At 42.1% G+C, this 144,179-nt stretch overlaps 1 protein-coding gene across 2 annotated transcripts; it reads left to right on the top strand.

The window, feature by feature from the left end:
* The first annotated feature begins 34,195 nt into the window (after positions 1 to 34,195).
* Positions 34,196 to 38,391, top strand: PDIL1-1 (PDI-like 1-1). Of its 2 annotated transcripts, XM_086496388.1 has the most exons (12): positions 34,196 to 34,352; positions 34,669 to 34,854; positions 35,209 to 35,239; positions 35,332 to 35,619; positions 35,729 to 35,917; positions 36,251 to 36,379; positions 36,565 to 36,702; positions 36,782 to 36,901; positions 36,988 to 37,105; positions 37,683 to 37,795; positions 37,910 to 38,126; positions 38,259 to 38,391. In XM_086496388.1, the coding sequence occupies exons 2-11, from the start codon at positions 34,679 to 34,681 to the stop codon at positions 38,117 to 38,119; spliced, it is 1,512 nt and encodes a 503-aa protein (XP_086352514.1). In that variant the 5' UTR covers positions 34,196 to 34,352; positions 34,669 to 34,678; the 3' UTR covers positions 38,120 to 38,126; positions 38,259 to 38,391. The 2 variants fall into 2 exon arrangements, with proteins under 2 accessions (XP_086352514.1, XP_086352515.1); XM_086496389.1 differs by lacking the exon at positions 38,259 to 38,391 and having other exon boundaries at positions 37,893 to 38,089.
* The last annotated feature ends 105,788 nt before the right edge of the window (positions 38,392 to 144,179 follow it).

Raw genomic sequence — 144,179 nt, 5'->3', positions numbered from 1 at the left:
TCTCTCTCTCTCTCTCTCTCTCTCTCTCTCTCTCTCTCTCTCTCTCTTTCTCTCGCTCTCTATTTTCCTCTCTCTCTCTCTCTCTCTCTCTCTCTCTCTCTCTCTCTCTACATATATATATATATATATATCACTCTTTATTTCTCTCTCTCTCTCTTTAATTTATACAAACATCTCTCTCTCTCTCCCTCTCTACCACAGCAGAGCTCGTCGCTTTAGGCCAAAGACATACTGATCGAACGAGCGACTGAGCTAGGGAGATCCAGACGCCCACGACTGCGGAGGACTACACAACATCGACAGAGGCTGCATCAGAGGATCGAGGTCACTATGGCTCGACATGCACAACGCCCGGTCAGACTATTGACCATGGAGGAGATTGATGAGATCCGCCAGCGAGATCGACGCTGGATCTCCTATGATCTACCTATCCCAGCTAGCTGTTTTAGCTGCTTAGTCCACACCCAGCAGTTTAAGATTCCATAATATTTTATTTTGTCATCTTGTTACTCTGACTTTGTATCAGATCCACCACATTGTGAAGGGGATCGGGGAGCACCACTGACGGAGAGTGAGCGAGAGAGAAGGAGACACACACACGATGTGGGTGGGGAGACTGTGAAGTGGCAGCTCCCGCTATACAGTATACTCACTATAAGTATAGGGTAACAGTGGGCGGGCGCCCATGACCTGGGCGACCGGTCAAGGCACATAGGCCTTAACCCCAACAACCTCCCACTTAAAGGCCAATGTGCCTTTAAGCAAGATCTACTAGTGTACAACTAATAGAAGGTGAGATATTCTCTCAACCTATGCCCACTGACTCTCGATGAGCTAGTGCATCCGACTCTACTGATAGACAAACATCTCACTACGGAAGCCACACAGAGCTAGCTCCAAGCTCTGCAAAGAGTCTACAAGAGCTCATGCACTCCTGCAAGTATCGGTCCAATACCTGCAAACCTCCCCTATGCTCTATGTCGAGATCAGTCATCGAACAACTAATCAACCCTGCTACAAATGCTCCCACTGCAGCTGCTATGTCGGGCCTCGAGATCAGCATCTCGTACATGAGGACACCGAATGTTGATGCAACCTTGGCAACCTCTGCCACCTCCAACTCAGAACTCAACTCATGGTAATCCTGTCCCCTATCATAGAGACCATGGCACTCTGACTCCGAGCTCTGGAGTGACTCCTCGTGCCCACCACATATCACATGTGTACCAAGAGTATCCATCTGTCCTGAATTTGCATCAAGCTCTAGCATAAGCATATCAAGAAATGACTCCACAATAGCCAACATCTCACCATCCATGTGAGTCATCTCTGTCATCACCTCTGATGACTCATCCTGCTGTGACTCACTAGAGCTGTCCCGCTCTACCTGTGCATCCGTAGACGCAACCTGCACAACAAGGTCGCTGCTCTGCACTCCATGCAAAGCATCCTGCAACCCACAAGCAAAAGAGACTCGCCTGCTCTCTCGCTCTCTACCTGGCTGCATGATCACAGAGACAACACCGTCTCTCTCGTGATCCACATGCAATGGGTAACCTGTACCACTCCTGGCACCTCTCGCAATCACTAGCGAACCCAAATGCATCACAAAATCTCGCTCTCGTAGCGAAATCTGACATCCACAATCTCTAAGCTGACCAATCGAGATCAAACTCACTGTCAAATCTGGTACATAGCGCACATGTCATAACAAGTAAGATGCACCACTCGGTAATGACAGTCTCACATCTCCTGCACCTGCTATCGTATGCACCGATCCATCGGTCAAATGTACACTGCCAAGCATCCCGCTAGAATAGCTACAAAACCATTCTCGATGCGGCGTGACATGAAACATAGCATCTGCGTCTAGCAACCAATGTGAAGACAATGTGCAATCCGATATGCAATCCGTAGACATAAGATCGTCTGAAGACAAGCTAGATGTAAATGTGACATCGCCGTCACAAGCATACTCAGTAACCAACGTACTGATCTCACTAGCATCTGTCATGCCCAAATCTGCATCACGCATCTGTCGCCTCCGTTGTCTCAAACGCCTGAAACATCGACGCCTAATGTGCTCTCTATGTCCACAATGTCAACATGTCAAGTCTCTATGCCGTCGAGACTTGCGTGTGGGACCAATCTCTCCCATGGACATAGAAGCGGGACTAGACTCCCCTGTAGACATGGATGTCGTGTACATAGCATGTAAACTCTGCCATAAAGCATGAGTTGTAGTCTCCCTCGAGACCTGCTAGTAAACAGACTCAACCAGATGCAAACAAATCGTAGACATGGCTAACTCATCAAGATCCTGCCAATCATCATCACGCATAGACTTGGGCTTCGCCGATAAACCACGCAAGGGTTTATCCTGCCCCAAATCCGCCAATGCAACAAGCATATGCTCCTTCCAAGCAACAAAATCTGTACCATCAAACTGTGTCAAACCATAACGCTGGAAGTCAAATGAAAAATCAGCCATAATGCTCGCAAAAGAGCAACCAACAATGAGTAGCAAATGTCAACCAAATTAGCCCTAAACTGGCTCGAATCGCATCAACAAAAGTCTGCAAATATGGCTGCAAATCAGCCCCAAAATTCAGCTCTTCAACAACTGCATATACAAGTCACAAATGTGTCCCAAATCAGCCTACAACTGAGCCATACATGGACACCTGCAAAGAGGAAACAATGGCTGAAAATTCAGCGCCCAAATAAGCCCTCAAACCTGCCTGTAAACTTGTAAACCTGTAAAACCTGTAGCTGAAACCTGTTGAAAAACCTCAAGCCATTAGTTCTCGAATCCGGCTACCTAACTCGTAGCCACACAAGCATACATCACAAATACTCACTCTTGTGAGTGTGCCAAGATAACTGTACGCCTGTCAAACCCGTGAGCTAATCACCAAGCCCACAATGTGCGGTATCAATGCATACTGTCAAACCCGTGAGCTAATCGCCAAGCCCACAATGTGTGGTATCGATGCATACACACGCACAAATCTCCCACCAGCAGAGAACACCGCACGCAAATGCTGAGTGCAACCTGCAATCTCTACCTAGATCGCATAAATGATACGCATAAAACTCCTTGGAAAATTTCGCCAGAGTTGCGATGTACAATGGCTATCAACACAAAATAACCATTGTCCTACAAGCTCAATACAATGAGCAATCAATGCGCATCAAACTACACTCAACATACATGCATAAGCTCTGCAAAACTATGGCAAACAATGCTCGAGATCACAAGACTCTCCCACCCGAGAGCAAACCACTGTCTCAAGCAAAGAAAGATACACAACTCCTCACTCTTGCGAGAGTGGATACAAAAAACACAAAACTGTGTACAAACTGACAAAACCTGTCAAAGTGAAAGTAAACACTCGATCACAAACTATGGCGAGAATCTGGGAAAAATCCGACAGAATTTCCCCTCAAAACTGAGCAAAAAACTCAAGTACAATCTCTACCATAAACCATAACACTACTCAATGCCAATGAGTAGAAATGCCAAAATGGCTCCACATTTTCACATACAATGGCAATCCGCACTCAACGTACATCAACGGAGTGACCGCGCATAAGCAAGCGCCAAAAGATTTGCAATCCGGAAACTTGATCAATGCGAAAACAATGCTCTCAAGAGAGCTCACCGGCACTTGAAAGTGCTCGCCAAAATGCATGTATAATAGGCATCAACCATGCGCCATAACCATATGCAAACCATCCACAAGGATCATGAATCCAAGCACAAAATCACTGCCAAAGTATCCTGTGAAAACCAGTGAAAGAAGCTCCACCTGTGTGCTCCAAAAACCTGCGTCTCTCAAGAGACCGCTTCGGTGGTGTGTAAACGCCTCCGTACTTCGTTGCCCAAGTCTACCAAAAAACCCTCAAACCACAAGCTTAACACAAGCTGCAATTGCATCTTCAGCTCAGAATTTATGCACTCAACTTCAAGCATCTCCCGTGCTTCCAAAAGTGCATCAAACTCGCACACAATGCGACAACAGAAAATCTGGAATTTCTGTATACAGTCAGTCTGAGCTGAATATCAACAAAACGGTGAGGAATTTGCAAAAAGTTTCTTCTGCAAAGTTGTAGAGCACGTCGAAACGGATGGGCGTAAACAGACAGAATTCTCAGATCTGCATTCTACAAGGAGAAAAACGAATCTGAAAACAGTGCTGCTGCACACACAGTTTTAGGGCAACACCTTCACTTACACACAATCTTCCACACTCCTTTCTGAGCTTCCACAAGAGCATACTTCACTCTCAACTGAGCTCACAAGCTCCCATTGCATTCTCACAAAGCTTCCAAGCTTTCTTAATCTCTCTACCGTCGAGAGCGAGCGAGCTATCGCCTCGAAGCTCTCAAAGCCGTCATGCTCTCCGCGGTCACCATAGCTCTGATTCCAATTGAAGGGGATCGGGGAGCACCACAGACGGAGAGTGAGCGAGAGAGAAGGAGACACATACACGATGTGGGTGGGGAGACTGTGAAGTGGCAGCTCCCCCTATATAGTATACTCACTATAAGTATAGGGTAACAGTGGGCGGACGCCCATGACCTGGGCGACCGGTCAAAGCACATAGGCCTTAACCCCAACACATTGTAACTTTCTCGTCTCATAGGTCACTTTGGCCTTTTGAAGACGTTAATATAACATTTCATTTCATTTCATTTTCATTTCTCTCTTTAATTTCTCTTTCTTTAATTTTAATTTCCTACGTATACATTCTCTCTCTCTCTCTCTCTCTCTCTCTCTCTCTCTCTCTCTCTAATTTTAATTTCCTACGCATACATTTGTCTCTCTCTCTCTCTCTCTTTAATTTCCTACACGCACACACACACACACATCTCTCTCTCTCTCTCTCTCTCTCTCTCTCTCTCTCTCTCTTTAATTTCTTATTTACACACACACACACACATACATTTCTCTCTCTTTCTCTCTTTGATTTTCCACACACATTTCTCTCTCTCTCTCTCTCTCTCTTTAGTTTCTTACACACACACACATACGTTTCTCTCTCTCTCTTTGATTACTTACACACACACACACATTTCTCTCTCTCTCTCTCTCTCTCCCCTACACACACACACACTCTCTCTCTCTCTCTCTCTCTCTCTCTCTCTCTCTCTCTCTCTCTCTCTCTCTCTCTCTCTCTCTCTCTCTCCCCCCTACACACACACACACACCGCTCTCTCTCTCTCTCTCTCTCTCTCTCTCTCTCTCTCTCTCTCTCTCTCTCTCTCTCTCTCCTACAAACACACACACACACACAATGTACAGAGAGAGAGAGGGGGGTTGGAGGGGGGGGGGGGGGGGGAGTTTCATAATACTTGTGCAGCAGGTTTCGGCCAAGAGATCTGAGCGCGTCGCAAGCGAAAATGATCACCTGCGCGCGGATTTCCCTTTTTTTTCCTCAATTTTTTGTATCGAAATATACGTCGATATACTCGTGGTAATATCCGTCGATATACGCGTGGTAAAGTATGCCTTGCCACACGTATTTCCACGTGCATATCAACGGATATTCCCACGCATATATCGACGGGCTGCAATTACGTCGATAACCGCGTGGAAAGGTACGGCCATAGATATATACTGCGTCGATATCTTAATGTTATGTTGTAGTGATGGATGTGCTTGAAGAAAGTCCACAATACTACATGGAGGACTATTGGGGACAAGTCAAACATGTATATCAAGTAGCTGCTCTTGCTGCAAGAGGCCAAAATATCAATCACACTACTAAGAGACCACCTCTTCAATGTTATGAGTGTGGAGGTCCATATCGTGTAGCCGAGTGTCCTATTAGGCTACAAAAGAACGCCACACTAATGCAAACTAATCAAGCGAGCACATCTACAATGCCGATACTCATGTGTAATCGATGTGGCATAGATCATTTGATTGCCCAATGTCCAAATAATCCAAATGCATCGAAGATCACGCCATTAAACTTGATTGAAGTTACCGAGGAGCCATCACAAAGTACACCCGTGGTACCAGTAAACGTACTCACACGATTGATGCTCCAAAAACAAAATTATATTCTTGAGGAAAGAGACACGGCATCAATTGCCCAATCTCAGAAAAAGAAGAAAACACGAAGGAAGAGATCGCAAAAGGAAGCGAAATCAGACCCCAGTTCAAAGACCAACATAGGGACTGGTGATGACCCCGTATATATAAATGACGTTGAAGAGGATTCTGATTCAGCTGAAACCATGGAGAACCAAACAACCACTAAGATAGAAACCAACAAGGAAGATCTTCATGAGCCACAATGGCCACGATCCAAGAAGAAGATAGGAACTTATCCAAATCCTACATACGAGATTGAGCGAGTCAAGCAATTAAGAAGTTTGGTAGAAGATACCCAAAGGGATCTAGAACCAACACCTAGGCAGATCCAGATTACAGACACAGTGTTCCCTACGCAACAACAAGCTCACCAAGTCCATAGACCCTTAGCCATACCTAGTGTCATCCAAGAAGAAAGTGACTTAAAGTCATGGGAAAGTGGGCGTACTCACTTCTTGATGGAAAGAATGTTTACAGAGGGACTACCTGATCCTATCAAAGAAATGGAGATCCCATCTTCCACACGTCAAGGGACTGAAGTCCAAAAGGTGCCGTTAAACATTGCCAAATTGATGGATTTCATCTCTTCAGAAGTTAGAACCACCATCATGTCCAAACTATATAAAGACCCTGAGCTAATCTCAACTCTTTGAGCCTTCCTCAATGGAGAACTGAAGTTTGGGCTACCACAATTTGCACAGATGGATGGAGTTGGGGAGATGCCAATAGAGGAGGAACACTTAGATCCACAACCCAACCTAGATGAGAACCTTGTTATAGAAATACCTGTTAACAAGTTGGGACAATACTTTGAGGGTGATGAATCCAATGCAACCATACCAATCACTACTAAGGGATTAATTGTGAAGGGAATCCTTGATGGTGGCGCTGGGGTTAGCATTGTGACTAAAAATTGATGGGAAACTATGGGAAGACCTCACCTTGCGACCACAACCATAGTAGTGACAATGGCCAATGGGTCTATTGTTAAACCTATTGAGATGCTAGAAGATCTCAAGATCAAGGTCTTTGGACATAAAATAAGGATTACCTTCATTGTTATGGATTTCTCCAAACACACTATGGCATCGGAGATGAACTTAGGACGTCCTTCCATGAGGGAAGCAAAAATGGTGCATGACTGGTCTAAAAACCATGTCTACTTGCAGTTCCAAGATTCTGTCATTCGAGTGGATCTTGTGACTGTTCAAGCACATCCTCTAGGAAATAGGTTTATAATTGATCATAGATCTGACACCACAGTTCACTTGGCCCCATTGTAATATTGTTACACGTGTAAAGCTGATAGCGATGTTGGGGAAGATTCTCCTTATATGGACGTACTACCTGGAATGACTGAGTCGGACAATGTGGATTGGATCCACTTAACAGCAACCATAGACACTTGGGGAAACAGGGGGATGATCTGGGTAACACTGGAGGGGGATGAAATGCCCGTACCCTTAAATATGCTACAAGCAATGCATATAGCTTCTGACAAGACTCATCCTAATATAACAAAAAGAACATACAAATGGGTCCCTAAATCTTCTTTAGCGACCATAGCTAGTGCTAAAAAGCAGAAGCCTTGTAAGAAACGTCCCACTCGCTCCAAGGAATGCAAGGAAACGTGGCGGTGGATCCCTAAACGATTATTGGAAGCCCAAGGCTACTATCAAGGAAATGATCAAATCTGGGTGCCAAAATGTAGATTGTGTTCTTACTTGTCACCTGACCCATGCGAACACAATCCTGTAGCTCCAAAACAAATCAACAATCGCGGAAAGAAAAAAATCACAGAATGCTACACACTCGTTCCAGAGCTAGTTTGGGTACCGAAGAAAGAACGATTTGTTCCAAATAGCTCAGGAAGGGGGGAGTCCCATGAAGCTTCTAGCTCCTCATGTAATGCATCCATAGAGGTAAAAGCTTCTCCACAGTCTCCACGTACAATAGTGGACCTCCATGAAGTTACAAAGGAATCCACACCTCCCAGTGTTCAAGAATCACCTGATGAACCACTTCAAGTTCGATCCTTGGAGAGTACCTTACCACCCTTGCAACTCGATGAGGCACCTAAGGTAATAGAAAACTAATGGCAAAAATCCTCACCTATTACCAACTGGAACAATTGGTTTCAAAGGGTGACGAGCACATTTCAAACACTATGATCTACCCAAGGAAGGGGGGAGTGTTTGCTGACATCCATCATTCACTTACTTCCCTCTCAACCTTGTTTCCCTGACCTCTCAATCTCCCAATCTTAGGGAATGTATATATAAAGCCTTATACTCACAAAAAAGAAAAAAAGTAAAGAGCAAGAGCAATTAGCAAATGAGTATGCACAATAAAAGTCAAAACATTGACCCAAACCTACACATTCACATCCGGTACATTGAAACAGAAACCTATGTCATAAAACACCTTTGATCCTCATCACTCGCGTGATGGAGGGTAGGTAGGATTAGTACGATAGGAGTGTTTCTGTTTTAGTGTTTAGTGATTAGCAAAGTTCCCTTTTCACACTGATGTGCCTCCTAGAGGTATTCTTTGTGTTTCTTAGTGTGTACAGGAACGTGTTGCTGTTGTTAGGATTTGGACCTTCATGGGATCTTTCTCTCATTCACACTTCAAATCAAGCACGACCATCAACACAGACAGGTGTTTCTTGTCTATTAGCATTGCCCCTTATCTTTTTGCATCCATGTTTGTCTGCTTTAATTGTGATTGGTAGCATAATATTCAGAGCATTTGCTTAGTATCAAACTTAAATTCAATGTAACTTTTTGTCATAATCACTTGTATAGGTTTAAATCAAGCAGTCTGACTAAGCTAGTTTGACCAAGCTAGGCGTTAGAGATCTTCTCTTAATACCATAGGGAATGCCTTCCTAATTATCAATGGTTACTTAGGTTCTTAATCCGATTTAGGGAGCATTGTGTGAAATGTACTAGGGCTTTCTAGTGCGCTTAGTCCCTATTGACCTTTAGCTTAAGTATTATAAAGGGAGTTTACTAGTGTGATGAGCCTGGGGAGGATAACAGTGTTATATGACCCCCCAAAGTTACAAAATTAAAATGTTGAAAACGAACAAACAAAAAATCAAAGTGCCACAATGTAAAATCTTAAGCTGGAAGAGAAATCTCAGCTTGATTTGGTACTTCACTCACATGTATCGCTTATGGTACTAGAGCCCTAGAGGTTCCCAAGTGTGGGCTTTTTTCCTTGAAAAGCAAAAAACCCAAGGCATACAAAATAAGCACACACATCAAAATTGAATCACTGTGAAAAGACTTTGGGGGTCCAAAGAAAAGGTAATCAGTCAGGTGATGATTTCATGAAAAATTCCTTTTATCGTAGCTTAACTACAAGGTCTTCTAGGTGTAGCCTCTAGTCAGCCCTTAGACATGAAATACTTGGCTCTCGCGATTAAACAACTTAATTGACCAGAGAAAATTGAGAAGCTTACCCATGGTATTAATAGTCGATCTTTAGTGCCTTTCGACCGTTAAATTAGCGGCCCCTAACTTGTTTAGTTTTTTATCTTCCCAAGTGTTTATGCGTTTGATTATATTGTAGTTTAATGTTTATTGCTGACAAATGGTTTAGAATTATGCTACCAATCAAATTGTCTGCCTACAACTGCATATGCTTTTTAATCGTATATGAGAATGCGATTAGTGTGCCAATGTTGTTTGATTTTGCAGTGAGAAGAAGGCTAAGGACATTCATCTCAAATGCTCTTCCACCTCAACAAACGAGTTTCAACTCAATAGCTTCCGAGGACGGAATCTACATCAGGAAGGGGGGCATGTTAACCCTCACGCACATTCCTATCACCTACGACGGACGCTGTATTATTTATTTGGTAGAGTCAGGTATCGGGCTTGTCGGTCCAATAGATTGCCGATGAGAGGCGCACTCTAACTGGAACATTCAAGGGATTAGTTGGTTAAGCATGGTCGTCCAAGTGTGAATGGGGCGAGCTCATATAAAAGTCAATTAAACCTAAAATTCACTCATTCTCTCATTTGTGCAATTGAAGAGTGCTCTTGCTCCATCTCCATCTTCTTCTTCTTCACCTCTTTGTGTGTGTGTGTGTGTATGCGTGAGAGAGAGAGGGAGAGAGAGAGACAGGGAGTGTGCAATCGAGCATTGCGACGGTGGCACGGCGGCAGTGAAGCGGTTGAGCGCGGCGCGGTGGCTTCTCCTTCTCCGCGGCGAGGAATCCTCCACGACAACAAGCGTAGAGAGGTGAGTGACACACTATCGCCATCTTTGAGCTTACTAGTTTAGGCTTGTTGTGTGCTTGGAGCCATTTGTGGCTCGCACATAGTGTATCGGCAAGTTCCTTGCATTGACACGTGTGACATACACGCACACCAATAGGAATCAGGCAAGTCATTGAGATGTTGAATGCTCATTGGACCCCTTGGGAGACTGTCTAATAGTCTTTTAGAGAGCTTAATTCTTATTGGTTCTTTTATTAAGTGTTTTTAAATTAATTGAACTAGATTTACTCTAGCTTAATTCTCATTGGTCCACCTCCAAGGCCATCCAATAGGAATTGAGTACACCTGGGGGCATCTGGGCTAGGGAGCTGACATATGTCCCTCATTCCCTTTGTGTAAAGGGAGCTTGTGTGTGTGTGTGTGTGTTTCTCTCTCATCTCCTACTTCTAGGGCTCGCCCCCTCCTATGTAGGGATGGTTGAAGACTTTTGGGACACACAAAGCATCCAATTTCCCTAGGCTTTTGACCTTTGGACAGAACCTTTGAATTTTAGAACCTTAGCATTTTGGAAGTCTTAATGGACTGAACCTTAGGGTCTTTTAAGCCCATTGGTGCACATTGCTCTTTTGCAAATGCCCCCCCCTTTTGGATTCCTATTTTCCCTCCTTTGGATCCGTACTGTGGCTGATCTGCTAGCTTAACCAATATTCTAGCTTTTTTTCCCCTGGCACTTCCCCATATTAAATGATCAGTTTAGCATGAGAAAATCATTTAGGAGAATTAGATATTGATCATTATGACACGTGTGGCATCTTAGAGCAGACTGGTATATATCTATAGAAGTGTTGAAAGACCAAATAAACCAAAAGCAGCACGTCTGGCGAGTGGGGAGAGCTACACTTTGGCGCAAAGGCCAAAAAATTTTCTCGTGCCCGCTTGAAAACTTCTAGAGATCTAATTTCCCGCCCGAAAACATGTCGCTTGCTGAAATTTTTATTCGCTCTACTCCAAGCCTCCTCTATGATCCATAGCCAGGTCAGCCCAGCTGTTGACATCGTGTGTTGAGCTGGGCCTTAAGCTCCTCGTCTCCATCAATGAAGCAAGAAGAGGGAATACTACAAAAGGACCCCTCATACTGTGATGACCTACCTGTGCGGAGGCATGCAGCCACCCATACTACATCGCACCTCAGGCTCAGGTGCCGAGGAGCCATGGGTGGCACAAGAAGAGCTGGAGTTAGAAGCATTAAGAAGAAGAGAGTGATCCATGAGGTCAGCCATTATCGTTTTCTTCGACTCTGAGGAAAAGGGGGGATAATGTTGCAGATGCCGTTATAGGTTCAAACTTCTGCTTCAATTTCTTTTAAAATGTGGGCTATGGGATCCACGAACTTGGCTTCCGTGGGTTGAAACTCCCATGCATATGGTAGTGAGTTGAGCCAAGCCGCCACTTCCAAAGCTTCCGCCATGAGCTACAACCTTAGCACTGCTAACCTTTGTCCGCTAACTCCATGCATGTTTCTTCTCATCGACTAGCCCCATCACTGCTGTCTGTTTCGATCCTGCTTACGGAACGGTCCGGCACACTCTTTCTGCTCTCTAGCTTGCTCCTCTATGTGTGTGTGTGTTGGAGATGCGTGGACCCACAACTACCATGCTTGGGAAAGGTTGGGTGTGTGCGTAGAGCTGCTGGTGTGGTGCCCGGGGGATTCACCATGGAAAACTTACCGCACAACGTAAGTGCAGGGGAGGGGGGTTTTTATACAAGTTACATAAGCATATAAATTAGGGGCAGGCCCCCAATAATTTATATCCCAAGCTTCAAAATAAGGGAAGGGGTATCATATTTGGGGGGGGGGGGGTTGGAAGAAGTGAGAAAAGGGGAAAACGAGAGGAAGTTTCTATGTTTCAACATCATGGCTTCCCAAAAGAGTCTGTTCTCAAACTTGTGAGTCAATAGCTACAAAGATACATGCAAGAACTAACACTGCTTTGTATCAATTGCTTGTTTTGTTATTATGGTTCATTTGTTGAGGGATGAAAGCTATAGAGAGTTTGTATAGATGCAAATTTACATGGAGAACCTAACACAACTTTATAATTGAAAGTCAAACTAAGACACATTGAGGGTACATTTAATTATCAATAGAAGTGGTTCCTTAGTATGTTGCCAGTCACTATGCTACACGCTCTTTGACTAGTTTTACTTAGTTAGATCATGTGAGACCTAAATTTTATATGTAAGATAGGGGTATGATAGTTTTTTGCATTGATTATGCATAAGCATAGATAGGGGGGTCATATTCCCTAATATGAGTCGTATATAGGGGTTTTATCAAAGTTGTCCGCTCGCAGGTGGCGTCTCATTTTGTATATAGAGTGAATCCCCCGGGGTGTGGTGCCAGTTAAGGACAAAGAGAGATTCGTGAGATTGATGAGGCGCCAAACTTTGAGAGGCTACAAATGCATGCGAGAGGCGGCTATGGTTGGTGAGAGTGAGTCGAGCTAGAAACTACGTGTATGTGGGAAGTGAGGTGTAGAGAGAAAGTGACGCATGGACGTCTAGCTGAGAGATAGAAAAAAAAGAGAGATCTTGGCATGGGGATAGGTAGGAATTTTCTGTGGCTGCGCAACTATGACACTTGCAAAAGGTGTGGTAGAGAGCCAGGGAGTTTGCATGGCTGGTGACGGTTGATAGCTCAGAGTGGATGTGTGTGCATTAGTGTTGCAAATGAGGGTCAGAGAAAGAGAGAGAGAGAGAGAGAGAGAGAGAGAGAGAGAGAGAGCAGCGGACATGCATCTATTGGTGGCTACCAACGCTAAATTGGTCATCGCCAACATGCTGGGGTGGATAATTTAGCGCCAACATTGAAGTGGGTAGGTTGTTGGACGCATGGTGGCGCCAGTACCGCTATCGACTATGGTACCGAGGTAGAGTTGGAGAAGCTCCGCAATAAGAAATAAATGTTTCTAATGCCATGAAGGCTTGCCGTTCTATACCTCTCGGGATCATATCAAACGATGTTGTGCGATGTTAGTATACCATGCAGGTGATAGCGCGTTGACCTCCCATCCAAGCCAGGCATTGTTGGCTCCATGTAGTGCATCGCAGAATTGCATGTTCGAATCGTCTATGCATGCTCAGTCCGCTGTAGCATTCCCACGAGCTCTACGTGCTAGAAAACCTTCGACTATGCCCCCTTCCATAGTCTCTCCACCTATTATTATTATTTCTAATTTACCTTCTCGATTTATTTATTTTTTTGTTTCTTTTTTTGATGCTCCTATAATCTTCCGTGCTTAATACATCATAATTAAACTATTAGACGACCAAGTCTAGTAAAAGTGAATTACATAGCTATTCTATGCACCCATGCAAAGAGGAAAGGAAAAATGAAAAATAAATAAATATGACAAACATCATGCTAATAAAATAAACAAAGCAAGCAAACCAATTGTGGGACTTGTTTGTTTACAAATCTCGTCGTTCGCATGTTTCGAGCACTTCGAGAAGCGTTTTCACCTCGCTCTGATACCATTGTTATAGACGGGAACATGGTTGCCCTGCAAAATACCTGAGATAACACAATATCTAGCATAAACGGACAAATCTGCATACCACATGGCGATTCCCATAGCACATAAACCACGACGTATGCAAACAAAGAGAGACTGAGAGCGAGAACATAACAAAAGAGCACATGTAGGCGCACCTCCTAGAGTGGAGTGCTATGCCGGTACGGCGAGAGAGAAGAGACAAGAAGAGAGAAGAATAGACACGAGCACCGGGTGCAATCCCCCCCCGTGCAAGAGTGACCATTTCCCTCTTGCACGTATTTCATTTATAGATTTCTTGAATGGTCAATGTGAGTACAAACTGGCCGGCCAGTCATAAATGGCCAAAGCTCATAAAAGAGCAGTTGAATAAATATACATAAAATGTAATATCCTTTTGCAATAGCCTAGCTCGATCAAGCCTTTTCCACATGTCCGTTGCAATAAACGATAAAATATCAATTCCATAACTGGATCAACATTCTCACCATCATGAGATGTATCACTCACATCAAGCCAAGACTGAACATCCACTGTATCCATGTCATTATGGCTATCCTAACTTTCCAAGCTACAATTCTCTTCAACATCCACACATGCATGTGAGGTTTTCATAAGCTTCTTTACCCTTGACAATGCATGGCACACACCGACTTGCATCTCCTCATCCATCTCAACTTGCGGATCATCAAAGCCCCAATCAAGACTACCATCGCAATCCACATAACTCAAACAACCTCTCGCTCACAATAAAAATCATAACTAGCAAAAAACTCAGTGCCACCAATAGCATCATCAACATCACAAACATCCATCTCATCATCCCAAATGGGTCCACATGTCCACAAGTCATTTGGATACCATGTCAACTCATGTGAATGAGGAGAGAAAATGTCTCCCAGAATCTCAACATGCTTGTCATTTTCACCACAAGCAAGAGAATCGATAGGCATTTGATCCAAATACATAGGAGTATGAAAGACCTCATCTTCACATGCATTTGTATAGGAAACCAGATCAGCTATGTCATTTCTCTCTTTGTCATACATGCACTCCAAGGTCTTTTCTTTCACAATATTGCTCGCACATAACTCCTCATTAAAATCTACATCATCAAGAGACAAAACCTCATCTTCTACGTCTGACTCAAATTCATCATTACTGCTACAATCATCACTAGTGATAGAGGAGCTCTTGTGTGAAATGCATGAAGAAGTAGAAGACTAATTGACATCTTCCAACCATCTTCCTTGCTTTAAGAAATCAACAATGCTCTTCACACCCAACAAGTCAGTGCAAGCAACCTCAATGCCCATACATCATGGAAGAGTACCAATAAACAATAATTTCTCTTCCTTTGCATCCAGAACCATATCCTCAAGAACCTCTAGCTCCTGCTTTAGAAAGCAAAACCTCATGTAGTGCATGTCTAACTCTGCAATGTTGCTTAGCTTCAACTTATTCATCATATCATCCATCCTCAACAATGCATCACTAACCTTGACCATGACTGCACTTTTATGTATCAATTACATCCAACACTGAAGGTAACTTGAAAGCAAGTCCTCGGTGGCGGGCACCAAAACATTGTTGGGCAAAAGAAAAAGTGGGACACCTCTATAGCTATATAGCCCAAGAGCGTTCAAAATTCAACCTCAACACAAAAAAATATACCAAACCAACTCTTAGTAAACCCCAACCAAAAGGCCTATGCTCCCTTGGGAATTTACAAGCACACGCCCACCTAAAGGACCATAGCACATAGGAGCAAAACCCTGTCAAAGCTCGGATTTATAGCACATGCCGACCAATGCATATGGAGACAAGGGACTCCCCTTTCCCAATTGAACATCACAAACCCACAACTTCAACATCAATTCCACAATTCATAGATACATGCCATCCCAATCTGTCTGCACACAATTTGTCACTAGGCTACCATAGCCAGAACCCTGGAGAGAACTAATTGTAACCTGAAGAGCATAACTCCAATTGGGTCACATTAAAGCTTGGAAGAAATCTTGAAAACTGAGTGGCGAGGAATCTGAAGATGAACCAAATTGATACTACATGCGGCTACATGAAAAATTGACGCGAACAAAGAGTTGTCATGGTGCAACTACACGTAGAGAAGGCAAGGTGAGGGCAAAAACTGCATCAAAAACCATCAAGGAGACACAAGGAGCTAAAACCTGAAAAATTCTAAAATTTGTATGAACTTTTTTGAGTTTTTACATGAGTTTTAGTTATATACAAGTCTCACTTCAAAAAGCTCACTTACGGGCACTTACAATAACCCGGTAGTTGGCGCTACCATAACGACTTGCCCTGCATGTACATGTGCTTGCTAAAGCAAGCTAAAAAACCCACAAAATGAAAGCCCACACACCCTTTTGACATTGGGCTTCATGTCCATATGTAAACAATTACAAAAAATGGGGTATCGAAAATGCGCCTAACAGCATGTATGATGTAAAGCTTGTGGAAGAATCAAATGAATGGTGGACAATAGAGTTTGTGGAATTTCATTTGCAAGAAGGGTTGTCGATGTATGATAGGTATAGGGAATTTGGCTATTGTTACAATTATTATGTGCAACCAATTACGACTACATCAAGGCATCCTTTGTATGATAATGGAATGCCACTACCTGTTTCATTCGTTTTCTAATAGTTCTAACATTTTACATGGAGTATACAATGTCAGTTATGCATTGAATATTGTGTTGTTTGCTCTTGCTATAGTTTTAAGAGCTTCAATGGCATTGATGGAACACTTATCTGCTACACACCAATGCTTGGGTCACATACTTTAGTTGTGGTTCAATTGTCTATGCACTTTCAATTGTCATAAAAAGTTGATGTTAGATTATGAATGATTAAACGATTTTAGGAAATACAATAGACAATGGAAAATCGTATTACCACTTAGGAATATTTGTGATCTCAACTTCATAATGAAGCATTCATACATAGGAATTACTCGCACGTCACCTTAGAGGGGGGAGGATTTACCAAGATTGTAGCATACTTCTTCTTGGCCGTAGCAGCGCACGAGTCACATACTAGTCTTACAGGGATTTATGTTGCTCCTCACCTTCCCACCAAAGTTCTTATTTCATAACTGCACCATATTGACTAGATTTACATTATGAATTTTCTAGCTCTGCCAATAGCTTCATACGACCAAATTAAAATGATGGGAAAGTTACCAAAATACCCCTCTTAATTGTGGAAATTCCCAAAATACCCCTCAAATTTCAAAAATACCCCCAATTTTTGTCATAAATTCCCAAAATGCCCTTCAAATTTTACAAATTTCCGAGAATACCCCTGGTTGTCACATTAAATTTCTCCACAAATTCAAAAATGTGTAGGTTTTTATAAGAAGTCTGATTACAAAATGCTAAAACTAGAATTTGAGTTGGTTATGTAGGCTTTGGAGATGAATTGCTTCATTATTTTTGGACGTAATTGCCTTTTTTTGCGAGAGGATTTGTGACAAATCACACGCTAAGCACTCAAAAACAGATCTCAATTGTAAACAAGTGATAAAATCACGAGGCCTGCCACTAGAGCGGAGTCACACCCAATCTAGCTAGGACAAGAGATAAAAAATTATGACGTCTGGTGGCATCTGTAGCGAAATGCAACTTGGGCTACAAAGGATCAAAAAATATTGATGAAAATTAAAGTTACACGTTGGACATACCTTCAAAGAAATACTCCGGTGTGTTGTTTTCTAAAAGAATAGCTTAATTTCTTCAAAAACGAAGGGGCTATTGTAATGCTAAGAGAGCTTCTTCGATTCTGCAAGGAAAATGGGAAGTTTCAAACTTGGGTACTTTCCTCCTCTCATTCCTCCCACAACCTCTAGGTCCAACTTGACTCTTAGACTAGAGAAATTCCACCTTCATCTTGAAAGGTATCATGTGTGCAAAAATGAAGGGTCTCATGTGTGCAAGCACTCTTTTCTTGCCAAATGAGACGTGAGCAACATTTGTACAAGAGCTAAGTCTACAATTGCCCTTGGTCTCTTCTATGTTTAGCCCCATCTACCATCTTGAGGCCAGAGGCGTTTAGTCTCATTGTAGTACTATTCACTTCCTAACCTATGAAAAGTGATGTAGAGTGATGTAGGGAAAGTGGTTTATGCTATCCTTAGCAATATTTGATCGAGACTTTCAAGAGATTACACCTCTGGGCCACAAGTAAACCCTCTCAATCCAGCACAATTTTAACCTTGCAACACGCTTTTCCAAGAACTTGCCCCATATCTGTAATGACATTGTAAACTACAACATGTCACTCTACACAAGCCTGACAATTGGGCACAAAAGAGATCCTCTTTCATAAGATACATATTTTCATGAATCCAATGCTTAATATCAACATGCTAGATAAATAATTTCAAGGTCTTGTCATGTTGCAACACAACCATGAGCTTGTGGCATCCATTCGTTTGTGTGCATCAAATATTTCCTTGCCTTGTGTATATCAAGCTTCCATGTGCTTGGAAAAAACATACATGTGAAATACCATGTTAAAAGTTGAAACAAACATGTACAAGGGCTTTTATATAGCCATCAACAAAGGCTTCGCTTCAGTGTTCGGGAAAAATGTGTTTCAACTTAATATCGTGACGTTTCCAATTTTTGTTGAGGGCAAGGGGAAAAGGAGAAATTCCGTCCAAAAATAGGGAAAAATAGGGTAAACCCCTAAAAAATACCCCTAATTTTCTAAAATTTCCTCTTGGCAAACTCAAAGAAAGGAATTTTGTATGTTTGGAAAAATGAATTCTCCCCAACATTGCTTCTCTTTAACATTTCTTCAAGACTCCAGCATAAAGACACTAAAACTGCATCATTCTATGGTGCCTTACACAAGGTATGGGCCGTGTGCTAAAAACGATTCAAATTTACCGTTTTCTTTGTTGATTGTACAAGAGTGAAGCATATGTCCTACAATGCAAACCTTATATAAAGAAACAAAGACAAAGCACTAGCTCGGGTATGACAAATTAATCGTGGTTCTCGCTAATACTGCAATAAGATAGGATGGTGAGGTTAGACATGCGTCCCACATTTGGCGCCATTTCCGGGGATCGAAGAGACCTAAACTAGGGAAAAACACAAGCATCTTGTGTAGTTGTCCTTTAACTTCCTCTAGGTTTGCCTAGAGTTCAAAACTTTCTTTTAGAAACCGCATAGCTTAAGATTGTCCTCTTTTGCTGTGTAGAGGTAGCTTGGAAGTAATCGTACTTACTGAGTACCTTTAGGACTGTAGGTTTGTAGATTTAGATTAGGATTTGGAGAATGATTGGTAGACAAGACAAGTCTTAAGATCAAGACTCTAAAAAACATAAAAAACACAAGAGAACGAGTGTTTGTGGACACTTTGCACAACCCCATTGCATGAGAATCTAGGAGTAGGGTAAGTAGGATCCGTGGTGGATTTTAGAACATTGCTCTCTCTGAAAGAATCAAGTGTGAGTGGTTATTGGAAGTTGCAAAATTTCAGGTCTAAGGTTAGAAATAGCTTGAAAAGACTCTAATCCACTCAATCCGACTGAAGAGTAAGCCTAAGAGTTGTCTGAACCAGTGGGTAAGTTCAAAGACACTTCGAGGTAAAAATTTCAAGAGTTGGCCAAAACTCAGATTATTTACTTTTTCTTGACATTTTAGGCCAAATTAAGTTTTGACTTGATTCATAGGCTTAAAATAGTAAAGACTGTCTTTGAGAAAATTGCAAAAAAGAGCTCATTTGAGGCCTAAAGTTAATAATCGTGAATTGACCAAGGTTCATACCATTGACTCATTGCATGTGTACAAACAACTTTTGTAAAGGCTCAAAAGATTTGGATCACTAAACTGGCAAAAAATGGGTAAAAACTAAAGTTTGTACCGACTTTTTGAATCTTGAGTATAAATTTGAAAAAAAATTACCCAAACTTTTCAAAATTGTTAATAGGCTTATGTTGATGTGATAAACAAGTGTATATGCTCAGTTGACCAAAAATTTGCAAACATTTGTCAAAAGTAAATAATCGTGATTATTTATATCTGTCCTATTTTTGAACTTTTTTGACCAAGTTTGCATACCACTAGCTTCACCATGTTGTAGTAAGCCCACAAACCAAAATTGGTAAGATTTGGACCACTAGAGTGAAATTTGTGACTAAAATTGTAAAGTTAGTCTGCGGACAGATAATTGATGACCATTTGACCAAAAAATTGTCCAAACTTGATGAAAGTTGCCCAGGGACCTTAACTTAATGTGCTTAACAGATCTGTGTCAAAGTTGGGGTAAAAACTTGCAAAAATCTAGCTAGAGTAAATAATCGCGATTATTTACATCTGCTTCAAAACTTGATGATTTTGCAAATTTGGGTATACCACAAGGTCAAGCACATCAAGTAGACCTTAAAAATCAGTTTTGGTGAAATTTGGAATCCAAAAGTGAGACTTAAGCCAGATTCTTGAAATCAGAGTCTGCGAACACCAAACTTGTTGAAACTTGCCCAGAGACTCCAACAAGTTGGATACTTTCCAAACCTATCAAAAAAAGTGCAAAAAACTAACAAAAGTAAATAATCGTGATTATTTACTTCTGCTATCCAGAAACATCATTTTGACTTTTGAACATATACAGTGATAGACCAACATAATATAAAGCCACAGGGAAATTTTGGGTTCAATCGGATCAAAATTGATACATCTACACTTAGTTTTCAGGTTGCATATCAAACCTTTGATTTTTGCTAGAGTCAAATTTGAAAGTCAAATTTTGACTCTCATAGCTTGATATGAAGTGATACACAAAGACCAATTATAAGAGTTAGCAAAAACTCGTCTTTATAGAAGAATAGCTAACTTGATCAAATTTGTACAAGAATCAGGTTGCAGACGAGGAGTCAGTCGCTTGACAGAAAGTTGCTATTGAATCAAGTGGAAATTGACGACAAGTCAATCCAAAGGTGAGTACTCTATCCAGGCTTCATAAGTCTATATGAACCTTAGATCTGGTCGTGTGTACTAGGAAATCAGGTCATACTCAGAGAAACCTCCAGTAGAGTATCTACCGAAGAAAGCGTAAATGAAGACAATTCCTTGCACACAATTCCTGAAGAAGTCTCAGACACTTTTTCAGATTCAGCATCCGAAATGTCTTCTTACTCGACTCACTCAGAAACCGGAACGACAGTGCGCTATAAGCATATACTATCTTTTTACAAGGCTAACCATCATGGAGCCCAGGTTTACTTGGACCCTAACAAGGAGTATGCCATTCGCATTGATGACAATGGTATTGAGTTTGAAGAAGAGGTTAGGGCAAACAAACAAGGAAAAATGTACATGGATCAAAATGGAACTCAGTATTTACAAGTCAAAAACCCTGACGTGATAGACAAATGGGGGTTAGAAGTAAACACTATAATCCCAAATATGTCAGCAAAAGAAGGACCACCAACTTTAGAATTCGAGGGATATGATCAAGTAGACTTGAAACCTTTGAAATGGCTTAGTATGGATAATCCTGGGATCGGAGTCTATTATTGGGAAGATAGAAACATAAATAATCTTTTGTGGACTTCTCATGGCAAACCAAGACAATTCACGGCCATGAAGATCATCTATATCTTCAAGATCAAAGATAAAGGATCAGCAAACCTACCAACCTACCTATTTAGGGATTTTTATAACAACAACTTTTTTTATGATGACTCCTGGGAGGTAGAACAAACCAAATACCAAAGGTATTCCATACGGGATTGGATATTGGAGCAAGGACCAGAAACAATTCCAAGAGATGAACACCGTGAGAGATTATCTGATAGTAATGTGAAGAAACCAGAAACCACCTCATCACGTAGAAAACCGGGTGACACTAAGGCCAGTCCAGGGCTACATGAGTCACTATTTGCAACAGACTAGTTTGAAGGACTCGGAACAGGACCACAACTCCCAGAAAACCCGAAGTGGAACCAAACAAACGCGTTAGATCATCTGATTTTCAAAAATGGGTCAAACAATACAGTGGATCAGGGGATCCATACGACCACTTAGCAAGCTTTAAGCAAGTGCTAAGAGCAGAGCGTATATTCAATTTCCATACTCAACTGGAGGGGTTTGGAATGACATTAGAAGGAAAAGCTTTGATATGGTTCCAAAACATTCCACTAAGGTCAATCATGGACTTGAACACATTATCTCAAGGATTTGTAGCATTCCAAAACGGGGATTAAACATAATATGTAGCTCAAATTTACAGCTTTAAAAAGAAACATGGTGAGTCTGTTAGGGATTGTGCAACTCGAATGAAATAATATATTGCCAGATGCCCAGAGATGGAGATACCTGCAGAAGAATGACTTGTATCTTTGTTTCTAGAGGGACTGCTAAACAAAGAACTTCATGCTATACTCTATAGTAAAAAGCATACAACCCTAGAAGCATGTGTGTCTGATGCTATTGACCTAGGAGACAATTGCAAGATCTTCAATGAAGAAGATGTCCCTAAGGATAACCAAAGCGAGAAGACAGCGTCCACAAAACCAGCACAAGTGGGAACGGCTGTTGCGGCACCACTCTTAGCCATAGAAGATATGCTAAAAAGGATGAACGACATGATGAACAATATGCAAAAAACACCTATGAGAGGACCAGGACAAGGGATACCCCCACAAGGGCAACCAATTAGGCCACAAAAATGGTGTGCAATCGAGGAAAAATGGACCAACCAAGAGACCCACGAGTGCTACTTCAGACCAAAGTATGATGGGAATGTTCAGTATGTGCCCATGAGGCCACAAGGACAACCCATGTATAGATATCAGCCTAATATGGCCCAAGCTCAAAGACCACCAATGGGTATGGAAAGACCTCAACCTGTGTTGGGACAAAAACTCCATATCCAGGACATAATGCGGTTCATGTAAAGTACATGCACTCTGAAGGAGTCATAGATGAACAAGCATTAATGCCTGTTACACCCTATGCAGAGCCTAGTCCATCTACAGTAATGGTGGAAGGAGATTGGTATAGTCCACATCCACTACCAATGGAATAAACTATGACTTATGCTCCACCAAATCTCGCACCAATGTATTATGTAGCTAGCCAAGGTGCCAGACCTTCCATGGGAAGACCCATGATGAAGCCTAGAACAGGAAACTATCATAATTGTGGTGCTGATGACCATTGGAAGAACGAATGTCCAGATCCTGAAAAAAACCTCAAACCAATCGAAGCCTATTGCATACAATGTTGCAAAAAGGGAGGACACTTTCTGGAATATTTTCCTAAGAATCCTTTGAACAAGGGTAAAACCGTCGTAAACATAGTCCAAGTGATACCTAGTAGCTCATCAGAGAGTGAATCGATTGTTCCAATCAAGGTATCACTAGAGCCTAGGCAAAGAAAAAGAACACAGCTCCTCTAATGATTCAGAAAACACGAAAGTTTCTTCTCAAAGAATCAAAAGGAGCAAAAACAAAAGATATGATATGAGAAAACAAAAACAACGAGCTGAAATCGAAGAGAAAGCAAAAATGCTAGCCCAGGACAAGATGAAAGAAACTGGCAATGAATTCAAGAAAACAACCGAGAAATCGGGAGGATCAATTCTGGTTGATAAAATTTTTGAGCCTATTAATGTTGCATTGGAAGCCTACTAAACAGGACTTAAAGCACACCAAAACATGAAAAACAAGTGAAAAAACTATCCATCTCCAAACATGGAAGCAGAAAAGCTGGAAGCTTATCAAAACTTGGTAAGAATCATGCAAGAAATGCTGAAAAAACAAAAACCCAATCTTGAAAGTATTGCAAAACCTGAAGAGCTTGCGGTAGAAGAAGCGAAAGCAAAATCTGATGTGGTGGTAGAACCCCACCTTGAAACAAATGAACCAGCGCTTATATTACCTGACAGCGAAGATGCCTTAGACGGAATTCCATTCATAGAGGAAGACTGGCCAAGACACTTATGGGAAAAAGTGAGAGAGATCCATGATGGGAGCCTAACTTTAAAGTCAGCTCCTATAGAGGAAGTCTCGTTGGATAACCTACCTTCTGATATGAACATGGATTTACAATCCTTGTACGGGGATTGCGGATCAGAAGCTTCAGGAATGTCAAAACCATTGACATTGAAAACATTACCTTCTTACGTTGGGAGATAACGAAGGATGAATCCATCGTGTGCAAGACCACTCAAGTAAAAAGAGTGGAACAGACCCTAGAAGTAGACAACATTCATTCGATCATGTCTACACCCATCCAATGCACTCTTACCTTGGGAGAACTGTTGAAACTCAGACCATACTTGTGGAACAATTTACAGAAAACCCTAGAGAAGGTGGGGATAATGGGGTTAATCTCAAAGAATTTGAGAAATTTGAAAAATGAAATGGAGAACAAAGAGATTCGATTAGTTCCCATGAACAAAGTCGGAGAATATTATGAAGGGGAAGAAGGAAACACCACTCTCCCAGAGTGAAATATAATGACATTGAAACCATGCAATACTGGATAGTGGAGATGGTATAGGCATAGCCACTAAAGGAGTATGGGAATCTTGGGGACAGCCAGCCATCAGACAAACTCGAATGAAATTGCAGTTGGCTGACGGACACATTGAAAGACCACTAGGGCTGCTTGAAAAAGTGATAGTCAATTCCTGTGGAGTTGAATATCAACACACTTTGCCATAGTAGACCTTGGAAAAAAACTTAACTATGAAATCATATTGGGAAGACCTTTCATGTGACAGGAACAGCTTATCCAAGATTGGGGAAAGAACTATCTATACTTGAAGCACGTGGGATCTATAACAAGAGTCAATCTAAAAGATCACACTTATACAGATGTCTTGAAAACACCCATCCAAGAGTTTGATTCAGTCTCTTCGGCTGAAACTAAACTCCCATCCTAGTTAAACAAAGACACTCCTATTTGGCGGAGCTTCAGAAAATGGAAGCTTAAGACGAGAAGAATGTATCCTAGAAAGGGACTGCACAGACGAAGCCTACGTACCTAACCCTTTCCAGAACATTTATTTTGAGGCAATCGAGTGGACTCAAATTTTAGTGACAATGGATGTATGTGTGAATACATCTATGCCTACTCAATTTTGCAATGAGGATGTCTACTGCATAATTCCCATCCAAATGATGTCATTCCTCAACAATGAAAACGAAGATGAAGAACCCAAGGACGTAATGAAAGCTCAACAAGTCTTTTTAGACCTCTATTACGATGCAACTGATGAGTTAGATGAACACTCAGCTACCTCAGAAAATTCGGGGTAAAAAAAAGAGAATACGAGAGCTAAGTTACTCTTAAAGGGAGGGGAGGAAATTTTTTTTGACTTTCCAAACCAGAAATCAAGAAGACAAAAATGGTATACACGAAAGAGAGATACTGGAATTTTGAAAACACAACATATGCCATTAGTATCCAATAAAACACAATTCTTGATGCAGATAGATGCTAATGATTGTGTCAAGGACAAAATAACTGGCAGATATCCTTCAAACAAAAATTTAGAAATGTCTCTGATATCGAGAAAAACAAGTAAGGGTACTCAAGAGAAATCACAGGAAAAGAAACCACTCATGACCAGAGTTAGCGGAAAAAGAAATATCAAGAGTTGAAAAAAGCTCTAAAGGAGATATACACAACTGAAATGAAAACCACCACGGAAGAGGATGGTAAGGATGTAATGCATGTTCCATCTTATTACAAAAAGTATACTCTCCAAGATTGGAAAATCATAATTGAACAACCTGTTAGAGAACTACAAAAACAAGGCGAATCTTACGAAGGGCCTAAAAACGCTAAAAGGGTAGACTTGGTTGAACCAGGAGAAGAGCCTAGACCTGCTTACATTGCGAATGACCTAATACGAGAAGAAGAAAAGCTTTTGTTGAGCTTGTTAAAGGAATACCAAGATATCTTCGCTTGGTCTTACAAGGATCTCAAGGGTGTTGATCCAGAAATCTGTCAACATACCATATCCATGAGAGATGATGCGAAATCAAGTAGACAGCAACCATACACTTATAATGAAACATTTGCGAGGAAGATCAAAGAAGAGATTGAAAAAATAAAGGAAGCTGAATTATTTTACGAAATTGAATACACAGATTGGGTGTCTCCAATTGTGGTAGTACCCAAGAAAAATGGAAATTACGAGCGTGTCTTAATCTCAAAAAGGTGAATGCAGCTACCATTAGAGATAACTTTCCTCTTCTGATAACTGAGCATGTTTTAGAGGGAGTTGTAAGAAAAGAAGCTTACAGCTTCTTAGATGGCTTTTTGGGATACAATCAACTTTTGGTTGACCCAAAAGATCGGCAATAAAACTGCTTTTGCAACAGAATGGAGTATATTTGCCTATCAAATTATGTCGTTTGGGTTAACTAATGCTCCGGTCACGTTTCAAAGGTTGATGAGCCATGCTTTCAAAGAATATCTTAGGAAATTCTTAGAAGTATATATGGATTATCTATGCGTACATTCATCAATCCGGGCTGATCATTTTGAACACCTCATTAAGGTATTCAAAAAATATAGACTTTATAGGATTTGCTTAAATCCTGAAAAGTGCACATTCATGCGAAGACAAGAAAAAGTTCTTGGAAATATAGTGTCTAAAAATGGCATAGCTACTGATATTGAGAAGATTCATGTCATTGTTGATTTGCTTAGACCAACAACAATCAAGGGGGTACAAGCCTTCATGGGACATTGTGGATATTACCGACGGTTCATCTACATGCTATAATTGCAAACACCATGTATAGCTTGATTACGCACTTTGAATGGACCGAGGTATATGAAGAATCCTTCATGAAGCTTAAGCACGCTCTGACCTCAGCTCCAATATTGAAAGCACCAGATTGGGATAAGGTATTCCACGTACATGTAGATGCTTCAAATTTTGCTATCGGTTGTATACTAGCTCTCAACCAAGACAGGGGAAAATTGACTTTCCTATTTCTTATGCTAGCCAACAATTGAACATGGCAAAAAATAATTACACCACCACCGAAAGAGAAGGACTAGGAATGATCTATGCCGTTAAAAAGTATAGACATTACCTATTAGCCAACAAGTTTGTGTTCTTTGTGGACCACCCAGCTTTGTTGTATTTGGTCAACAAGCCATGTAGCACAGCGAGAATAGTGAGATGGTTCATCAATCTTCTCGAATTTGATTTCACTGTGGTTGTAAAAAAAGGCACTACACATCAACGAGCAGATGATTTGTCAAGGATTATTTCAAGAGAATCACCTAAAGGGGTAGACGATGATCTACCAGATGCCTATTTGTTCTCCGTGGAAATGATACCTAGATGGTCGAAAAACATTGTGTCATTAATGACTATAGCTCAAGTGGATTCACAAATACCACTTCCTATCACAATCGGATTAATTGAGCAATCGGCTATGTATCAATTACTAGCTGGAAGGCTATACAAAAGAAATCAGGATGGGATATTTCTCTTATGCATTAACCCTAAAGAAAAAGAATAGTACCTAAGTCAAGAACATGTTACCATAGTAGGACTTCACTTTGCGGAAGACCAAACTATGCAATGAATCTTGAGACTTAAAGTATTTTGGCCGACTATGAGGAGAGATGTTCGATCCTTTGTAAAGAATTTCCCTCAATGTCAAAGAAAAACACCCATACCTCACGTAACATTGTTTCAAATGTCACCTATTCCTAAGTGGAGTAATTATCTGGTTACTTACTTATCGAGCCGAGCATTACTGAGGATATGAGTAAACGCCAACAAAAGAGCAACTGAAACTGAAGCAAGAGATTATGATCTTATTGGAAACCAATTGTATCGGAGAGGTAAAGATCAACATTTGCGTCTTTGTGCAAATGAAAACGAGTATATTCCAATTATAGAACAAGCACATGCTGGATTAGCTAGAGGTCAATTTTCTAGTGAGAACACCACAAGAGAAATCTTGATGGCAGGCATATAGTGGCCAATACTTTTTGCAGATGCCAAAGAATATGTTTGAAGATGTGATGCTTGCCAACGAGCAAAAATGCCAACAGGAGTAGATAGCATGCCCTTAAGACCAATGATGGGGGCTAGAGCCTTTGCAAAATGGTGTATAGATCTTGTTGGACCAATACAAACACCTGCTTATAGAACCCAAGCTCAATATATCATTGTAGCTACAAACTATTTGACCAAGTGGGTCGAGGCTAAAGCAACTCAAAAGAATGATGCCAGAACCACTACTGCATTCTTATATGAGTATGTATTCACAAGATATAGACTGCCAATAGAGATTGTCAGTGATCAGGGAACTCATTTCCTCAATGAGGTAATAGAGTATTTTCTAATGAGTTTACGGTCATCCATAACAAATCAGCTCCCTATCACCCACAAGCAAACGGACAAGCTGAGCATACGAATAAAATTCTTAGCTCGGTGTTGACTAAAGTGGTTAGTTCAGGAAGGATAGACTGGGAAATGAATCTCCATGTTTCTCTATGGGCTTATCGAGTTTCATTCAAAATAGCTCTAAATGCTACACCCTTTAACCTTGTTTAAGTTCTTGATGCCATACTGCCAATAGAATTTCTATTGCTAACATTAAGGGTAGCACAGAATCTTGAGTGAACTGGACATGAATTGTCAGAAAGACTTGAAGACTTGGAAAGGCTAGACGAGCAAAGGATAACTGTTGTAGCTCACATCTATTCACAAAAGCGGAAACAAAAACAATTTTTTGATTCCCACTTAATCACAAAAATCTTCAAGAAAGGGGACTTAGTTCTAGTCTATTCCCTTAAGCAACACATTCCCAATTTTAAAAAAAAAGGAAAATCGACCATTTATCATTGAAGATGTATCTCCAAGTGGAGCAGTAAAATTGTCCACCCTAGATGGTGAGCCAATGGCTAATTGGATTAGTGGATGTCGTTTAAAGAAATATGATGTGCCACTAACCAATGAATTGCTAGAAAGAGTGCATGCACCCAAACAAAGGAAAATTAAATGATAGCAGGTTATTGATGAAGCCCAAGAGGAAGCTAGGCTTCGGGTACTCAAGCGAAAGGCTGCTCTCAAGAATCAACAGATATCGATTCCCATCAACACTGTGGAAATAAATTATCGACAATGGGAATTACCTAAAGACGCAGTTTCAACAGATGATGATTGATTAGATGGAATGGATCTGCGCATCAAAGTACAACTCATCAATCATAGCACCAATTCTTTGGTCGACACATGAGCTAGAGTGAATGCAGTAAGTTATTCCACATACAAGAAGGCAACAAGTCAAGCATTGACGGAAGGAATAGCGACAATCAAAGGATGCAACAAGAATCCAACTTCAACATTGGGAGTAGTCAACTTGAACGTGATAGTACATGGATGTTCATGTCCTCATCAGTTTGTGTGCTTGCCAGATGAACACATGAATGAGACGATGATTCTTGGGATTCCTTGGATGCGTACATACAAAGCAGTACTAGATTGGGATACGAATCAACTAAAGCTATCACCTAAAGGAGGCCAACTCATTGTTCCAATTGCACCAAGCAAGGAAGAATGGAAAAGAAGCAATCAACATACCAATCCATGAAGTCAATCTTCTCCATCCCCTCGATAATCAAATGCTACATGTAGTATGCAAGGAGTCAGGCAAATTTGGGTACCACAAGTACAGCTTAAGGATAAACCGAATCAGATCTGGGTGCCTAAAACTTCACCGTCGAAACAAAAGAAGGTTCCAAGGGTTCGAACACACAGACGAGCATCTCCAAGCAAGGAACCTAACATGAAAATGGTTTGGAAGAAAAGGGAGCACTTATCTTCTCCACAACCCGTGAAACCAATCAAGCAATGGCGAGTTAAGTCTCAATAGACTCCACCACACCATGCAACACCAAGCTGACCGAGCTACCAATGGAGAGAAAGATCTCGACAACAGTCGAAAGTGCTACCAACAGCTCAAGCAATCAGAGTGCTAAAGCACCCTGATGGTACAATCAAACAGAGAGCACAAAAGCTACAAGATTTGCTCTTTGGAAGACATCAGTAGCAAACCTCGACATAGAAAACCCTTCAGTTAATTACTCAAGACCCAGCTCTTGCACAACATATTGGTTTGAATTGCATTGATCTTCATATCATGGTAGAACCAACCAGGGCTATGCATAGACACTGTTCTTCAACCCATGCACACAGTCGTCCCGGAGTACGCCATCTAGGAAGGGTGGAAGGGTGGCACTAAGTACTAAGTAATTAAGGGCAATGTTTGAAGAGGGAGGAAAAAGTTCTATGTTAACGTGTGATTATTTGCAAAATTACCTAATAATACCCTTATAATTCATCATCAAGGGAAAATTCACTGATAATATCTTCCTGATGAGTGTAAATATTGTATATACTATCAGAAAATCATCAAAAATAGTCCTTTTTTTGGTATTTTTTATCATTTTTATTGATAAAGAGGCTTAAAAATAGAGAAATCCAACAAAAAACAATAAAGCCATGTTTTTCAAGGGATTTTCTTAATTATCAGATTTTTACTTTACTTTTTTAGAGCATTTTGCTATTTTCTTTGATTTTTCAAATAAACAAGTCAAAATTAATAATAAATAGCAGGGAAGTTGAGATGGAAAAAATGAAAGACATGATGGTAATCAGAAAGACAAGGTGGACAACCACACAAATTTTCAATAAAATCAGAAGATGGAAGCGGGAAGCCTAAATTAGGCGGCCAAGCCTACTTTTGCAAAATTCTTGCAGAATGAGCTACAGGAATCCGATCAGGGAAATTTTTGAGTCTAACATAGATTTCACAGCCTAGTAGGACTAACGGGGGAATCTGGGGAAAATTGGTTCGGGAAGTCCGGGTATAGATATCCAAGGTAGACTAAAAAACCATCTCATTTCCACTTGGAACCTTTGTAGAGAGAGATTTCGGCCTCTTTCCCGCGACTTTTCCGGAGCCCACAGTTGACCATTTTCAGCGCTGTCTCACACAAGACATGAGGGGTAAGTTCATTGTCCATTTTGTACGGCCGGTAGCTAGTCTAAAGCCCTAAAAAAAACCCTAGAAATCGAGCAGTGCACGAAGACCTATGACCTAAAACTGACCATAGTGGCCTGCCAGCTTGACCAAATCAAATGGGATTTGAACCATAGCATGCCCCAACATAATAGAACCTTTCTATGCCATTAGATGACCATTCAACAGGGGTCAAGGGGGTCCCCAGTAGAAAATTTAGGTTTTTGGCAAATGCCAGAATTCCGACCTGACTCCATAGATGGCTTGCTAATGAGGTCCATATACAATGTATATGATTGGATTGGTTTGGTCACCCTCAGCAAATTTCTTTGTGCATGTTCCCAACGAGTAACCCACTCGTGTAGGTGTGTGCATGAGTGTGTGTTATCTTCATGGCGTTTGGAAAATCCTGCACAATCCAATGCTTGCATTGGCACGTGACTTGGCGTCATGCATGTATAATATAAGGAAGCCATTGGAAGCCCATGATATGGCGTGCAACTTAGAGAGAGAGAGAGAGAGAGAGAGAGAGAGAGAGAGAGAGAGAGAGAGAGAGAGAGAGAGATTGGATGATGACAAAGCTGTACTCATTTCTAAACATGTGAGGAGAGAGAGAATGGGCATGGCATGACTCAAGCTGGAGAGTAGGAGACCAGCAATAAACATGGGCCACACTCAAAGGCGGTTGATCTCTCCCTCCCTCCCACACTCCCTCTTTTCAATTTGCTGGACAGCTTGGCCTCTCCCTCAAAGCAGGAGGGAGTGCCTCTCTCTCCCTCTACCTCTCACTCTAGAACTGCGAAATTGGCTTATGACTGAGCTCTATCTCTTTTCTCCCTTGGTCCTTCCACTACAAATCTCACCTTCCACTACATTATTACAAAAGTGAAGCCTAAGTAGTTGTAATTGTGTGTAAGAAAGCCTAATAGGTTAATCTAAAAGGATTTGTCTAACCCGATGCAGCTCATTGCATGTGGAGTCATTATTACAAAAGTGAAGCTAGCGAGTGGCCATGGAGAATGAGGAGGTTACATGATGCAGCAGGAATGGGCATTTTCATCACTAAAAAGCCAGCAATGCCATCTTTTTGAGCTGAGGGAACTTGGGTCTTGAATAGCACCTGGAAATGCATTGTAGCCATGTTTTTTGTAGTTGTACGTCTTCTCAAACTTTTCCGACTCTTTGAGATAAGGATTATAGCTAGCTATGGATGTAGGCATGATTAACTCCGCACTTTTACCTGCTTTTATTACTACCTTTAGAACATCTTTTCTCTCTACATACCCACTCAAAATCACCTAGCATTGCTTAACATCAATGTCCACATTCTCTACACCTGCATGCAGTTTAAATAATTGTTGCATCATCATCATGGGTTAGCTGCTAGCGCCGCCGCCGCCTAATATATCATATCAACTAATTTGAGTTATTGTTCTCAATCAAGTACCAAGAAGATCATGCATGAGTGTGCAACTGCAGCAGATCAGTATGCAGATCATGAAAGGGCTTGTAGTGATGAGAATTCAAGTAAAATCAATTTAATTAGGTCGATGGATCAGGGAGGGTACTTATAAGTCATGAAAACTCAGAGAAAAAATGACCTTTGAGTTTGAAGAGAGCTTGTCTGACTTTGCACTCACAGCCGCTGCAGTCCAGCCTCACGCAAAGCTCCACCACCTGCTCTCTTACATTTCAACGACATAAAAATTATCATTACCCAGATGAGTTGCCTATAACACCTACAATACTTAGAGTTAATTATGGGCGCACTGCTTATGGAGGTTACATGATGGAGCAGGAATGGCTTTATGTCGGTTGGTGTCTTCCACTTACTACTCTACCACAAGCTTTGAACTGGGTCGCACTAATTACACTGCGTCAAGTCTTCAATCCGTGGATCAAAACACCTCCCTCTCTCTCTCTCTCTCTCTCACACACACACACACACACACACACACACACACACACACACACACACACACACACACACACACACACACACACACAGAAAACGGGAAACCCAAGAAACCAGTTGTTGAACAAAACCGAATCAAACACACCACCCTTGATGGATGATGGTACAAAAAAGCCTAGATAGGATGAAGGCGTGGTGAAGAGTGCTTAGAACCAGGTTTCTCTTCAAGATGTGATCATAAGAAGAACTGGAAACTGGCTTATGAATCATCACAGCACCGCGCTCAGCTCTGCAGCCTGCACTGTGTATTAATCCGTGCCCTAGGCTATAAGGCCTACGCTCCTAAATAACTAGCGATCAATGCCAATTACATTAATTACTTAGGCTTCACTTTGTAGTGCAATTCTGAACTGTTCCCACTCAAGTCCATCCTCGCTCGCAGTCACTCCGACAACTACCCACTCAACCTCCTTTCTCTTGACACTCTTCGTAGTCATCCTCTCACTGTCATGAGCACCTTACACTACACACGGTTTGCCCTGCGACAGTCTATAGCATCCTTCTAACATTCCCCACAGTCCCACTCACTTACATAATAGACTCAAATGAAACGTGTGGACGTGCAAGCTCTCTAGTCCATGCTCTGCAAGAAGAAGAAGGTGAATGCGAAGTCAAAGTAAGAGGCAGGCTCTACGATGGGAAGAATGTGAGATGGTCTGATGGATATGGTGGCAACACACATGCATGTAATGGCGGGATGGGATTACTTTTAGCATGAGCTAGGATGGGGATTCGGGAAGTTCTGAAAAGATGTGATCGCTTACTCTCAAGTCACTACCACTTTTTGATCACTCTCGTTTCTTGAGATCGCCCAAATCTTGCATCGGTGCTTCATCATTTCTTGGATAAAGTTATGAGCACAATGAATGCCCACTAAGTTATCCACCAGCTCAAATAAAAATAAAATGTTATATTTTTCAAAAAATAATCTTCTCTTTTTCATTAGCAAAAAGGGAAACCATCACTAGGGCCTCCCCCCTTTGGGGCAGGCCAAAAAGAAATAAAGATTATAAAATCTTGAATAATCCAACCAAAATAGATAAAAGGGTATTTTGGGAATTTTTGAATTTGAGGGGTATTTTGGGACTTTCCACAAAGTAGAGGGGTATTTTGGTAATTGATCGTTTAGACACTCCGTTTGGCCTCTCTCAAGTGAAAGCATGAGGACACTCCGATTGGCTTGATGACACGTGGTCCATTGCAATTGGGTAAACCACGTAGAGATGGGGCCACTCGGCTGGGAGACGACCACGTGACAAAATTGGACGTGGATGCCCCTCAATTTGAAAAGAAGGCTCACTGTTTTTGCTTTCGAGACTTCTCTCGAGCTCGCCATTGCTGCTGCCGTGGCCGACGTCCTCTTATTTTAAGCATCTGCATGAGGCAGCAGATCCAAAAGGACATCTACCCGGTGCATTGAACCTTCCTTTCAGGTACTTGTCTACGGCAATGTTCTCCCTTTTTTTCGTCTTCCCATTTTTGTAGCTCCAGCATCGACACCTGCATCTCTCTCTCGCCTCTCTGCGGATCTTCCGAGCGCTTTATTTGCCAACAGTTGCGTCTTGCTTTTGCTGCGTAGAGCTGTAACAAAGCTGGTGACCTCGTTGAAGCGTTACATATACTCGCGTTCCGGCAATATGGCTGAATAGATAGCGTCCTGATTCTAGGCTTGTTGGGTGTTCTTTCTTATATCTTCGACCCTGCAGGAGGCGGTTGAAAAATGTCTTTATTTTCTATCGCTTGTGACAGGTAATTCAAGATGCAGCGTTTAGCAGTGGTCCTACTGCTTTTTACATCTACCGTTCCATGGATGGCATCTGCTGATGAAGAGTCCCCTGCAAAAGATGAAGGACATGTTCTTGTCTTGGATGCAAACAATTTTCATGACACAGTGAAGGAACATCCTTTCATTGTTGTAGAGTTTTATGCCCCATGGTAAGTTTACATACTGGCAGTATTTGTGCATGTGAAAGGTCTTGCAACATTGCTTGTGATAAGCTACACACAAACTGAGTATATAAGAGTTTATTGTTGCATTGGGAATGTCCTTTGAAATGCACAAAGCCCTGTTGCTCCTCTTCTCCCTGAGAAGCTTCAGGAAACAAACAGATGTTACAGAGACATCTCGTTTGATCGAATTTTTGAGAAGCAGTATTAGAAGTTTATTGGTTTATGTATTCAACGTCTTGGTATTGATCATGTAGTGCAGTGGTGATGCATGGTGCATTTTCCTTGTTCTTAAGCAGTCATTATCCTTCTAATATGAGAGTATGTGTGCTCGTCTGGCAGGTGTGGTCATTGCAAGCAGCTTGCTCCAGAGGTATTCGATAGTCAAGTTTTTTCGGTCTTTGTGATGCTATTGTCTCTTTTCTTTTTGATTCTCACTGGCTGCCCTCTTGTTTTAATCATCAGTATGAAAAGGCTGCTGCCATTCTGAAAGAAAATGACCCCCCAATTATCCTCGCCAAGGTTGATGCCAATGAGGAGAGTAACAAGGGACTCGCAAGTGAATTTGACGTTCGTGGTTACCCCACCCTGAAGATTGTAGAAAAGAAAGGAGAAGTTGTCCGTGATTATAAGGGGCCAAGAGATGCGGAAGGCATTGTTTCTTACTTAAAGAAACAAGTTGGCCCTCCTTCTTCTGAGATAACAACTGCCGAGGAGGGGGAGAAGCTTGTTCATGAAGCTGACATTATTGTTGTGAGTATTTAGTTTATCCTTGGTAATGGACTTTGAACCTTGGCAAGGAAACTTTGAAAAGTATTTTGTGCGCATATTTGAGACTGAAGCATTTGAACTGGCTACATAGGTGGGTGTGTTCAAGTCCCCTGATTCCGAGGAGTACAAAAGCTTTCTTTCAACTGCAAGTGAATTGCGATCTGATTACGAGTTTAAGCACACATTTGATGGCAGTTTACTGCCCAAGAAGGATGCAGTTCTTACTGCACCTTTGATTCGCGTGTATAAGAAGTTTGATGAAGGCTTTAATGACTTGAAGGTATGTAGTGTTGAGTTCGATCGCCAGATGTTAATTGTAACAAGGAGTTCGTGGTTAATTAATGAATGACTTTGTATCATAGTTTGTAATATTATTGTGCTTCTTTTTATTTCCTTTTTGCAATTATTTGCCATTGAGAGGTTTACAAGGAATGCAGACTTCCCTTTCCATGAGATTGTGCCATATTGTGTAATTTCTGTTTTTCTGCCATTGCATGTTTTTAATGTATCAATTGTTTTGATTAAGGACTGAAAATGTGTGGTGGTTATGTTCAGCTGTAATCACATCTTTGCTTTGGACAAGTTAATAATTAGAAACCCTTTGTTGACACAGGAGTTCACACCTGAAGGTGTGAAGAAGTTTTTGGATGATGTGAGCATCCCATATCTTGTGTTGTTTAACAAGGATCCTGTGCAGAGAGAGTATCTTACAAAAATTTTCCAGAACCCTGCAGATGCAAAGGTATAATGTCTCTTGTATCCTGGTTACCATGGTGGGATTTTAAAAGCTTCACATCTTCTTAGCTTGCAGCATAAAGTCCATAATTTTTGAAGCATCTGTTGTCCTCTGGCTCTGTTGTTATCAGAGTGCTGAATGTCATGGCTTGTCTACATGTTGTAAGATTCACTATTTCTTTGTTTTGCCAGGCATTCTTGTTTGTAGATGCCAAGGATGAAGGGGCCGAAGAATTGAAGAAAGTATATGGGGATCTTGCCAAGGAACACAAAGGCAAGGGTTTGAGGTTTCTGATTGCAGATACTGAAGATGGACAGAATGCAATTCAGGTTCTGCTCTTCTGTGTGTCTTTTTAGCTGTGGCCATCTCCAGGCCTTGAGAGTTAACATTGATGATTGCCTTATGCAGTATTTTGGAGCAAAACAGGACAGGCTGCCATCTATTGTGATTCAGGGCAGCGATGAGAAGAAGTACATGCTTGAAAAAGCTAATGTGGGGAATGTAGCTGCATGGTTGAAGGAGTACTTGGTATGCCCTGATGGTCAATTTTTTAATGAGTTGAGATGTGCAGTTATGCTGGGTTCTTTTTCCCCTTACATATCTGTTGCTCTCAGGATGGGAAGGCCTCAGAGTTTCTGAAATCAGAGCCAGTGCCAGAAAAGAATGATGAACCTGTCAAAATTGTTGTCTTGGACACTCTTGATGAACTTGTTTTGAAGTCTGGAAAAAATGGTATGTCTGTTCTTGTGTTTGGGTTTTTTTCTTAAATATATTTAAAAAAAAAACAGTTTTTAGTAGGAAACATGATTTTATAGTCTTAAAAGTGCTCTAGGTTAAGTGTCTTTCTCCTCGGGCGTTTTGAATTTGTGTTACCTACTTTGTGAGCACTCTTACTCGTATACTTCTTGTTGGACTGCCTCTTCTTCGACATATCTGTCCAAGTCTTTGCTCTTATTTTTTATACCTGTTACCCAGATTCTATCTCTTATGTGATAAGGTAACTTTTAGTGCTTTCAGGCAAAATCTGGTGTTCTTTTGCACCATGCTACATATGGTCTGTTCAATTTGGTTTAAATCTTTTGGCTTTCTAGAACAAGCCTCAGTGAAGAAAGAAGTTAGCCATCCATTCGAGTAGTTTATTCTTTTCTACGCTTATTGGACCTATCTTTGCATGTGAAATCACTGAAATCTTTTTTTTTGTTTTTTGTTTAGTCAATGGGTCGCTTCATTTCAGAGCCTCATATGATTTCCTTTTCATTTTATTGTTTTAGAATGCCAATGTGACACTCCACTTTGTGGAATCTTGTAGTGTTGCTGGAGTTTTATGCCCCATGGTGTGGTCATTGCAAGAACCTTGCTCCTATCTTGGACGAGGTAGCAATTGCGCTGCAGCCCGATTCCAGCGTTGTTATTGCAAAGCTTGTAAGTTAAATGCTATCTTCATTCATTTTGTGAAGGATTCACTGGTGTACGTGAGTTTTGTGTGTCTTTTTTGCCCCTTGCCCCTTATTCTATGCAGATTCATTTCATTTCTAGGATGCGACTGCTAACGACGTCAAGGACAAGCGCTTTGATGTGAAGGGTTTCCCTACGATTTATTTATATACTGCTACCGGGAAGGTGGTTCCTTATGAAGGAGACCGAACCAAGGAGTCTATAATTAGCTTCATAGAAAGTAACAAGGATTCTGCTGAACAAAGCAACGTTGCGGCTGAAGTCGAGACTGACGAAAAGGACGAGTTGTAATTTTCCGGTAAGATTTTTGGAGGCTTAGGGTGCTAAGCCTTTTGAGAAACTTAATCAGAGGTGGAGCTGGGTTGTTGAAAGCGTTATGCAGGTCAGATGTGCCACTGATATTTTGCCTTCTGTACATGGCTTTTTACAGCCAATGGCACTCGAGCCGAAACAAAGGAACTTGGGCTTGAGGATGTATCTTGCTCTTGCTTTTTTGCAAGACGAGTTAAGGAATGGTTAAAGCTTAAGGGCTCAGACACAATAAAGTTGAGGCAGTTTTTGCTGTTTGGCTTCTGGTGCGTGTGAAGTGGTAGCAATAATCAGTAAGGTTGATCATTTAGTTTTTCTGTGATAACAAGGGTCCACAATATCTCACTGTAGAGTTTTGAGTATTATTACCTGGCAAGGCTTGTACGGACCTACACTGTTTTAGTTCGTTGACTTTTCTTGGGCTATGGCAATATAGAGGGAAGTGAGCGGAGTGTAGGCGAGGTGGTGTGTGTGCATGGGTGAGAGAGAACTATTTCTATAAAGAGGGACATTGAGTAGTTGTCTTCAATGTCCCTACACATTAGTTCTCATCCCCTCTTATGCAGGCGATTGCCACTGTTGTTCCTGGTTTCAGGAGTCATCTATACAATGGGGTAATGAATATGAAAATCAAAACCATTGCCACTGTTGTTCCTGGTTTGAGGAGTCATCTATACAACGTGGTAATGAATATGAAAATCAAAACCATCGACAAGTTGGCAAATGTTGTGGAGTATTTTGTGATATCTCTCTCTCTCTTGGGCACCCATCATTAATGACATGCACATGAGGACAGCCCAGTGATGCTGTTGTGAACGGTTCTTCATGCGGGTTATCTTTGAATGTTTCAAAAGACCTGCATTCTGTTTCATGTGGGTTCTTCATGCGGGTTATCTTTGAATGTTTCAAAAGACCTGCATTCTGTTTCATGTGGGTTATCTTTGAATGTTTCAAAAGACCTGCATTCTGTTGTAATCTTCTCTTGCTGGACAGCATCAATTTGTTGGGCATTGTAGTGGGTCAACTACCCTGCCTTCAAGTTGAAGGTGTATTATACTTGTAAAGATAGATAATTGTTTGTTTTTGTGTGTGTATATGTGGATAAAGGTGGGGGTGGGGTTGACATACGAGGTACATTAACGCTAGAGAGGAGGTGATGCGTGGGGGTGGGCATATGAGGAACATTAATGGTAGAGAGGAGGTGATGCATGGATGGAAAGGTTATCTATGCTCTCAGAATTGTTATCTGTTATTTTGAAACCTTTGAGGAAGGTAGCTTATATTTTCCCATCTCCACGGCGGTAAAAGTGGTTGCGTACCTGCGAAAAGGTAGTGAGGCCCCCTTCTTAGAGATGGAGTGTAGATGCACTACATTTCAATTTACATGAATGTGCTGCATGTGATGTGCCTTGTTGCTACTCAAGCTAGGTATGACGATGACATGGTACAGTAAAATGGTACATGTGAACAGTTGCATTGCTATCTGCAGATTCAATTGTGATGCCTTGAATTTGAGAAGTGAATTCAGTTATAGACATGAATCATAAGATTGTTGGGAGCACAGTTTTATGCTGTGCATAACCGAAATCATCCATTTTTCTTCATCGAATGTGTGCATCATTGTTGGTGACATAGAGATTGAGCATAGTGGTACCTTATGCAGAAGATGTTGGGCGGGCGGGCGTGCGTGCGGGGAGAGAGAGAGAGAGAGAGAGAGAGAGAGAGAGAGAGGACTTTGGTTATCCTTTTTGTTTCTGACAGTGTGGACATGATTATAGATGTAGATTGTACGTCTTATGCACAAAAATATGAGAGCATGGTGGTGCATCTCCATGTCCTGTGGGGGTGATTTACATAGTTACACATATGCATATGGAGTGTCGACATCATACGTTTGCAGCAATGATGCCACTGCAATGAAACGACCATGACTATTCCAGGCAATGACGAAGGTGATTTAGTTATCAGCCATAATGCTCTTGGATGTGCACGCTGCACTTTGCTGTGATACTCGACAATTTCTATATGGGATGTTGCTTTTGGGAGAGGAAAAGGCCACAAGGACTTTGGGCACTTTAATTTAGCCCTTAAGTGGTGTTGTGTGGGTGAACACAAAGGAACTATAGTGTTAATAGAGAACATTGGTAGCGAGGAGGAAGTAGAACTAGTTGCACTTGCTCAGGCAAGAAAGCTTCCCCACTTGTTCGCACAGCCTTTTGGAAGTACGGGTGCCGTGTTACTTGGGAAGCAACTATGGATGATTGGTGGGTGCTGTTGTCAAGAATGTCAAGAATGATAGTGGGATTGGATTTGGTTTGGCTACCATTTGGAAACGCAAAAAGTGGTTCAAAATTGGTATAGAAAGTGAGTCGGGCAATACTGTCAAAGGATATATGGCAAGATTTGTTGCTATAGGCTATGCACACACAAAAGGTCTTGATGAGGTCGTGATTGTGATGGGACATGTAGTCCAGCCCCAAAGATGATAGTTAAACCGATGTTAGCCGTTGCGAATAAATTTTGGTTGGAAGTTGTAGCTGATAAATGTTTACATTGATTTCTTGAGTGGTCACTTCTCTGGAGAATTCACATGATGCAGCTATCCTCAAAACAAGCTTCAAAACACTTGATCAAAGTGTACAACTGTTTAATGATGGATATTACAATAATGATGGTACTATGTATTGCAAGATGGTCAGAAGTCTCTGATACTTGCTGATTACAAGGCCAAATTTGAGTAGTGCAATAGGTGTTGTAGGTTCAACTATGCAAAAGACATGTAAGAGAGGATCCCCAAAACAAGCTGCAAAACACATGATCAAAGTGTACAACTGTTTAATGATGGATATTACAATAATGATGGTACTATGTGTTGCAAGATGGTTAGAAGTCTCTGATACTTGCTGATTACAAATCCAAATTTGAATAGTGCAATAGGTGTTGTAGGTTCAACTATGCAAAAGACATGTAAGAGTCACCGTGACACAATGAGCAACCATTGTCAATTTTGGGATCTTCTATACGAAGATGTCACAATTTTAATATTATAGATGAATGACTTTTGATTGGCATGCTCTCTTGGAAATGATATGGATAGTAGCAAGGTTCTAGCAGGGTGGTTGATGAAGGATCAAATCAAGCTCTTGGAAAAAAAAGGTTTTGGTACTTTCGAGAAGCATTTGGAATCCATTATATCCAAACTCACCCTAAGCTTGAGAGGGAGTGTTATGGTGTAGGGAATGGCTTTGTAGTGGCCATTCCTTGAACTAATGGCCGAGGCCGAGAGCCATGGTGGGAGCACATTATTTTAAGGAATGGCCCCTGCAGGGCCATTCCTAGTCGTCAATGGTCGTGGGGAGGGGGCCAAGATTGTAGCAGTGTGTGCACTTTACAAACATGGTCGCAGGCGGTACAATATTTCGTACGCTGATTTGGTCTTGTGTGGTTGGTTGTACGCTGTACAAGATTCTGAGCGCTGAGTTGTCAGGCGTTGCAGCAAATTCTATGTGCTTACTCGGGCAGCAGTGATTGGCATGCAACGTTGAAATTTTGCATGCTGCTGAAGCAGCCGTCCAACGGCTTTGGGGTGGGATTCTGCAGCAAAATGGATAGTAAATAGAGGGCTCAGATGTGCAGCCCCCCTCCCCACAACCTTGACGGTGTAGGGAATGGCCCTGCAGTGGCCATTCCTTGAAATAATGGGGGATCGCATGGCGATCGGCGGAGGACGGGAGCCATGATGGGAGCACATTATTTTAAGGAATGGCCACTACAGGGCCATTCCCGGTCGTGGAGAGGGGGGCTAAGATTGCGGCCGTGTGTGCACTGTACAGACACGGTCGGTTTAGTATTCCGCATGTTGATTTGGTCTTGCATGGTCGGTTGCACATTGAAGGAGATTTGGTCATGCGTGGTGGGTTGCACACTGTACAAGATTTTGAGCGTCGAGTTGTCAGGCGCTGCAACGAATTCTACGTGCTGACTTGGCGCAGCAGTGATTCACATGCAACGTTGAACTTTTGCCTGTTAACTTGGCAGCCATCCAACGGCTTTGGGGTGGGATTCTGTAGCAGAATGGACAGTAAACGGAGGGCTCGGATGTGCAGCCCCCCTCCCCACAACCTTGACGGTGTAGGGAATGGCCCTGTAGTGGCCATCCCTTGAAATAATGGGCGATCGCATGGCGATCGCCGAAGGACGGGAGCCATGATGGGAGCACATCATTTAAGGAATGGCCATTGCAGGGCCATTCTTGGCCGTCAATGTTCGTGGGCAGGGGGGCCAAGATTGCAGCAGTGTGTGCATTGTACATACACGATTGGTTTAGTATTCCATATGTTGATTTGGTCTTGCATGGTCGGTTGCACACTGTAGGAGAATTGGTCTTGCGTGGTTGGCTGGACACTGTTTGAGATTCTGAGTGCTGAGTTGTCAGGCGCTGCAGCCAATTCTACGTGTTGACTTGGGCAGCAATGATTGGCATGCAACGTTGAAATTCTGCATGATGACTTGGCAGACATCCAACGGCTTTGGGGTGGGATTCTGCAGCAGCAGAATGAACAGTAAACGGAGGGCTCGGATGTGCAACCACCCTCCCCACCACCTTGACGCTGTAGGGAATGGCCCTGCAATGGACATTTCTTAAAATAATGGGCGACTGCATGGCAATCGACGAAGGCCGGGAGCCATGGTGGGAGCACATTATTTTAAGGAATGGCCATTGCAGGGCCATTCTCGACCGTCAATGGTCGTGGGGAGGGGGGCCAAGATTGCAGCATTGTGTGTGCACTGTACAAACACGGTTGTAGGTGGTACAATATTCCGTATGCTGATTTGGTCTTGCGTAGTTGGTTGCACACAGTATGAGATTTTGAGCGTTGACTTGTTAAGCGTTGCAGCAAATTCTATGGCTGACTTGGGCAGCAGTGATTGGCATGCAACGTTGCAATTCTGCCTACTAACTTTGCAGCCATCCAACCGCTTTGGGGTGGGATTCTGCAGCAGAAGGGACAGTAAACGGAGGGCTCGGATGTGCAGCCCCCTCCCCACAACCTTGACGGTGTAGGGAATGGCCTTGCAGTGGCCATTCCTTGAAATAATGGGCGATCGCATGGCGATCGACGGAGGACAGGAGACATGATGGGAGCACATTAGTTTAAGGAATGGCCAAATGCAGGGCCATTCCCAACCGTCAATGGTCGTGGGGAGGGGGGCTAAGATTGCAGCAGTGTGTGCATTGTACAGACAAGGTTGGTTTAGTATTCCAAATGCTGATTTGGTCTTGCATGGTCGGTTGCACATTGTAGGAGATTTGGTCTTGCGTGATTTGGTTGCACACTGTACGAGATTCTGAGCGCTAAGTTTTCAGGCGTTGCAGCAAATTCTACATGTTGGCTTGGACAACAGTGATTGGCATGCAACGTTGAAATTCAGCCTACTGACTTGGCAGCCATCCAACGACTTTGGGGTGGGATTCTGTAGCAGAATGGACAGTAAACAAAGGGCTCGGATGTGCAGCCCCCCTCCCCACAACCTTGACGGTGTAGGGAATGGCCCTGTAGTGGCCATCCCTTGAAATAATGGGCGATCGCATGGCGATCGCCGGAGGACGGGAGCCATGATGGGAGCACATCATTTAAGGAATGGCCATTGCAGGGCCATTCCTGGCCGTCAATGTTCGTGGGCAGGGGGGCCAAGATTGCAGCAGTGTGTGCACTGTACAAACACGATTGGTATAGTATTCTGTACATGGATTTGGACTTGCGTGGTCGGCTGCACACTATAGGAGATTTGGTCTTGCCTGATTTGGTTGCACACTGTACGAGATTTTGAGCGTTGAGTTGTCTGGCGCTGCAGCAAATTCTACGTGCTGACTTGAGCAGGAGTGATTGGCATGCAACGCTGAAATTCTGCCTGCTGACTTGGCAGCCATCCAACGGCTTTGGGGTGGGATTCTGTAGTAGAATGGACAGTAAACGGAGGGCTCGTATGTGCATCTCCCCTCCCCACGACCTTGACGGTTTAGGGAATGGCCCTGCAGTGGCCATTCCTTGAAATAATGGGTGACTGCATGGTGATCGGCGGAGGCCGGGAGCCATGGTGGGAGCACATTATTTTAAGGAATGGCCATTGCAGGGGCATTCCCGGCCTTCAATGTTCATGGGGAGGCGGGCCAAGATTGCAGCAGTGTGTGCATTGTATAAACATGGTTGCAGGCGGTACAACATTCCATATGCAGATTTGGTCTTGCGTGGTTGGTTGCACTCTGAACGAGATTCTGAGTGCTGAGTTGTCAGGCGCTGCAACAAATTCTACGTGCTGACTTGGGCAACACTGATTGGCATGCAATGTTGAAATTCTGCCTGCTGACATGGCAACCATCCAACGGCTTTGGGGTGGGATTATGTAGCAGAATGGATAGTAAACGGAGGGCTCAGATGTGCAACCACCCTCCTCACGACCTTGACGGTGTAGGGAATGGGTCCTTGAAATAATGGGCGATCACATGGCGATCGGTGGAGATCGGGAGCCATGGTGGGAGCACATTATTTTAAGGAATGGCCACTGCAGGGCCATTTCCGGCCGTCAATGGTCTTGGGGAGGGGGGCCAAGATTGCAGTAGTGTGTGCATTGTACAAACATGGTTACAGCCGATACAATATCCCGTATGCTGATTTGGTCTTGTGTGCTTAGTTGCCCATTGTATTAGATTCTGAGTGCTGAGTTGTCAAGCGTTGTAGCAAATTCTACGCGTTGACTTGGGAAGCAGTGATGGAATGCAACATTGAAATTCTGCATCTTGACTTGGCAGCCATGCAACGACATTGGGGTGGGATTCTGCAGGGCCATTTCCGGCCGTCAATGGTCTTGGGGAGGGGGGCCAAGATTGCAGTAGTGTGTGAATTGTACAAACACGGTTACAGCCGATACAATATCCCGTATGTTGATTTGGTCTTGTGTGCTTAGTTGCCCATTGTATTAGATTTTGAGTGCTGAGTTGTCAAGCGTTGTAGCAAATTCTACGTGTTGACTTGGGCAGCAGTGATGGAATGCAACATTGAAATTCTGCATCTTGACTTGGCAGCCATGCAACAACTTTGGGGTGGGATTCTGCAGCAGAATGGACAGTGAATGGAGGGATCAGATGTGCAGCCCCGACCCCCCCCCCCCCCCCCCCCCCCCCCCCCCCCCCCCCCCCACGACCTTCACGGTGTAGGGAATGGCCCTGCAGTGGCCATTCCTTGAAATAATGGGCGACAACATGGCGACCGACAGAGGTCGGGAGCAGTGGTGGGAGCACATTATTTTAAGGAATGGCCATTGCAAGGCCATTCCCTGTCGTCAATGGTCATGGGGAGGGGGGCCAATATTGCAGCAGTGTGTGCATTGTACAAACACAGTTGCAGACGGTGCAGTATTTCATATTTTGAATTGGTCTTGCGTGGTAGGTTGCACACCATACGAGGTTTGGTCTTGCATGGTTGGTTGCATATTGTACGAGATTCTAAGCTCTGAGTTGTCAGGCGCTGCAGCAAATTCTACGTGCTGACTTGGGAGTGGTGATTGGCATGCAACGTTGAAATTCTGCCTGCTGAGTTAGCAGCCATCCAACGACTTTGGGGTGGGATTCTGTAGCAGAATGGAGAGTAAACGGAGGGCTCGGATATGCAACCACCCTCCCCACGACCTTGACAGTGTAGGGAATGGCCCTGCAGTGGCCATTCCTTGAAATAATGGGCGACTACATTGCGATCGACGGAGGCCGGGAACCATGGTGGAAGCACATTATTTTAAGGAATGGCCATTGCACGGCCATTCCCGACCGTCAATGGTCATGGGGAGGTGGGCCATGATTGCAGCAGTGTGTGCACTGTACAAACACGGTTTTGCAGGCGGTACAATATTCCATATGGTGATTTGGTGTTGCAAGGTTGGTTGCACACTGTACGAGATTCTGAGTGCTGAGTTGTCAGGTGTTGCAGCAAATTCTATGTGCTGACTTGGGCCGTAGTGATTGGCATGCAAAGTTGAAATTCTGCCTGTTGACTTGGCAGTCATCCAATGGCTTTGAGGTGGGATTTTGTAGCAAAATGGATAGTAAATGGAGGGCTCGGATGTGCAGCGCCCCTCCCCATGACCTTGACGATGTAGGGAATGGCCCACCAGTGGCCATTCCTTGAAATAATGGGCGATCGCATGGCAATTGGCGGAGGCCGGGAGCCATGGTAAGAGCACATTATTTTAAGGAATGGCCACTGCAGGGCCATTCCCGACCGTCTACGGTCGTGGGGAGGGGGGCCAAGATTGTCGCAGTGTGTACACTGTACAAACACGGTTGCAATCGGAACAGGATTTCGTATGTTGATTTGGTCTTACGTGGTTGGTTGCACACTGTACGAGATTTTGAGCGTTCAGTGTTAGGTGCTGCAGCAAGTTCTATGAGCTGACTTGGGCAGTAGTGATTGGCATGTAACGATGAACAACAGTGATTGGCATGCAATGATGAAATTTTGCCTGCTGACTTGGCAGCCATCCAACGGCTTTGGGGTGGGATTTTGCAGTAGAATGGACAGTAAACGGAGGGCTTGGATGTGCTACCCCCCTCCCCACGACCTTGACGGTGTAGGGAATGGCCCTGCAGTGGCCATTCCTAGAACTAATGGGCGATTGCATGGCGACCGGCGGAGGCCAGGAGCCATGGTGGGAGCACATTATTTTAAGGAATGGCCACTCCAACGCCATTCCCGATTGTCAATGGTCGTGGGGAGGGGGGCCAAGATTGCAGCAGTGTGTGCACTGTACAAACACGGTTGCAGGCGGTCCAATATTCCGTATGCTGATTTGGTCGTGCGTGTGGGTTGCACACTGTACAAGATTCTGAGCGCTGAGTTGTCAGGCGCTACAACAAATTCTACGTGCTGACTTGGGCAGTAGTGATTGGCATGCGACATTGAAATTCTGCATGCTGACTTGGCATCCATCCGACGGCTTTGGGGTGGGATTCCGCAGTAGAATGGACGTAAACGGAGGGCTCGGATGTGCAATCCCCCTCCCCACGACCTTGACGGTTTAGGAATAGCCATTGCATGGCATGCTGATTTGGTCTTGCGTGGTTGGTTGTACACTGTACGACATTCTGAGCGATGAGTTGTCAGGCGCTGCAGCAAATTCTACGTGCTGACTTGGGTAGCAGTGATTGGCATGCAACGTTGAATTCTGCATGCTGACTTGGCAGCCATCCAACGGCTTTGGGGTGGGATTCTGCAGCAGAATGGATAGTAAACGGAGGGCTCGGATGTGGAGCCCCCCTCCCCATGACCTTGACGGAGTTCTACTACTTTTGACTAAATACATTATCAAATTTTACTAAGGTGTAAATACGTTATAATAGAAAATTCCACAAAGATGGGACAAATTGGACTTGTGACTTAGTTTTACTGTTCAACTGAAGTGTGGTCTTGAAGATATGGTCGAGAAGTGAGCTAAGATTACATCCTACGTCTAGAAACGCACTTTTAACGAATTCTAGCAGCCACCCATAAAAAAAATTTAATAAAAGAAGCCTCGAGAACTTTGGAGGGTGATTTTGAAACTTCATTTTTGAACAAGAGGAGGGGGGGGGGGGGGGGGGAGGCGCACGAAGCTTCAAACTTAGTTCTTTCCTCTAAGTGCACCATATCCCTTTGCCCTCAAACGAATGGCAGCTCCTCCCCGATTGTTTCTCTGTCTGGCTGTAGACGGTTGGATAATCACCATGTGGGAACGTGTTCTTAGAAGATGGACAGCGAGTTACTTAGTAATTACTACAGTAAATCCGAAGTGTATAAATAGGGCCCATTACATTATTAACGGGTTGGCAATTGTTATCACTTGTATTAGCGCTTTGGGCTATAATTGTACTCGAGCATCAGTGGCAGTATTTTCGGCTGTACTTTCCTTCTGTAATCATATTCGCTGTAATCTTGATCTGTAATCTCAATCATGGCATATATTTCAGTGATACTTACTTTTCGTCCAGTCTTCTGAATCTGAACCTTATTCCAGTCTATAAGTCTGATTCTTATTTCAGTATCCACATTTCAGTCTAGTCTCTGATTTCTGTTCAGTCTGCTGTCTGAAGTCTTCCCACACTAGTAGCTGAAATCCTTCAACACTGGAATTAGCTGTCTCAAGAGATTAGCTTTAGTTCCATTTTGGCGATCACGGTGGCTCGAGCTGAAGCTCGTTGACTGAAAGACTCTTCTCCCATTTGAAGTTTTCAGCAATGGCACCAAAATCCAATCGTGGCCGGAAATCTACCATTCGTGTGGAGCCCGTTACTGAGGATTCAGGAAGAGAGTCTGACCCCAAGCAAGAGAAAATGACTGACACTGAAGCTCAGGAGGAGCATAGTGAGGCTGATGAGGCGCAGGACTCACAGCACTCCAGTCATTCTCGACGCCGACGGACAGAACGGGAAGCACGAAAGTCAAAGAGTTCCAAGAATTCTCAGTCTCGCCAGAGAGATGAGCATATCAAGGACAGAAAGGGAAGTCACCATACTTCTAGCAGACAAAACCGAGAAGATACTGATAATGAGACAGAGACAGAGATTGATTGGGATGCTGACACTGACAATTGCAAGAAGGCTCCCAAGCGTCATTCTGAAGCCAAGAAGAGAAGTGGTGGGATCAGCAGTAATCGAAATGATTACACAGCTTCCTTGAAGATTTCCTTTCCCATATTCAAAGGAGGGAAAAAGGATGATGCAGATGTTTACATACAAGCTTTCGAGAAGTATGCTGAACTAAAAAACATTGATGAATATGATTGGGGGGAATATTTTCCACAAACCTTGAAGGAGGCAGCGAGGAAAAGGTATTACCATTACCCTGCATGCCAGCTGAGATCATATAACAAATTACTTAAGGCCTTCAGGTTGGAATATTCTGACAATCGAGGGGACGAAGATATTCTCTGTGAATTGGATCAGATCAAACAGAGGAATTTGTCAGTCCGCAGCTATGTAGAAAAGATAAAAGAACTGACCAGGCAGTTGCAAGAACCGCCGTCTGAGAAGAGATTGAGGGCATGGTTTCTGAATGGGTTGAGAAGCAAGAATCTTAGGGAATGAACAGTAAACGGAGGGCTCGGATGTGCAACCACCCTCCCCACCACCTTGACGCTGTAGGGAATGGCCCTGCAGTGGACATTTCTTAAAATAATGGTCGACTGCATGGCAATCGACGAAGGCCGGGAGCCATGGTGGGAGCACATTATTTTAAGGAATGGCCATTGCAGGGCCATTCTTGACCGTCGATGGTCGTGGGGAGGGGGGCCAAGATTGCAGCAGTGTGTGTGCACTGTACAAACACGGTTGTAGGCGGTACAATATTCCGTATGCTGATTCGGTCTTGCGTGGTTGGTTGCACACAGTATGAGATTTTGAGCGCTGAGTTCTTAAGCATTGAAGCAAATTCTATGGCAAACTTGGGCAGCAGTGATTGACATGCAACGTTGCAATTCTGCCTACTGAATTTGCAGCCATCCAACCGCTTTGGGGTGGGATTGTGCAGCAGAAGGGACAGTAAACGGAGGGCTCGGATGTGCAGCCCCCTCCCCACAACCTTGACGGTGTAGGGAATGGCCCTGCAGTGGCCATTCCTTGAAATAATGGGCGATCGCATGGCGATCGACGGAGGACGGGAGACATGATGGGAGCACATTAGTTTAAGGAATGGCCAAATGCAGGGCCATTCCCGGCCGTCAATGGTCGTGGGGAGGGGGGCTAAGATTGCAGCAGTGTGTGCATTGTACAGACAAGGTTGGTTTAGTATTCCACATGCTGATTTGGTCTTGCATGGTCGGTTGCACATTGTAGGAGATTTGGTATGGCGTAATTTGGTTGCACACTGTACGAGATTCTGAGCGCTAAGTTGTCAGGCGCTGCAGCAAATTCTACATGCTGGCTTGGACAACAGTGATTGGCATGCAACGTTGAATTTCAGCCTACTGACTTGGCAGCCATCCAACGACTTTGGGGTGGGATTCTGTAGCAGAATGGACAGTAAACAAAGGGCTCGGATGTGCAGCCCCCCTCCCCACAACCTTGACGGTGTAGGGAATGGCCCTGTAGTGGCCATCCCTTGAAATAATGGGCGATCGCATGGCGATCGCCGAAGGACGGGAGCCATGATGGGAGCACATCATTTAAGGAATGGCCATTGCAGGGCCATTCTTGGCCGTCAATGTTCGTGGGCAGGGGGGCCAAGATTGCAGCAGTGTGTGCACTGTACAAACACGATTGGTATAGTATTCTGTACATGGATTTGGACTTGCGTGGTCAGTTGCACACTATAGCAGATTTGGTCTTGCCTGATTTGGTTGCACACTGTAGGAGATTTTGAGCGTTGAGTTGTCAGGCGCTGCAGCAAATTCTACGTGCTAACTTGAGCAGAAGTGATTGGCATGCAACGCTGAAATTCTGCCTGCTGACTTGGCAGCCATCCAACGGCTTTGGGGTGGGATTCTGTAGCTGAATGGACAGTAAACGAAGGGCTCGTATGTGCATCTCCCCTCCCCACGACCTTGACGGTTTAGGGAATGGCCCTGCAGTGGCCATTCCTTGAAATAATGGGTGACTGCATGGTGATCAGCGGAGGCCGGGAGCCATGGTGGGAGAACATTATTTTAAGGAATGGCCATTGCAGGGGCATTCCCGGCCTTCAATGGTCATGGGGAGGCGGGCCAAGATTGCAGCAGTGTGTGCATTGTATAAACATGGTTGCAGGCGGTACAACATTCCATATGCAGATTTGGTCTTGCGTGGTTGGTTGCACTCTGAACGAGATTCTGAGTGCTGAGTTGTCAGGCGCTGCAACAAATTCTACGTGCTGACTTGGGCAACACTGATTGGCATGCAATGTTGAAATTCTGCCTGCTGACTTGGCAACCATCCAACGGCTTTGGGGTGGGATTATGTAGCAGAATGGATAGTAAACGAAGGGCTCAGATGTGCAACCACCCTCCCCACGACCTTGACGGTGTAGGGAATGGGTCCTTGAAATAATGGGCGATCACATGGCGATCGGTGGAGATCGGGAGCCATGGTGGGAGCACATTATTTTAAGGAATGGCCACTGCAGGGCCATTTCTGGCCGTCAATGGTCTTGGGGAGGGGGGCCAAGATTGCAGTAGTGTGTGCATTGTACAAACACGGTTACAGCCGATACAATATCCCGTATGCTGATTTGGTCTTGTGTGCTTAGTTGCCCATTGTATTAGATTCTGAGTGCTGAGTTGTCAAGCGTTGTAGAAAATTCTACGTGTTGACTTGGGCAGCAGTGATGGAATGCAACATTGAAATTTTGCATCTTGACTTGGCAGCCATGATACGACTTTGGGGTGCGATTCTGCAACAAAATGGACAGTGAATGGAGGGATCAGATGTGCAGCCCCGACCCCCCCCCCCCCCCCCCCCCCCCCCCCCCCACGACCTTGACGGTGTAGGGAATGGCCCTGCAGTGGCCATTCCTTGAAATAATGGGCGACAACATGGCGACCGACAGAGGCTGGGAGCAGTGGTGGGAGCACATTATTTTAAGGAATGGCCATTGCAAGGCCATTCCCGGTCGTCAATGGTCATGGGGAGGGGGGCCAATATTGCAGCAGTGTGTGCATTGTACAAACACAGTTGCAGACGGTGCATTATTTCATATTTTGAATTGGTCTTGCGTGGTAGGTTGCACACCATACGAGGTTTGGTGTTGCATGGTTGGTTGAATATTGTACGAGATTCTAAGCTCTGAGTTGTCAGGCGCTGCAGCAAATTCTACGTGCTGACTTGGGAGTGGTGATTGGCATGCAACATTGAAATTCTGCCTGCTGAGTTAGCAGCCATCCAACGACTTTGGGGTGGGATTCTGTAGCAGAATGGAGAGTAAACGGAGGGCTCGGATATGCAACCACCCTCCCCACGACCTTGACAGTGTAGGGAATGGCCCTGCAATGGCCATTCCTTGAAATAATGGGCGACTACATTGCGATCGACGGAGGCCGGGAACCATGGTAGAAGCACATTATTTTAAGGAATGGCCATTGCACGGCCATTCCCGACCGTCAATGGTCATGGGGAGGTGGGCCATGATTGCAGCAGTGTGTGCACTGTACAAACACGGTTTTGCAGGCGGTACAATATTCCATATGGTGATTTGGTGTTGCAAGGTTGGTTGCACACTGTACGAGATTCTGAGTGCTGAGTTGTCAGGCGTTGCAGCAAATTCTATGTGCTGACTTGGGCCGTATTGATTGGCATGCAAAGTTGAAATTCTGCCTGTTGACTTGGTAGTCATCCAATGGCTTTGAGGTGGGATTTTGTAGCAAAATGGATAGTAAATGGAGGGCTCGGATGTGCAGCGCCCCTCCCCATGACCTTGACGATGTAGGGAATGGCCCTCCAGTGGCAATTCCTTGAAATAATGGGCGATCGCATGGCGATTGGCGGAGGCCGGGAGCCATGGTAAGAGCACATTATTTTAAGGAATGGCCACTGCAGGGCCATTCCCGACCGTCTATGGTCGTGGGGAGGGGGGCCAAGATTGTCGCAGTGTGTACACTGTACAAACACGGTTGCAATCGGAACAGGATTTCGTATGTTGATTTGGTCTTACGTGGTTGGTTGCACACTGTACGAGATTTTGAGCGTTTAGTGTTAGGTGCTGCAGCAAGTTCTATGTGCTGACGTGGGCAGCAGTGATTGGCATGTAACGATGGACAACAGTGATTGGCATGCAACGATGAAATTTTGCCTGCTGACTTGGCAGCCATCCAACGGCTTTGGGGTGGGATTTTGCAGTAGAATGGACAGTAAACGGAGGGCTTGGATGTGCTACCCCCCTCCCCACGACCTTGACGGTGTAGGGAATGGCCCTGTAGTGGCCATTCCTAGAAATAATGGGCGATTGCATGGCGACCGGCGGAGGCCGGGAGCCATGGTGGGAACACATTATTTTAAGGAATGGCCACTCCAACGCCATTCCCGACCGTCAATGGTCGTGGGGAGGGGGGCCAAGATTGCAGCAGTGTGTGCACTGTACAAACACGGTTGCAGGCGGTCCAATATTCCATATGCTGATTTGGTCGTGCGTGTGGGTTGCACACTGTACAAGATTCTGAGCGCTAAGTTGTCAGGCGCTACAACAAATTCTACGTGCTGACTTGGGCAGTAGTGATTGGCATGCGACATTGAAATTCTGCATGCTGACTTGGCATCCATCCGACGGCTTTGGGGTGGGATTCCGCAGTAGAATGGACGTAAACGGAGGGCTCGGATGTGCAATCCCCCTCCCCACGACCTTGACGGTTTAGGAATAGCCATTGCATGGCATGCTGATTTGGTCTTGCGTGGTTGGTTGTACACTGTACGACATTCTGAGCGATGAGTTGTCAGGCGCTGCAGCAAATTCTACGTGCTGACTTGGGTAGCAGTGATTGGCATGCAACGTTGAATTCTGCATGCTGACTTGGCAGCCATCCAACGGCTTTGGGGTGGGATTCTGCAGCAGAATGGATAGTAAACGGAGGGCTCGGATGTGGAGCCCCCCTCCCCATGACCTTGACGGAGTTCTACTACTTTTGACTAAATACATTATCAAATTTTACTAAGGTGTAAATACGTTATAAGAGAAAATTCCACAAAGATGGGACAAATTGGACTTGTGACTTACTTTTAGTGTTCAACTGAAGTGTGGTCTTGAAGATATGGTCGAGAAGTGAGCTAAGATTACATCCTACGTCTAGAAACGCACTTTTAACGAATTCTAGCAGCCACCCATAAAAAAAATTTAATAAAAGAAGCCTCGAGAACTTTGGAGGGTGATTTTGAAACTTCATTTTTGAACAAGAGGAGGGGGGGGGAGGCGCACGAAGCTTCAAACTTAGTTCTTTCCTCTAAGTGCACCATATCCCTTTGCCCTCAAACGAATGGCAGCTCCTCCCCGATTGTTTCTCTGTCTGGCTGTAGATGGTTGGATAATCACCATGTGGGAACGTGTTCTTAGAAGATGGACAGCGAGTTACTTAGTAATTACTAGAGTAATTACTACAGTAAATCCGAAGTGTATAAATAGGGCCCATTACATTATTATCAGGTTGGCAATTGTTATCACTTGTATTAGCGCTTTGGGCTATAATTGTACTCGAGCATCAGTGGCAGTATTGTCGGCTTTACTTTCCTTCTGTAATCATATTCGCTGTAATCTTGATCTGTAATCTCAATCATGGCATATATTTCAGTGATACTTACTTTTCGTCCAGTCTTCTGAATCTGAATCTGAATCTGAACCTTATTCCAGTCTATAAGTCTGATTCTTATTTCAGTATCCACATTTCAGTCTAGTCTCTGATTTCTGTTCAGTCTGCTGTCTGAAGTCTTCCCACACTAGTAGCTGAAATCCTTCAACACTGGAATTAGCTGTCTCAAGAGATCAGCTCCAATTCCATTTTGGCGATCACGGTGGCTCGAGGTGAAGCTCGTTGACTGAAAGACTCTTCTCCCAGTTGAAGTTTTCAGCAATGACACCAAAATCCAATCGTGGCCGGAAATCTACCATTCGTGTGGAGCCCGTTACTGAGGAGTCAGGAAGAGAGCCTGACCCCAAGCAAGAGAAAATGACTGACACTGAAGCTCAGGAGGAGCATAGTGAGGATGATGAGGTGCAAGATTCACAGCACTCCAGTCATTCTCGACGCCGACGGGCAGAACGGGAAGCACGAAAGTCAAAGAGTTCCAAGAATTCTCAGTCTCGCCAGAGAGATGAGCATATCAAGGACAGAAAGGGAAGTCACCATACTTCTAGCAGACAAAACCGAGAAGATACTGATACTGAGACAGAGACAGAGATTGATTGGGATGCTGACACTGACAATTGCAAGAAGGCTCCCAAGCGTCATTCTGAAGCCAAGAAGAGAAGTGGTGGGATCAGCAGTAATCGAAATGATTACACAGCTTCCTTGAAGATTTCCTTTCCCATATTCGAAGGAGGGAAAAAGGATGATGCAGATGTTTACATACAAGCTTTCGAGAAGTATGCTGAACTAAAAAACATTGATGAATATGATTGGGGGGAATATTTTCCACAAACCTTGAAGGAGGCAGCGAGGAAATGGTATTACCATTACCCTGCATGCCAGCTGAGATCATATAAAAAATTACTTAAGGCCTTCAGGTTGGAATATTCTGACAATCGAGGGGACGAAGATATTCTCTGCTGCGAATTGGATCAGATCAAACATAGGAATTTGTCAGTCCGCAGCTATGTAGAAAAGATAAAAGAACTGACCAGGCAGTTGCAAGAACCGCCGTCTGAGAAGAGATTGAGGGCATGGTTTCTGAATGGGTTCAGAAGCAAGAATCTTAGGGAACAAGAAGTACCAGCCCCTATAAAAAAATTCAATGATTTAGTCCAAAGAGCATTAAAGCCGTAACAACAAGCTAAGAAAGAGAAGAACCACAAGAAGCGAAGGACCAGTAGGAGTAGCTCGGCTACTGAAGCTTCTGATTCCAGTGCAACGTCCAGAAGCTCCGAGAGTAGCTCCAATGAACGAACAAAGGAGAAATCAAAGAAGGGATCATGGACCAAGAAGATTGAAGAAATGGCTAGGCAGATTGCACAAATTAGCCACACAAGACAGGCGGTCCGAAAGATGGAGACTTGCTGTTCAAGATGTAAATCCAAGGACCACATCTCCACTGAATGTCCACAATGTACCTACTGCAAGGCCTTTGGTCACCTATGGAATAATTGTGGCATCAGAATTCACCATTTTAAGAAAGGAAAGGATCTATCAGTGGTTGCCTACACTGAACCAGTGAAGGTAGAACCAATCAAAGTAGCTCAAGAGGAAAGACCAGGTACCAATGGTACTGGTCAAGAACGTGGCAGATACCAACCAAGAATGGGCAGAGGAAGAGGAAGAGGAAAGTTCCAGACCAGGAGCATGAATTGCTATACCTGTGGGAAGTATTGTCATTTTGCAGCCCCATGTCCAGATGCACCGGTAACGACTGCTACTGAGGCTAAGGCACTAGAGCCAGTTCTAGTCAGGGTGGTTACCAGGAGCAAGGGAGTAATCATTGAAGAAATTCTAGACATTTCAGAAGTACCAGTCAATCCTAACAGCAGCAAGTGGGCTCAACAAAGGGAAGTTTGGAAGGCCAAAGGTAAAGAAAAGGTGGTAGATGAGTGGCAAGAGAAGCGGGAACTAGCAGCTAAAATCACAGAGGATTTAGCTAAGAAGCTGCCAGAGCAGCCAGAGAGTTCCGAAGTTAGAGTCATTCAGAAGATACCAGCCCAATCGACTGATAAAGATCAGTCATCAGTACCCGCCATGACAGAGACCATGCTGGCTGTAGTACATGGACTAGCTGATGAAATGGGAGTGGATGGAAAGAGTAGAAGTACTGCTAAAGAAGAATGGCAGTGTGAAGACACTAGTTCTTCAAGCTTTGACAATGAGTTTGACCAAGAGCGAGAGAAAATTCATGTGAAAATTTGTGATAGAATCTAGAAGCTGACTGTAGAGCTGGAGGATATAAGAAAGACCTTGCCTGAGGTGGCCAACTTTATCAGACAACGTAGGAAGACTCAGGCAGAGGCCAGAACAGTGGACCTGACGGTTGTCCGGGATGATGAAGTTCCACTTATTCAAGTAGATTACAAGGTCAGGAAGCAGTGGGAACCTCTCTCAAGCGTGATACTGGATGGAGGAGCAGGAGTCAACATAATGGGAGACCATCTTCAGCAAAGAATGGGTATCAGTAACATGAAACCAACACCATTCAAAGTAAGAATGGCAGATCATCGAGTCGTACAGGCGACGGGTATGATTGAAAACATGCAGATGAGAGTTGGGAGGGAGAAATTCAAAACTAGTTTCCTAGTCTTGGATGTGCAGGGAGCATATGGAATGCTACTAGGCCGCCCATGGTTAAGAACAACACATGCTGTTCATGACTATGCAAACCAAACTTTGACCATAGAAGGGGCCAGTGGCAGAATCAAAATCCAGACCAACAACACCAGGAGCTGGAAAAAGGAACTGAGGCCGAAGGAGTTGTGTCAGAAATATAGAGCCAAGAAAATTGAGCGAATGCTAGCAGCTATGAACATATTTCCTTTGGCAGAAATCGATTTGAATGCAGTCCTGCTGAACAAAGAGCAAGCTGACAAGCAGAAGAGACAATTCCCTGATTAGTTTACTGAAGTCAATGCAGGGGAAAGAACAGTTCAGCTAACTGGAAGAATGGAGGAACCAGCTGATACTCATATAATGGAAGAACCCGTATGTTCTGAAGAGTACCCACTGGATCAGAATAATGATTCAGAAATGAATGGACCTTCTTGGGACTACGCTAAAGAATCGACCAAATGAAAAGGAGGCGGACCAAACTGGTTGCTTCCAGACGATCAGGAAGTAGAGGAGTGGAACCTGGGATTAGAGGAAAATTCCAGAATGATCAAAGTCAACAAGCACCTCAAACCGGCAATGAAGGAAAAGTCACGAAAAATGTTCCAGAACTATGAAGATGTGTTTGCCTGGGAACATACAGATTTGAAGGGAGTAGATCCTGAAGTCTGTCAGCATCGAATACCACTGAAACCGGATGCTAGGCCAGTAAGATTGCAAAGATACCGGATGAACCCCAACTATGCAAAGAAGGTCAAGGAGGAGATTGATAATCTTCTCAAGGCTGGGTTCATTACGTAAGTAGCAAGCAGTGATTGGTTATTTCCCATAGTCGTCGTTCCTAAGAAGAATGGGAAATTAAGAGTTTGTTTCGACTATAGGAAACTAAATGCCCAGACTATTAAGGATTCATTTCCCTTACCTTTTAGTGATATGTTGCTTGATGAGATCGCAGGATATGAGATGTATAGCTTCATGGATGGTTATAGCGGCTATAACCAGTTACAGATCGCTCTTGAAGATAGGGCCAAGACCACTTTCATCACTGAATGGGGAGAATTCATGTATCTGGTGATGCCTTTTGGCCTGTGCAATGCACCGGCTACTTTTCAGCGGTGTAGGATGGAGATGTTTCATGAATTTCTTCATCGGTTCCTCGCCATTTTCATGGATGACTTCACTGTCTATTCAGATGAGGAACAACACCTTCTATTCCTAGAGATGGTTTTTAAACGCTGTCAGGAGAAGAGGATTTGTTTGAATCCATTCAAATTTGTATTTCTGGTTTGCAAGGGACAGCTACTGGGACATGTGGTTTCCCGCAATGGAATAGAGATGGCCAATGACAAAATACAGTGTGTCCAGCAAGCTAAAGCACCCAGAACTGCTTTAGAGTTGAGTTCTTTCTTGGGTTATGTGAATTTCTATAGAAGATTTGTACACAAGTTTGCTTCTCAAGCAGTACCACTATATGAGCTTACAAAGAAGACCAGTAAGTTTAACTGGACTGCTGAGTGTGATGAGAGTTTTCAGAATTTGAAAAAAGCCATTATCAGTAAACCCATCCTTAGGCAGCCGAATTGGGATATTATTTTTCATGTACATGTAGATGCTTAAGGATTGGCAATGGGGGCAATATTAGCTCAGCCAGATGGCAGAACAGACTATCCGGTCTATTTTTCTATTCGCAGATTCAGTCAGGTTGAACAAGGCTATACCACTACTGAAAGAGAAGCTCTCGGAATGTTTTTAGCACTACGAAGTTCAGGCATTACCTACTGGGGAAGTTATTCCATTTTTATGTGGATCATCAAGCTCTTCTGTTTCTGATTAACAAAGTTATTATTCAAGGCAGGCTGATAAGATGGATGATGTTCCTTATGGAATTTGAATTCAGAATTTTCCATAAGCCTGGCCTAAACCACTGTGGAGCTGACTTTCTTTCCAGAAGTACAGAGGGATATTCAGAATCACCTCCGAGAGATGAGCCAGTCGATGCTGATTTATTTCAGTTAGAAGCAGAAGAATCAGTGGATCCTGAATGGTATGATATTTATCAATTCCTTTTCCAAGGTGCCTTTCCAGAGGATTGGAAACAGAATCAGAAGAAAGCTCTGATCATAAAAATCCTAAAATTTACCATCATCGGAGGAGTACTTTATCGACTAGGTGTGGATGGTATACTCCGACGATGTGTCCCTATGGAAGGAAGAATGCAAGTGATTTCAGAAGCGCATAATGGTGAGTCTGGTGGACACTTCTCCAACGAAGTGACCTACAAGAAGATTCTACAAGCAGGTATGTGGTGGCAAACACTGATTGCTGATGTCAGAAGTTTTTGTAAAACTTGTGACATATGCCAAAGAATGGGCCGACCAACAACTGTAGACATGACTCCCTTAATGCCAATACAACCATTGGGAGTGTTCATGAAATGGGGACTGGATTTTATGGGACCTTTTAAGAAGTTGACTCCGAGGAAGAGCAAGTACATCGTGATGGCTACTTGTTATGTTACCAAGTGGGTTGAAGCTAAGGCTCTTCCTGACAACATAGCCAAGTCAACTGCAAGGTTTCTGTTTGAGAATATTGTCTGCCGATATGGATGTCCAGTAGAAATTGTGACCGATCAAGGAACACATTTTATCAATGATACTATGGAAATCCTATTGGATATGCTTTTAGTCAAGCATCGGAAATCTACTCCTTACTCTCCTAGATGCAATGGACAGGCTGAAAGTAGCAACAAGACAATAAAAACTATTCTCACTAAGGTGGTGCAAAAGAAACCAGACCAGTGGGATTTGAAGCTTTAGACTGCTCTATGGGCTTATAGGACAGCTTATAAGGTAACTACTGGAATGACACCATTCAGAATGGTTTGTATGGTATTGAAGCTGTGGTTCCTATGGAGTTTGTAATCCCCAGTTTGAGAATGGCTTTGAAGTATGGATTAGACTTCAACCATAATCTTAAGAAAAGGCTGGATGAACTGATGCAGTTAGATGAACTCAGGCAAAGGGCTATATTGGAACAAGAAATTGTTCAGCAACAAAGGAAGCACTAGCATGATCGTCGAATTAAAGTTTGAGAATTTCAGAAAGGAAACTTAGTGCTTCTATATCAGTCTAGATTGGATCCAAAGAAGCCGAATTTGAAGATTGCCTGGGCAGAACCTTTTGAGGTCGATTGAGTCTTCTCCAATGGCACAGTCAGATTGAAGGATTTATCTGGACTGATGTTGCCGGGAGTGTATAATGGAGCCAAGATCAAGCTCTATTATTCAGAGACCAGAGAAACTGGGTTAGAACAACATTAGGAGAAATATGGACTTTGCATGGGCCTTGTAAGGAATCCTAATTTTTAGGGATTAAGGCTAATGCTGTGTAGGGTTAAGGGGACAAGGGCATTCAAGAAGTTAGTTTTGAGTAGACTTTTGTAGCCTTTTTTTTAGACACATGTAGGATGTGGACCTAAGAGGTCACTTTCTCTCTCTAGCTTTTGGAAAGTGAAGGGAGTAAAGGGGTGTGGCCACATCAGCAAAAACGTGGGTCACTAAGAGCCAAAATTTGACTTTTTTTCAAAAAAGTTATTTTTACTTATTTTTGACTTAAAACTCCCTCCCAACATATATATACATCAAAAAATCATTTTTTTGACATTTTTTTAAACCTACAAACACTAAAAGTCCACTTTTTCAAAAAAAAAATCCCCCCCAAAAAAAAAAACCTTTGTTCTCTCCTCCTCCTTCCTCCTCTCTCCCTCTCCTCTTCCTCCCTACCCCCTTCTCTCCTCCTCCTCCCCTCTCTCTCCCTCTCCCCCCCTGCCCCCTTCTCTCCTCCCATGTTCCTCCCTCTCCCTCCCCCCTCTTTCTTTTCATTCTTTTCTTCCTCACGCAACAACTGCCATGGTGCTTACGGAAGTCACAAATCGTATGCCTCCACCACCATGTACTCCGTACAACAAAAGTGTACATATTGCTTGTCCGTGGTGTTTGCACCGAAGGGCGCACGTGAGGGTGAGCAGAGGTCATCCCAAGATCGTCATACTGTCGGTGAGACGAATGTGTATGGTTCTTCAATATCTTGGGAGGGGAGAAGTAGGTTTGTTAGGCTATTGCAATTGGTTGTGTATGGGTGCAGGTGCTTCTTTGCATTCGTGGATGCACGAATGTCAAGCTCTTCAGCTCAAAACAATGGCATTACAAGAAACAGTGGGTGCAGGTTAGAGAGGTTAAGTGTCACCACTTTTCCTCTAAAACAGCCTTCTTTGTTACATCTTGCAGGTAAGTGCTTCAAATCCATCCTTATTAGAGGTGGGTAATCTCATTCTAATGCAAGAACTGGCATAACATGAAGCTTTTACGGTGGCACAAAGCTCTCCTCAAGCAATGTGGCTCCCACTACACCAAAAATCACTATGCTAACATGGAGAGATCCCTAGTAGGACAATACAACAACTTTTCATTAGCAGCACACCCTTTCCTAACATGAGGGCACCCCCACCAGATATATTTTTATATGATAGGTCACCCCATGAGCATACCATGTCATGGAATGGATGTAAGAACTATGACTGCACTACCCCTTGGAAGTTGTTCACGAATGTATGTTTATCAAAGTTAATGAGAAGAAGTTTGGACTTTTTTGTTTGTTGATGTGTAAGAGCACTCTTGGTCTACCATATATTAGATTGTTTGATAAGTTAAATAAGATTTGTAGTCATTTAAAGTGTCATTTTTTTTTTTGGTAAGATTGTACATGAGAAGACATGATAAAGTACAAGAGATCTTGACGGAATAAACCTCGATGAGATTCCCACCATGCACTTGTGACACCATACCTCTCCTTGAACCCTTTGACTTCTATCGTTGTGGGGAGTCCAATGGGGGGCTATTTTCAAACTTTTAGCATAACTTTTTTTTGAAGGAAATTTTGGTTATTCTAAAGTTTATACACAGTCTAGGAGTTCATTCTGATTGTTTTTCTTCAGTTTCAAATTTTGACGGAGTGCACTCCTTGGAAGCCACTTTTGAAGGTGTTAGGGCGAGATTTTGGGAAAGTTTTGTATGTAGGAAATACAATCCTTAACACAATAAAAAACAATGGTTCTTTGAGTATTTTCAGATTCCATGGTTTTAATGCTCGTTGGAGCCCGTAGATTAAGAAAAAAGTAAAAAATGTATGTTTTACATCATTTTTAAATAAATTGTCAACTTGCACGTTGATTTTTGGAGAATGCGAGCAAGATATGATTTTTTCTCATCACATGATCGTCGAAGAACGCGATGAGATGAACAAATTCATGTGAGACAAGCCTAGACAGATTCGGAGCCGATTGAAATCTAGAAGCTGTTGAAAACAACCGAAAAGTTCAACACTTAAAAAAAAAAAAAAAAAACTTAACACTTGAATCATGGCCATGCATCAAAAATATGCTCACACGGTGAAGGAGGTGCTTCAAAGTTATGGAAATCAGTATAAAATGCAAGCAATAGCGTTGGAGGCTATTCAAGAAGTTGTAGAGGCTCACATCATTTCAGATGACTTTGCAATGAAAAAATGATTAAGAGTTGTGTCTACTGTCTCCATAGTGATTTGGCTTTTCGGTTTATTCATGTGTTTTAAGTTAAGTGGTTCTGGCCATGAAGAGTTAAATTTAAATCAAATATTAACATTTTTGCCATCCTAAGGGGCAAACAAAGCTAAAAAATGCAAAAAAAAAAAGGGTGGCCACAAGGGCGCGCAGATGAGCCATCCAAAACTGTAGGATAGCAAAAATGTTAATAGCTGATGAAACCAGATGTTTATGTAGCATGAGACTAGATTTTTATATTGTCCAATGTGATTTGGCCTTTTGGTGCAGGGAACTAGTAAGTTGAGTTGAAGGAAGGCATAATGTGCTTGAAAAGTTAAATTTTACATTTATCTCACCTTTTCCAAGGTCTTGGAGTGCAACAATAGCCTAATTATGCAAAAAAAGGGTGGCCACAAGGGCGCGCAGATAGCCCATCCAACAGTTTTGGATGGCTCACCTGCGCGCCCTTGTGGCCACCCTTTTTTTTGCATTATATGGCCTTGTCTGCCCCTTATAATAGCAAGAATGTCAATATTTGATGAAACCAGATGTTTATGCAGCATGAGACTAGATTTTTATACTGTCCAATGTGATTTGCCCTTTTGGTGCAGGGAACTAGTAAGTTGAGTTGAAGGAAGGCATAATGTGCCTGAAAAGTTAAAATTTAGGTTCATCTCATCTTTTCCACGGTCCGAGAGTGCAGCAATAGCCTAATTATGCAAAAAAAGGGTGGCCACAAGGGCCCACATATGGCCCATCCAGTAGTTTTGGATGGCTCACTATGCGCCCTTGTGGCCACCCCTTTTTTTTGCATTATATGGCCTTGTCTGCACCCCAAGATACCAATTTTTTTTTAGATTAAGTGAAAGAAAATCTTTATGCAACATGACACTACAAATTCCACTTCTTTTCACTCAGATGTAATTAGAGCTCCCCCCCCCGCCTCGCCCCCCTTTCTTTGTGTTCAAAGGTCCGGAGCATTCACTATGTAAAATTTTCCTATATCACGTGCGTTCACTAGAATGGATTAAAAGTACCCCTTATAGGCCTTATCTACACATGTTTCTGCAACTTTACAAGAATATAAAATCCCTTCTGTTGAACACATATACTTTAGTGAACTCCCCATGTCAACGGCCTCACAAATCCTGTGCACTAAACATTAAACACTAGAAATCGACCAAACAAGGAGCCAATTTTTACTTCCTTGTGTCCACCTAGTGTTCTTGGGAATGTTTTGGTTAAGCCATTTCTTTGGTATTTGAAACCACATGTGACCCCTATTGTTATAGTATCCAACCAAAGGTTTCTTGATTGGAAGTTTACATAGGCTCGAGTGGTACATATCTTCTATGTTAACAATGCATGTATCTATAATTTATGTTTAGACTTTCTCTATCCAAATGAGCTACATGGTAAAAATAAAATCCGGAATTTAAGAGTTAAGTTCACAAGGTGATAGCTATTGGTATCATCTTTAGCAATACCAAAGAAATAGCTACCAATAGTTAATGAATAGGGATATTTAAGAAGATTTCATACCAAAAACTTGTCAACACTACTCAAAAAGTTGGAAACTCAAATTCTTTACAATATATGTATGATGAAACAAGAATCAATAATAAGTCACCCCTATACATAGACACCTCCATCTCAAGTGATCATTTCTCTAATCAAGCTTGTCATATGCATAGTATGGAAGCAATAACATGTTGGAAAGCAAGAGTTTAGCTTTCTTAACTTGTGAAACATTGCTAATGATATATATTCAACATCCCCAAATGAGGACATCTTGACAAAGTTTATGATTCACTTTAATAAGAATAACCCTTAATGATTAAACTGAAATCAAAATATTGCTTGAATTTCTTCAAGGTGGAGTGATTAAGACTTGTGACTTGAATCATCGTACAGGCAAATCAAAATATCCATAAAAGTAAACAATATTTCTCAGATCTGTATGAAACTTCAGTAATCTAAATTAAATACTCTCACTCAATGCGGCACCATTTAACAAAAAAACATATTTATATTGCATTTATAGAGGAATCCAGCCTCATGAAAAATAATTACAAATGGAGACAATGTTGTTGCTGTTAGGATTCTCTTACAAGTATTTGTCTTCCTCATCTAGAGATTCATATACACTTGAGTATTTGTGTGTCTATGACACTAGGGAAGATAGTAGTACTATATGGATGGCTTCTATGAGAGCTCCTAGAGAGTCCCTATTGGTTCAAGATTCTAAAAAACACCTACTATTCTTATCAAAATCTTTTAACATGGTCATCTCTGCACATGGTTGCTTGCTCATGTCCTCTTAAAACAAGTTGAATCTGTAAGTAAACAAAAGATTATGTGAGCACAAAGTTATAAAGTACAAAATGATATCATTCCAATTATCTGATGACAATTATACGAAGAATAAATTACAAGAAAAATCTTTGACGACTCTCCATAGATAACACAACTTACTTACATTGTGAGACTCAAATCACATGCTACACAACTATAGATGGCGCACCAAAGCCATCAACAAAATAGCACCACCCAGTGTTATGAGGTGTGAAGCCTAAACACTGAAAGCCATAAAGAGGTTAATTCTCTCCAGCATAATAAACTTAAAGATGGAGATGATGTTAAGCTCTGAATGTAAGCTGCAAGGGTAGTTTTCTTACCATTCTATCTTTATGTTGGAGATGAACCCTTGCAATGCCCACGCGGTATTCACACCTCCTATTGTTGTGGTATGCAACTCATGTGAGCTCATACTTTTGCCACCTTCGGGAGTAGAGGTTTCCATGTAGTGTGAGTGAATGAAAGTAGAAGGAGTAGAATCTTGTTTCATGTTGTAATGGAGGTGAGAGAAGGGAGAGGAGCTAGCTTGGTGTGAAACTATGTGGTGGGCAAGGGGAAGAGATGGAGGAGGAGCTTGCTTGGTGCTACAATGGAGGTGGGAGAAAGCTAGCAGAGAGATAATGATGGACTATAGGGGGTGCATGTGGTTGTTGCAGCAATGGAGAGCTTGGAAAAGGGTTTGTAGAGAGAGAAAAACACTTTTTAGCTATAGAATAGGTTTGAAAAGACTTTGGAGGGTGAAAATGATGTTTTGATTTGTTTTTAAAAAAAATCAATTTTTTGGATTTTTTAGTGCACGTTTTTAACTTTTGAAGGTCAAAAATAATTTTTTGACCATGAAATAGGTTTGGGGACCTTTTAAGGAGGGAAAACTTGAAATTTGAAATTTTTTGAAAATTTGAAATTTTTAGTGTATTTTTAAATCCGGGCCAAAAAGTGGGAGAAAAGAGGTCAAAGTGGTCCCCCCCCCCCCCCGCCCCCCACTTTCCCCTAGCCACCTCCCTTACCTTCTCACTAGGTAAGAGGCAATTAAGAGGTGTAAGTCTACCTTGTCCCCCTACTTTTTTGAGGATATAGAGTGTGTCCACCACCCTCTTCCTATTGGCTGACATCTAATTAACCTTAATCCCAAAGGGCCCCTAGAGGGTTCATATTTTTCCTAATGAAGAACTAAGGAACTAGAGGTTGCTGATAAAGAGATACCGGAATCAGATATTTTTGGACTTTTTCATGTGCAACCAGTTCCAGTTTCAGAACCAGTACCAGAAGGACCAGATCAGTCTGATCTTAGAATCAGTACCAGTATGGTCGCACCAGACTGGGAATCAGTGCAGTACCAGTATGGACACACTTTCCAAATTTTAAGCGTCCAACGGTCAAATGGCACGCCAGTGGTAATTATTACAAGGATGGGTCGCAGTCTTGTCCAATGCATGTTTGCCACGATAGCAACGACGCACACAAGTCTAGGAGCGGCGAGTGGTGGAGCTTTTATGGCGCGAACAAGTATAACAGTCAGGAGAGTTAGCATTTTTCCCCATAAATCTCCTATGCGACGCTTTCCTCCTGTCAACCATTCGCCATCGCCGAGCTCCGAGGTTTCTTCACTACAGCTGCAAACTTCGACCTCTGACGAGACAGCTGACTGTCAGACAGTCTTACCAGCGACACCAGGAAATGGCTTCGACACAAGTAAGTCATCTTCTCCTTCGCTTGTTTCATCGTCATCGACCTCACAGTGTATGGGTAGAAGGAAACACTTAGAGAAGATGCAGGAAACTCTTGAGGAAACCCAGGCTATAGTTACTGAGGCAAAGGCAAGCCTTCCCGTTCTTCCATACAGTAAAATCCAACGATATATATTTACTGATCACGCAATGACTCTGCTACAACTCTGGGATCTGCGAGTTGTGTTGCAAGCTACAAGGATTGCTTTTGATGCAGATATCATCAAGCGAGTTCTTGATTCCTTTGATGCTGAAACTAGTAGTGCTATGGTAAATAGAAGGAAGGTGTTAGTGACACCAGAAGCCATTGCATTTGCATTTCGGATGCCTAATGAGCCCAAACCGTCTGTGGCAACTGCGCAGCAAATAAGTATTGCTCTGAAAGAGGATGAAACGGCTAGAAAGAAGCGAAAGGCAAGTGCTCAAGGAGTTCCAATAGCAGGACTGGAAGCCTCCACTGCTTACAAGTTTGTAGCTGAAGCAGTCAGCCTTAAGAACAACCCAATGTATGTGTCAGAAAAATTGTTTGCTATGCTGTTGGCCAAGATACTGGATCCACAAGTCCATATCAACCTTTGTCAAATACTCTCGCATAATGTACTCCAACAGACTGCCAAGCTGAAATCTCAAACTATTTTCAAGGCATGGTATGTCTGGCAATTCCTGTATTGGGCTACTGCTACAGATGTTAATGAGCAGGTAAAGCAGGCTTGGAGTGAGCAGCCTATTTCTGAACCAAAGAAAATTGAACTCTCCTTAGACGACGAGGAAACAGACAGTCAAACGATTTCCACTAACCTGAAAAGGAAAGCCACTGCAGAAGAAGCTGACAGTTCAAAGAAGCCAAGAATTACACTGACAAAAAGCAGTGAGTTCTTGAAGCAAATAGAGAGCCAGGTTAAGGAAGTAAGCACTGAGAAAGCTGAGATGAGTAAAACTGAGCAGCAATCTGCTCAGAAGACTGTGCCTGATCAGCCAGTTGTTAAAAATACAGTTGCTACTAGATCTGGGAAAGATCATGTCAAGCCAGTCACTGTTGAGAAGATAGCAGACCAGTCAGGGTACAAAGGCAAGAGTCAACTGGACAAAGGGAAAGGTCCAGCGTTCTCAACTTTGTCTGGTGGAGTTCCTGCCATTACTGGAAATCCTCTGCAACTGGTAAAATGGGATAAGTTGCAGAAAATGCAAACTCAAAAATTGAGAGAGCATCTTTTGCTCAGTGAAGCTGATTATGCAACTTTACCCTACGTGGCTCCAGTGGAAATATATGAACCTGTTGATTCTGATCCAACCACGGTCAAATACAGATGTTCAGTACTGATACAGTCTTCTTGGAATACCATTGTCAGTTGTATGGGACAATTGGTGGAGGCTGCTGGATCAGAAGACGAAGTCAAAAAGCTTAAAGATGACTTGGCAGAAGCACAGCATCAGATTGAAACACTCCAGAAAGCCCAGGAAGTGCAGAACATAAAACACAGGGTACTGGAAGATCAATCAGCAAGGACTCAAGAGTTGTTGAACAAAAAGTTAGCTAAGGCTGAGTCTGAAATTATGATCATCAAAAGTCAAAGGAATGAAGCACTGAGTGCTGCCGAGCAAGCTGAAACGATGCTCAGGATGAAGCGGGCGGAATTCAGAAAGCTGCTATTGCACCATATAGCGCTGAAGCGTTCGCTGTGACTGACAGATACATCTACAATAGCTTGTCTGAAATTTTAAACCCTTTAGGCAATGCTGTTTTCGACTTAGAAAATTTAAAGTCCTTGATGGAAAGTATGCAGAGCGATTTGCAGGACAAGGTGGGTGAGTTCAATAATGCTCTGATGAACCAATCTATAATGGATTATATTGAGCAACAGACTTCCCCGGATGAGGATGAAGAAGATGCAGCTGATCATGAGGAGGATGATCAAGAAACTGGGCATACAAAGGACGATGATGATGCCCCACCACCATCTCCACCTCTAGGACCCGGTACTGGTGGGACAGGGCCAGATGAAGGAGGCCAGTCACAGCCAGACCAGCCAGACCAGAATGAGGGTCAGCAGGAAGGACATGATAAAGAGCACCAGTCATGTAATCAGCAGATTGAAGAGCAGCAGCCCAGTAACACTGGGAATCAGCCAACTGATTAGTCCCATCACAACAGAGAGGCTAAAGGGAAAATGAAAGTTCAGGATGAGGGACCAGTGGCTGATCATCAGCATTCACTGCAGCTCATTAGTTTGAATAAGCAACTGAGACATCAACATGCCTCCATCACCAGACAGTATCTAGAGGATGATGCTCTCTAGATTGACTTGGAAAGATTTCAAAGACTATATGTGGGAGCTAGGGAAATGGTAGAACATTGGAAATCAGCTGCTTTCCATGATAAAGAAGCTTGTAGACTACCTGCGCATCCCAGTACAGTCCAGCTATTGGAACGAGTTCCGGAATGGATACTCAATGCTGATGAGAAAGTGGCAAACCCACACTGGCAAAGACAGTCTACTGTAGATTGTCGGTCGTTAGCTCTAGAATTGGAACTTCTGCTGGGGTAACAAACCAACTTACCGCTGCATGAAGGATGTTAGGGTACAACTCAAGGAAGTTCTGGTACAAATGCAAGCTGCCAGAGGTGTTTTGGATCAGAGAGTCAAAGCCATTCTTGAGGACCAAACAGCCACTAGCAGAGGACCTCAAACGCGAATGTCAGTAGTAGCACAGGAAACTGCTCTCCGAACCCTGTTCCAGCTAGTGAGAATCACCAGAAATATGATGCAGCAGGAGAACCAGGCTGTTCTCAATTTCCTGGAATTTGTATATGATTCTCCAGTTCTCTTGTTTGCTATTCCAGCAAGAGAAACTGAGCTGTCAAGATTCTTTCCAGCGCTGTATCCTCAACATCAAGAACCAGTTGATCGACTCACATATTTCAAAATAACTGATGAGCTTCAGGATTGGTATGAGCGATCAACTATGGAATGGAAGACTTGGCAGACATTGCTCAATGATGCTATCCAAATCAATGACATGAAAGAGGAGCTGCATAGGATTCAGCTGTGTATGGGCCAGTGGAAGATTCAAGTCCGAGGATTGACCAGGATTACTAATGAGTTGCTACAACTCACGGTCGAATCTTCCAAATTTCTTGAAAAAGACATTGCAGCAAAGTCGGGTCTGGCACAGCAGTACAGGGAGATGGCTGAGAATTTTTTGAAGCTCGCGTCAAAACAAATCAGCCTCTTCCAGAAGGATGGATCCATACTGCTTCGCATTGTCGTAAGCTGGCTCGAACCAGACTGAGCAAGGGCAGGCGTACACTGTATGATCCTCACACCAAAACCTATCATTCTCTCATGCCTTATGAGGTAGAGATGACCATAGACCGGCGGGATCAGCTTGAGCAGGAGGCCATTTACCGACTGATTCAGAAGGAGAATGCTGGTGCTGGGACTTCTCAGGCACCATCTCGGTCAAAGAGCAAAGGCAAAAGGAAGACGGTCCAATGGAAGGATACTGGGTAGTTCCATCTCAGAATTCAGTGGCGACTTTTCTTCTCAGCAGGCAGGGAGAGATGACAGCTCTACCTTGGCCTGATGACAGCTCCACCTTGGCCTCCTTGGCCTTTTCCTCTGCCTCCCACACTCCGTGGTCCTTCTTGAACTCCTACTCATAATCTTTGAATGGCCATTCTCTATGAGGTCAAGCTAGCATCCCAACATCAGAACCAGACGATGGATTTTTCAGTCTCACATCAGAATCAGACAGGGGATTTTTCAAAAATTTTGGAATCTTGCCAAAATTCAAGAAAGAAGGGAAGGATGTAGACGGCTGGATAACCACCATGTGCGAACGTGTTCTTAGAAGATGGGCATCGAATTACTTAGTAATTACTAGAGTAATTACTACAGTAAACCCGATGTGTATAAATAGGGCCCATTACATTATTATCGGGTTGGCAATTGTTATCACTTGTATTAGCACTTTGGGCTATAATTGTACTCGAGCATCAGTGGCAGTATTGTCGGCTGTACTTTCCTTCCGTAATCATATTCGTTGTAATCTTGATCTGTAATCTCAATCATGGCATATATTTCAGTGATACTTACTTCTCGTCCAGTCTTCTGAATCTGAATCTGAATCTGAATCTGAATCTTATTCCAGTCTATAAGTCTGATTCTTATTTTAGTATCCACATTTCAGTCTAGTCTCTGATTTCTGTTCAGTCTGCTGTCTGAAGTCTTCCCACACTAGTAGCTAAAATCCTTCAACACTGGAATTAGCTGTCTCAAGAGATCAGCTCCAATTCCATTGGCTGTGTGCTCCCCCCTGCCTAAGATCCTCTTTGTGCCATGCAAATCAGGCAGAGAGAGAGAGAAAGAGAGAGAGAGAGAGAGAGAGAGAGAGAGAGAGAGAGAGAGAGAGAGAGAGAGAGAGAGAGAGAGAGAGAGAGAGAGAGAGAGAGAGAGAGAGAGAGAGAGAGAGAGAGAGAGAGTTTTTAGCGAAACTAGGCGTTGTCTTCCTCCACACTAGGATTCCCCACCATCGCCATTGTGCTTTCCATGGGCATCACTGTCTTTATAGGCAGCGCGCACACACACACACACACACACACACACACACACACACACACACACACACACACACACACACACACACACACACACACACACACACACACACACACACACACACACACACACACACACACACACACACACACACACACACACACACACACACACAAACAGAGGATGCATGGCAGTAAAAGGTAAAACATACGAAAAAAATCTCTTCTCCCCCCACCCTCAGCTTTAAGTACCACGGGGTCTCAACCATAGGATCAAGGGCCCTGCATTTGGAGATCTCAGCCGTCGATGGGTAAAAACTAAACTCGGGATCCTGAGTTTAGCTTTTATGTTGAGATCCCGAGTTTACCTTCAAATTGATGTGGAATCACATCTATTTCGACCAAGCGCACGCGGGCATGTTGGTCAAGGTGTCTGCTCCTCAAGCTAACGGTGAGGATTCAAAACCCGATTGGGGAAGCGAGGGCGTCTTGAGATTAGATCCCTCGTAGGTCCACGTGGCTGGCTTCCCGAGATTAGTTTTGTAAAATCTAAACTCGGGATCCCGAGTTTAGATTTAACTGATCAATGGTTTAGATCAACCGCCATCCAACCTTTCAATTGGGACCATTGATCCCATGGTTTGGAACCCCATGGCACTTTAAGGGGAGGCTCCCACATGACATTAGTTTCTCCCCCTCCCTCTCGTCCACGTGCCATTTCCCACCTTTTTCCCTTCAAAGGCATAGGAGAGATTCCACTTGCATGGAAAAAAATCTTAAGATGCTCTCTCCCCCCCCCCCCCCCCCCCCCCCCCCCCCCTTTCTCCTCCACGTCCACCCTCCCCCCCCCCGTTTTATCTAGCTCAACGCCAAATAGAGCATCTCATGGGATTCTATTTAAATAGACCAGCTTGAAAGATTTGACACACCTACTTTCCTATTCCTACTGCTCTATAGGAAAGAAGAAGAATGCAATATGGCCTTCTACATAGAGTACACCTTCAATATAAATACCTTGCCTTGGTATCAAAGGGAAAGACCCTAGGGTTTCGTGGAGCACCTTGTTCTCTTTCTGCGGCTTGCGAGGGCACATGAGCCGGAGGCTCGCGGTTGCGCCTGTGGCGGCAGGGCATTAAGCTTGCAGGTGTCGTTGGAGGGTGGCCTGGTTAGGGTGGTATGCAGTGGTTCTCTTTGGGGTGAGGAGTCGGGATGTTCCGTGCTCCCGCTTCACCCCTCCTGTATTAGTCCCTTATTTTTGGCGCACGGAGTGACTGCCCCTCCCTCCTCCTCATGGGGAGGGAAAACGGTAGTTAGGTCTGTTTGCTTCTCCTCTCGCGGAGTGTCCATTTGGGTGGCAGCTTCTGGAGGCCCAAGAAAGGGCTCGGCTCTCTCTAAAGCCTGTTGTTTGCTCATGGTTGGGATCGTGAGCGGGTTTGCCTCTTTTATGCATTCGGGTGGTGGGATGTGCATAACTTTTTTATGGTGGGTGGCTCCTTATAGCCAGTGATGGAGTGTAAAGGCTCCTCCCTCTCTGCGGAATTATCCGAGGTATGTCGAGTTTATGATCTCCTTGTTGTGATGGGTTGTCTGATGTCCTGATTGGGAGGTGTCATGCCTAGTGGTAGTGGTAGATTTTGAGCTAAAACATAATAATATAAAAGGAAACAAAGAGTTCTCGAAGTGAGAACTTGGGTTGCTCAAGTTTTTAGCAAACATATAGGAAGAAAGGTAGCTCAAGTTGCATGTTTTCTTGAGGTAGACATACGAAAAAGGATCAACCAAGTGTGCGGTGGAAGAAACAATGAACAGAGGCAAGATGTGTTGAGATCATGGAGAACATTTGGAATCCACAGTGGCCTCATTCTATGAAGATATTGTTAGGAAATAGGGCCTAGCTAAATAGATATTTGAGCATCTTATTTAATGGAAAGAGACAAATTATCACACACGAGAGATTATAGAGTAGAGGAGAGAGAGAGAGAGAGAGAGAGAGAGAGAGAGAGAGAGAGAGAGAGAGAGAGAGAGAGAGAGAGAGAGAGAGAGAGAGAGAGACTTTTATGCCATGTATTTTTAATGACGACTTGGACTTACCTGTTCAAGGCCAGAAATCCAATTCCATAAGTTCTGGAAATTTAGGCCTTTTCCATTGTGTTGGTCTCTGGATGCCACCATTTTTTCGATTAGGTTGGCATACTTTGGCTCCTCTTGACTTGCTTGTCGTATGTTGTCACTACTTTGTGAAACAAGTTCTTCAGCTGCTGTAGAGATTGATGGAGCCTTTGCTTTATCTTCCATGAGAAGTGGTTGTGGAGATGTGTGGGTTTTCTGTGATTGAGTGTCCACGAGCGATTTTGGAACCCACCTTGTCTTTGGTCCTTGTGTGACCATTTTTGGCATTTTACCTTCTCCTATAATTCGATGGACACTAGGCTTTGGTATCCAAACCTGATGATTTCCGTTGTAAAAGCCTTGACTTTGTAGTTGATGATGAGGTATCCATCTATAGATTTCAGCAGCCTTGGTTGTAATTGGCCTTTGTTGGCTATTGGTTATCATTGCTTGCCTTTGTGTAGAAGCTTGTGCTGCATGATTTCTCTTGGTTGTTCCATATTGAGCTACGATTTTTGTAACCATATTTGAGTGTTACTTTCATAAAATCCTTGCGCTTCGAGTAGCTTGAATAGAATTATCTGTTGTTGCACCTGTTTGCATTGTGTAGCTTGTTTGAGGTCTGACTTTGGTACCCATGCTTGTTGCATTGCTTGCTTGGAAGGTATTTTCTTCTGCCTTTTGCGGTTTTTCTTTCTCCTATTTGAGTTGTTTGTCTTTCGCTGATAGCTCGGCTTGCTCCTTGTAGAACTTCTTTCTTGAGGTGAGTAGATCCAGGCTGTTACTTTAGGCTTTCTAGCCCAAACATTAGCGTTTCCTTGGGTAGCCCTGAGCAATGATTGACTCGTTTGATGCTACCTACCCTTTCACTTTATGTTGTTGAGGCTGAACTTGTGCTTCATGTATCCAAACTGGGTCTTTGACTTTGATGTGGTCTTTGGATACCAACACTTGGTTTATTCCCTTTGGCTTCTTCTTGATGCTTTTTTGTGATGGAAACTTTGGTTGATAGACTTTTTGTTTCGGTTTCCATTGCATTATTGATGGTTTGGCTCTTGATGTAGTAGCTTCATTGGAAGTCTGATGTAGGCGTGTTGAGATAAAGTCGTCTTGCGAGGTTGATATACTTCAGTGTTTACCTTTGCTTTACCTTTTTCCACCATGGTTGGCGATTTCTTCTCCGCATGGATTTGAGAAGCTTCATGAACTCTTACATGTGTTGTTATTGAAGCTTTTGATTGTTGTCAAAAGAAGATGTTCCTCCAGCTTTTTGTCAAGACCAGACTCTCTTTGATGTGATGGGAGTCGATTATGTGGAAAGTATCCTTATACTCCCCGGTACTCAACTTGAGTACAGCTTCTGCCACTCTGAAGCTAGGAATTGGCTTTTTTGAACTCGTATACACGATCTCCTCTAGCTCGGTGATTGGAGGCTTTTCCATCATTATCCAGGTTCCATAAGACATTAGATTCTTTGTCGCTTTTGGATCTATCACAACTGAACATGTGATTTTGAGTCCTGTTTCTCCGCATATGCTAAATTTGATCGTTGTAGGAGACAATCGATCTTCTTCTTTGTCCTTGTTCTTCTTTTGATCTTGCATTTTGTGAACATTTGACATTGACTTTGGAATATTTTCTCCTTCATTTGCTTTCATTTGCGCTTTTTCTGGAGTCGACTTCCTTGAAACAGCTTTTGTCGATTCTTCAAGTATGTCAATGATGACATATTCTCGTTGTTGCTCTGCTTCCTTCATTTGCACTTTGGCATCATGCTTCATGAGGTAGCTATCTGTTTCACCTTTTCTGCTTTCACACTCACAAACTTCATTAGCTTCCTTCAACACCTTTATTGTAAACAAGGGAGTTATATCATAGCCATCTTCATCACAAAATTTGGTGTATTTCACCTCATTTACGCAAACATCAAGAGTTGCCACTTTTTAATCCCATCCAAAGGGTTCAAATAACTCCTCTAGAAATGGTTCTAGAATATAAGCTTCATCTTCTATCGAACTCTCTAGGATGCAATCTTCTTTTCTAAGACTTCCACTCTCATGGGCTCCGTACATCCAAATATGCGCTTCGCTTTTGAAATCAGTTGTGGAGTTTAATTCTTCCCTCGGGGTTCATTCTACATCTCTTAACTATGATCTTTGACACTAATTTTTTTAGTGACCTCTTTGTGTCTCAGGTAGATATAGTCAGAGCCCCAGTCTTGTACCATTTTGAGCTGATGCATGAATGGTCTGCCCAATATGATATCAAAGTTGTTGCTCTTATCAAGATTCATTATGGCAAAGGTGTGCTCACACTCTATGCCACACGAGGATAATGGTTTGTTCAAATATTCCTATCGGTTTTTCCATGTATCCATCCGCTAATTATAGTTTCATTCGAGTTTTTGTAAGAGCAGGCTTTCTCCATTTTTCCCATATTTCTTTGGTTGCAATGGTGATTCCTGCCCCACTATCTAATATAGCAACCGTCTTTACTCGTTTGTACTCAAGTGGTAAGGTGGTGTTTCCTTCTTCACCTTCACAGTAATCACCCACCTTATTTACCACCTTCATAGTAATCACCCACTATCTAATATAGCAACCGTCTTTACTCGTTTGTACTCAAGTGGTAAGGTGGTGTTTCCTTCTTCACCTTCACAGTAATCACCCACAATAATCACCCACCTTATTTACTGGTAGTGGCTTCTTAGGCGAGGTGTCATCCATGTTTTTGTCTGCAAGTTGGTCATGTGACGGGATTTTTAACCCCATGTTTTCCAGGTTTTTGCCCATTTGGCCCCATAGATGCGGTCTAATGTTTAGTAGTTTTGAGAGATAAAGTGTGCATTGTATCGGAGAAGACATCAATTCATGCAAGCTCTTGGTATCCATCATTTTTGGTGTGGCTTTCCACTGAGAAGGTACCATTTTGACCTCCAATTTTGTTTCAAGTTCTCCTATGAAGGATGGCAAAGTCTTTAGAGAGTGTGGTTTACTCTCTTCAGATGCGACAAACCCAACATCCCCATATAAAGATCTTATATCCCCTGGGAAAAATTCGTGATCCATGTTTATCTCAGGGATAGGTGCCAACTTTTGTGTTGCACTTCCATCTTTTCTGTTTTTGATTGATTCCCACAAGGATTGTGGCCACGGTTCTTCTACCTCCGGAATAGGCATCACTACTTGTAAACCCACCCCATCTGTGGTATTGGCTACTTCCCTTGTATCTAAGGTGCCTCAACTCTTGGCTCTTCTTGGTTTTTGTTTACAATACCAAGACTTTCCAATTCCTAGATTTTTTCACGGATTAGAAACTCCATTTTGGAGCATTTGGAACTGTATCATAAGATCTTGGGCCTTCTGGATGAGCTCCTTGCACATTTGCAACCTCTCTTTTTCATACCTTGGATGAGGACATGTTAGCCATATATCCTTCTGGGTTTGGTTGGTCTTTAACCTAGCATCATAAGCTTTCAAGATCACATCCAAAGGTTCAAAGACTTTGTCGACCAAGACTGAACCTCCCGAGTTAGTCTTTGACTCTTTAGGTCCCTTTGTGTTTTCTTGCTCATGTTTAAGTTGTTCTTTGGTTTGGTGCAGTTCAGTTTCCAAAGCTATTTTCTCCTTCAGCCTCTTCGCTTTCATTTTGTATCGTTTTAATTTCCAGTCTTCCAAAAGTTCTCACGATATGTTCTCAATTTCTATTTGAACAGGCAATGTGGCTTCTTCAACTGATTTGTTTTTGGCAGCTTCTTGAGCTTGAGCTTGAGTCATCATGTTTAAAGGAAGGGCGGGTTCTACCTCGGATCCGCTTGAAGAAGGCATTACGCTTACACCGTTCATTGTTGCTTTTCCTTTGTAGTCTGGAATTTTAGCACAATGTTGGTATAGATGGTCTCTTCCACAACGTTCACAGAATACAAATATTTTTATTTGTGGACCCTTGTTTGTACAAATTCATGCCCAATGATCACCTCCACACTCATAGCATGGACCTTCTTATTTCATAGCTGGTGATACAGCCAATGGTTGTTCTTGCCTAGTAAGAATGTTCTTTGAACCATACTCCTGATTCGCTATGAACATGAGCATATTTGCATCCATGGAGTACTGATTTCTCATGGGTTGTGGAACATACGTTGGTTGAGTGTAGTTGACTACTACTCTCTCATCATTCAGAAGAGGTGGTTGCTGCCCTAGTATACGTTGCAGTTTCGGCTGAGCATTACACCATGGAGTGGGATGATCCCCTCCACAAGTATTACATCTCCTCAATTGAGGCTGTTGTACATTCAGGTTTTGTTTGTAGCCTTGGTTTATTCTTCTAATTACCCCATCGACCACTTGATCAATGATTGGTTCCCAAGGAGTTTGAACATCTTTCTTTGGTGTTGATTTGCTCTTTGGAGATGAGACACTACTGGTCGTGTTGTCTGTATCTTCAGTCACCTCTCCGTAGGTTTTACAATTGTCAACTAGATAAAGAGCTTCTCTAGTGACTTGCTGAAATGTCGTGCATCCTTTCAAAGGTAGGTCCTTTTTGAGAGTTTCATTCCTCAAGCCCTCTATGAAGAGAAATCATATCCTCTCATCTTGCGGTAACTCTCTCACAACACATTTGTCTATGTATTGGTTGAAGTGAAGCAGAGATTCCCTTACCTTTTTATTTTTTTTCTGTTTGAAAGCGTAGATCTGTGACACCTTGTTATGTTTGATTTCCCTTTTTGAGAACTCCTCTACAAACTCTTGTAAGAGTTGTGCTATGTTTGGGAATTCATCTATGTTTAGTGGTTGGAACCAAGTCAAAGCTGTTCCTTCTAATGTCAACCCAAATCCCTCATACTGAGTATAGAAATCTGCAATCTGTTCAGCTCTCAAAACTTGTTTGAAGAGTGAGACATAAGCATATGGATCCCCTGACCCATCGTATTTTGTTTTGACACATTGAGCCACTTGATATGGTCTTAATCATTGTGGTTTAGTCACTAATCTAACCAATTCATGGTCTCTTGGAAAGATGTCTTTAGCTCTCACCTCTTGTCTCGGAGAAAATCTCGGTGGAATCCTCTCTGATGTGTACTCTGACATCGTTTTTGGCTGAAAGTAAGTAGAGATTGGAGTACCCTTGTACGTATATCTCTCTAGGTCAGTTGGATCAACAAGTTTGTACTTATGTCCATACTTATCTACCATCAAAACTTGCACTCCGTTAGCATCTGTATACATGAACGCATAGAGATTCTCAAACCTCTAGCGTAGGGCTCTACACACTTGTAGAAGATATATGGATCTCCATTTGTGAACCTATACAAGCCCTCATGTACGTAATCTGTAAGCACTCTCATGGATTTATTGGCTTTGATGAATCTCACGTTTGGTTTGTTGATCAGTGGATGCCTCTCCTCTATGTATTCTCCCAATCCCATTGTTGTCGGCATTGCAACGTTTTTCATGTCTCTGAGTGGAGTAGAGAACTCTGGTGGTGGTGGATGATTTTTCATGGTGAAGGCTCACTCAAAACTCTCAAGACAATCCTTGACAAGCTCACTTTGGCTTAGTGCAACTTATCTCTTTTGGCCCTTGATCAGGTCTCTCAAAAGTCAAGAATTTGTGACTTATTTGGTTTTTGGAAACTGGTCTTGGGGTACCCTGAAAGTTTGGATTTTGGAAACCTGGAAAAACTCAGCTCTAAAACCAAAACTCAGGTCTAGGTGTGTGGTATTGCCCGCAAGCTTTCTTCCTAGCTATACCTGACTCAATTTGGAGTTGTGTATCAAAAGTTAGAGCACTTTTAGTGAACTGCACTTGAAACATCACTCAAAATCGTCTCAGGACCAGTGCACAGAACCTTTGGCTTCTATCTTGGTCTCTAGAAGGTATTTTTAGCTCAAACTTGAGATTTGGAATGTACTCAAGTATACCTACAAGATCATGAAGTCAGATACCCCCACTATGCAGAGGTACATGGATCGCGATCCATGTTCCTCTGTCAAATATTTTTCTCAAAATTTTCCCAAATTTTGGCTGTGTGTAGACAAGGTCATATGTAGACTCTATATCAATTTTCATCAAATTCTGAGGTTGAGATACATGGTTCGCGATCCATGTTCAACCACATTTGGACTTGATCTCTTGACAGCTTATTCTTGACTATATCCACAAGCTAAATCTCAAATATTTTTGGATTTGGACTTGTTTTGACAGGTCAATGTAGAGGAAGGAGAGGCTATGGAAGCATGATGGTGCAACAGAGAGTGAGAGAGAGACATTTCGATAGACCTTGAAACAAACACACGCTCCTCTTCTATTAAGTCTACTTTTTACATATAGCCTTTTGAAGTGATATTGACCATTGCTTTTATTCATGCAATCTCCACTATAGACTCATGTTACGTGCATGCTATAGGGGTAAATTCCTATGAGCTAGACACGACTACCGGCTTGCTACCCAACAACCCCCCCCCCCCCCCCCCCCCCCCTCAAGCCCAAACTACTGACAATGGACTCAAGACAGACAGGCCATGGCAGAGTTCATTCACCCAAAACCATGAGTAGCAGTCCCCCCCTTGACAATAACATAGGTGTGTGTGTGTGTACTTCCCTCAAACAACCATCAGTGTGAGGCATACCAGAACTCGACCAAACAACAAGGGTGGTCTTACCATTTTATTTAAGGCAGTGTCTATAACCCATACAATTATTGAGAAATAACTGACATAATGGAAACATAAAGATGGACTAAAGAAAAACAAACTACAGGACATCACTTTCTACAAAAAGCTTAGTGCTGCATCGTCTTCATCACCTTCAACCATATCGATATGTCGCTTGTTCTTCTTAAAGAATTTGTCCGATGGATGATTAGTCTTTCCACAATGGGTGCAAGGATTTTTGCTGAAACAATCCTTGGTTTGATGATTGCTGCGTCCACATATAGCACAAGGTCTAGTGCTGGTAGTAGACCTGGTGGAATTGGCAGTTGAAGTGCAACCACGGGCTACATATGTAGTTGGTACAAAAGAGCTGATTCGTGGTACTCGTTTCTCTTCTTCCTGCAATGAGTTAACAATACCATCCAAAAAAGGTAGAGGATCCTTCTCCTTTAAAATAGTGACAATTTGATGAAATTCTGCAGGGAGGCTATTGAGAAAAACGGCTATAAGGTCTTTATCTGGCACAGGGGCTTCAACATAAACTAGCTGTGTTCTGATGCTCTTCAGTCTATTAGCTAAAGCTGCAATATTTTCATCCTCACGCATGCGAATAGAATATAATTTCATTTTTAAACTCATTTTTGAATACTTAGCTTTGGCACCGAAAAGCTTCTCTAACTTTATCCAGGCAGCACTTGAAGAATCAACATCATCCAAATAATGAATAAAGTCATCTTCTAAGGAAGTTAGAATGATACCAAAAGCTTGTTCGTCTTTCCTTTGTTGCTCGGCAGATAATGCTCTTGTAACTGCAGCAGATGTGCCAGATTCGTTGGTTGATAGCGGCTTGACGACGTTCCATAAATTTTTTCGCATAAAATAGCCTTTAACTTTGATCTGCCAAGTGTGGAAGCCGGATCCATTAAACTTATCCACTTTTGAAGCCATCCTTGATATGCTTTGTGATACGCCACAAAAATCCTTGCTGATCAACCTCTCAAGCGGTATTTTGAAGTTCTTTGGGAATTCCAGTTGTGCCTTGAATGACCAGTTTCACCACCAAAGAAAAAAAGGAAAAAGCTTACTTTGTCGGAAGTGTTTGAAAATTGCTCATGTACAAGCAATACTTTGCAATAGCGGTTTGAAAAACACGCAAAAAAAGCTCAAAAGTGCTTTCAATCATCAATGCTGAGTACCGTACTGCAGGGTCGAGGATACCCGAGGTGGGAACACCCACTTGACAGAGTAAAGGAGTGGCCAATTTATAAAAGTGTGAACACAAATATAAGAAAAAACAAATTTTCTACTGCAGTCGAAACTAGGCGATGGCATGGGTAACAAAACTGCTCACGAGGGGTTGGGAAGGCCAAACTAGGATCTGATGCAGTGTCGAAGTTGCACTCTTAGGACAGGGCACATTCACTGGTGCCGCTTATGGGCAAAAACTCGCAGATTTATTTCGTCCTTTTTCTCTGCATAGGCGGCTGCACCCGGGCGTTGAGTCGAGCCGAGAGCCTTGTTTAGGCGGCCCACCTGGGCTATGATACCATCTGTAGAGGAAGGAGAGGCTATGGAAGCATGATGGTGCAGTAGAGAGAGAGAGAGAGAGAGAGAGAGAGAGAGAGAGAGAGAGAGAGAGAGAGAGAGAGAGAGAGAGAGAGAGAGAGAGAGAGAGAGAGAGAGAGAGAGAGAGTTCGACAGACCTTGAAACAAACACACGCTCCTCTTCTATTAAGTCTACTTTTTACATATAGCCTTTTGAAGTGATATTGACCGTTGCTTTTATTCATGCAATCTCCACTATAGACTCATGTTACGTGCATGCTATAGGGGTAAATTCCTATGAGCTAGACATGATTATCTGGCTTGCTACCCAACAGTCAAATGGCCAACACTAGGTCTGCACTGCGGTTTTCAGTATGTCATGTGTTTTGCTTCCTTTTGACCCGAATTTGCTCAATTCTTTCCAAAACTGGACTTGGGAATATGTTTCCTTGTGCATGCACTACTAATCTGGAAAGTTTCAACTCAATTTGTCACTTTGGGAACATGGATCGCGATCCATATTTGGAGCCCAAATTGACTTCTCTTCATATCATCAAATTCAGCATGACTAGGAGGTCCTATGGTATCAAAATATTTGAAAATGGACCTCTAGATTGAAAGTTAGGTCAATTCTTGCACTTGCTCAGAGTACTTGGCAGTTTTGGGCTTTTGGTTTGGTTTTTGGTATCCAAATTCAATTTTGAAAAGACCACTGAATACCTTGTGATGTCCCCCAGCTATGGAGCAAGTTTGGTATGAATTTGTGACAAAGGAACATGGATCGCGATCCATGTACCTATGTGTCAGATGGTAATGAAACTTGGCACAGAGCTTCCCCTTGGTCCACTGATCCCTGCTATATGGTTTTTGTGTGATTTGGACTTGTTTAGGTCAGGCAAAAGTCAATCCCTAGGTTTGTTTTAGGGTCTTCCTCTTTGCAGTGTTTTTGACTCTTTTCACCCACCTTTTGAACTTTTTTGACAATGCTTCCTTGGGGACTTTTGTTCACAATGGTCTCTGCCAGGTTGAGAAATTTTCTGTCCAAAAATTCCTTTGGGGTACATGGATCGCGATCCATGTTCCATCACTTTTGGACTTGATCTTTTGGTGTGCTGATAGCTTATGATGTTTATAGCTTGCTCCACAAATCTTTTTGAATTGGATCAGTTTTTCCCAATCAAAACTGACTTCTACAGTCTGCTGTGACAGTTTAAAGAATGTTCTATTTTTTGCTCTTTTGACCTCTTTTTGCAACTTTTGTGCATATACTTCTTTTGGGAAAAGTGTTTCTCTATGTCTCACCTACCTATTGCTCAAATCTCAGTAAAAAAAAAATCAATTTTTTTTCATGAGGTACATGGATCGCGATCCATGTTTGGAAGCCAAAATGACATTTCTTGGTACCATCAGGATCAACATGTTTACTAGATACTATGGTATCAAAAGTTTTGGATTTGGAGTAGTTTTTGTCATTCAAAAGCAAGTTTTTCTATTTGTCCTATGGTTTTTGACTAGTTTTTGTATTTGCTATTTTGACCAACTTTTTTCAATTTCTTGACATGCTCGCTTTTGGCAAAGTTGTTCCACTAGTTATCAGGAATGTACTTGTCAAATATTAGCCCCAAATGTCAAAAAGGTACATGGATTGCGATCCATGTTTGACATCATTTTTTCATGAATTTTGTTTTGTTGGTTCTCTATGCCCTTTAGAAGCTAAATCTCACCCCTTTTTAAATTTGGATCCCAAAATCTCAAGATTTACCCAATTTTGTTATGAATCCCTGTTTTTGCTGTTTTTGCCCTAACATTCAATTTTGATGTGATTTTTGAGTTTTTCTTTCAAGCAAACTTGATCAAAGCAGTTTCCCATTTATGCTCAATGTCACTGATCACTTTTCGCCAAAAATGGTCTTTGGGGTACATGGATCGCGATCAATGTTCCTCCACAAATTCTGGCCAAATTTTCCAGATTGCTTCTAGAGAGTCTGCTAATGCTCTTAATCCACAAATTTTTGAATTTGGATCACTTTTGAGGTCTCTACCATCAAAAGTTTAGAATTTCAGAGTTATGGTCAGTTTTGCCAACATATGGTTTCCACCCTTTTTTTCCTCAATCTTTTAGCCCAAATTTGATGGTGGTAGTTTCTACTTGCCCTACTCCTAAGTACTAAAATGAAACATGAAACAAAAACAAATAAAACGGTACAAAATAAAGTCAAAAGGGAACAAAACAACACTCTGAAAGCATAGAGAAAAATAAAATGCTTTTGGCTATCTCACTCACAACCCTCTTTACTTCTCAAGAATAGATCTAGCAAGTCCTCGACTTCTAGACTCTACTAAGCACTAAACCCCGTGTCTAGCTGCTTCACTGCTAAAGTGTAAATGGAATGGAAGGCAAACCTTCAAAAAAGAACTCTCTAAATACGCACTAGGTCACTCACCATCTAAGAATCATATCCCCGAAAGTGGCGCCAATGTTAGCGGGTCACCGTGACAGATGTCTGCAGCATAGCTTTTTGGTACTAACATAATGTCAATACTCAAGGAAGTGACTCGTATGAGGCACGAAAACTCTTTGAGATCGTCAATCTCAAGAAGTGAACCTAAACAAGCAAACACAATAACTCTACAAGAAAACCAACACTCAATGATCAGAGAAATCTGCCTATGTACTTTCTCACAGCTCTAGGTCATCACACCATTTCGCCACTCGAATGGACTTGAAATGCAACGAAACTTTAGGAGGAGGTCTACGACACCTAGGGGCACTATTCTACCAAGTCTGGTCACAATCCAACAAGGTATCAAAATCACGATCCATCATGAAAAAGGTCCTGAAAATTGCAACAAATCAGTCCAGAAAGGTCGCCCTATGGTCTAGGAACACTCTCCTATGGTCAAAATAACTAAAAACAATGATTTAAGCACTCAAATTTGCATTTACAGCTCACAGATATGTAGTCGCGAACCTCAATAAAACTGACAATGCTTACACTTGAATTAAAGAGCAAAGAGAGAGGAACACAATGCAAGTTTTTGAATCGAAAACGGATTACCCAATTATAAGCAACGATGATTACAAGTTGGAGCTGAATCGTAGCTCGAGCATACGTTTTCAGAGGTCCCTTCTTCTCTTCTAAAGATAAGCCTCCTTTCACATTAAGGTTATTGACCTTTATACCTAGGACATTCTAAATGGTTAGTGGCCGGCTCACATGGACCTTTATAAATATCATTACACCATTACAACTTAGGGGATTGATCCACTACTCTGGAATTAGGATTTACACAGAGTATTACTAGACTAGCTTGGCAAAATAATAGACTGCAAATGTGGTGTCTGGCTACGCCCATTTGATCTGTCCTCAAACACTCCCTAAAGCTCAAGCGATAAGTCTACATGTAGCCGCATGCTTTGTGCTCGCTCCATGATTGTTCTATTCATCCTTTCAAAAATTCCATTTTGTTGAGGTATCCTTGGGGTTGTCCTTTGCCTCCGAATGCCATTGCTAGCACAAAAGCTTTCAAAAGCTTTGCTGCAATATTCGTCTCCATTTTCGGATCTGAAGCATTTAACCTTGGTACTTATTTCATTCTCCACAAAGGCTTTCCACCTTTGAAATATGGAAAACACATCGGATTTATTCTTCATGAAAAAAACCCATGTTTTTCTAGTTGCATCGTCTATGAATGTTACATAGTACAATAAGCCACCAAGGAATGGTGTACTTGCAGGACACCAAACATCAGAATGAACCAATTCAAGTTTTTTATTTTTTCTTTTATTTTTTGCTTTTAGGAATTTTACCTTCTTTTGTTTGCCATAACACAATCTTCACAAAACTCTAAGTCCACTTCTTTCAAACCTGGTAGAAGCTTCTTTGATTGAAGGATTTGCATTCCTTTGGCACTCATATGCCCAAGCCGATAGTGCCACACCGCACTATCAACTTCTATAGTCTTGCACTAGTTGAAGGTACGTGCTAATAATACACAAGTAAAGTGTACCAAACTTTTCTCCTTTCTCAACCACCAAGGATCCCTTTGAGATCGTCTAATGCTTGTTTTCAAATGCAATGTTGTGACCTTCATCGTTGAATTGTCCTGTAGAGATCAATTTTTTGCAAAGAGAAGGAATATACCTAACATCTTTAAGCTTCCATTCATTTCCATTAGCAGTTTTGACACAAACTATACCTTTGCCGACAATTTCACAAGCTTCATTATCTCCCAAGTACATACTAAAATTACCTTTGGTGTAATCTTGGAAATGCTGCTTGTGCGGTGTTGCATGGAATGAAGCCCTGGAAGCTACTATACAGGAATTAGACACATTGTCTAATGAGAGAATTAGAGTATCTTGCTCTACTTTACCTGCCACATTGGCCTCCGATGTTGGCTTGTTGTCTTGAGACTCTGACTTCTTCTTCTTCTTGGACCAGAAATCCTTCTTGACGTGGCCCTTCTTGCCGCAGTTCCAACATTCAAGAACTGATTTTGTGCATGATTTGCTCTGCCTTGAGCGATCACGGCCCATTTGGTTTTTGAACCTCTCCTTAGGCCTTCCTCTTGCTTCCACTGATAGTACACCACTTGATGATTCTCCTGTGCTTCTCCTTCATATTTCCTCGCTTAGAAGAACACCCACAACATCATCAAACTTAAGAGTATTTTTGCCGCAGATAGAGTTACTTACAGCCATTACAAGGCTGTCCCAACTCTTCGGTAGAGATGATAGTATAAGGAGAGCTCGCACTTTGTCATCGAAATTGATTTTCACCGATTGAAGTTGACTTATGTTAGTGTTAAAGTCATTTAGGTGTTCTGCAACAACTGAACCATTCTCTGTCATCTTTAGATTGAACGAGCCCTTCATAAGAAATACCTTATTGGATGCCAATGGTTTCTCGTAGAGGCTGTCAAGTGACTTCATCAAGTCCTCCATGGTCTTTATCTCTAAAACATTGAAGCCCACCGTTGACACCAAGCTTAGCTGGATTGTTCCTAATGCCTTTCGGTCAAGGACAATCCATGCTTTATCTATCATTGTTGCGGCCCGCTTGTTTGCAAGACCACATAGTGGCAAATAATGGTCCTTCTGGTAGAGATAGTCTTCAATGTGCATCTTCCAATGTTGGTAGTTTTTACCATTGAAGTTCTCGATTTTGAGCTTCCCTTCCTCCGCCATTACTCCCACTCAATTCAAGGAATCCTTTCCTTGAGATACTTTAGCTATACGAGCAAACCTTGCTCTAATACCAGTTGTTAGGAAATAAAGCGTAGCTAAATAGATATTTGAGCATCTTACTTAATGGAAAGAGACAAATCATCACACACGAGAGATTAGAGAGAGAGAGAGAGAGAGAGAGAGAGAGAGAGAGAGAGAGAGAGAGAGAGAGAGAGAGAGAGAGAGAGAGAGAGAGAGAGAGAGAGAGCACACAATATACGTGGTTTACCCAATGTGGGCTACATCCACGGAAAGCAACCACTCAATGGCTTTAGTACTTCAAAGAAGAAGTAGGTTACAAAGGGATTATACCCTTAATAGGGCTCCCACCTTGCTTCAGTCTCACCGCCTCACACCCACCTTGTTGCATCAACTTCACACTCCTCAAATCCATTTTTGTGTGTAGAAGAGGCCTCCTTTATAGGCCAAAAGGGCTGCCCTCTCTCATGAAAGGCACCCGTGTGTAGCTGCCCTTGTGTTGACAAGTCCAAATTGGACTCTCCAATCCGCCCATGTGTGGCTGCCCTTGAGAAGTCAAGTCCCCCTCTGAAATCGGCCATCGGCCATTGACTTTCAACAACCGGCCACTGACCAACCGGCCAAATGATCGATCGTTTTTTGACCACACCGCCGGTCGGCCATAATATTCCGGTGAATGGCTGTGAAAGTTTTGGTTTTCGAGAAGTGTTTTTCTTCACGCACGATGGCTTCTCCTCATAACAGGGGCCTTACAAATGTGTGTTTTTATATACAGAAAATTACAAGGGATAAATCAGGCTCCATACTTAATAGATATTTTAGTGGAAGGTATTGCGGGGGGTCAGCATATTTCTGTGGAAGGTATTGTGGAGGGCCTTGCTGACAAGCATCAAGATTCAAGCACGCGATATGAGGTCTAATAGATGTTCAGGGTGAAAATTGGCTAGCGAAGACCTCACCCACCTTTTCATGGAATGCCCATCTATTAGAGGCCTCGTGGGAAACATGTGCAAATGGATACAAAGAACGTGGAAGATAGAGTTTTTCAAGAAGGATATGTGGCTTGATGAGAAACAATTTTGAAGTTATGCACTTCTAATTTGTACTCAAATTGTCTGATATTGTTTCTTCATTAATATCTGGAAGGCCAAAAATTGCCGTGTCTTTGATAGCAACCTCTCTCTGGCTAGCTTCTCAGAGATTGTACAAGACAGTAATTGGTAGGTATAACTCGGATGATTAGCTTAGGGCGACCCTCGCCATCCAGTCGAGTCGTGTTGGGTAAAGGATTGGTCTTTTGGTAACAGTACGCTACTTGGTACTTTTGACTAAGCTCTGTTGTAACCATCTCTCCCTCAAGTCTTGGTATGAGCTTGAGGTTGATGTGTATTTTTCTAGTGAGAATATAATACAATCACTCACAATTGTAAGTTTTGAAAAAAAACAAGGTGAGGAGACACGAAGGCCTACTAAGGTAAGGGGAGATGCACGATAGTAAGTTTAAATATGTGCTTATAATCACTTGGAATTTTATTGTGTTTTAGTATAAAATTATATTATCTATTGGGGGTACCAACTGCTTAAAACTGATAATTTTCTTTAATTATCTTATAAAATTATTTTATTATGACTTTTTTATTGTTAGGGCTTGCGACGACGACTGTAGTTATCTCCTCCTCCTCCTCCTCTCTCTCTCTCTCTCTCTCTCTCTCTCGTGTATGCACCTGCAACAACACGTGTCTCCATCTCTCTTCTCTTTCTTTTTTGCCGTCCCCAGTCTGCATTGTTTTGTTGTTTCAGCCCTCCCCCCCTCTCTCTTTCTCTCATCATGTCATGCTTCGAAGCGTGTGCATAACTCAACAATCTCTGCATCTACGAGCTTGTGAGTGCCAGCTCGCGATTGGGGTAGAGTTAGCAACATCAGCTGATGGCTAAGCGCAAGTGATTGGGGAAGGAGGCAACACGAGGCGCAGGTGATTCAAAAACCTGTGAGAGCCAAGGTTTCACCCAAACTCTGTCATGTGTAAGGGAACCTGTGAGGGCGATGAAATTCACACAAAGATTGCTTGTCACAACTGTTTTTACAGGAGGTCTTAGTAGGAGAGAGGACAGGTGTATGGACAGGGACATGCACACATAGGAGGCGAGGTGATGAGAGAAGAAGCTTGAATAGAAAGGGAATATTAAAGGGTAATGAATTTTATTTTGTAGGAGTCATTAGTTGCAAAGATTATCTATGATACATATATAATCACAAATGGTTTTTAAATTATGAAAGGCCCCACTTAAATAATATGAAAGATGCACATTGCACATCAATAAAATAAAATGAGAAATAAGTAAAGTAAAAACAATAAAATTAAAAATCAAAACACAAAATTTTAGTGTTTTTTATAAGAAAATATAAATTTAATAAACATAAAGATAATAAAACAAATTAGTGAATTAAGTCTTTATGAAATGCGTACATCAAAGGATTCTTTATTAAGACTTTACATCATGGGATCAAACTCCTAGGAATACTTTAGAAAATAACATTTAATAGACCATGATTCCTTTTCATTCACAAGACTTTTGAGCCTCCTTGGGACACTTGTCATGCAAACAAAATTGAACGACCTTTGTCCATAGTATTTTTTCATAAGAAAATGTAAATTTAATAAACATAAAAGATGATAAAACAAATTAGTGAAATAAGTCTTTATGAAATGCGTACATCAAAGGACTCTTTATCAAGACTTTACATCATGGAATCAAACTCCTAGGAATACTTTAGAATAAATAACATTTAATAGACCATGATTCGTTTTCATTCACAAGACTTTTGAGCCTCCTTGGGACACTTGTCATGCAAACAAAATTGAACAACCTTTGCCCATAGTGCACTAAGGCCTTTAGCGGGCCAAAAAAAGGTAAGACATATGAAAAAAGGATCAAGTGAACATTGTGTAGAATCTCGTCTCATCAGATTTTGTTTTCCTTCGTAGGACTTTCTCAAGGTGGAGTAAAATGCTTGATTCATTCCCTATTAAGCTCGAAATTTGAACTCTCGACCTAGCAGCGAGCCTCTGACCTAACCAATCCGTCAAGGTTGGGGGTCGTGGGGATGAAGATCTTAGTCGTATATCCATTGGTGCTTCTACAACAGAATTCATCATGTCAACCCTTCAACGTATGCCACCTCAACAGGTGTAATCCCATGCCTGCTTGGATGAGCTAATGAGAAACATGTCAGCAGTTAGAATGTAATCAGGCATGAGACACATTAGAATGCACTATGTGATTTGCTGCATGAAATGATTGAGGACCAACTCAACACAAAGAATAACATATGCAGCTGAGTGAGCAAGTATCAGATGTGCATCAATGATCATGCATGAACAATCTAGCCCCACTCCCCCCCGACACTTGACTGCTGGGAATGGTCCGTTAAGGACCATTCACTAACGAACCATTTCCTTGTAATCACGGCTCCTGCCATGGCTCTTGGCTCCCCATTGATTGCCATGCGATCGTAGTGATTATGGAAAATAGTTACTGAAAAACCATTCCCTACACCATCACGACCACTTCATTGCCTTGTATGCAACGATTACATTCAAGAAAAACAATTACCTCCTCCCGTCGTCTCTGTCAATTGCCGTGCCTTCCCTATGCACCACTTAACTCGCCTCTCCGCTCGCACATCATGCGGCTCCTCTACCTCCCGATGGTCTCCCCACCCACCAGCTGCCATGTGCCTTCTTCCCTTTCCCTCTTTAACCTCCAAGGAATCAACCAAGATTCCCCTTAAAAAATGGCAATCCCAAAATTGCACCCACCTACCTAGGTAGGAGGGTACGATCCAAAGATCTTGATTTGGTATAAAAATCTTGCCAAAGTTATATGTACTAAACATTTCTCTAGTGCCCAAATTTAGACTTGAGCTAAATGTTTTTGAAGTGCTCAAGCTAGTGATACTATGCACCCCATGTCATGGGTTGGAAGAACAAAGCAGAGCACAATACAAAGGTGGCTTTACATTGAAGGGGTCTTGCAACATGGAGGAATTATATTCTTAGGCTGGATCTTCAACTCCCTCCCCAAGGGCTATCCAACTTCCATGTCTCTAAATGAGGCACGACACACCTAGCTGTCCAATGAGGTAGGGGGCAAGGGTTGGCCAATCTAGCAGAACGGCTAGCAACATGTGTCCACCAACCAAACCTAGTTTGGTATGAACTACTTCACAAGAATTTTTGGACAAATTCTCACAATAACTCCCACATTGTGACTTACCTCAACATCATGAGCTTCTGTGAGGGAGGCATCGCATATCTAGCTAGGTATGATTGGGGGCGTAGCGATCCCTTGCCCCCAATCGTACCTAGCTAGGCCTCTCGAGCAGAAGCTCATGATGTTATGCATTGTATGAAAAATACTAAAAACGTCTCTATTTTCCTACATGACAATGAGAATATGGGAGCTATTAGGCTCAAGCTTGAGCTTGAGCTAGAGCTACCTGAAGTCCAAGCCTTTAACCAACAGTAAATCCCTTCAAAATGATGTGAGGGCTTTTAGGATCCCGCTTTTGAGCCTGAGCCTAAGGCTTGAGATACAATATGCTTCGTCAAAAAAAAAAGGAAGTATATGTTTAGATGATTGACACATAATACACATTGACCCGGTGCGTGAACAGGTCCAGCGTTGAAGGATTTTTTAGTGCCTTTAAAGCTAGATATACAAAAAAATTACACAAACTATCGCTATGAGCACTATAATGAACTTTGTCAAGGATATGTGTGTCTCCCTGGGAATATACTCCCCTTCTCCTATAGGGGTTTCGATGTATGTTTTTTGTCTCTCTTAAATTTACACACACTCTGAAGATAGAGCTCGGTCAGATGGAGGTGGGTAAATACATAAAGTCCCCAAAAAATAGATACATTTCAAGGAGACCATCATCATGGACACATAGAAGCATTTTAGATCTACTCCATTCGGACACTCTCAAACAATTGAGCATAAGCATCTACCATTTTATTAATGTGCTTTTGGTAAATATCCACCTCAGCCCGTAGGGCTTCTACTGCATCGACCAAGTCGCTTTCCCATTCATGCACTCGCTTAAAAAATACCATTTTATCTTCACATCTTTTGTTTTTCAGCTGCCACATATCTTCCAAGTGTGGTAATCGAAGTAGTGTTTGGCTTCGCAAACAACTTTCAGCTAGAGGCCTACATTGTAATAGTGGAGAAGCATTCATTGCCAATTAGTTGAGATGGGCAAATTTTTTTATTAAACCTTTTGATCCAAATGTGCCATAAACATTGGAATGAGCTGGTTTCTTCAGACAACTACTCCACATTGAGTTAAGAGTTAGTTAAGTCAGTTCAGACAACAGATTAGACAAAGACACTGAAATTGAAATGAAAATGAAAATAGTAACTGAATGAAGATGATGCATAGAGCATAGACTGGAACTGGAACTGGATTATATTCATATTAGTACACCTTGAATAAAGTATAGTATGAGCCAAAGGATTTCTATGAGCTTATAGGCAAAAGAGTACAAGAGCACAATGAGCTCCAAGATACTAGACTCAAGAGCATAGTACAATAGCGTGTCACTTCCCAAATTATAGCCCATCAAATGAAGTCATGGCTCCTATTTATAGGTGACGGACTAGGTCTCTGATTGATAGTCCACTGTGCAATTACCACAATAACTGGCTCGGGGTAATTATCAATTCAGTCACCAATCAAAATTCCTGTCTGGGAATTGTTCCCACCGTCTACATTTCCTTTCCCCCTTTCTTTGAATTTTGGAATATTTTCAAAATTTCAGAGCTAGTGCTGAAAATGAGCAATCTGAACTGACTTCTTGGACTGATGTTACTGGAAAATTGCGGGTATGTTGCTCAAAATGAGTTGGAATCCACTCACTTTCCTTTCAAAAATTTTAGGTATGTTGCTAGAGATGGATCACTTGTTGATATTGGAGAATCAAAACAAGAGCACCTTTCGGTTTTTGGCAAAACAACAACCACTGTAGATGGAGAGTGCGTGTGAAGACAAAGGTTGCTGTGTCGAGGGTGTTGCCACAAACAAATGTGGAGGAAGCTCTGCAGGGCAAGGAGAAAGTCGTGCTAGCCTCTGAGGATAAAGTGAAGGATTGCACACTCTTCTCATAGTTATATGCACTCGCACCATGAAGCCTCGAGTTTATGTGCACCGTATGTGACGTGTTGCTCATGTAGTGATCGGTCGTTATCATTATTACTGATGATATTCTCTTATTTATTTGGTCATCTATATCTAGCTCATGACCATTGCATGTTTTAAACTCCATTAATGCCTGAACTAAAATCATACCCAGATAATCTACTAGTTTTTTATGTTGGGACTCTGTTACTCTTAGTTCCACTAGTCCATTATATGCCATATTGAAAGCCTTTCTTGAATCTAAATGTGTCATAAAACCAATTCAAACCATTGTCCAAGTTGATCCAATTTGAAACTGAAATGTTTTGGTTATCAACAGTCTGATGGTTTATACTCCAGTCATTGTCTAGTGGAGATCTCCAATGTTTGGATTCATCTATTCTAATAGCATCCAAATCGATTTCGTCACCCACAATTGTCCATCGTTGCTCTGTTTTGATCCACTATTGGGAGACATCTAAACTTGTACTAGTTTTCCAAAGCTTGATATTGGTCCTCACACTCGTTGCTTGACGTTCTTAAATCTAACCATCCATCCTTAGATAGTTGTGTTTCTTCCAGTAGCCCCTGATCACAATGATCTTCACAATCATCTTCCCTATTGCACTGGTCTGGCACCCTTCCCCCCCTCTGTGATGAGTACATGCCCTTCCTTATGGAACATCATCACCTCTTCTGTAATGACTATCTCCATCTACTCGGGAATTACCCTCACCCGTGGAGCTGGTGCATCGTCCATCATACAATACGAGAGATAGGCTTCCACTGTTGTGATCTCGGTCATGCCTTCAAAAACATCATAATCTTTGGAACATGAAATTCCGGGTTGACATCAAACTTACTCGGCTAAAAACTGAACTAGAGACGAGTCCAATCGATGACATATTTCTTTCCCAAAGTAAGATCAACCATGATACCAGATAAAGGTGGGTAAGTCTCATCTAGCTGTGGAATATTTATCTCCATCATTCGCAGCTACTGATGCAAATTCTTTGGATCATGTTGACTCTGCTGCTCAAAATCAAAATTTATAAATGATTCTCATGACGATTTGGAAAATTCCATTTGGATTTGGATATCTTCATCCAACTGGTTTTGGACTTGTGTCTGAACATCGGCCAAAGTTTGAAGAATTAAGTATGGACAATCCTCAGCATTAGGAACCTTGTGACCTCTCTTCTAGCAATGATCACACCTCTGGCCTGGTTGAATATTATGAAATAGAATTTGTTGCCACCATTCCTTGATAGCTTCAAGTATTGCCAAAAGATCTTTGTATGAACAAACATGATGTCATTGAAAGGATTGCCATTTACTGTATTTCACTGAACCGTGATACTTTGAATGATGTTTGTAATGAAAATACTTGCATTTCCTAAACGGTTCAGATAAGAAATTAACCCACTTCTGAAGAAAATCTTCATCAATATTTTCATACATTGCTTCTTCATTCTATACTATACTTTGCGGTGTTCTCCAAGACCTATGTGACTCACAACACCTATCCGCTCTTATGGTTTGATGTCTTCTAGATTTCCTCAAATCATATCCATGGTAGTATTGGAGACATGATCCCAAACTGCAGTAGTAAGTCTCCTGAAAGTCCTCCTTCCATGTTGCCCTCTGGAATTTGTCATGATGAACTCAAACTCTAAAATCCCAACTAGGAGAGTGATTCATTGTCGAGCAATTGAGCTCAAGCCACCGTGATTGCCAAAATGGAATGAGCTGGTCTCTTTAGATAGCTATTTTAGGTTGGGTTAAGACTTAGTTAAGTTAGTTTAAATAGACATACTTCAGACAATAGATCAGACAAAGATACCGATACTGAAATGGAAATGGAAATAGTAACTGAAATGGAAATGATGCATAGACTAGATCTGGATTATATTCACATCAGTTCAACTGGAACAAAGTATAGTATGAGCCTAAGGATTTCTCTGAGCTTATAGAAGAAAGAGTACAAGATCAGAATGAGCTCCAAGATGCTAGACTCAAGAGCATAATACAATAGCATGTCACTCTCCAAATACTCTCCAAATCATAGCCCATCAAATGAATTAATGGCCCCATATCTATAGGCGTCAGACTAGGTCTTTGATTGACTGTCCATTGTTGAGTTATCGTAGTAATTGGTTTGGTAATTACTAATTCAACCACCAATTGGAATTCTTATTTGGGATCTATTTCCACAGTCTACAAACATTCAACCTGAATAGTATCCCAAAGAGTTATATATAACCTCATAAAATCCCCCAAAAGAAAATGTTTCCAAGCCAAATTGGAACATTTAATACTAACTTAATGGTACAAAATTTGCAAGCTGGTTTGATTATATCTACAAGTAATAAATAAATGAAAAATATCTTATTGAGAATATTTGCAATGCTAGGAGATCCCATCTCCAAGTCCAAGCTTGAGAGCCTTGACACCTATCTATATACTTTTTGTGAATGATAAGCCATAAAATAGAAGATTATTTTGGGGCAAGAGGTTTAGCTCAAATCATTGTAAATTTCTAGTTCCATTGTTTGTTTGCTTATAAATTCTCCACCTTTTGTTTAATTTACCATGTAGAGAAATTGAAGTAGGCTGGTGGAGCTAAGGGATTTTGCTGAGAGGTTGCCAACCTGTTCGTCGCTGTAATTGCATTAAGTCTAGGGATCCCCGTACCCAATATTCTAGACATTAGGGAAAGTTTAGACTCAAACCTGGCTCTTTTAGTGCTAGAGAGAGAATGTTGCACGACCAATGGATGGCGGGGGTGTGAGTGCATTGTGCGAAATGCATGTCTGTGCGGTTCGGTGCGAGAGAGGAAAGAGGAGAGCACTAAGTGGGTGGAGAAAAACTCTAGGGAATGTAAGAGGCCCCCTTATTGAGCGTATATCTACATGAATAAGGAAGTGTAGGGCAGTGGACGGCCAACCGCCCGATCGCGGGTAAGCGGCCATCGATCGTGGGTAAAGGGACACTTTGCCTTTAACCCCAACAATATCCCACTTAAAGGAGAATGTGCCGATAAGTGAGTTTTACTAGCTAAACTACTAGAATATACCACAAAACAGGTAAGAGACTCTCTCAACCTATGTCCACTCTGACAACACCTGCTATATTTGACTAGAGCACTACCGCTCTACCTCTATCTCTACAAAGTCTATTGGCATGTCCTACATAGCTAACTACTCTGTCTCGTGAGCATAATGCTGCTCACCTGCAAAGGAGACACATCTCATCTCTTGCTCAATGCATGCCAGCAACAAAACTGAGACTATGATGTCTTGTACCTCAGATACATACATGGGATATACCAAGCCAGTGCGGGCTCCCTTGGAAATCACTTATGATCCACAATGCATTTGGAAATACTTCTCTCTATGTAGTATCTGACACCCATAATTTGCTAACTGTCTCATTGAGATCAAGCTCTATCTTAGTTGAGGAACATATTGCACATGTCGTAGCGTATAGGATGCACCACTAGGTAATAACAATCAAACATCTCCTACACTTGTAATGTCAAATGCCCAACCATCGGCCAATTGTAGACAGCCAAAGCTCCCACTAGAGAAAGTGCTAGACCACTCATGATGTGGTGTGAAGTGAAAAATTGCATTCTCATCTAGTAACCAACGTAAAGAAGTGTCACCTCTCAAAAATATATAAGGGAGAGGAACGCTAAAGGCAAACGTGACATCACCGTCACTGGCATATGAAGACATCACTCTACCATGTGTCAAAACCTCATTTTCATCATGCATAGATTTTTGTTGTTATCTCATACATTTGAAATAGCGGCACCTAACATGCATTGTGTGAACATAATGCCAACATCGCATGTATCGACAACTAGGAGACCGCCGTCTCTCATGAGTCATCACTATCGACTCTGAATTATCACACATATCTACAATATGGATGCCAAGAAACCAAAGTATGGTGAGAAAATCTAGGAGAAATCTCAACCATAAACCGTGCCAAACTGGCAACAAAGTGAGAGATCACTCAACCACTACAAAATCGTGAAAACCATGATCAAACGCATCAAAATGGATGCTCGCATATGCATAAAACAACTCCACAATTTGCAATTTGTAGGCATACAATTTGGGACAAACAACTCAACCGAGTGTAAAGCGCATAACCATATACGCAAGTACTGAGCAAACACACTCAAAATGTATCCCATGAGAATGCAAAAATTTGCAAAAAACATGTAAAGCCTGTGATTGCCTGTAATATGTAGCCACACGAGCATATGCAACTCTCACTCCTGCAAGAATGGGTACAAGAACACTAAATTGTGTCCAAGATGACAAAACTTATCAAAGTGAGAGTCAAACTTGATCACTAGTAAAATATCAAAGAGTAAAATTCCAGATACACATAAAACATGGCAAAAATATGGGAAACATCTGGCAGAGTTTCCCCTGAAAATTGGGTAAAAACTCAAAAAATCTCACCAATAGTGCATAAAGCATCAATAGACACTAGGTGTATCACTAGACAGATGGGCAAATGGCATACATGAATTGCCAAAAAAATCTTGCAAAACAACTCACTCCTGAACACCTGTCCAAAAACACTTGTAAGCTTATGAATTTTCCAACGTGCGAGCTATACCTAGCTCAAGTTGTATCCGTATATGCATACATAGCATGAAACTCCACAGAATAATGCTAAAAACTCTTTGCACTGACCCACACAATCATACATGAGCACTGCATGTGCCGCATAATCTGCGTTGTAAGGAATGCGCAACCTGTGAGCAAAACCACATGGAAAATGGCACACTACCTCGGTAGTAAAAATAAATCATCGATACACAAATGCGGTCCAAAAGCTGAGAACACTTGTAGAAAATCCGCTTCAGGATGGTCTGTTGAAGCCATACATGTCGGTGTGTGCCGCCGAAACAGAAAAATGGGAAACCGTCAATGCCAAAAAGCCATGGAGGGGGTGGTGCCACCAAGGAGATGTTACGGATCCAATGTTCAAGATCATGGTGAGTTTGGTAGAGAGTGAAGGAGAAAAGAGGGCATAAAACCCACATGCAATGTAGCAATGTATGACCTGGTATATAAGAGGCCCATTTCTCAATGGAAAATCATCTACGTTTGTGTACATGAAGTGCACTGTTTTCTATAAACTTGTGATCACTCACACTTAACTCAAGATCATGTTTATGAGTCTAAGATAATCTATCTTGGAGCCTAATTTGCTTGAATCACATTACTTAATCACACACCTCTCTCACTTATGCATTATGATTAGGCATCATCCACCCTAGCTCTCTTGGATCCATGAGTTTTAACATGGTATCAGAGCTTAGCACCTAAAGCATGGCACGGGAGTAGCAAAGCTATGCTCATTGTACTTTCTAACTCACAATCACCACCCGTCCAGAATCGCCCTTACTCTTCCACGTCTTATCCTTTCCAACCCCGCATCACTTGAAGCGACTAGTTCTGCTCGCTGGATTATGTACACCACAACTCTTGTCCTTATAATATCCAGCCCGGTCATATTTAAAATTACCTCCATAACTTTGACTATTGTAATCTCTTGCCACCATATTTACCATTGTATCCATTTTGATAGTCCTCACCTCGGAGACCACTTATGTAATCCCCTCCATGACCACCACAAGGGTCACTTTCATAGTGAAAGGCTATGGTGGATAGATAAGCAAAGCATTCATATGACTCTTAATGGGTTTAGACACTTGGTCACTTCTTCTGGCTATGATTGCTTCATCCAGCTACACACACACTTACACTTGAGCTACTGATGTAGTAGATGGCTATTTTGTCTTGTGGATGACTACCTTGAGTCTGTATCCTGAGTGAGAGTATGTATATATGAGTGTGTGGAATAATTTTGGCTAATTTTTGTCCAAATAATAACAATCTTTGTAGTTTTCTTTAATTTTTAGCCAACAAGGATAAAAAATTAATAAATAGAGCCAAGAAAATCGGAATCAAGTTTTGAAAGCAAACTATAGATGGACAAAGCAAGAGCTTCAAGCATGTCAAGTTTGGAAGGAATTGGCACAAATCAAATTTTGGGCCAACACAATCGAAGGCAATCTGCCGATTGACTATCCAAATGATGAGCTGTATGAGCCACAAGTGATATACTATGGGAAATCAAGGCACTATAGGAAAATTAGGTCTCATTTTTAGTTGTCAGAGCCACACACACACACACACACACACACACAGATTGATTTGTGACCTATAGCTGAGCTGCCGCTTTTCTGTCAGCCCCACAAGCATTCAAAGCTTCCATACACTACTAGATTCGACATGTATGATCCTCTACTATCCATGGACAAATGTATGTAGCTCACAATGAGCAAAAAATGCCAAATCAACCACATGAATCAAAATCAAAATGGATTGTTCACAAACTATCAGGGCCCTTAGAGGGATCAAGAAATGTCCAAATTTAAAACTAATTCACCAGTGAGCTTCTTAAGGAGTACAAAATCCAACCATACCATCAAAGTACAAATTGGGGGTGGAACATGAATCGAAATCCATGTTCCTCGATCCCAAAATGCAAAAATATGTCACCAAGAGATACCCCTCAAATGCGCCTACACAATGTTGCAATTATAGTTGCAACACTTTTTCCAACATGGATTGCGATCCATGTGGGTACCCTATTGTGCCAGAATCCTGCAAAAATTGACCAGCAAGTAGACCACAGCTTGAGGTAGTCACAATGTAGTTTTGGGCAAAAATGGAGTTCATCAACCCTAAAACCCTAAAATTTTAAAAATTCAGTCTGCAAATGGTCATTTTGACCCACCCAAAAAAATTTGTTCCAAACTTCAAACAGTGTGACTAATAGTTTAAGGGACTTGTCAGGAACCTTTCCCCTAAGTTTGGTGCAAATTGGATCCAAAACATAGATCATAATCCATGTACTTGAGGGACAAAACTAGCAGATGAGAGTCCATAGAGGTTGCAAAAGAAAACGTCATCAAGTGGTAAAGAATTGATGCAAGATTCAATTCTAAGAAATTATGCAATTTTAGTAGTGTTCAATGCAAAACTAGGGTTTTCCACAAAAAAAAGGGCTTCACATGTGAACTTATGCTATGCTCGTATGTTCAAAAGAAGTCCAGGAATGTTTATCAATTGGGCAGATTTTGTCAGCTCAGTTAGAAGGGTCAGATAAACTCCAAATGAAGTGAGATGTAACATCTAATGGTCTAGTAGCTTGTGTGTAGCGGAAAATAACATAGACATAGTGAGCATTTCATTAGAATAGATTCCTAATGAGCATAGCAAGAGTGCTTGGATGGTGCGAGCAACAAAAGCATAACACCTAGTTAGATAGGCATGAACAATACTTCAAAAAGAGAGAGAAATTAAGCTATTGACAACAGTTGAGGACCGGATTTACATGGAGCCGGTCCCCATCCAAAAGGCTTTGTATTATAGGTTTCCCCCATCAAGGGAAACATTTTACAATACAATACTTTGTGTTCCTTTAATAACTTGCTGGTGCAATGAGAATGGAAGCTTCAAGCACCAAGCTTACACTTGAAAACACAACATAAATTCCCTCACGGTCTGAGATTCAAGACCTCACACACCTTCGAAGATGGTGAGAGCTAGCGGGGTATGAGAGTAGATCAAGAGGAAGAGGGAGTATTCTTATGAGAAAGAAGTATGTCTCCTCACATAATCACTCTTAATAGCTTAGCATAGCTTAGTAATGAGCATGGTAGAGGAGGTGAACATGCATTGGAGCTTGGCTCTTGGTTGGATTTGCATCACAAATCCAAGAGTTGTTGCTGTAGGCCTCCCTTCTCACAAGCTTGGAGTAGGTGATGAGCTTTCCATTAAAGCTTGAGAAGGAGATAGTCTTATTTACTTCACACATGAGCTTGTGTGAGTGTGTGTGTGTGATAATGCCTTGCAAAAATCAGCCCCCTCTCTCTCTTGGTCGACCCCTCTTGCTATTTACTCATGTTGGCATCCTATTGGCCCCTGCAAAGCTTAGCCAATGACAATTGAGAAGCATAAGTGATAGCCTTGTGACATCTGTCCCCCTTTTCCTTTTTGTGAGAGCTTTAGGTATTTAAATTATGTAGTTACACTCTCATTGGACCTCTTAGTCTTCTGGCCAACAAGAATCAGTCAAGCCATTGGGCTGCTAAATGCTCATTGGACCCATTGGGAGACTGTCCAATAGTCTTCCAGAGATCTTAATTTCTATTGGTTCTTTTATCAAGTGTTTTAAATGAATTAAACTAAATGTACTCTAGCCTAATTATCATTGGTCCACCTCTATGGCCATCCAATAGGATTTGAATGCACCTTGGGGCAACTGGGCTAGGAAGCTGACATGTGTCCACTATGCCCTTTGTGTAAAGGGAGCTTGGAAGAGTGTGTGTGTGTGTGTGTGTGTGTGTGTGTGTGTGTGTGTGTGTGTGTGTGTGTGTGTGTGTGTGTGTGTTTCTCTTTCATGCCCTACAAATATGGCTCGCCCCCTCAAGGATAGGGAAAAATTTTCCCACTAGCATCCAATTTTCCTTTTGACCATTGGACATTACCTTTGAATTTTGGGACCTTAGCATATGGAAGTCTTAATGGGCTGAACCTTAGGGTCTTTGAAGCCCATTGATGCACATTGCTCCTTTGCAGATGGCCCCCTCTTTGGATCCCTACTATGACCCATCTGCCAGCCTAGCCAATATTCTAGCTTTTTCTCCCCTGGTACTTCCCCATATTAAATGATCAGTTTAACATGAGAAAATCATTTAGGAGAATTAGATATTACTTATTATGATATTACGTCTCTCTTGAGATCATTGTTGTCCTCGACTATGAACTAGAGAAGATAAAGCCTAGTCATTAGTTCGTTCGCTAGCAGGTAGAGGACCCCTGTGCACATTAGTCCTTATCAATCTTCCATAGTAGAGTGACAAGCTCTACTTGGTGTTCGGGAGGTGTCGTCTCCGAAAAACATGATCCTAAGCATGCATACTCATTAACATGTGTGCACTATAAAGAAAAAGAGAGTCTTATAAGACAAAAACTTTGTTCATTTTAAACATTTTTACATTTTCTTACTCTAGGGAAGCATTGTAAGCATTGACAAGGTTTAGGTTATCCTTTAATTGTTTGTAAGGAGTCCCCAATAAATAGTGATTCCACGAGTCTAAGGCATGTAGAACTGCGAGGAGTTCCTTTTCATATATGCCTAGAGCTTGCTCAACAGGGTCGAGCCTTCAACTTCCATAGGCTATGGCGTGCCCTTCTTGGAGCAAACAGCTCCAAGGCAATCACCACAAGCGTCACATTGGACCTCAAATGGCTTTGAGAGATCTGGTAGTGTAAGCACAGGTTGAGAGATAAGCTTTTCTTTAAGCTTTTTGAAAGCATTGTTCTCCTTGGCAGACCATGTATCCCTAACATTTTCCTTTTTTAGGTCATGTAATGGTCCCACAATTTGTGAGAACTTTTCTATGAAGCATCTATAGTATGCACACATACCTATAAAGCTTCTTAGTTCATGAAGATTCCTTGGATTAGGCCATTCCTTTATTACCTTTAGATTTGATGGATCCATTTGGATGCCATCTTGAGAGATAATATGACCTAAATACTGAATTTTTTGTAAGAAAAACTCACTTTTCTTTCGATTAATATAAAGTTTATTCTCTCGTAAAACTTGAAATATTACCTGGAGGTGTTGCTTGTGTTTGTCTAGTGATTTAGAGTAGATGATTATATTATCAAAGAACACTCCAGTAAAGGTTTGGTGAGGCTTGAATAGCTTCTCCATCAAGCGGTTAAATGTGGCTATTGCATTGGTCATGCCAAAAGGCATGACAATGTATTTGTAAAGACCAAACATAGTGGGAAATACGGTCTTTACAATGTCTTGATCAACTATCCTTATTTGATGGTAGCCACTTTTTAGGTCAATCCTATTGAAGTAGGTCGACCCTTGTAGCTTATCAGATAGGTCTTCTACCCGTGGAATGGGAAACCTATTTTTTATAGTGATCCTATTTAGTGCTCTATAGTCGACACACATGTCGTCTTTCTTTCGCACTAATAAAACCGGTGAACAAAATGTAGATGAGCTAGGCCTACCATGCCCTTCTCAACTAACTCATGCACTTGCCGCATAATCTCCTCTTGTTGACCTTGAGAAACTCTATAAGGAGGTTTATTAGGCGGTGAAAAGTTCCTGGAAGAAGTTCAATTGCATGGTAATTGTTGCCTCGTTTAGGAGGTAGTTCACAAGGGATGTCGTCAATAAAAACATCTTGAAATCCCTTGAGAAAATTGGATAACTCTAATTCCTTGTGATTGTTTATATTTTCTTTTGCTGAAGCATTAGGTTCATTTTGAGAATCTTCAACAAAAATCATGTACACGGAAATAGAGCTCTTTATTGACTTAATGAAAGCTTGTATATGTATAATGGGTATGGTGTTACCCAACTCTTTAGCATCTATGTACATATCTTTTTCCCTGAACCTAAAGTTTGCCTTTCAGGGAATTTAACTTATTGGCAGCCATGCGATCAAACCATGGTCCCCCTAGGATTATATCCTCATGTTGAGAGGAGAGATAAATAACTATTCCTTGTCCACATAGCTTTGGACGTGGAGCCTCAATTTCCCAATTAAGGGAGTGGTTGAGGCTTCTTGCCCCTTGAAAGCAACATCGGCGGGTACGACATCTCCTATCTCATAGGCTTGTATGCCTAGCTTGGTGGCCAACTCTGTGGATATGAAATTGTGAGTATAACCAGGGTCAAAGAGAATAAAAGCATCATGTTCTCTTACCTTTCCCCAAGCGTGGCGTAGAGGAGATCCTTTGTGGTGAGCATCCTCTTCTTGGATTTCAACCAAGGTAGCTCTAGGAGGCTCAATTTGTGTATTCTTGGGGACAAGCATGATAAGCATGCCCTTGCTCCCCGCACTTGGAACAACGGTTATATTTACGATAACGCTCTATCTCTTCAGGAGAGAGTTTATTTTTACCTTTATGAACTCTCTTCTCCTTAGATTTGTTGTTGTTGGCATTGCCTTTAGGAGAATTTTAGACAGTGTCCTTCCCCTTAGGCTCATTGTTACAATCCTTGTTCTCCGTGGACTTAAGATTTCTCTTAGCCCCTTGTTGGAAATTGATTTGTGAAGCCACCATGGTATGGTGTATGACCGCAGATATGGTGCGTGACCTTTGGGAGTTGACAGACTCCACCATATCTTTAGTTAAACCCGCACAAAATTTTTGTTTTTTCTCTCCAAAATCCATGACAGTGGCTTTGAGATGTAAGTCCCAAAACTTGTCTACATATTTGTGGATAGATTTGTAGGGAGAGAGCTTCAAGCTTTGCCATATTCGGTGAGTACTTTGTCTTTGGCATCGGTAGTCAAAAACTGCTTCATGATGGAAGCTCTTCAAGCTTTCCATTTTCATGGAGCTTCACCATTTTCCCATAGGCTAGACCACCATTGCCTGGCGGACTTTTGTTGGATGAAGGCCAAGACTTTGTCCGTAGCACCAAAGGTGCCATTGTAGGTAAGGAAAGAGATGTTCTTTCCTCCCTCTTTGAAATTTTTGAGCTTGGACGATCTCTTCCACGTGGCATAGAATTTCCTATGGCCTCATCTTTTTGGTGGTTCAAAAGTTGCACCATCACTTTCTTCAGAAGAGGAAGAATTTTGAGGAGGATGGAGAAGAGGGTGACCTCTTTCTCGCCTTTTTCTTCCCTTGTTCCTCCTTGTTTGCACCATCACTTTCTTCATAAGAGGAAGAGGATGAAGAAGATGGAGAAGAGGATGACCTCTTTCTCGCCTTTTTCTTCTCTTGTTTTCTGTCATCCCTCTTTGAATTATGGTGTAGAGAAGTGTACAATGGTCTTCTCCGTTTAGGGGGTTTTGGAGAGCGTTTTGCCCGCCGTCTTTGTGGAGGCATCTCCATTGAGGTGGCAGGAGACCCATTTCTTTCTTGTTCTTTCGATGGCGGCTCTACCATTGAAACTTGAGTTCTCCTTTGGGAAGGAGATGCATCGTCAAGTAGTAGGATTTTGAGCCCTTCGTACGGATCCTCTTCTTCTTCCCTTATCGGAGAGAGGCCTCTTTTGGAAGTCTCACAAGGAGGCTTCCTAGGTACTCTCTCTTCTTGGTGGGGAGTTTGGAGAATCCCATGAGCACGTAGCTACTGTTGCACTTCACCTTGGAGGGATGGATTGCCCATGGCTTGTTGAATCCTAGTAACAAGGTAATTGACAAGCATAGGGGCATCATTAGTAGCATGTTCAGCAAAATCAAAGCTATCAAAATTAATCTCACTCTCTTTACTATTGTTAGCCATTATAACAACTTTTAGGTGTAAACTTTTTAAGGTGATTTGGCACTTCAAGCCCTAGTTGCTACTCCTCTTAACCCCTTTAGAAAAGCACTCAAGCTCATGTACCTGTGGCTCGGTTATCATTAATTGCAAGGAATAGAAGAGACCGCCAAAATAGTACCAGCTTCTAATAGCTCAATAGTGGTTAAGCCGTAGGCAAGCCCCGTAGGACTCCACTATTAAGACCATAGCTCTCGACGGTGATGCCCCGTTATGTGCACAAAGCAAGCGCACTACAACATTAGGAAATTTCGGAGGTCATTTGGAGGGCCTTCTAAGAAAATGTATTTTTTGCACTCTCTCTCTAGAAAAAATGGCAAATAAAAGAGCTGGGTCTTTCATAGTAAAAGTTCAAAAAGTGTACTTTAAGTAGATTCCTTACTCTTCTGAACATTCATTCGTAGTGATTGAGGGATAAACCTCTTTTCAGTTGCATTGAATGAACCTCGTCAATATGGAGGGAATGAGGCTAACATGGAGGGACGAAGGCGTAGCCGCTATTCACTTTCCATTAAACCTGCACATTTGGCTAGCTAATGGCGCACTCCTCAAATGGCACAAATGTTACCCAGAAACGAGCCAAATATCACCTTCACATTGATTTGGACAATGAGTACCAACCATTGATTAAGCGCAGTAAAACAAACACACATATACCTCCCGCTTCCATAGACACGCTCAGAGCTCAGGGAGCTAAACACATAGATATTTGGACGAGAGGCTCTCTCTACCCTAAGAATCCAATGACTAATGCGTCTCCACCGTTTGTCAATCCTACAAGCTTATTGACCTTTGCTGGTGATGGAGAAAAGGGCCTTCTGGGTTATTGTAAATCTCTTACAAGAGAAGCTGAAACTTACAAGAGCATTCTCCAAGCTCAACAATGTGAGATTGTTCGCCTTTCACATTTACATTCTACAGATCAGGTTACCATTTTGCAACATAAAACAAAGGTACAAGAACTGAAAGGAAAGGTGCGAAGTTGTCAAATGAAGGACACCATCTTGGGTGGTCGTATCCGAAAGAAGAAATTGCGCAATCTTGAAACATTGCAGGTTGCATCAGGAGGTCTCAAGAAAAGAATCCGAGCATTAAGGTGATGCTTCTTGGTTGGCTACATTGTCTTAGTTAAGTAATCTTTTTGTTTTTTCTTGGTATGCATTGTTTTCATGTGCCTAAATAGTGTTAGTGAAGCAAAATTTCTGTTATTTACTTATGCATTGTCTTCATGTAGAGATTCAATCTATCCTGACAAGGAAAACATTGACCCCAAAGCCAATATAGGAAAGAGATTGAAGCCACTTATAAGTAGAAGCCTGGCAGCAGATATAGTACATGACAAGAAGTTTAAGGTCCTACAACAAAATGTAGTGGACCGCTTTATTTCAGAGAACTCAGTGCCTGCAAAAGAGATACAAGGCACACTTGATTCACTTGGTGTAAGCAAAAGAGGATATTCGGCTATCCAAAAGTCTGTCTCATCCATCTTTGTTAGGAAGGGTATAAAATCCAAACTTCTACCATCAGCCTCAAGTGTTTGGAAAGAGAGGCTTCAGCTTAACGAGGCACAGGGAGACTATCTTGGACAACCCTTTCATATTAAAGCAACTTACAGAGGCCATGGAGCAAACATGGCATATGATGAGTTCAACAATATTTTTATGGACCTGCGGATATTACAGAAGAGAATGGTGGAGTTTTACAACATCACATTTGAAGAGTCACGAGGGGTATTACATTTTGTGTTAAAACTGGATGAGTGTGAGCTTGTTAAAGAGAAAAAGCTAGAGCGTGTTACTATTACTTTAATGAATAGAGCCCTCTCAAAGTGTCCCAGTGATGATCCTTTATATTTTAGTGTTTAATCAGAATCTAACATATGGTGGCTTGGTGCGTTTGAGGTAAGCGAGATTCTCAGGTAAGCTCAAATGTTCACATCTACTTAAGTCTCATTTATTTTGTGTTGCAGGTAAAGAAAGAAGATCATGAGATTCTATATTGGGTGTTCCATCGAACTAATATTCCGGAGGTGATTGATCGACAGACTAACCAGGGAGAGGTACTACGTCTAGATGGAAGGGGAGACTTTCAAGTTCAGTGGCATCTTGCAGGTGACCTCAAAACATTAAAGTGCATGTATAATTGTGGAATGGGTGCAATGGCAAAGTCGCCGTGTTTGTTCTGCATGGAGCCTGCAAAGGTCATGGACCCAAAGTGGTGGAGAAAAGCTCCAACATGTCACATTGAGGATCCTGCTTTTCGATCGGTTTTGAAAATACCACTTGTGAATGTCCACATTTGTACAATGCATGCCCTTTGTAGAATTGTGGAGAAATTGGTCTACTTATACATCAGGTTTGCTTGGAAGATTAAGAACTCCGCAGAACGACAAGTAGCCCTGCAGTGCTTAGAAATGGTACTGTCGGATATGGGGCTTCATGGTGGAGATGTGAAAATCCAGCGGGATGAAAAGAGATCAACTGCTGAGAAGGATGTCCCATGCAAACCATCCATCGGTGGGGTGAAGGCACGGAGGTTTTTATCTAAGCCCCAAGGTACAAGAGATCCGAAGCTAACAAAACATGGAAAAATATATAACACATCTTATGTTAGCAAGGTAGAGTATCAGAGCTGGAAAAAGCTACATATTGTAGTCAAAGACCACGAACCAACTACTCGTAACGCGAAGGCTGAGGTTTGGCGATCAATAGACATCCTATTTTTGATGTGCGACAAAGATGACTGGTCACAAGGTGATATGAACAAGTTCAAGGAAAATCTCAACCTTCTGAAAAAATCATTCAAGACAGCATGGACAGACACCCAGATTACTCACTACATGGTATTATCATGTATTTCTTTCTCTCTTATGTGCAAATATGTGACTGTAAAACATTCTAACTAATCTGTTTTCATATCCAGCACATCATCTTCAATCATTTACCATATTTTATACAAAAGTATGGGAACCCGGCAATATGGAATACCCAAGGGATGGAAAAGTCTCATTACATGGCGAGAAATGCTTATTTCAGGCACACACGACATGGTGGCTCTCGAATCAAGGCTAACAGTTTAAGAGAACTATTTGAATGGTTCTATCGTAGAATCATTCATCGAATGCAGGCAAAAGAAGTCTTGGAAAATTCAGCAACAGCACAAGCCATCAGACATTTACAACAACAAAAAGTTAAAAGATCAATGGCATACAACAACTCCGGAGCTCGTGAAAGTCAACGAAGGTGGAGAGAGACAATGGTGTATGTGAATCACAAGTGGCAAAAGATACTCTGAGTGGATGACATTGTACAAAATTTATGTAATACATGATCTTATACAATTGCTACTTGAAGTGTATCAAGATTTTGAAGGTTCAATTTTGTTTTTTGGCACGTCACCCTTGTAACGAATCATGAGATGTTTGCCATACTCTAAAAGTTCATCTGGGTTTTGTCTACCAAGAGTTAGTGCCATTGCTGTGTAGGTGTAGTAATACGCTGTCTGACCACCTGTATAGCCCGGGCAGTAACCAAAACAATCTCTAGCAAACACTTTGTCCACAAGAATGACTTTATCTGCACTTTTGGGCAGCACCGGTCCACCCAAGAAGCGTGATAGTGTCTTGAATGTGTAAGTTGCTATTGAACCCTCTTGTGACATGGAATTGTGAAAAACTACTATCGGCGACTCGCAAAGCTTTGAAAGGTACTGCGCTAGGGCCGCATCCCTTCCTCGATACTCTCGAGTCCGGCACCGAAGGAAGTCATCCTTGTCAGCAATCCAAGACTGCACATACCATGTCAAAAGTGACACAAAGAGAGAGAGAGAGAGAGAGAGAGAGAGAGAGAGAGAGAGAGAGAGAGAGAGAGAGAGAGAGAGAGAGAGAGAGAGAGAGAGAGAGAGAGTTACCATGAAGCTCTCATCCTGCAGAAAGAGGTTTTCTTGCCACAGGTCTACAGATGTAGTTGACCCCTGACCTGAATGGTTAAACCAATCCTCCACTTCTTTGTTACTTGTTGATGGTCTTAGGCTTTGTCTTATTGCTTGGAAGGTGGCTTCATCAGGTAGTGTCTCCTTGTATTTTTCAGCTTTCTCAAAGCATCTTCGAAGGCATTCCATTGGATTGCTAGATGTTTCCATTGCCTCATCATCACTACTATCCTCTGAAACAAATCCACTCCTCTCCTCTTGGACTCTGGAAATAATAGCCAGGGAGAAATCCTCCCTTAAATAAAAGACACTTTGCACATCATGTAAGAAGATATAGGTCCTGTCTCCAATCCTGAAGTCAGGCACAGCAAGCAACATCATCTGAGCATGCTTCTCAGTGAAGTTACTGACATCCAATGGAAGTTTGATTTCTGTGTTTTTCACAGAGAGCATCTTACTTCTTTGTACTTCAATTGCCTCAACCTCAAGGTCGACTGTGTCTTCAACCTCCTCGACTTCTTGTATATGAGTTGTCTCCTCGCATTCTTCATCTGGTGCTGCATCCTGCTCCTCTAACACCTCATCAGGATTCTGCATGAGGAATCCAAACAGGCTGTTCAGGTAAATCATAAAGCCAAAGGCTTCCTGAATGAGTTTGCGGCTGAATGTCGGCAAGAAGGTGGTAATTCCCTATACTTCTTCAGTCCCTATCCCTTTCCACCACAGTCATTTAAATGCACAAGAGTCATAGTAGGCAGAACAACCCTCCCTACCTGCACCATCACTTCAAACTTATCTCTGTAGGACTGCAAGAAATTACTATGCTGAGCTAACAGGTCTTCAATGTCAAACTTTGGATTAAACATAGAATGAACTAGATCAAACTTGTCCCCAGCACCACAAGATGCTGCAAAATCAAACAGCCTCTCATCAGTTGCAGCTAGGTCTTCCAGAGAAGACACATCCTCTTTGGCTTTACATTTAGTTGCACAGGGACTACTTTCTAGCCCATCTGCATCATCTGAGAAGTCTATATTCCTCTTTCTTGTATTTTTCTTCAGAAGTACTGTACATTTAGAAGCCTTGTAGGGTGAGGGATCCTCTTGCCCTGGTGCCCTCTCTGATTGATCTTCACCAATTGACTTTTCTTCAGATATGTCCTGACAAAAGTCAACAGTTCTTTTGGCAGAAACATTAAGCAACTGAGCCTGCAAAGGTTGAAATCCTGGCACAAGCTCTGGGTCTGGTTTCAGCCTCTTCTGCCTACTGGACCTTAATCCTATTCATCAGGAAACATGACAAGTCTCACTCTCTCTCTCTCTCTCTCTCTCTCTCTCTCCATATATATATATATATATATATATATATATATATATATATATATATATATATATATATCTGTCTCTCACCAAAGCACAAACAAAAACACACATAGTCTCTCTCTCTCTCTCTCTCTCTCTCTCTCTCTCTCTCTCTTTGTATGTGTCTATTTGTACTAAAGGCGCGCAAGGATGAAAACGTGCTTTTTGCAACTCTCTACGCGCGCCTTAAGTGCAATTGAGGGAAAGGCGCGTAAGGATGTAAATGTGCCTTTTGAGAGAGTCATAACTATACTATAGGAGCGCGGAGAGAGCTGCAACCAGCGTTTGGTTGGCTCTGCGCGCCGTTAGTAACGGGGACAGAGAGGGGAGGGAGAGAGAGAATGTGTATATCTCTGTGTGTGTGTCTGTGTGTATGTGTGTGTGTGTCTCTGTCTATGGAAGTATGTGTTGAGGTGTGTGTGTGTGTGTGTGTTTAACAACAGTCTGGGTTTTTCTTTGTTTACACACACACACACACACACACACGCACACGCACACACACAATTTGTACCAACTATTGGAAATACAGAGAGAAAGAGTGAGAGATCACCTTTTGTTGGTGGGGTTTGCAGGAACTCCAAGGGAGGTGTCTCCTCCATTGCTTTTTGTGTGTCAAACTGACTCTGTCTCTCTCCCTCCCTCTCTCTCTCTCTCTGAGAGTAAGGAGTCCCTCTCTCTATCTCTCTCTCAATCTGTGTCTCTCCCTCTCTCTATCTCTCTCACAATATGTTCTCTCTTTCTCTCTCTCTGTCTCTCTATCACTCTCTCTCTCTCTCTCTCTTTATCACTCTCTCTCTTTCTATGGCTCTCTCTCTCTCTCTCTCTCTCTCTCTCTCTCTCTCTCTCAAAATCACACTTATAACGGATACACATGGCGGCGCCCCACGTGTCACTATAAATTAGAGTATAATTGCATGTTGTCACACGTGCGGTCATTATAGAGACCGTATACTTTTGTACGTCATATATAGAGGTCAAGAGAGAGAAAAACCACACCTCGTGAAAGAGAGTGAGTGAAAGAGAGAGAGAGAGAGAGAGAGAGAGAGAGAGAGAGAGAGAGAGAGAGAGAGAGAGAGAGAGAGAGAGAGTGCAAGAGCCGTCGTCTGCGTCTCCGACAGCAAGCCGACCCATCGACATAACGAAGGTCTGCCTCTCCCTCTGCCTTTGCCTCTATCTCTCTATCTCTGTTTATGTCACAGTACCAAGCTCAGTCTTAACAAACAATCACAAGCACACACACACACACACACACACACACACACACACACTCACAAACACACAGACACACATATAAAACATACACACACACACACACACACAGACACAAATATAACATACACACACACACACACACACACACACATAGAGAGACACACACACACAAATATAACTTACACACACACACACACACACAAATACAGGCACACACACACACACATAGCCTCTCTCTCTCTCTCTCTCTCTCTCTCTCTCTCTCTCTCTCTCTCTCTCTCTCTCTCTCTCTCTCTCTCTCTCTCTCTCTATACCAAAGGCGCGCGTAGAGAGGCATAACCGGTGTGCATGTCTCTATGCGCGCCGTTAGTACTGTGCATTGACCAGTGTATGTCTGAGTGTTATAGAGAGAGAGAGAGAGAGAGAGAGAGAGAGAGAGTATTTCTTTTACCTTATACTAACGGTGCGCGGAGGTGTTTGTTGAGGTCAAAACGTGCTCCACGCGCGCCTTTAGTAATGGGCTCTCTCACTCTCTCTCTCTATTTAAATATGCTAAGCTATAGAAAGGAGAGAGAGAGAGAGAGAGAGAGAGAGAGAGAGAGAGAGAGAGAGAGAGAGAGAGAGAGAGAGAGAGAGACTCTTCTTTTTGTGTACAGTGAAATGGCTAGAACAAAAGCCACTGCAAGGAAGGTAGGCAAGGGACCAGGATTAGCATCTAAAGCAAGTAGCAGATCTGCAACCCCAAAGAAAAGACCTGGAAAACCCAATAAAATTCTGAAAGGGCCAAGGGTGAAGAAGTTACAAACTTGCATGAGACTTTTCAGAGAAATCAGAAAGGCACAGAAATGTGTAGATTTATGCATACCAAAGCTGCCCTTCTAGAGGATGGTGAGGTCCATATGTGAAGAAGCTACCTGGGGCACCAAAAGGTGGAAGGTGGTGGCATTAATGGCTCTACAAGAAGCAGCAGAGGACTTCCTACTGGAGTACTTCAGTGACATGACCATTGTTGCAGCCCATGCCCACAGGGTTACTATAATGGACAAAGATAGTGAGACATTGAAAAGAATAAGGTGGAGGTATGACAAACTACTGGTCCCCAATGTCTGCAAGGATAAGAAAATGAGGGAAATTTTGTTATACCCCCCGGAGCTAGTGCCACAACTCACAGTTGTAGATGTCACACATGATGTGAATACAAGGGCAAGGGCAGAGACTATTGCTCGCCAAACAGAGGACATGAGGGAAGCAGAGCTTAAGGAGAAATCAAAAGTAGCAGTGGAGTCCCAGAGGCAAACAGAATGCAATGTGACCCTGTCCATAGAGGCAAGCAATCAAGAAACTCTACTTTCAATGAAGGATGGTTTGCTTGCAGAGATACCATTTGTAGATGGAGCTAGAAAGCTAGCCCTGGAAAAAGTGGACATTAATTTATTGCAGAATCCAGATGCTCAGATTTCAAACACAATTATCTATGCTTGTCTTAAGTAAGTGTTAATATCTTGCTAGCTTTGAAAACTCAGATAATAGGTTTGCTAACTCAGGTAAACTCTCTGCAGCCTGATCAAAAGTCAACTCCCACTGCACACCCACACAGAGGTGTTTCTTCTTGATCCACAAATGTCAGTGATTATTAGACAAAAGAACAGTCCATCTAGGACCTTTGAGAGTTGGTTTCTCCACTGTGCTATGCTGGAAGTTACTGTCATCATCTTTCCATATGAGAACAACCATCACTGGAGTCTCATATGCCTTGATGTTGACCAACCAGCAGTGTGGGTGTTCAATTCAATAAAAGGAACCCACCCTGAAATTAGGCTGTAAGTGTTTTGTATCAGAAAGTGTTTCTTATAGATATCCATGTAAATTTGAAGCCTCATGCTAACATCTTGACATTGCTTTGTGCAGTTGTATAAAGAGGTTGTTGCTTGCCTATGGCAAGCTATGTGGAAGGTATGAACTATACAAGGCCCCAATCAAAGATGTACCTGTCCCAAATCAAACCGATGGAAATTCTTGCGGCTGGAGATGTCTTCTCCATGCAGAATATGTCCTGCAAAGCTACTTTGCATTAAAACCTTTCATGACTAAGGTACCCATTTGGCAATGCATTCAGTTAGTTTTGGTTTAGTCTATAAAAGAATTCTCACCATGTGGTCTTTCAATTTTGCAGAGTGCTTTAAAAAACTACACATATGATTATTTGCAAAGATACTGGGTAAGTTTAATACAACACCTGCTTACTATGTCTAGCCCCAGAGAGCTTGAAGATAGCGGCTTGGATGACCGCACTATTGATCTAACAAAACATGACGTGCCACCACGACAAACCCCTGCATCTGATACAGTGGAATCACAACGGGCCGAGGGGGTCATATCAGCAGAAGATGAAAGAGCCGAGGATGAGGAAAGGTCAAATGAGCATATGGAAGGTGCTAGTGTACAACCAGAGGAGACAATGAAAGAGCCAAGTCAGCCAGTGGAGGAGCCAAAAGAGCCTATGGCTGAAACCCAAGATGAGGAAAGCAGGCCTATAGATGAGCAAAAGGATATGGATGAGGAAAGCAGGCCTAGGGATGAGCAAACTGATATGGATCAGGCAAGGATGTATGAGGCAAGCCGATCAACCGAGGGAGAGGAAAAGACCTTGGAGGAAACCTTGAATGAGGCAAAAAGAGCCATGGGGGAGACCCTTGATGAAGATGTGAATGATGACTATGAAGATAAAGCAGAGGAGAGCAACAACGACATGAACACTACAGAGACCCAGTATGGACCCTTGCTACCTGTAGATACGGTTGTTCCGGTAATGTCTATTCAAGTATGGCAAAATATTTTCAGCCTCTAACTACTTATATGTACTTGTCAACTTTTACAGAGGTTGATTATCTTGGACGTCAATGGATTGCTGCTGATGCGGGTGCCTCTCGGTGACAGAGAACCCTTTGAGGATTTGCAAACGTTTCGGATGGGAACTTGTCGAGTCGTGGTTCGTCCAGGAACCAAGGAATTTATTCAGTTTCTTCTTCCGTGCTTCAGAGTTGCCATATGGTCTTCAATGCAAAGGCAAAACTTGTCGCCACTAGTTAGAATAGTTTGCAGTGTATGCCACGCTCACACGTCAGATTTTGCCTTTTTGTATGATCAAAGAAAATGCGTTACCGTTGAGGGCCACTACCACCCTAAAAAACCACACTTACCTCTTTTGTACAAACCGTTTAGCCAAATCGGTGTACCCTTTGATGCAACTAATACACTACTGATTGATGATACTCCTGAAAAGGGAGAACTAAATCCGCCGGGAACAACTATCTCACCACCTTCTTTCGAGGGGCATTCCTTCGATTTTTACCTTGAAGACATTATGATTCCATACTTACAGAAATTGTATCTCAGTCCATTTTTCACGGACGAGTTTGTACTTTCTAATGAATTAAGATGACTCTTCTATCATGTCTTTGTCTTATCTAACATTGAGAGAGAGAGAGAGAGAGAGAGAGAGAGAGAGAGAGAGAGAGAGAGAGAGAGAGAGAGAGATTTGACATGGTAAAGAAATGTATTTCAAGCACACTTTTTCACAGGGCACAATTGAAAAATGAGCTCAATAAACTTCATGTCTTGAAAGTCATTTGTATACACTTGGGTTCACAAGAATATCTGTTACATTGACACTACTTCAACCCGACCATCCAACTCTTTGCACAAAATATCTTTTTCCCTTTGCCGCATCACCTTACGGCCAGCTAGGAAAAAGGAAAAATATGATAGGTCCTTGTCCATTGACTCTTCAATTATGTCATGCCGCAAATGCTGAAGACTGCATAGCTCCCTTATTGTAACCACCAACAGTAGGCCATGCTCTTTATCAATCACTTCCACATCCACAGCAGGATTATCTTCCAAACCTGCAGAAACCTGGTCCATAGGAATGTACTTACCGTTGAGCATTTGTGATCGCATATACCAAAACGAGAGTAACAGTGATTGGCTTGCAATCATGTACTTGACAACTAGAGTATCAAGCGCGACCTCGCACCGTAAACCAATCTCTTCCTTTGCATACCATCCTCTGTCAAGAAGTTTGTCACAGGATGACTGCTGAAATGACTTGCACATGAACATAGTTTTCGTAACACGGATGTTGTAGCTATGCAACAGCTCTATGAAGAGTGCAACAGGACAGAAATTTGCAATTCTAACCAGTTTGGTGGGAATAGAGCTACGTAGAGACCTTTGTATATCCTTGTAGAGCTTACTTCGCATTGCCTCCACCATTGTTTCCTCGGGAACTGGCCAGTCCACAGTGTTCCAATCCGTTGGTAGAGGCACTTTCACCAACATGCCATTCTTATTCCCTGAGCTGAGTTGGTAGAAGTGGTCATAAAAAAATATTCCCTCATCAGCCAGTCTTTTGCTGCTCCTCCCTGAATACTGTAGAGAACCAATGTGGGCATGAACAACATGGAAGAGGCCTATTATGCACTCCACAGGCTCCCATTGCTTATAAGAAGAGGGATAAACATCTGCAATATATATAAGAAGAGTTAAACTAAGAGTATCAATAAGTACAAATGACAAATCTAATGTAATTGAGCTGTGAAGAATGGAGACATTGCTCATAACAAGCGGGAGAAACATTGCAAAATATATAAGAAAAGTTATAATGAGAGTATCAGTAAGTTCACTTGTCAAGAGTACTTACAATTGCAACGTGGTTGATGTATATCTGATACATTTCCACCGTTTGCTATCACCTCTGGATGGGTAAACACATGCTGAACAAGAACTTCCTTTACAGATCTTTTGCCGATTTCAACTTTGAAATCCAACACTCTGGCCGTCCATGCTGAGCGGTAAACGTTGATACCACTAGACCTCTTGGGTCTTCTTGGTTGCATGAGGACCCATGAACCTTTGTTTATCCTTTGTCCAACCCATTGGTTCTCTGCACTTATTGAAGCTGGTATTGTAATTGAGGATATGCTACTACTTGGCCTTCTAGGCAAAGTGCAGTTGTTGGTTGTTGGTGTGAGAGACAGTAAACACCTGGAGCCTCGTGGGCGAGAAGACGTGGAAGCCATAGCTCTCAGAGAAAAGCTTTAGTGGAGGGAGATTCACTTTGAAAGCATTCTAATGGAGGGAAAGTGTTTTAGAATTCCAATATCTTGTGCGGGCTTAATGGTCACCCTCCAGTACGTTAATGACCATAAGAGAATATCAGAAGTGGGACCACATGCAAGCACCTAAAAGCTCGGTAAAAGGAAGGAAATTACGATGCTACAATCCTAGATTCGTGAAAGTTTTATGCTTTTTTCTTATTTTTTGAGTCTTTCCACGTACTTTCCTACGTAATGTAGCCTTCGTGCTCATTGGACGCGCTCTATTATTCTCTCTCTTCATATGGCCCTCCAAATGACCTCTGAAATTTCCTAATGGGCTGAAAACTCCCTATTCTACTTACTCGATTGCAATTAATAATACCAATCATTTATAGTCACCTTGAGGACCTCTCTTCTTGAGCAAGCAAAAAGAAACCTTGTGCTCTGATACCAATGTAACATTTAATGGTCTAGTAACTTGTGTGTAGCAGAAAATAACATAGACATAGTGAGCATTTCATTAGAATAGATTCCTAATGAGCATAGAAAGATTGCTTGGATGGTGAGGGCAACAAAAGCATAACACCTAGTTAGATAGGCATGAACAATACTTCAAAAAGAAAGAGAAATTAAGCTATTGACAACAGTTGAGGATCGGATTTACATGGAGCCCGGTCCCCCCTCCAAAAGGCTTTGTATTATAGGTTTTTCCCATCAAGGGAGACACTTTACAATACAATACTTCGTGTTCCTTCAATAACTTGCTGGTGCAATGAAGATGGAAGCTTCAAGCACCAAGCTTACACTTGAAAACACAACATCAATTCCCTCACGGTCTCAAACCCAAGACCTCACACACCTTTGAAGATGGTGAGAGCTAGCAGGGTATGAGAGTAGATTGAGAGGAAGAAGGAGTATTCTTATGAGAAAGAAGTATGTCTCCTCACATAATCACTCTTAATAGCTTAGCATAGCTTAGTAATTATCATGGTTGAGGAGATGAGCATGCATTGGAGCTTGGCTCTTGGTTGGATTTGCATCACAAAGCCAAGAGTTGTTGTTGTAGGCCTCCCTTCTCACAAGCTTGGAGTAGATGATGAGCTTTCCATTAAAGCTTGAGAAGGAGATAGTCTTCTTTACTTCACACATGAGCTTGTGTGAGTGTGTGTGTGATAATGCCTTGCAAAAATCAGTCCCCCTCTCTCTCTTGGTCGACCCCTCTTGCTATTTGCTCATGTTGGCATCCTATTGGCCCCTACAAAGCTTAGCCAATGACAATTGAGAAGCATAAGTGATAGCCTTGTGACATGTGTCCCCCTTTCCCTTTTTGTGAGAGCTTTAGGTATTTAAATAATGAAATTAAACTCTCATTGGACCTCTTAGTCTTTTGGCCACTAGGAATCAGTCAAGCCATTGGGCTGATGAATGCTCATTGGACCCCTTGGGAGACTATCCAATAGTCTTCCAGAGAGCTTAATTTTTATTGGTTCTTTTATCAAGTGTTTTCAAAATGAATTGTACTCTAGCCTAATTCTCATTGGTCCACCTCTATGGCCATCCAATAGGATTTGAATGCACCTTGGGGGCAACTGGGCTAAGACGCTGACATGTGTCCACTATGCCCTTTGTGTATAGATGAGAAATTGGGTATAATTAGAAAAAATAGATTCAAATTTGAAAAGATTCCACCAGTGTTCTAGGATAGGCTATAGAAACATGTCCTCAAAGTTTCACCTCTAGATATGACCAAACATGGATAGCGATCCATGTACCTTTTTCACATTTCCAGACCAGAACCTAGCAATGAGCTTCTAAATTTCCAACAAAGCCTAACCCTAAAATTTAAAGTCATTTTGAAATCAAAACCCTTGAAAAAATGCCAAAACTCTCTAAGTCTACAAAAAATATCCAGATTTTGGCTTAGATCCCAAAGGGGGGTTTCTAATCACCGAGCAAAGAGAAATCCAAGCAAATTGATACAAGAGCAACAATGGTGAAATAAAAAATTGATGCCATGCACATTACTTTCACTAACACAAATCTGACACTTAATTGACAACAAACGAGATTTTAGAACCATTATGAGAATTTAGTAGGTGCTTATACAAGCAAGTCAGTTTGATTGAGAGGTTAACATATCTATATATCATATATCTGCCTACCCTTGTGGAAATTGATTGTTGTCTTCTAGATTTGTGAACATAGCTGCTGACATGCATGAGGTCTAAGACAATATTTTTAGGGAGTAGTCGAAGACAAAAGCAAAGTGACAAGGTATTGTGAGAAGAGGCGGTAAAAGGGTTGTGGCAAGCTCTAGTTTACTAATTACCAAAAGTTCTTGTCTCGCTTAAGTTCCCTGGCAGCTTATGTAGCATTGGCTTCTAAGCTACCTCTTAATTCTCTAAGACCTCCTAATTGCACATTCAAGGAGAAAATAAAGCTTGAAGAGCTGTATTATAGGGACCTTCAATAGGCTGCTTGATTTGGTCATTTTGCTTTTGGAATCACTTTTTGTGAGGAGATTGTTTTGCCTAGCGAGTCTATCGTGACCATTAAACAGAAGTGAACCAACCTAGAGCCAAATGCAAGTTCTTTTGCACAGGGAAGGCCCAAGTCTCAGGTGCATTTGCCAGCTGGATGGAGAGGTAAAGTCATGAAGCATCAATTTCTTAAAAGCTCCTGTGATGTTCCTAGGATAGCCAGGCCAAGATTGAAAGAATATTTTAGTTCTAACTCACATAATGGCAATTTAAAGCTTCCAAAGCCTGCTAAATCCTTTGCAGCAACACGTAAACAAGAGCAACCATCGTAGAAGCAAAGTTGTTTCTTCTACACGCCAACGTCTCTGGTTGCAATCCAATGCTCCACTCCCTTCAATCATGGAAAAAAAATCCCTCCATCGTAACATCATGCGGCCTCACCATTGTTTGCCCAAGAGGCACTCAATTGAATGATCTTTTGCCGCTAACCATCCCTTGCACCACTTTATTTGCCTGTGGTGCTGCCTGCTACAACAACTCCCTGGTTTGCTTGAGGTTTTTAAAAAAAAATTAGTGACACTACCCGCATGACCTTACCCCTCCCTGGTCTGCTGCTGCAACCAGTCCGCGTCGGCGCGGTTTTTATTATAAAAACGTGGAGTGCCGATATTTTCAAAAAGCGTTGCTACGCGACTCTCCCAGCAAGATGATGAAGCACTGCTTGTCGACGGTGACAGGAGGCCTGAGGGGGTGTTGCTGCCTCTTCTTCCAGAACAACACGAGCTCATTTTTGCTAACCAGTCGGCCCATCCAATCATGCCGTCGACACTGCAGAGCCTTTATATTGACAAAATATCTCCCCCAACCTCCACCGTCATATCCAACTATGTGGTGCTCTCTGCCTAACAGATTGTTGCTTTCAAAATGTTCTCTGCCTGACAGATTGTTGCTTTCAAGAAGGCCTACTTACAGAATATGGGGTCTTGTTGGCTCACAACAACCTCCATTGCTGCTTCACTGCCTTTGTTTCCTTCCTCTTCTTGATCAAACTTGATGAAGACCGAGTCGCCACCCTCGACAATCCACAACCAAATGTGAAGAGAGAGAGAGAGAGAGAGAGAGAGAGAGAGAGAGATGGCATGGCTGCACCGAACCCTAAAGTCAGAATCATCTTCACGTTTAATGGGTGTCTTGACATCGTAGCTTCACTACCTCCTAATTGTGAGGAACATGTTTGAGAATCTTCCTGGCAGCCATGGTCGTGGTAAGTGTCGAAAGCATCAGGATTCAACACAGTGAGCTGACTTTCCATCTTGAAGATAACACTCATCTCTAGGCGTGTGCCCATGCAGGTAATTGTGAAGATCAGCTTGAAAATCCTCACTAGCAGTAGAAACAACTGTTGCGCCCATGTGACTCTCAAACTCATCAAGCATGTCGTACAAAGGTGTATCTGCAGGTACCCTACATATGCAATGGCAGTACAAATTGATATGCAATCAAGAGCACGCCATATATGGAGCATTACACATGAGAACATTAACATGCAGTGACAGAGGAAAATGCAGGAATATGCACAAATAGCTTGCATTGCAAGTGTCCTGATGCATACTTACTGGAGTACGTGCTATTGTTGGCCATTTATATATTTTCTAGTTGCTTTAGTTCAGGATTGAATTTGAGAGAAGGTTGGTTCTCCTGTGAAGCTCATTGGAACATACTCATACAGCCATATATGCTAGATCCTTGCAAATGGAGTCAGGGCCCAGATGTATCTAGAAAGGACTGAAAGTGGTTCACTATTTTTAGTGATGTACACTCCCATTTAAAGTTTTGTTGCATCGTTTAATGTTTTAGGAACAGTCCCTTTCTTGCATCATTTAATGTTGTAGGAACAGTCCCAAGGGTCCCAACGAGTCTGGAATGCTCGAGCCTTCAAAAGGGAAAGTTGTTCAAAGCTGGATGACTGCTTTCACATTGCTCTACTCCCCCTTTGAACAAAGTTCCTCCATTTTGGCTCAACCATTCTCGTGAAAGACAAGCAAACCGTCAATACTTGTGGCAAAGCTTCAAGCAATTATAGCACGCATAGTTGCCCTATAGTAAGCGTCGTTTCCCATTTTCTACAGTCAACCTTCTGAATGGTGATTGCTTTGATCAGTCTGTTGTTGGAGTGATGGATATCAACATCGTGTGGTGGGATGGTGAGAATGCCTATGTTTCTTTGTTCGATCCTTTGCGCAAAACTTGGCTCCATATGGAAGGTTATAGTGTCCCATCGATTGAATATCTATTGTTCATACAGGGTTCATTGTATGGGGCAATAGGCTGTGAAGTGAATTTAAAATAATTGAGAAGAATGCCTACATGGGAGTCAAAACTAGCTAGCACAGATATGTTATATGCTTAGTGGTTGAGATTCATTGTGTTGCAGACAAAATCTCATTAATGGTGGAATTGGTGACAATTAGACCGCTTGCAAAAGAGAGGATGGAGTCAGTATTTGATCGAAGGAGATGCAAGACCCAATAGGTACGTAGTTGCGAGCCCAGCTGGCTGTTGAGATAGAGTGCTAGAGCCTAGACTGCCCTTCTCCATTATGATGGAGTGGACAAAGTCATTGTTGGTGAGCTACATGTCCACCGTGAGACTCTACCCCCTCCAGATTAAGTATGTCGAGAGCCGCAAGAAGAATGGTTGTAATGAAAATGGAGCCTTTGTGCCTGACCAAGCTCGCCTTTCTTCCCTGCGTGCACCAAGCCCCGCCTTCTCTGCTCCCGCTCTCTCTGTGCGCCAGCAAGGTCGCGCTTTGCGCGCACGCTCTATTTGAGCCTGCCTCTCCGCACTCTGTTTGGGCTTGCATCCGCGCGTTACCAGCCCAGCCAGGCCAGGCACTCTGCTCGAGCCAAGCCAGGCCACGCCGCCGTCCAACGGCGCCGTGTCATTTCACCAAGGGACAAGAAAAAAAAGACTATTCCCATTGCCCTAACCTAAGCAGCCCGTCCCACACGAACTGTGCTTTGACTCCAAGGCAAATCTATGCCCTCGACTACAAGGAAAAAATCTCGGACCTACGATGCAGCGAAGAGGCTCTCTCTCCCCAATCAAACGGACACGGCTCTTCGTGTCCACCCCACGGGTGGATCCAATGGACTGCCTTCACTCTCAAATTCGAGAGCTCAAGGATGAGAACGTAGAGCTCAAGGCACGTCTTGCAGCCCTTGAGGCACGTTTCTCCTCCTTGGAGTCTCAAAAGAAAGATGATAGTGAGCACTATCTTGCCAAAGCAAAGGAAGTCGAAAGCACCTTCATTGCAAGCATGGCGACACTTGCCACCCAAGTCCAAGCAGCAACCACAGTGGTCTCCTCCAAAGTAGAAGAGTGCATGCAAGAACGCCGTCGATGGGAAGGACTAGCACTATCTGTTCGTATCAGCGGCCTGCCCTCTACTTGGTGGGAAGAGAACGACAACTGGGCTACAACCCTAGTGAAACTCAACCAAGCCATCCACTCAACCAAGTTTGACCCCAACACAATTGAGAGGGTTCACCAAGACAACCGCCCCAACCAAGGCACCTTGGTCTTCAAGACTAAAGAGGCGCGCATTACACTTCTACAACAAGCATGGCTCCTCAAGGGAACCACAGTATGGATAAGCGAGGCCTTGACACCTACCCAACTCAAAGTCAAGAAACAAGAACCAAAAGGTTCGAGGGGCACGAGCAGCCGGCAAATGGGCCGTCTATCGAGGTGGCAAAGCCATCATCAAAGAATTTCGGGCTCCAAAAACCCCCAAGCCATCTTCCCCTTCTCCCTCCCCTAAATGACATATGTCACAAATTTTGTTGTATCCACCTTAGCCATGATTCTCCATGTACTCCTCTAGTAAGAGGTCCAACCATGTATGTTTACTTGGTCCCATAGGTCATATCTGACCTCCGTGGACGATAATGAATCTCTCTCTCTCTCTCTCTCTCTCTCTCTCTCTCTCTCTCTCTCTCTCTCTCTCTCTCTCTCTCTCTCTCTCTCTCTCTCTCTCCAGCTTGCCTTCAAGCTGCTCTCTTTCTATGGAAGGGAGTTGCACAGTTAGTGGGCACTCTCTCTCTTTCACTGACGGCTCTACGATATAACAATCCCATGATGGTTGCCATGTGCTTGAGAGAGAAATCCATAGGGACTTGCTCGATTATTTTGTTGCTAAAAAATACTTGCTTGTCAATTTGTAAAAACCATCCCAAACCAATGATCTGAATCACAAAACCTATCAACCATAGCATCCAATTAACATGCTAAATCAGATGGAGAAAATAGATCCTCAAAATGTATTCCAACATGGATCACAATCCATGTAACTCTAACCCAAAATTGATTCGTAGCAATTTGACCTAGTGCCTATAATTGTCCTAGTCACACTCGTGAAGTTTGGTCAAATTTCAAATTGTTTTGATCAAGTTATGCTTATTTTTCATTTTATGGTCCAGTTTGTGTTATTTTGACTTTTTGACAACTTCTCGATCAGTTTCCAGCCCTAAACATCTGACTTTTTGGTAGCAGGACGCCTCACCAAAAGTATTAGAAAGAATGGGAAGCAACCCCATAGGAGCTTGTCGATATTTCTTTAAATGAAAAGGCCCACATAACATATGAGGAACTAGCTTAGACAACAACAAATGTCCTTATTGGGAAATTTTAGGGAGCAAATGGGACAAAGGTAAAGACCACCATTTTCCCTAAGGAACTATGGACCTTGCATCAAAAGAGAGAAGTACTAAACCAAGGTATTTCTGGAAACCTTGTAGGATGGCCTGTAGGCTGGTATGGTCACATCCCCAATCTGGGGTAGGTGGCAGTGAATGATCGTGGTAGCTACCACTGGTGAGCTTTTTAAACCTAGTCACTTCCTGTTGATTGGTCAATGTCTGATGAGTCTATATACACCTTGTATGAGGTGTTTAGATGCCTTTTGGTGTTTGTTTGGTCCAATTATCAGAATTTGTTTTTAGACTTCAATTTTTGGGTGACTGTAGGGGCTTTTACTGGTCCAAATGAGTCAAGGAAGGCATATTTGGGATCCTTGTACTGCTAGAAATCTAATGGCACCAAGTTGGTCCTAGTCTGGCACAGATGGCAACAACCACGGTTGGTGCCACTAGTATAATTTTTGAGTTCTGACATTGTTTGCAGATTCCCTATCCCTTGTAGGGTCTTTTGCACCTATGGGTGACCTGAAATTATGAAGTTTGTCCTGTCAAAAGGCAGTTTGTTTCTCCAGGTTTGGGTCACTTAGCCAATTTTGGCTGGTTCTACCCAGTTTTTAAAGTTTTTGGACTTGTGGAAAGTGGATTTGGCAAGTACAGTGCTTGAGGATTCTCATGGTATGCTTTGGAGATGATAATGTGTCAGGTGGTAGCAATTGCGATAGCTACCACTGGTACATGTTTCTTGTCCAATCAATTCCTGTATGGTTCTTACCTCTAGGGCTTCCCAATGAAACCTTGTATCACCTAAAATGACCACTTATTGACCTCTGTCCACATTTTTAAGTCCAACTTAGCCCAATAATGTAAAATATGCTCTAGCTCATAGCTGATGACTCAAACAACAACCAAATTTTCTAGATATGTCCTCTTAAGATATATGCAAATGCAAAAATAAGAATTTCTCAATTCGCACATCACATTCTCAAGTTATGCATATTTTTCACCCATTCAGTCACTTTAACTATCAAAAGTCGCAATATGGTATTCACAAGCAACTTAGGCTAATCTATGTAACACCAAAACTAAGTCTTAACCTAAATACTACTCCTATCTCTAATATAAAACAATAAAGTAACAAAACATAAAGCAAAACGGTATAAAATGAACTGACATTAGGGTAAAGGATAGTGGAATTTTTTAATCTGATCACAATTCACCACAACGTCCACCTACTAAAACACAAACTACAAGACTCAAAGCGCGGATTCAATGCATAATGCACTAAAACGCACAACTAAGGTCATTCTAACATATAATGAAATCAAAAGGGAACACACGGTTCCTCGGTCCACCTAAGAAATCAACATGACTCACTGACTCTCCTACCTAAAGGTAAATGTAATGAACTGTAACACTTGGGCACTGGTAAAGAAGAACCTCACTGCAACCTCCTTTGCTAGTGTAAGTCCTACATCCTCAGCAACGATACAAATGTTGGCAGACCACCACGATCGGATGGAGTAGCCTAGCGAGAACTCAAACAAACATAAAATATGTCAATCCGAGGATGTATCTGACCCAACTAGTGCATGGAAACATTGAATGCAATGTCCTAACAACAATGCATTGAGGAGAAAGGTGTCACTCTCAAGTAAGAAAGCAACTAAAGGAAAAACGCCTAAGTCTACCGTGCGGTCTATCTCTCACTCAAATGCCACGCTATGGTGTCAAATGGACTCCAAATGACATGAAACTTGAGATTAGGGGTGTCTAGACCATAGGCAATAAGTCAACAACAACAAAACCTACACACACTCAAACCCCACACATTAGACATGTACACAATGCTAAGAGTGAGAGGAAGCAACACAAGAAGTTTCATTAGCAATGCTTACCCGTAAATGACTAGTGAACATGTAAGTGTATATGTGCTCTTCACTACATAAGCTCAATAGTTATTCGATCCCCCAATAATTACAAAGTTTTGGCTTATATACCCAGCGCTAAAATTGGGTATTTTGGCTAGAAATAGATAATTATCACAAAAATGTGGTGGACTTAGGATATCTAGACACTTATTGAGTACAAAGCTATTTTGATACAATCAGATTTTGTCCGAGTTCATGAATCACATTGGCGGCCTAGGCAAAAAAATTGAATGACTAAGTGGATGAGTTTTTGTTGACCCATTAGAAGTGACGTGAGAGGGTCCCTTGCTTCAACACATGCAAACATTTTAGGAAGCCTTTATGATAGGGTTCTTAGAGATGGACTCCACCATCTTCAATCCCCTGAAAAAGGATCTACCGGCAAGGCACATTGCCTACCAGAGCACTTTACTGAACAATCCATTTAAAGATCTCTCGTTCTAAGACGATATAGTTGCTCAAGTTACCAAGTTCACGTGGATCACAAAGACATTGAAAAAGAGGTAGTTTGACTACCAAGGAGCAGCAAAAAGATGCTTGCATGAGGACATGCAACAGCTAGGAAGTGGGGACTGTTTGGTAGATGTAGCTGGTGGGCACCCTCCTTATTGACCATACCTTGCCTGAGTCTAAAATTTTGATGTAATCTATATTATTTTTTGTAAAAATCATTGTAAAAGAGACATTATGATTTTTGAATTGAATGATGTATATTTATATATGTATTCTTTTGTCATGAGCCTAAAAGTCTTGTTAGCTAGCCAGTGGCCATATGAAAAGCCCTAGGTATAAAGCTTGAAAACCCTGAGTTTGAAGACACCCTGGTAACATTATCTCAAAGTTTTTAAACATCTTATGTACGTACAATTGTGAGCTGCTACTACTGCAATCTCAGTTTGTTTGGTCAACAAAATGGTGTCATGACTTAGAGCGATAAGATAGGACATAGGCTAATTCGTCATATTAGAGAGTGATGGTTTCCCGATGGTTTGCTGGTTGTATCAATAGCTTAGTTCACGAGGCTCCCTTATTGAGGTTGACACCCTCAAAGAGTCTTCATGTCCCGTTCTAGTCACTTCCCTAAGTATTGACATTATGTTAGTGCCAGATAGCTATGGTATAGATGTCTAATCGCGGAGACCTGTTAACACCCTAGCACATCTTCATAGATCTCCTACAATTTTTTTAACCATACCCATGGTACAGAGACCTAGACCATGTTCACAATTGATAGAGAGCCTACCCTATGATGAGTGCAGCCACGAGCTAGACATTCACAACCACATTTGAGGATAGCTTGACTTGCATTCATTGAGATACCATGAACATTGAAGATATGGCTATCCAAGAGCCAATATCTATTACACCATAGGTAGACATGAGCCATAGATCACCTGGATTTCCAGTGATGACCATGCTATTTAGAGTTAGGCAAGAGTCAGCCATTGAGGGATCATAAGCCACACAGCTCATTGACCACACAATCATAGGCTGATTTCATCCCTAGATCCATTAGTTTCCTTACAAATTCTACGATCCACATGGAGCTAGGTGCTAGCCAGCTAATGACTATTACATAAAGAGGTAGGAGATCACAAATTTTATTGTTTGGAGAGAGTTCTCTTATCCCTTCTGGCTGCACTAGATCCTTGACTTGTGTATATTGACTACGGTGCTCTAGACCCATGCGTGTATACTAGAGGCACTTTTTTCCCTTTGTAGTTTTTCCTCTAAACATCCAACTTTGAGACCTTAGGATATGATTTCTTTTTATTTGCATTTAGGTAATAAAATTCTCACACCTTTCTTGGTGGTAGTGTTTTGTCTTATGATTTTATAGCATAGATGGACTTCAACTTTCACATGCATGGATAGATTGAGCTTCAAGAGTACATGTTTATTTCCATAGCTATCAAGGGGACACATCACATACCTCCAGGTGTACTACTTTCTATACTTCATATCTCTGGACATTTATATTTGTTGATTGTGATTAGATTAGTGTATTTAATATGTTTTGTTATTTTCCATTCTAGATGTATGACTTTTCTTTGCTTTAGTTATTTGGCCTAGGGTTTAATCTTATCACAATGAGGGTTGAAGTTAGTAGGCTTTGACTTTAATTTACTACTTTTACTTGACCACTAGTCCTCATTGGTAAAGTTATTTGAACACTCAATAACAAAGAATAGTAGTGCAAATACAAAGGAAATGGGAGCAAAACTAAAAGTGACACAAGTGTAAAAGCTTAAGCTGGAAGAGGAATTGAGACTTGGATTTGGTACTTCACTCACATGTATTACCTATGGTACTAGATCCCTAGAGGTTTCAAGTGTGGACGCTTGATTTTGAGAAGCAAAAAGCCCTGGACATACAAAATAAGCACACAAGCCGAATGATTTTTGAATTAATGTGGAAAAAAATAAAAAATAAAAAGAAAAACAAAGAAAAATGAAATGGAAAATACTTCCATTTAGCTTCAAGAAAAAAAATCAAGCTTTTGTTTGGAGTTGTGAGAGCTAGTTAGCTAATTTAAGCTAAAAGACACAATTAGGGAATCTTGCATTTAGATAATCTTCCTGACTTAGCTAGTAACTATTTTAACCCTCAGTCATAGCGAACTAATTGGATACACTCATCCATTAGTCTAAAGCTCCTCATTAATTAATTTTGGCAAGTGCAATTTATTTGTCCTAATGGTAATGTAGCATTTCATAATTTTGTGTTTACTCATCACCACAATATGCTTTGCCCTTCCCTTGTGCTTTATTGTCATATGATTGAATTGCTACCTCATCGACTTCTTTCTTTTGTAGGCACATTCTTCCTTGAGCGTTTATCACGACATGGCTTTGTCAAGGATGAGAAAGCTTAGGAAGGTGAGAATGTTGGAAGTATCCAACACTAGCAGCCATTTTTTACCTTCTCCATGCACACATTTTTCCATTAAGATAATTTTCACACATAAGAGATATAATATAGAAGAGAGAGAGAGAGAGAGAGAGAGAGAGAGAGAGAGAGAGAGAGAGAGAGAGAGAGAGAGAGAGAGAGAGAGAGAGAGAGAGAGAGAGAGAGAGCACAATATATGTGGTTTACCCAAGTGAGGGCTACACCCATGGGAAAGCAGCCACCGAATGGCTTTACAGTTCAAACTTGAAGTAAGCTACAAAGAGATTGGCAAACTTTAATGGACCTTCCACCTAATTCTCTTGTTACCTTGCTTCACTCTATTCACCACCTCACACACACTCTTTCATATGTAGTAGTGGCTTCTTTTTATAAGCAAAAAGGAACCTCTATGGGTTGATCTCTTTCATGAGAGAGAGCGGTGTGTAGCCACCCTTGTGTGAGCCTTGTGTAGACAAATCTAAGTAGAACTTATCCGTGCACTAATGTGTAGCCACCCGTGTGCAGACAAGTTTAAGTAGAAATTGGCCACTGGCCATTGAACTCTAGCCACACCGGCCATAGACTTCTGGCTACCAACCATCGACCATTTTTTGCCTTGATTGACCATGGTTCAAAATAAATCTAATGTCAACAATAAGTGTAAATGGAAAGTGTTATGGTGACAATAGATGATGTGAAAATTGAAATAAACTCTTTGTATAGAACACATCTTCATATCATCTTTTCTTGGTAATGGATGATGGTTCATCTTATGCTAATATACTTGAAGCAAACATGAAAAAAGGGCTTTTCAATTTCTTACTCTTTGTGTGCATCATGAAATAAATGGAGGCAACCTTTGAGATGACTCCTTGCCAAAGGTGAGTAAAGAGTTTCAAGACCATGGAGAGATGATAGGTTTTGGGAGCAAGTAGGATTACAATGGGACAAACTAGAAAGTGTTCTTGCCTAATTCTAAAGTAGGCAAAGTGTTTGTTTACAAATTCAAAGTAGGTAACAAAACAGTCAATATTATTTACAAAATTTGAGTACTTGAAGAGATGTGAGAGAAAATATGTACATAGTGTGTAAAAAGAATACACTAGAAATGGTTTGCTTGAGTACAATGAAAATGTTTTGTTGTGTTTGAGCAATATTTTTCGTGGATACTATGGGTGAGCTTGATAAAATAATGGGATCGAGTTTGCATTATGGGAAGTATGCTCTATGGAGATGTATCAAGTGATAGATTCTTTTGAAGAGGAAAAATGCTTAAAGAAAGTGACTAGACCCAAAGTGCGTGTGGAAACTAAATACAAATGTGCCACAAAGAAAATGAAACTGGTGGCTTCACCCTTATCTCCAGACAATAAAGACAAGATACAACAGGCTCCTATGCAACCAAATGTAAGGAATCCCGAAATGTGTTAAAGTATGCGAGCAAGAGTGTGTGCATGTGTGTGCAACATTGGAGAAGAGATAAGAATAAGAGACATAGCTTATGGACTCCTATCACAACTGTGTGTTTAGGGTTATGAGTCCTTATTGTTCTATGTAGAAAGAATGGTTAGTGTTAGTTCTTGATTACTGTCCAGCCACCCAACACTTAGGCATGACCCATTGGGCTTTACCACCACAACAGCCTCCACTTAAAGTAAAATCCACCTTTAAGCTAGGGTGATAATATATTTATACATACAATATCAAAAAACTATGATCATGAGCATTTACCCAATGCCCATGAGCACCCAACAATGTGCAAACCTCTCTTAAGGTAAGCCCCTTGTTAGAAAATCAATAGGATTCTTACTAGTGTGAACCTTGGCAAGCTGTAATTTCTTTTCCTCAAGCACCTCATGAATGAAGTGATACTTCACATCCACATGCTTTTTCTTTGTATGAAACACTGGGTTCCTTGACAATTGTATAGCACTTTTTCTATCACAATGTAACACAGACATCTCAACGTTAATTCCCAAATTTCCCATGAGACGACCAAGCTATATAGCTTCCTTGCAAAATTTTGAAGCTACAACATATTTAGCCTATATAGTAGACAAGGTCATTAATGTGATCTTCCAAACAAGATTGCCATGAAACTACAAATCTAGTGAATTAAAATACATAGCTTGAAGTGGACCTTCTCTTGTACAAGTCTTGTGCATAGTCTACATCCGTGTAACCCATTACAAATGCTTCTTTTCTTCCAAATCAAATGCTCAAGAGTGCGCACATGTGGTGCATGCGCAAAGAGAGAGAGAGAGAGAGAGAGAGAGAGAGAGAGAGAGAGAGAGAGAGAGAGAGAGAGAGAGAGAGAGAGACAGAGAGAGAGAGAGAGAACATGAGCACAATGTAGGTGGATCTCTTAGTGAGAATTCAAAATTTCCACACTACTCCTTATTGTTCTATATGATCAAAAAAACATGTAAGGTTAGTACAATTAGTGTGATGGGTGTCCAACCAGTTGGACCTAACCCTAGCAATCTCCCACTTGTAGGCCAATGTGGCCCAAGCGGCCTGTGTCTGTACAGCATATACAATTGTGAAGCAATCCTATGGTTTCACCCTACACCCATTATCTCCATGTAATGTGCAAACCACTCAGAGGGTAGGCCCTTTGTGAGAGCATTTTCATGGTTGTCATTTGTATGAGCCTTGATTAGCTCAATGCAATTGCTAGCCTATATATCTTGTATCACATGATAACACAATTCTTTGTGTGTCAACTTGGAGTCAAACATAGGGTTATTTGCCAATATATTTGCACTTTGACTATCACAATGCAAAACTGGAATCTGAGCAATGGCAAGATTTCCCACTAGGCAAGATCTCCCACATACTCTGCCTTTGGGGTGGAAGATGACATATAGTCTTGGAAACATGATCTCCATGACACAATTGCTCTAGAAAATAGGAATAGAAATCTATATATGGACCATCTAGAATCCACACACCATATATACATCACCATGTACACTAGTATCAAGAGATTGACATTGAATCTCTTCCATGAACAAAGCACTTGTAACATCACTAAAAACAAGTTTGCCTTGGGGAAATAATTACTAATGCCAGTGTTAAATGTATCCCATGATGCAGGAGAGCATAATAAGAAAATGACCTTCATTTCATCATTGAAATTTAGTCCTTTAGAAGTCAATTGTATAAACAACCTATTCAGCTCACTTAAGTGGGAATTGACACTGTTATCTTCTTTCATGTTCAAATGCATAAGCTTCTTCATGACAAAGACTTTGTTCAAGGCACTCTTACTATCCCAAGCTGAGTGTTATGACTCCCATAACTCCTTTGCAATAGTCTTGTCCACTAACATAAAGAAAATGGACTCACCAAGGTGTAGGCAAATGGTCGCCATAGCACGAGCATCAAGCTCCTCCCACTCATCATCAATGTAAACATCCTCTTTAAGCTCTTTCAGTGGTGTTGCAAGGGCTTTATTGATCAATACATCAAGCATACATTGCTTCCATATTGGGAAGTTTGTGCCATCAAACCTTTTGATATAATAATCTTCTTTCTCACAAGTTGCAACCATGACTGACAAGAGCAAATGCAAGAGAGCGAGACTAGGAATTTATGGCAACATTTTGGCAAAAATTTTGACAAAATCCTTTTTGTTCAAAGATGAAAAATTCAATCAAAACTCATTAAAATCACTACAATGCCAATGCAAAAGAGTGAGTAAGCAAACTAGAGGACTCGCGAGAAAAATCCGATAGAGCCTTCTCTATACGAAATGAAAATCTCTAGCAAAACTCAAGACAAAATCAACACATAAATTATGAAGAGTGCTCTTCCGGCATAAACTGTCATATATCGCTCAAAGAAAATGTCAAACTTGGCATCAAAGCACCTGTATCCATCTATACATATCCTATGGTGAGGCCATGAATGGGGACTCCAACAACCTAATTCATCTCACACTACGTAACCCAATCCCCCATTGCTTGGCTTCAAAAAACCTCATGCAATAAATCTCACAAAAGGCTATGTAGACACTGATGGGTTAGTTGCAAAAATGTGTTCCCTAATCACCAATGAATTAGCATTAGGCTATGGAGGGTGAAGCCTTAGCTTAAACATGGTGCTAGGGTTAAGGTTAGTGATATGGAGGTTAGGGTTAGCCTATGCCAAGAGCATAAAGAGAGAGAGTATAGACACAATGATAGAGTCAAAGTTCTTATGCCTCATTAGAAAATAGCCTCTTAAATAGGCTTTCTGCTTTACAATCATTTTCTAGAGAGGGTGCATCCTCTTGCTATTGGACCATGTCATCATGTACCTCTTCCTAGGTGGGTAGAGGCATTCTTGTATGGTGCCACAAGTTGGGCTTACGCTAACAATCGCCCCCTTAACCCAAACTTGGGATTTTACAAAGACTTCATGCGTTTTGGTTCATATGGTTGACACATAGGTTTCACACAAATAAGGGTATCGTTACACATAACACAAAAGGGATTGTACTCACCCAAATGGTCTCCCCTCATACAAAAGGCTACCTTCCCTAGACACAAAGAGTGTAGGCATACAAACAGCAATGTGTAGGCACACACACACACACACACACACATACACACACAAGCCTCTCTTGGCACAAAAGGGTAAGCACACAAGTCTCCCAAACACAAGGGTAGACACGCAAAGCTTCCCTCACACAAATGAGGGTGACACACGAATGAGTGCCCACAGATTCACATGGTTAATGTGTTGTTGCTTGTTTTGGAGGATTTTCTCCCCTACACAAATTTGCAAAATTTGTTGTAGTTTGTTTGTTATTGACTCCCTTGGTGACATAGAAGCAAAGGCCTTTGTAGGCCAATTTGTTTTGGGAGAAGTGCAAATTCTTGTGATCGGATTTAGGAGCAGTATTTGAGGTTGGTGAAGGGCATTGGAGGAGTTTTTCCCTTGTGTGGCTTGGAGAAGTGTGAGCGAGGGTAACATAAAAATTTTGGAGATCGGTGTGGAACGGCTTGGGAGTTGTGTGTGTCCAATCCTTTGGAGTGCAAGAAGGTGGATAATATTATCTCCAGACCTCGTACCTTCGACATAGCCCTCCCCCTTGTAGATTTTGGTGCGCTTTAGAGGAATTTTGTAGCCATCTTTTTGCAATACGAGAATGAAACAAAATTTTAGCTCTCAAATCTGCAATTTGGCCTCCCCTTGCTTGAGCGCCAGCAACATCAACAACCAAAACCAACAAATGGCTATGGACAACTAATCAACCACCATCTAGTTAGCGGCCTATGCACTGGCACAGTTCTCAAGGAAGTTGTCAAATTGTTTGGATCGTGATTGTGAAGCCAAAAGCAAATGTACAAGTTTGCTATAGGAAAATGGCAAAGGCAAGCTTGACAAGGATATCAGTACCAGTCCTTAGTTAGCTGCCTTGATACCCACGAGATCTGACCACAATTGTTATAAATGTGACACAATGCTTTGTTTGGCTTGGGAGTTTGAAGCCAAAGACAAAAGCAGGAACTCACAAGAAGACAAAGACAAAGGCAAGCTGGACAGAGATAATGATGGTAAAGATTTGATCGAGGAGATCGGCATGGAATACCTGGTGGTGACCATAGTGGCCATGACATCTCTCTCTCTCTCTCTCTCTCTCTCTCTCTCTCTCTCTCTCTCTCTCTCTCTCTCTCTCTCTCTCTCTCTCTCTCTCTCTCTCTCTCTCTCTCTCTCTCTCTCTCTCTCTCTCTCTCTCTCTCTCTCTCTCTCTCTGTGTGTGTGTGTGTGTGTGTGTGTGTGTGTGTGTGTGTGTGTGTGTGTGTGTGTGTGTGTGTGTGTGTGTGTGTGTGTGTGTGTGTGTGTGTGTGTGTGTGTGTGTGTGTGTGTGTGTGTGTGTGTGTGTGTGTGTGTGCTGCCATAGCTGGCATCACTGCCTTTGGAGTCCCTCTCGTATATATATCTATATCAAAGTCTCAAGAGTGAAGTCCACGTGGCTGTAAATCCATGCAGCCATGTTGGATCACTCATGTAAGAGCTTGCCTAGTCATCACTTTGCTCGATCCACATGGGAGCCTTTTCTCACCAATAGTAAATCCAAGACAGTTCTCAATATAAAGGCTTCCCTGGTCTACCCTCCTGCACGAAGAAAATGGCAAGGATTATGTTTTGAAATGGATATCAACTCTATCAATGGCATCATAATACATGGCATCATCATTATGTGTTGAAATCGATATCAGCTCTATCAATGGCAACATAATACATGGAATTTCAATGGTGGAATGGTGGGACCTATACACTCCACCGATAGCCTATGGAAGTTTAATCAGTGCCTTGGGCTAAGCATTTACTTAAGATTTGTGATAATGGAAATGGAAGGGGTGAATGATAAATTATTGATATTCAATCAACTTAGAACATGCATTAAGCAAATATGATGTTTGATCACTCATTGCACTTTGGGGGGGCGGGGGGTGGATGCTCGGGCAATTTCACCAACATGTGGAACTTTGTTTGTGTGTGTGTGTGTGTGTGTGTGTGTGTGTGTGTGTGTGTGTGTGTGTGTGTGTGTGTGTGTGTGTGTGTGTGTGTGTGTGTGTGTGAGAGAGAGAGAGAGAGAGAGAGAGGAGATGACGTACAACAAGAACCCTAAACCTAGCTTCAACTCATTGCTCTAACCCTAATTCCTATCAAAACCCTAATTTTACCTAACTCTAATCTTTTTGCAGCCTCATGCTGCCCCTCAGACTGTGCCTTGCCACACTATGTTGCCCACAGCTCTGTAAACAAAAGACCGCCACTCCCATGCTGCCATCTTTTGCTTTTTCCTTGCCAATGGTTCCTCTGAACACTCCACTACAGCCCTAATTCGTGGCATTGCCACCACTGCTAACATCTTTGTCTTTGTGTGCCATCTTCCTTGCCACTGCTTCCTCTGTATACTCCACTACAGCCCCAATTTGTGGCATTGCCACCACTGCTAACATTGTTGCACCATTGCTGCCTCTATAATATACACTGCCATTCTATCCCTTTTCACAGCCTTTTCTGCCACTAGCCACCCTGTGCATTGTCCCTTGTGTGGCTCCTCCTCCCTTCTCGCCTTCTACTTCAACACAAGCTCCCTTGTTTTTTTGGCTAAATTATTTCCTCTTTTAAAAAGGGTGCACATTTATTACATAGAGAATATGTTGTGGGAATGATGGAGGGTCTTTTTTGTGAGTGGTTGAGGCTTAACACAGTTGGTCTTTCTCATCTATCAATGACTATAGCGGAGCTCCATTGGCAGCCATTCTAGAGTCGCGGAGTGAGGCACTCAAGGCTCCACCTTCTAAATTGAAGCAGGCTTTCAGTTCTCCGCCTCTATGCACGTCTTGCTCTTCATGAATATCTATCTGCACACCTTCATGTGGGTGCACCAATCAAGTGCTCAGTTTAATCACCTACATGCACACGTGTGAGGGATCCATGGCCAAGAACATGGCAAGAAGGCAAAGGGGTTGCAAGAGCTGACCATATTGTAGTTGCAGTTATTGCTTTTTCAATGGATCCAACGAGACAGAGACACCCTCCCTCAAATCATGAAGGCTCTCCATGGTTGGGACGAGTGAGACCATCAATTGATCCTCCAACCTATGGCTTTTGTTCTTCCCCTAAATCCCCACTATCTTCACAAAAATGTGACCCGTGCATGGCTGCTCCAGGCACTTGGTAGCTAACTCATTCTAGGTTGTGTTTTCCTATGCCTTCGCTTCATGATGCACGAAGCTGCCCCCTCTTTTTATTTGCGGCATGTGTGTGTGTGTGTGTGTGTGTGTGTGTGTGTGTGTGTGTGTGTGTGTGTGTGTGTGTGTGTGTGTGTGTGTGTGTGTGTGTGTGTGTGTGTGTGTGTGTGTGTGTGTGTGTGTGTGTGTGTGTGTGTGTGTGTGTGTGTGTGTGTGTGTGTGGCTGTTTTAACATAATTAATAAGACTTAATTCAACTTTTACATTCAAAAGACAGCTGGCTCTAGAATAAAGGAAATGATAAGTACAAAAACAACTCAGTCTTAGACTTATCTATGTATAATGTTTGTAAGAATGAAGCCTCATTCTAGCATACAGATAACAGAAGTACTTCCCTTGCAGTAGGTGTATGTGTAATCTTGTATTGGACAACTATTAAATGCCAAAAAAAAAATCCAAGATAAGATAGAGTCCTTACCTGCATCCATCCAAACAAGAAAACAGATATGTTAGCCTTGGATGTGTTTTACAAGTATCAATAGACTGTACCAGTTGTTATCCATGTCCATCTCACAACTTTTTCTTAAACTTTACAAGCTTAGTCCAAAGTATTTATGTGCTCAAAAAATGTTTTATTATCCCAAAGTTAATTTTTAGTATAAATATAATATTATTTTGATTAGAAGGCCATAACCCCTTCTAATCCAAGTGTCTTATCCCCCCATTAAACAATTTAATGAGTTTTCCTGGATTAATGAGGCTCCATCATATGAAGCCATAAAAGAAGCGTAAAAAATTCCATCAACAGTTTAATCTTGTTTATGTTTATTCAGAATAGATATAGTTTATTTTTATATGGAATCCAATCTCTTAGAAAACCAAGTGGTATCCAGCCAATTCCGAATGTTAAAAACCAAAAAAGAACTAGATGTTTATACGGGTTTTTAAAAAAAAAACATGAAACTACACCCGCCCATGTGAATGCAACTAATGTATTGCATTATCTCATCCAAACTACCAAGTTAATGAACCAGTACAGCATCGGTATGCAACTAGGGCAAACTCCCCTACAAACCCTAGCAAAAAGAATCCAACATCAATGCGGAGTAGGTCAAAATAACCCTTTATATTCACTTAGCCAACCCAAACGGTGGGCCTTACCAGGCTTTATGTGACAGTGATCAATATACCATGCTTAAGTGACAGTACCAAGTCAATCCCAAAGCTCTTTTTTTTCCAAAAAACAATATACTACACTTGCCCATGTGAATGAAAATCATGTATTGCATTATCTCATCCAAACAACCAAGTAATGAACAAGTACAGCATCGGTATGCAACCGGGGCAAACTCCCTTACAAACCCTAGCAAAAAACAACCAACATCAGTGCGCAGTAGGTTAAAAAAACCCCTTTATATTCTCTTAGCCAACCAAAACGGTGGGCCTTACCAGGCTTATGTGATAGTGAACAATGTACCATGCTTAAGCGACAGTACCAAGTCAACCCCAAAGCTTTTTTTTAAGAGCAGTGAGCACCATCAATTTGTCAGGTCTTTAACAACAGAGTATTGCCTTGTCAAGCCAAGCGACAGCAACCCCAATTTTTTCAAAAACTAGTGAACAGTTAACGTAGAGCAACAAAAAAATCTGAGTTTAAGCGGCAACAACTAATATGCCATATCTCAATTTCTAAAGAACGCCTATAATCAAAACCATAGGACTCTATTATGCCGAGCTTACTGGAAACCAAAACTCAGTAGTGGGGTCAAAGATTTGCCAACAAGAACCATCAACCATAAGCCATGTACTTATTGACCAACCATCTTTAAACAAGTATTGCTACGCTGAGTAAAAACCACACAAAGTGCCATACCATCAAACTCATAGAGCAACACCATTCCATTTATATTGCCCTAAAAAAATAGGTTTGCAATGAAACTTATGATAACAAGCAGAGTAGCCAACCTATGTTGTTTGTGTTGCAAGCTTCATATTTTGGTGCAGTATATAATAGAAACACAATCCCTTACAATTTATGCAAGCAAAAACACATACAAAGCTAAGTGAGGGGCAGAGATGCGCCCTCACCTCTTAAATAGAAGGAGGATGAAGGCCGCCATCACTGTGTAGCGTGCAGAGAGTAATGAGTGGAGAGATCCCGTCCTAGGGATCCGAGTCAGCGAGGCCGCCTGTGATGCGGTATGCCAAGGCAAAAAACCACCATAGCGCCTTCACGACCAAGTTTTCAAAAGGTGGTAAACCAATTTATTAGGTTTTTAGTATTACTTACGATTTATATGGGCCATATCCCATGGTGGATACCCCTATATAGTAAAACTAGGAAGCGTGTTTAGTAGAATCCACGATGTCAATGATGCTAGAGAATCATATAGGCAAGTAATTGTGTGTGTGTGTGTGTGTGTGTGTGTGTGTGTGTGTGTGTGTGTGTGTGTGTGTGTGTGTGTGTGTGTGTGTGTGTGTGTGTGTGTGTGTGTGTGTGTGTGTGTGTGTGTGCTGGTATATTAAACTTATAATTATACACAAGGGAACATAAAAGTTTAAAAGACAGTTGGATTTAGACAAAGGATAGAAATTAGCACAAAAAAAACTCAATCTTAGATTTTTTTTTTTTACATCAAAGTAAGAATGAAGTATTATTCCACTGCCTTTATACATGAGATAGTCGAAAAAAATGGTTCTGAAGTAGAGGAAGTCAGGTTCTTTAGTGTCGGACAACAGCTTAGCCAATAAGCTTGTAAGTAAAGATAGAACTCTCGCTTGCATCCATATAAACAAGACAATAGATTCGTAAGCCTTGACTACATATTACAGGTGTCAATGAACCTATCAGTTTTTATTTATGTCCTACTTAAAACCTTTTTACCTTAAACCTACTATTCTTTTTAGAGTATCAAATATTGCAAAGTATTTAGGGGACTAACAGCCCATCAGAGAGTAAATATATAATCCTGAAGAAGTGTATATCCATATGTTTTGATAGTGATCAGAAGGTTACAACCCCTTTCGATCCAAGTATCAAAAGTTCCCTTAATTTTAGAGAGCATTCATTGTGATAAGAAGGCCACCACCCCTTCTAATCCAAGTGTCAGAAAGATCCCCCTAATTTTTTTAAGTATTTAATAAATGAGATGTGTATATCCATATGTTTTGATAGTGATCAGAAGGACACCACCCCTTTTGATCTCAGTCTCAAAAGTTTCCCTTAATTTTAATGAGTATTCATTTGTGATAAGAAGGCCACCACCCCTTTTGATCCAAGGTTTAAAAAGATCCCTTTTTAAAAAAAATTACAAAACATGAAGTAACCACATAATTTATGCATCTTTATTATTGCAAAAAATATTTTTTATTGCTATGTGGATCAAAAGGCCATCACCCCCTTCTTACTCAAGTGGTATAACCATTAATTCTATTTTTAAAAAAATTCCGTGATCATTCCTTATGGTCTTGGATTATCAAGTTTATCAACTTAAAGCCATATGTTAGCATGTCCGGATGTTAGTCTTTTCAGGTAAAGTCTTGATAAAAGTCATTAGTTCACTTCTCAAAAGTCTCTAGTGATGCTAACTGAATAGTACAAGAGGCAACAAAGAGCCAATAGTTCATCAAGAAATAAGATCGATGTTTATCAGTTGTTAGCCATTGTAAACCTAAACGTTAATGAGCTGCATCAATTCATAATCGATGGTGAGCTTCAGTTCTATAGTAAAACACAATTCAGTCAACAATTTCAGGTCGAGATTGGTGAGTTCTAGGTACAGCCAAAAAGCACCTATACTCGGTTTTACAATATTAAGATCCCAATGTCAAAATGCTTCTAAAAATTCAATGTACAATAGTCATCTAGAATTCAAATTATTCAAAGTAAAGTATCAACACTTGTTTGCCACATGCCCAAGCAGAATTTTATTAGCCATGAAGGCCTATCACCATTTTTCTAGGAATATTAGAACTTGTATAAGGCAAAAGACCAGCAATAGCCAAGGTCAAATATTCACATCAAGACACGGCCAAAAAAAATTATCAGATTTTGAGCTTAAAGTAAAGATCAAATTCTAGTAAAACCATATCATGCTTGGAAGACCATATCATATCGCAAAAAGAATATATTCACAGTAGCAAACCCCCATGTGTAAGTCTGAATCACCAATTATTTTAATGCAACTTATCATGGCTACTAATAGAAAGTCATTAACCACCAATTCCTCTTTAAGCCATATGTTACAATGTCCACATGTCAGTACCAAAACACCAAGTACCCACCAAAAGACTGGACTTTTGCCAGTCAGCTTGTAAAAGGGGGGACCTTGACCACAAGTTACCTAGTTAAGTTAGTAAAGAAGGATATTTATGTAATGGGCAATCAATAAACTGTCAGGTAGTGATCAGGATGCATTCAGGGAACTGATGGACTAATCAGAGTTCTGATTGATGTCTGAAACTTTAAAAGGCATGTTTTAAGGGATGAGACTTTTGGCTTGTAACTACTCTCATTTTTTGGATGCCTTGTTGGGGCGAAATGTTGTTCTGTAACACGGGAATGATGATGAAGATGAAGCAGGATGTTGGTTAATGCCCTAAATGTTTCCTGTGTGTTACCTGTAATTCTGTTTACATTCTGAATGAGTCTGAAAGCGTTTTGAACATTGTTATGGAGGTTATCTTCATGTTTCATGGATGTTGTGGGTGAAGAATGTAATTGCAATGCTTTTAGATAACTCCTACAACACTTGGCGATCCTGCAAAACCTTGCATTGAAGCATTGTACCCAAACAGTGTTTCTGCAAGAAGCGCCGGTTAAACCTTGTTCGTGGTGCGCAAATGGGACGTTGAGGCATGTCAGAGAGAAAACAGGGTGACTTGCTGCATCAGTTTCGGAACTGGCGGACGTCAGAGGAGGAACAAGAGGAGTACAACAATGTCTTCCTGCAGGAATATTACAGGAAACTGCCAACAGAATTGCAGCAGGTTATTCGTTTGAAATTTCAGCGTTATATTGAGTTCCTGGTACCTTTTGGAGGTTGCACAATGCCATTACACTGGAGTTATTTAGACCCACAGTTGGTGAAAGAATATCATGAGATTCGGGAGAAGATTGTTATCAGGCAACTGAAAAAGTGTTAAGAAGCAATTGATAGATGACTAGTAAAGAAAGCAGTCCAACGCCCCCAGAATATTCGTATTGGACACATTCGCGAAGACAAAATACTCAGGCCAGGGAAGCCGCTGAAGAAGAAGACACAGGTTAAGATCAGGAGGAAGAGGAAATACCCACCCCTGACAGCCTGGTTAGTACACCTTCAGGAGGCACCGAGGACCTTGATGAAATTCCAGAGGAGGTCTCTGATTTAGCACCTTTACATCGATTTGTTGGGGCATTGTCTTTCAGTCAAGCACTACGATCGAGAAGGCAATTATTCCCCGAAGGAGGAACTTTGTTACCATTTGATCCGTTGCGACGAATTAATCAACTACAAGTACCAACACAGATCCCAATGGCTCAACCACCACAACACCCAAGAATTGGGGCGGCTAAATTCAGCGAAAAATCCAAGCAAGATGCAGACAGCCATGTTGGACAGTTTGAGCAGAGATGGAGAGCAAGTGGGTATGAGGTACTTCACAGTGATGATACCAAAAAAGAGCATTTTGCTGCTACCCTTGAAGGGAAGGCCATGACGTGGTTTATGCAGTATGGAATCAATGCGTTTGCGGATTATGCAAATCTGTAGAACGGGTTCCTGACACGATTCAGAACCGAGAAGACACCTGAAGATGTCCTGATTAAGATCAGAAAGATGAAGCAGAAAAAATTATTAGTGGAAGACTATGCTCAGAAATTCAGAAATCTAAACAATCGACTTCTTCCTGCTCAGAGACCATCTTGGGAACAGATGGGTGATTATTTCTGTCATGGACTGAATTCTGAACTAAGGAGTTCGGTGGTAGGACGAGGAGTAATTGCAGTGGCAACTGACTTTAATGAGTTGGTAGAAGTAGCTACTCGAGCAAAGCGGAGATACGGAAGTCTAGATAAGAAAAAGAAGACATCCAAGAAGGATGATTCAGATTCAAACAGTGATCAAGAAGAGGATGAGACTGATGACTCCTCTGATGATGATGAGTCAGAATCAAAACAGGATTCTGATGATGAGGACAATGATTGGTCAGAGCCAAAGAAGAAGAAGAAGAAGAAGAAGGACTCCAAGAAGGAGAAAGATAAAGCAAAGAAAAGAAAAGGAAAGGAAAAAGTTGATGCAGAACAAGATGAAATTGATCGACGGATTTCTGCCCAATTGAAAACTATGGGTTTGACAAAGTTGGGGATGCCAGAAAGGCCTTATTGTACAATTTGTCAGATATTTGGACATTCGGATGATAGGTGTTGGTATAACCCTAATTTCAGAGGACGGATACCCGAGCATCTGAAGCAAAAAATGCAAGCACCGGAAGTGAATGAAGTGGGCACAGGTGGCAATCAACCAAGGCCGGTTAATTTCAGGAACTGGAATAATAGAGGACAAAACCAAAGATTTAGAAACCAAGGCGGTTGGATGAATCAGGGAAATCAGAATTTTCAGGCAACTGATGCAAATTCCCCATGTACTTATTGTGGAGTTTCAGGGCTCAGACAGGGTCCTGATTGCTCTTTGTGGTGCAAACATCGTACCGAAAGAGGTATTCCAATTATTCGATACCCCAATAAAGCGGAGCCTTCACAACAACCTCCTGGGCAGCTGAACGCAGTGATTTTGGAGGAAATGGATGTGGGGACATCAAAGAAATGGATGAATGAAGCAATACCTGAACGGAGTTCTGATAGCAATCTGCAAGCAGAAATTCCACGGGAAGGTCAGGTATATGATGTTCATCATTTTCAATGTGACTGTACAAAGTGTGTGAATGCAAATAATACAAACCAAAAAGATAAAGCACCTGAGTCAATGGTGGTGATGACAAGATCGGGAGTAAAAGGAGAGACAACAAAGTAGAGTGATTGGACAACATTCAGGTTCAGAAGCAAGCGGACACGGTTCAGAAAACAGATGTGATTGGACAGCATTCAGGTTCCTATCAAGCTTCTGAACAAAGCCAATCTGTACCTGCAAAGGCGACGATTACTTTGACAGATGAATTCTTTGAAACTTTAATGGATGCTCCAAATCAACTGAGTTTGAGGCAAATATTAAGCTTGGTTCCCAATTTTGCCCATCAGTTTATGCAAAGGCTAGCTCAAGAGTATGGATTCTCTGTGGAGCAGAAGAAAGCTTGGGGAGAAGAAATTTTGAGTCAAGAGGCTGAAGTTATCTCTAATGAACCTGCTGATGTGGATTATAAAGTGCCAGTGATTGGTGTGACTATGGAGCAATGTTTTATGTCTGGAGTACTTGTTGATGGAGGATCTGGAGTAAATGTGCTACCTGAAGCTACTTGCAAGCAACTTGGAAT

This window comes from Adiantum capillus-veneris, chromosome 23 (assembly GCF_014529385.1).
Source record: "Adiantum capillus-veneris isolate H3 chromosome 23, ASM1452938v2, whole genome shotgun sequence".
NCBI lineage: Eukaryota > Viridiplantae > Streptophyta > Polypodiopsida > Polypodiales > Pteridaceae > Adiantum > Adiantum capillus-veneris.
The sequence above is the reverse complement of the archived record's forward strand: the minus strand, read 5'-3'. Positions and strand labels throughout refer to the sequence as shown.

Excerpts from the sequence above, each read along its gene's own strand:
- PDIL1-1 (XM_086496388.1), top strand. The coding sequence starts at position 34,679 with ATGCAGCGTTTAGCAGTGGTCCTACTGCTTTTTACATCTACCGTTCCA. Across the intron at positions 36,902-36,987 it reads CATGGTTGAAGGAGTACTTG|GATGGGAAGGCCTCAGAGTT; the intron begins GTATGCCCTGAT and ends TGTTGCTCTCAG. Across the intron at positions 37,106-37,682 it reads TTTGAAGTCTGGAAAAAATG|TGTTGCTGGAGTTTTATGCC; the intron begins GTATGTCTGTTC and ends GGAATCTTGTAG.